Source organism: Nerophis ophidion, linkage group LG06 (assembly GCF_033978795.1).
Source record: "Nerophis ophidion isolate RoL-2023_Sa linkage group LG06, RoL_Noph_v1.0, whole genome shotgun sequence".
Lineage (NCBI taxonomy): Eukaryota > Metazoa > Chordata > Actinopteri > Syngnathiformes > Syngnathidae > Nerophis > Nerophis ophidion.
The window spans coordinates 25,527,991-25,672,169 of NC_084616.1; the positions used below are offsets into that span (position 1 = coordinate 25,527,991).

Below are 144,179 nucleotides of genomic sequence, written 5' to 3' on the forward strand. Positions count from 1 at the left end.
TGTAAAGTATGCCATACAAGTCGAAAGGTGACACAATTAGGGATGTATACCAAGTACGGTTATATTTTTGTACCGGTTTCTAATTAGGTCGGTCCATGAGGACCGTGAAGATTCTGGACTAATGATAAGGCTATCTGTATTTTTTGTTACAGCTGACTGACATTATGACACAATGTCACATTAAGTTCAACTGTAGCTTTACATATTAAGATCAGCTTTGGATAATGACAAAAAGGAAGCAACAGCACACAAAATTATGTACAAAAATTGTAAAAAATTGAGGTATAATATAATAATCCATAAAGTTGTTTTTAAGCAAGCTATCATCCACTGTGACTGACATGGCTCCAGGTTGCTGTCTGACATCACTCCATTGCGCCACGTTTGCGTGTCATTGAAAGACATTTTGCTTGAATGTGTTTCAGTTTGTTCTGTCTTTTGACAACATAGCTTGTCACTACACGATCGGTATCAGGAGACAGGATCAGTCCATGCATGCACAAAGACTACGTCACGTCCTGGACTTGCAATTTTTACGACATAGCTTCTGAGACGTAATGTTCTATAATATTTAAATGTTTTCTATAAAAACTAACTTACTTAGGAGTAAAAGAATACAAACATTAAAAAAGGGTACATTTAGAAAAATCAGGGAGTATCATCGCCACAATTTCAACCACTTTCTTTCTTGTGTCATTACAACGAATGACACACAGAGGCAGCCACTGAAGCTCATCAAGTAATACTTTTTTTTTTAATGTTGATTCAACAAGGAACTTACTGTACCTTAAATCGATATCTGTGGCCTGACAATAAGTACCCTTTCAAATAAGTAGAGTATTGATAGTTGATAGTATTTGTTGTAAAAAAAAAAAGTAGTAAAAAAGGAAATATATTTGCCATTGAAGGCTACTGAACACATTGTTCAAGTTTCTGTAGGGTTTCAAAATAAATACCGTATTCTTAAGCAACGTTTGTTTTGTTTTGTATGTAATGTTTTATATTTAATTATTATTCAAATAAAGATTACAAAAAAGAAAACCATTGCAACAGTGACCGCGTGCATGAAAATTACTACCGTAAAAAAAGTTGACAGTAATTATTTAGTCTTTGCGCATGCATGGACCAATTGTGTTTTCTGCTACCGATCGTGTAGTGACATAGCTGTTAACAATCAATATGGTTTCCGGTCTGTCACTCAAATACGTCCGTGTGCCACATAAACACAAATACCAATTCTTATTGTTACAAAATGCACACCCACATAACATGCTAAGTGATTGTTTAGGTTTTTATGATATTTTTGATATTATATATCATGGAAAAGGTCTGTTTTGCATATGCATGCCATATATAAATATAATTTCCAGCTAAGTGTAATTGTAATGGATAGAAACAGAGTGATGAATATGTGAGGTGTTTATAGGAAGATGATATAACTGCATTTCACCATGGACTGCACACATAGCTGACTTCTTTAATACTTTCAAAAAACAGTTGTTGGATAAAAGACTTCCCGGCTCTGATATGTTACAATACATCATGTTGGAGGTTTTTGTCACAGAGGGGGGGGTCGCAGCTTACTGCGGGGTCGTTCTCCCAGTAAGGCAGACGGACTACTCGGGACATGGTGTCTTGGTAAAAACATGATTTAATTCTAACTACAAAAAGTTACAAACAAAAAGCGTTCACAGCGGAGGCACAACTTGGGCTAAGGAACAAAACTAAGGCATAAACAGACTATGAACATAAATCAAACAAAACTTACAGTACTTGGCATGGCACGAAGCAGGAAACTATGACAAAGCAGGAATAAAGTCAGCACAGAGCAAGAAAAGGTCACAATGACGCCAGGCCGGCCAGCAGAAAAAGACACGCTGAAGTAACAGTGACATGATTACACAGGTGCATGTGTCCAAATGAGCAACAGGTGAAACCAATGGGCAACCATGGAAACAAACAAGGGAGTGAAAAAAAACAGGAACTTAAAGAGTCCAAAGGTCAAACAGCATCTGGTATTCCTAGGCAGTCTCCCATCCAAGTACTAACCAGGCCAGACACTGCTTAGCTATAAGAACTAACGAGATTGGGGATGCTCAGGGTAGTATGGCCATACAAAAACATGATCAGACATGACAGTTTTCACCCTCTTGAGCAAATATAAATGCTAATTAAAATGCATTTTTTCAAATCTATATTTCTACCAATTACATATAGTACCAATAAGAGTATAATACCGGTATTGATAAGGAATATCAATAAGGGTATCGTATCAATGAATTCTCAGCAATATACATCCCGACACACAATTGTAATAAACCTGCCCTATGCTTTAAAATGTCACTTAATTACTTGTTAGCCAAAAAACCTCTAAGCCTCAGAGCCACATATTTAAACTCAGCAAGGATAACAACGTCTTAACCGTGTTCCTCTAAATGATTTGTTAAACATTACATCGATGTCATATGCCAAGAACAAGCAGATTACAAATTTGCATATGAAAAAAAATATATGATCAACGTTAATCTAGATATTATTTCCATTGAGTATATTTGTAATATAAAAAACAAATAGGTTGATTAACGTTGATTAATTGATTAACGTGGACCCCGACTTAAACAAGTTGAAAAACTTATTCGGGAGTTACCATTTAGTTGTCAATTGTACGGATTATGTACTGCACTGTGCAATCTACTAATAAAAGTCTCAATCAATCAATCAAAGGTTAATCAGTTAGGTCACTGGCCCACTTGACCAAATGCAAACAATTAAAAAAAAAACAAATTTTAATCTGCGTCTTTCTTAGAGCATTGGCCAACCATACCTGAAGTTTAGGAAATCATTGTGTCGTTTTGCATGAATCTGCAAACTAAATTACACACTAAACAATCAACAAATAGTGATTAAAATAGTGTATCTCAACCAACTTGAATTAAATGCAGTGGCACCTTGGCTTGCGAGTGCCAGATCTCACAAGATGTTTGGGGTATAAGCTGTTTCTCAGTTAACTGTTGTGCTTTAGGTTGCAAGCAAAAATTTGACTTTACTAGCCACAGTTAGTGGGCATAGCAAATGTCACAGTGAATGAACTACATCATTTCCAACCAACACATCCAGCACCTTACTCAGTAGCACTAGCTTATAGCTAGAGATCCACAAAACGTTTTCCAACCACGGGGACAAAAACATGAGTTTCAATGACAGTGTTGAGAAGAACAATTGGGTGACATGCATTGTATAAAAGAAATTAATCACTGAAAAACATAATTGAGGTGTGCGTTAAGCAGACCTGGCGAAGCAGTACAAGGGTACGAGCATATCACTTTACAATTTGCACCATTCTGAAGCAGAATTAGTCAATAACGCTAGCCAAGGGCCTTCAAATATTTTTTAAAACTGGACTGAATTGAGTATTTATCCATTGGAATAAAGAAAAGCTGTTGATGGTATGTTCGAGGGAGAAGCAGCTCACAGAAGATACTGTAGAAATCTGTAAATTAATATTACATTACTCCATAACAATACAATAAAATGTAGTACAAACACTACTGTAGTTGTTTGTACTACATTTTATTGTATTGTTTTTTATACAAGATTCATTAACTGAAAATGTATGTTTGTCTTATTTAAAAGCGTATTACATGTTATAATTGTGGTGTTTTTGGGGGTCTTACAACTGACAATGTAATTTTAATACATTTTAATTGGGAACTGAGTTTTGAGGGTTACGGGCCATTTTATACCACAGTACTCTGAATTAAATCAAGTTGGTGCAGAGTTCTACAACAATATATATTTCTTATCCGTAGAGATCCCTGAGCTTCCCATTTCTGTGAAAAGTATTTCTTTAATTTTTTTTGTGGGGTGGGGGACCATATCCCATTGATTTTACATGATATTTGACACAAAATGGTCAGGGTAGCTGAGGTCAAAGATTAGCACATGCACTTAAGAGGTTGTACTTCTCAAGTCATTTGCTCCTTTTCCCTAGTTTTGTTTTGCCAACACCACAAAGGACAAACAATTTGTATCCTGTTTGTAGAAAATAATTTAATACCCCAATTGCATATCAGAGGGCCGATCTTTGTAACGGACAAATGTACTTTGTAACTTTTAGCTCTTCTGTTCAAACTGTACACTGCATTTTTAAATAAACCATGTGTTTTAGGCACTCATCTACTCAGCTGTTCAGACTTGGCCTACTCTAATCTGCCAGTCCTTGTCTTGCTTGAGAGCCGTTCGATTTTACATGGAAACATCTCCCACGAGGCTCCCATAGCACACAAAAAATTAACGAGACATAACTGCCGTTGAGTGCAGAGATTTTTTTTCCTAAAGAGTTGTACTTTCATAACACTGTTTCATTTTCTCAGCTGTTATTTATCTATGTTAATGGTACCCCAGATGTTCTGCTGTAATCTTCTTTCAGCAACACTTTGTTGGCCACTAAAGATTTATCCACTATAGCATCTCATCAGCTCAAGACAGCCTGCATGTGATTAGTTTGAATGTCAGATTTGGAATACAGACAATTAATTAGTTTGAATTGATTGGCAGGAGATGGAATTACACACTTTTGCAATGTTCTGCACAGAACCCATGTTTCAGGGTCAAATTCAATCACTTAGTATTAAAATTAGTTTTCAAGCTTTGTCAGCACTTGCATCCGCGGTAAATTACATGTAATTACTCACAAACAACTCAGCTCATATGTTTAAAATATAAATACTGTAAGACTTAAATAGGAATATTGTTGCTGTTAACCACAGAGATTGAGACTTGTTCCCAGTGCATATCCTCATCTGAGGAATGGTTATAAAGTATGGCTGGGCGATTAAATGATCGTAGTCATTAATTTGAGTTTGATCACGGTGATCAGCTGTTAGCATTTTTACGTCAATCAACACATGGCAGAAATGTCTGTTAGAAGATACCGCAGTAGTAAACAGTAGGCCGCATTCACTGACTGTGATCCTGTGTGTGTATGGGTGTGTGTGTGTGTGTGTGTGTGTGTGTGTGTGTGTGCGTGCGTGCGTGCGTGCGTGCGTGTGTGTGTTTGCGTTTGTCTGTGCGATCATGTGTGTGTGTGTGTGTGTGTGTGTGTACACGACTATCCTGTTCCACCTTCGCGAAAGTGATGCTCGTCACCACTTAATTAATGTTCAATCAGCGTTGTGCCTCTTTACCTAACACAGCTGGAAGTGCAGCCCAGAAGAAATAAAATAAAGAAATATGACTAACATAAACACAATTGAAACACAACGTTGAGAAGGAGCAGTGACTTTAGTGACAGACTTTAGTTTTCATATTTGCTGCAGCTCACCATTAATCCTACCCCGAATGCTGACTCGCAGGCACTACTATATTGGGCCTGAGTGGGAGAATAAACACACACACTAATTTAATCAGAAAAATGCATTTTTATGTCTAAATATTTTTAATCAGAATTTATGTTTTTCTGTCTGCAAAGATTCAACTCATTTGATATAAGAAATACTAAAAAAAACTCTGCAGAGAGAAACTTTGTTTTCAAATAATTTGTGAGTTTGTGGAAAAAAACATTTTGGTCCTGAAATATTCGTTAAACTTTTTTATGTGTTGGTACACATTATTTTACAGTCACTCAAATCCAAACAGCACTTTAATGTATTTTTATTAAATACAAGATAAATACAGTATTTCACTGCTTGCCGTTAGCCAAAGGACTGATGTATACAAGTAATCAAAGAATGCGGATAATAATTTAACATTTGAAAGTGACGTTTAGTAAGTGTCAACTTGATAAAAGTCCTATAGTATTCACTACACCAATGATACTTTGTTAACTGCAGAATGTTTATGATGACAATCAAAATAACCAAATAACTTTGAGAGGGAAAAAAAATGTTGATTACACCCACAACATGTATCGAAAAAGAAACAAAACAGTTTCCTGTAAGCTTGCACATCTAGTAAACACAATCATAAATATGTTATAAATATATATAAATATTAGCTCAACCAAATATGGCGGAAATGTCTGTTACAAGATATGGCAATAGTAAACAGTAGGGATGCAACAGTACTCGATATAATCCTGCACGGGACAATCGGCTATTAATTTAAAAAAAAAAAATTGTGATAAAAATCAAGACCGGATGATATGAAAAAAAATATTGTTATAATGTGTTAGCCATTTCGCCCAGCCCTATTATAAAGACATATATCTGGTGTGTTACTTCTGGATTGTGACTGACCTTGGCTTGGAAGCAAACATTTAGCCTGAATTTGAGGGATTTCTGTCATGCTTGCTTGCTCCAGCCCCACCCTCAAGACAAGAGTGAGGGTCATGAGCCTGGAAAGGCTGACAAAAACAAATCTTTAATCAATAACCGTGGTTTCCCCCCACCGCCCACCCACCTCTCTTCTGTCTCTGTCTCAGGACGCTCTGAGACTGTCGAGTTTTCTATTTAATCTGTGCCCACATTGTGGTGAAATTGCAAGCTAATGTTTTGGCCATAGATCACTCAATGAATCACCGCTGGTGGGACAACTCTGGTTTAAAACTAAATGGCAATATTTTTCCCAACAGTTCAGTAGTTTAACAATTTACTGATGTTAAGTGCAGTCTTATAGTCTTACACTATTGTTTTCTCTTCTGCAGCTACATGAAATGAAACCTGAATATTAAATGTCTGAGGTCAAGTGGGTCAGCTTCTGGTTGAATTACATGTGTTAAGGACATACAGCCACTTGATCATAGATGTATGCAGTTATGTAAATAACAAACTGTGTCTAACATCAGAGTTTTATCTTCACTGATTTCACAACAATAGAGGAAGCAGGGCATTTGCTTCAACTAATGTGCTGTCATCTGCTGCACCTTCTGCAACTAACAATGGAGCTCACTTCGGCAGATAAGAGGGTATTTTGATCACTTAATCCCTTTATTAAATGGACGGAATAATACTCAAACACTCAAGCAGTCACAGTGTGTGTGACACAAACTGTGAATTACTTGCACCACCAGCAGCCAGGGGATTTGAAAGGCAATCTTCTTCAAGTGTTGATTCCATCAATGCGAGCATATCAAAAGCCACAAAAGCATAGGCTTAATACAGTCTACTGAAGAGAACAAAAATAGTATCTACTCACAGCATGAACGAAAAACAACAACAAATACAACTCCAATATCAACATGCGGTTTCAAAAGAATTCCTTAAAAATGTGGTATATTTGAACATTATTATGTGAAAGTTAAATGAAGACATTGTGTAATGGCCACAAGGACAGCGTAGGATGACAGTCACATGAGTTCAGTGGTAGTGGTAGAATATGCTCAGTCTACCGGCCAGAATTTGAGTTAAAGGGAATGTTGTTAACAAAGCCAAAGGTGCAGTGACTAACTCATGACAAGCTTGGAAATAAGAGCGATCAATAGACTGGTGAAGCTAATTAAAAGAATGAGGCTAGGTAAATAGGGGGTTTAACCTGCATCTTAGTTATAGCCCTGATACAGCTTGTGCAAAATAATGAAACTCTATTTCAGCTACATCATAAGCATTTCTGGACTAACATCAGGAATTGAAAGCTCTAGGGTTTGGGTATAATGTTATTACAATTTATAGCATTGAATTTATTCTAAACTAAATAACAATTCACCAGTTCATTTTGTTGATTTCAATGTAAGATATAAATGTCATTATATTATAATAATTTAAGCTTTGTTTAAACATTGTGTTACTTTGCCAATCATCGTTTAATACTGAGAGAAACATTGGTTGAGAAAAAATAGCAAGTTGCAACTGAAGCAGCTTCTGCTTGAATATCATAAAACATTAAACATACAAGTTAACATATGGGATGATTGTGAAAAGATAAGTTTACATTTATTAACTACTTATGTATTCTCTACTGCAGGAGCGCCAAGAGTGGCCTGCGGCGAAGACCCGCAAGACATCCCAATTTAAAAAAGAAGTTTGGTTCATTGCATGTCTTGAGCCTAAAGGCTGGAATATACTCTTGCATCGCGTAGCTTGTGTCACCACCGACAACGTCTTGTTTGATTTATAGTTCTTCCGTGGGTGGTGGTGCCAGACTTGTAATTCTCTTCCAAAACACTAAGGGGCAGTGTAGTGTCTCCAGAAGGCGCATTTGCAGCTGTTGTTGACTGGATACTGTGTGCTTCCTTCCTGTGCCGAGTGACATCAACCACTGAACTACAACATCAACGTCGCTGTCTACACTGGAACTAATTATTCACAATCATCAGTTCACTTTTAATGGACGTCATACTTAAAAACGTTTGCGAAGATAGACTGTGCAACTTTTGAACGACTCGCGGCAGAGGACGTTATTATTATATGCAATGCTATTCGGCCATTTGGGACATTGGACAAGAAGAGAGAGCTAACATATAATTGTAAATAAAGAAAAACTGTTAAATAACTATTGTAAGGTAATGACATGCTGGTGTTAATCTGTATGGTCATGTTCAGAGTTCACAAATGTTTCTAAGTATACCGTTTCTGAAAGATTATTGACGGAGAATGAGAAGTGTTGCATTTGAGAGAAAAGACTTTGTGACTTCTTCTGGGTGTAAAAACAACACAATACGCTGAAAAACAACACATGCAGTGGGGCTGGGCAATATATTGAGTTTTTAAAATATAGCAATATATTTTTAAACAAGATATGAAATAAGAAAATATTTTAATATCGATATAATTTATTTCTCGTTAAAATGACCAAACACCGCTTATTTGTTGTGCTCCTTGTTCTCCCCCGCTTCTCAGTCCCTCTCAAAACTCCATTTGCTATGAAACCCCTCCCCTTCCTCCTTCCAAGATGTGCTTGCATGTAAAGGTATAAGAATATCCATGATTGGTTGGTTGTTTACTATTGTGAGTCAGGATTGGTTTAGATTGCGGACAGGCCAATCAGAGGCAAGATAGGGGGAAGGGAAGGGAAATCACAACAGACATCCCAAATGATGACGAGAGAGTCGTAGAAGAGAAAAGAGAATATTCAAGCGGGCGATTTATTTATTTAAAAAAGTAGTGGAAAATGGCAGAGGGATTCTATTCATTACATTTTTGATTTAGCGATGTAGACGACGTCCAGGAAACCCAAAATGCGTGTACTTGGCCACCTTTGGACAAATGTATGTGTCTGGATAAAACATTCATTTGAGTTGTTTAACATGCCCAAATCAAAACTGTTCTCGAGTTGCCAAACCGGGCATATTTCACATGAGAAATGCTGCCAAAAATGTATGCTGTAGTGAGGAAGATCCTAGCCGCACAATTAAGTCAAGTCACTTACTTGGCGCTGACCAAAACTGTACGTGTGTGACAGTCCATTACATTGTCGACTGAAAATTAAAAAGTGCCTGCCTGCAAATGTATTTTTTTGTATTTGAGTTTGATATATTTTGTATTATTTGCACAACTATTTTATTTATTTTACATACAAAGAATATTTTTCTACTTTATTTGTGTTATGTAATTTTGTACTACTTAAACACTTTATTTTCTGTGCTGTTGATACCCATCTTGACTAACTGGGTTAATAAAGCTTTTTTCCTCCTTATAGCCCAGCCCTAACATACAGTAATTAGTTTTAGAACACACCAAGATATTAAGTACACAATATCCGTTTTCAAGTAAATGTTTATTTCTGTTGTTTAATTTCATACGATAATTGGTGCATTTCAAGCACAAAGTCTGCTGGCCTGTGTTCAGGGACCCTTCTCGGCAAAAACTGACCATCACAGCTCAGCGTTCTGCGTCACCGGTGACGTGAGAGTATACACTGGGCTTAACTACCTGAGATTTCGATCGCTGCAATTTTTCCGCTATATTGTGATTGAAGATGGGATTAGCCAAGAGTTTTTCAGTGTCAAGAGCACAATATTAATTCATATAACCCAATCCACTCCTCTCTGAGCTGCCACCTTATCGTGGTAGAGGAGTTTGCGTGTCCCAATGATCCTAGGAGCTATGTTGTCCGGGGGCTTTATGTCCCCTGGTAGGGTCTCCCAAGGCAAACAGGTTCTAGGTGAGGGATCAGTCAAAGAGCAGCTCGAACACCTCTATGAAGAAGACAAAACATGGACCCAGATTTCCCTCACCCGGACGCGGAGACAGGCCCGGAGGTGGGGCACGATGGCGAGCGCCTGGTGGCCGGGCCTGTTCCCATGGGCACAGGCCCACAGGCCTCTCCGGGCACAGCCCGAAGAAGCAACGTGGGTCACCCCTCCAATGGGCTCACCACCCATAGCAGGGGCCATAGAGGTCGGGTGCAATGTGAGCTGGGCGGCAGCCGAAGGCAGGGCACTTGGCGGTCCAATCCTCGGCTACAGAAGCTAGCTCTTGGGACGTGGAACGTCACCTCACTGGGGGGGAAAGGGCCTGAGCTAGTGCGCGAAGTGGAGAAGTTCCGGCTGGATATAGTCAGACTCACTTCGACGCACAGCAAGGGCTCTGGAACCACTTCTCTCGAGGGGGACTGGACCCTCTTCCACTCTGGCGTTGCCGACAGTGAGAGGCGACGGGCTGGGGTGGCAATTCTGGTTGCCCCCCGGCTTAAAGCCTGCACGTTGGGAGTTCAACCCAGTGGACGAAAGGGTGACCTCCCTCCGCCTTCGGGTGGGGGGACGGGTCCTGACTGTTGTTTGTGCTTACGCACCAAACAGCAGTTCAGAGTACCCACCCTTTTTGGGTACACTCGAGGGAGTACTGGAAAGTGCTCCCCTGGGTGATTCCCTTGTCCTACTGGGGGAGTTCAACGCTCATGTTGGCAACGACAGTGAAACCTGGAGAGGCGTGATTGGGAAGAATGGCCGCCCAAATCTGAACCCAAGTGGTGTTTTGTTATTGGACTTTTGTGCTCGTCACAGTTTGTCCATTTCAAACACCATGTTCAAACATAAGGGTGTCCATATGTGCACTTGGCACCAGGACACCCTAGGCCGCAGTTCCATGATCGACTTTGTAGTTGTGTCATCGGATTTGCGGCCTCATGTTTTGGACACTCGGGTGAAGAGAGGGACGGAGCTTTCTACCGATCACCACCTGGTGGTGAGTTGGCTGCGATGGTGGGGGAGGATGCCGGACAGACCTGGCAGGCCCAAACGCATTGTGAGGGTCTGCTGGGAACGTCTGGCAGAGTCTCCTGTCAGAGAAAGTTTCAATTCCCACCTCCGGAAGAACTTCGAACATGTCACGAGGGAGGTGCTGGACATTGAGTCCGAGGGGACCATGTTCCGCACCTCTATTGTCGAGGCGGCTGATCGGGGCTGTGGCCGCAAGGTAGTTGGTGCCTGTCGAGGCGGCAATCCTAAAACCCCTTGGTGGACACCAGCGGTGAGGGATGCCGTCAAGCTGAAGAAGGAGTCATATCGGGTCCCTTTGGCTCATAGGACTCCGGAGGCAGTGGACAGGTACCGACCGGCCAAGCGGTGTGCGGCTTCAGCGGTCGCAGAGGCAAAAACTCGGAGGAGTTCGGGGAAGCCATAGAAAACAACTTCCGTACGGCTTCGAAGCGATTCTGGACCACCGTCCGCCGCCTCAGGAAGGGGAAGCAGTGCACTATCAACACCGTGTATGGTGCGGATGGTGTTCTGCTGACCTCAACTGCGGATGTTGTGGATAGGTGGAAGGAATACTTCGAAGACCTCCTCAATCCCACCAACACGTCTTCCTATGAGGAAGCAGTGCCTGGGGAATCTGTGGTGGACTCTCCTATTTCTGGGGCTGAGGTCGCTTAGGTAGTTAAAAAGCTCCTCGGTGGCGAGGCCCCGGGGGTGGACGAGATCCGCCCGGAGTTCCTTAAGGCTCTGGATGCTGTGGGGCTGTGTTGGTTGACAAGACTCTGCAGCATCGCGTGGACATCGGGGGCTGTACCTCTGGATTGGCAGACCGGGGTGGTGGTTCCTCTCTTTAAGAAGGGGGACCGGAGGGTGTGTTCCAACTATCGTGGGATCACACTCCTCAGCCTTCCCAGTAAGGTTTATTCAGGTGTACTGCAGAGGAGGCTACGCCGGATAGTCGAACCTCGGATTCAGGAAGAACAGTGTGGTTTTCGTCCTGGTCGTGGAACTGTGGACCAGCTCTATGGGACGGCGTGGCGCAGTGGAAAAGTGGCCGTGCGCAACCCGAGGGTACCTGGTTCAAATCCCACCTAGTACCAACCTCGTCACGTCCGTTGTGTCCTGAGCAAGACACTTCACCCTTGCTCCTGATGGGTGCTGGTTAGCGCCTTGCATGGCAGCTCCCTCCATCAGTGTGTGAATGTGTGTGTGAATGGGTAAATGTGGAAGTAGTGTCAAAGCGCTTTGAGTACCTTGAAGGTAGAAAAGCGCTATACAAGTACAACCCATTTATTTATTTATTTATTTATACTCTCGGCAGGGTTCTTGAGGGTGCATGGGAGTTTGCCCAACCAGTCTACATGTGCTTTGTGGACTTGGAGAAGGCATTCGACCGTGTCCCTCGGGAAGTCCTGTGGGGAGTGCTCAGAGAGTATGGGGTATCAGACTGTCTCATTGTGGCGGTCCGCTCCCTGTACGATCAGTTCCAGAGCTTGGTCCGCATTGCCGGCAGTAAGTTGAATCAATTTCCAGTGAGAGTTGGATTCCACCAAGGCTGTCCTTTGTCACCGATTCTGTTCATAACTTTTATGGACAGAATTTCTAGGCGCAGTCAAGGCGTTGAGGGGTTCCGGTTTGGTGACCGCAGGATTAGGTCTCTGCTTTTTGCAGATGATGTGGTCCTGATGGCTTCATCTGACCGGGATCTTCAGCTCTTACTGGATCGGTTTGCAGCCGAGTGTGAAGCGACCGGTATGAGAATCAGCACCTCCAAGTCCGAGTCCATGGTTCTCGCCCGGAAAAGGGTGAAATGCCATCTTCGGGTTGGGGAGGAGACACTGCCCCAAGTAGAGGAGTTCAAGTACCTAGGAGTCTTGTTCACGAGTGAGGGAAGAGTGGATCGTGAGATCGACAGGCGGATCGGTGTGGCGTCTTCAGTAATGCGGACGTTGTACCGATCCGTCGTGGTGAAGAAGGAGCTGAGCCGGAAGGCAAAACTCTCAATTTACCGGTCGATCTACGTTCCCATCCTCACCTATGGTCATGAGCTTTGGGTCATGACCGAAAGCATAAGATCACGGGTACAAGCGGCCGAAATGAGTTTCCTCCGCCGTGTGGCGGGGCTCTCCCTTAGAGATAGGGTGAGAAGCTCTGCCATCCGGGAGGAACTCAAAGTAAAGCCGCTGCTCCTTCACATCGAGAGGAGCCAGATGAGGTGGTTCGGGCATCTGGTCAGGATGCCACCCGAACACCTCCCTAGGGAGGTGTTTAGGTCACGTCCAACCGGTAGGAGGCCATGGGGAAGACCCAGGACACGTTGGGAAGACTATGTCTCCCAGCTGGCCTGGGAACGCCTCGGGATCCCTCGGGAAGAGCTAGACGAAGTGGCTGGGGAAAGGGAAGTCTGGGTTTCCCTGCTTAGGTTGTTGCCCCAGCGACCCGACCTCGGATAAGCGGAAGAAGATTGATGAATGGATGGATAACCCAATCCAAACAGCTATTCCTATTTTTTGGTCTAAATAAACTACATCCAACACAAAATGTCAACACACATGGTCAACATAACACACAACCTGCTTATTGAACTTTGTAAACATTATAAAAACACCAAACATAATTTTAAATTACACTCATATAAATCCACTACATTGCGTGATCGGTAATATGCAAATAACTTTTTCCACACTACCTCATGTTTGACACATTTTAGCTGCTTGATATTTCTGAGTGATCACAAAACGTTAGGGGGGGCGTTACGGAAGTAAACACGGTAGGAGTCGAACTTTTACATACACTTAATATAGAGTTTTATTGTTAATACTTCATATTGCATTATCATCACATTCTAGTGTGGGCAGGGAGGAATTAAAGTTGAAGTAGTTAAAGTTATGTTTTGTTCCGGCTGTTATAGCTTAAATTAATCAAACTGAAGTGTCTTAAAATTTTTCTGATAATATTGCTGCAAAAAGCAGCATTATGTGTCGTATTTCTGAAAGTGTGTGTTTGTGTGTGTGTGTGTGTGTGTGTGTGTGTGTGTGTGTGTGTGTGTGTGTGTGTGCGTGCGTGCGTGCGTGCGTGCGTGCGTGCGTGCGTGCGTGCGTGCGTGTGTGCGTTTGAATGCGCATTAATCTATCGAACATCGTATTCGTGATTAACCTGGCAAATAGATTGTATCGTATTCTTATATATTTGCCAAACTTAACTTTTCAATTAGTTACTAAATTAATATGCAGACTTAAATTGCTGTGATTATCGATTACGTGTAAAAACAAATGTGTAAATGTCATCACTCAGATAGCAGAGTTGGAATAAATATTGATGAAAAAACAACTGAAGTTAAAGTACTGATTTTGATATAAAATGTATTTAGATGCTTTTTGAATGACATTACACATATATTTGTATTTAAATTGTTTACATTGTATGTATGTATGCATACATGTAGTATATAAATTACAAAATCATAAATATATATATATATATATACTGTATATATAGTATATATATATATATATATATGTCTTGATTGGATTATCCGGAGAATAGTGCTCGATACCGTGGTAGAGCGCAATATGTAGGTGTGGGAAAAAATCACAAGACTACTTCATCTCTACAGATCTGTTTCATGAGGGGTTCCCTCAATCATCAGGAGATTTTAATGGAAGCATTCACATACAATGGTTTATATAGAGCACAGAGTGGGTGGGTACAAGCGGGCGTAGGGTGTGGTGATTGGCTCATGTGTTACCTAGGAGGTGTTTCCGCCTGTGGCGGCATGTTGAAATGATTTCACTGCGCTTGTTGAGGGATGATAGCTCTGGATGATATATAATAAACAGTTTCTCTTTTAAGCATAAGTTGCATCTTTTATTACCACTGTTGTAAGGTGTGCTGGATGCAAGAATTTGCCATGTTATTGAATATTCAACATTATTGTCTTTGAGGTTCCAAATGTGTTTGCTGAGTTCGGTAGAATTCTGCAAAGTCTGGTTTCTAAAGGAGGCGTTGTGATTATTCCATCTTGTTTTGAACGCTCCTTCGGTTAATCCTACGTACGTGTCGGATGTGTTAATGTCCTTGCGTATTACCTTTGCTTGGTAAACGACTGATGTCTGTAAGCACCTTCCGTTGAGAGGGCAATCAGGTTTCTTGCGACAGTTACATTCATTATTGGTTTCAGAGTCGTTTAGTCTGGGGGTAGGCAGTCCTTTTGCAATTGCTTTGTTGTGGTTTGAAATGATTTGTTGCATGTTATTCATACAGCTGTAGCTCAATTTAATGTTGTTCTTGTTGAATATTTTTCTTAGGGTGTTGCCTTTGGGGAAGTGTTTGTCGATCAGAGTGAGGAACTTGCGGCCGATGTTGGTTGAGACGTCTTTGCTGAATGGCGGATTGTACCAGATGATGTTGTTTCGTTTTCTGCTCTTTTTTGGTTGGTTTCCTGGGGTGGGTTCATAGGTGAGGGTGAAGTTGTATCCGCTTTCATCAAGTGCTTTCTGGTACGGGGGGGTTGCTTGGTCGAATTCAGCTTTGCTGGATGACAGCATCGATAGCCTTTTATTAATTCCGGTAGGTATTCTTTTCGTGGTGGTGGGTGGGTGGTTGCTGTCATGGTGCACATATTGGAGTGTTGTGTTGGGTTTCGTGAATGGTTGGTAGCTGTTATTTCTCAGGTTGAAAGTGACGTCGAGGAAGTTGACGGTTTGCTTGTTGGCTTCAATCGTGATCCGTAGGCCGTTTTCTTTGAAGATTTGGCATATGCGCTTCTTGGTGTTCTCGCTGCTCCTTGGCGAGGCGCGGCACACTGCCAGTCCATCATCACGGTAAATACCAAGGTTCAGGTTGAGGCTAGCAAGCTGGGAGAGGAGGAAACTCCCAACGAGTTCGCACGTTTCTGCTCCGTCAAAACTCCCCATAGTAACGTCAAATGTTGAATTGTTCTTTTTTTGCCATGGTGTACTGTTGTGGATGAGTATGGAGTTCTTTGCGTGGATGATGATGTTTCTTTCGTTGCCTGTGATTGAGTCGTAGTCCGAGGCGAAGTTTAGTGCTTGGGTCAGTAGGTCTTGCGTGATGGAAGGGTAAAATTCTTCGATGTCGAAGGAGATAAAGTTGTGTTGTTGTTTGTCTTGGATGTTGTTGAACCATTTGATTACTGCTGCTGTATTTCTCCATTGGTTGAGTGGTGTTTTGTCCTTGATTTTTGCGTTGATTCTGTCCAGGATTATTTTGCTGATTTTTCCTATTTCGGATTTAGTTGGGTTTATTAGTCGGCATGTTGGGTTATTTGCGAAGTTGGGTTTGTGGTCCTTCAGTGTGATGAAGCAAAATCTCCTGATGATTGAGGGAACCCCTCATGAAACAGATCTGTAGAGATGAAGTAGTCTTGTGATTTTTTCCCACACCTACATATATATATATATATATATATTGGGGTGTAACGGTACACAAAAATTTCGGTTCGGTACGTACCTCGGCTTAGAGGTCACGGTTCAGTTCATTTTCGGTACAGTAAGAAAACAACAAAATATACATTTTTTGGTTATTTATTTACCAAATTTGTAAATAATGGCTTTATCCTTTTAACATTTAAAACACTATAATAATCCTGCCCACGTTAATCCACATTAAACTGCCTCGAGTTGTTGCTTTGCTTAAATAAAATGACAAAACCTTTTTTCTACATATAAAAAGTGCAGCATTAAACAGTTTCAAGTCAACTCATCATGCTTAATTTATTAAAGCATTTTGGAAGCATGTAGTTGACTTTTATTACGTAAATGTTATATTTTTGTCAACATGTGATAGCAGGGACACTGCCATTCAAAACTAAGCTGCTACATTACTAATGATTAATATAACTATAGCTGAAAAAATAGTACAATAGCAATAGGAGAGACTATTAATCCCTGAACACCATGTGAAATAACCGACAGACAGGGCTTTGCTGCCCCTAACGCACACACACACACACACACACACACAGCAAAATGAGCTAACGTTACGCTAAAAGCTAACTAGCCTTCACCTAAAGCCAGAACTGCGAGCGAGCTGAGCTGCAGTTTAAGTTTCTAGAATGTCAACGGGCTCATAGTGATGCTAGTAGTAGTTGTGACTGGGAAGTGTTTTTTATAATTTGGGGAAAGTACGATATGTGCTGCTAAACACATATGAGCTCGACGCTGAAGCATTGACAACATGCGTTCTGAATACGCACTGCTGATTGGCTGTTACATCGCTCTGAATACGCACTGATGATTGGCTTTGTATGTAACCAATCAGATGGTTCTGTGGGCAGGACAATACTGGGTGCTCAGACAGAGGCAGAAAGCAGAGCAGCTTGTTAAGACTTTAGCTTACAAACTCGTTCGATACACCTCCGAAACGGACCGAAACCCCCGTACCGAAACGGTTCAATACAAATACACGTACCGTTACACCCCTAATATATATATTCATCCATTTTCTACCACTTATTCCCTTTGGGGTCGCGGGAGGCGCTGGTGCCTATCCCAGCTACAATTGGGCGGAAGGCGGTTTACACCCTGGACAATTCGCCACCTCATCGCAGGGCCAACACAGATAGACAAACAACATTCACACTCACATTCACACACTAGGGCCAAGTTAGTGTTGCCAATCAACATATCCCCAGGTGCATGTCTTTGGAAGTGTGAGGAAGCCGGATTACACGGAGGGAACCCAAGCATTCACGGGGAGGACATGCAAACTCCACACAGAAAGATCCCGAGCCCGGGATTGAACCCTGACTACTCAAGGCCTTCGTATTGTGAGGCAGACGCACTAACCCCTCATCCACCGTGAAGCCCTATACACATACATATATATATATATATATATATATATATATATATATATATATATATATATATATATATATATATACATATATATATATATATATATATATAGTGGTAGCACTCAGAGAGCCAAGTGTTTTCTACGATAAGACTGTACTTGGTGAAAAAAATTGAGAACCACTGATTTAAAGCATTTATATGTTAAGTTAAAGTTAAAGTATCAATAATTGTCTAACGCACACAATAGGTGTGGTGAAATTTGTCCTCCGCATTTGACCCATCCGCTTCATATTACAATAAATTGTATTTGTAGGTACACATTTATATGTATAGGCTATATACAGTATATGTGTGTGTGTATATAGAAATAGTTTGCATACAGTCTGCTTTCGGCCCCCTTGCCAAATTGTTTTTGCCCAAGACAGCCCCCAAGTCAAAACATTTGGACACTTCTATATTCAAATGCATAATTTTCCTTTCTCACTGTATAAGAAAACCTTACATCAAACACATCATCAATTTCCTTTAAAGGCCTACTGAAATGAGATTTTCTTATTTAAACGGGGATAGCAGGTCCATTCTATGTGTCATACTTGATCATTTCGCGATATTACCATATTTTTGCTGAAAGGATTTAGTAGAGAACATCCACGATAAAGTTCGCAACTGGAGAAAAGCCCTGCCTCTACCGGAAGTCGCAGAAGATGACGTCACATGTTGATGGCTCCTCATATATTCACATTGATTTTAAAGGGAGCCTCCAACGAAAACAGCTATTCGGACCGAGAAAATTTGAGCGAGGATGGAAGATTCTTGTTCGAGGATATTGATAGCGACAGACTGGAAAAAAAACAAAAAAACAAAAAAAAACTCGATTGCAATCGCGTTGCATTGAGACGGATTCATATGTTTTTAGAGATATTTACTGGGATAATTCTGGGAAATCCCTTATCTTTCTCTTGTGTTGCTAGTGTTTTAGTGAGTTTAACAGTACCTGATAGTCGGAAGTGTATGTCCACGGCCGTGTGTTGACGCGCAGTGTCTCAGGGAAGTTGACGGCAGCTGTACGGGAGGCACAAGCTCAGCTGATATCCGGTAAGTGGCGACTTTTTAACCACAATTTTCTCACCGAAACCTGCTGGTTGACAAGTGGTCGGGATCCATGTCCACTGTGATCCATAGTAAAGTTTCAACTCCGTTAATTTTAAACAAAGAATCACCGTGTGTTTGTGTGGCTAAAGGCTAAAGCTTCCCAACTCCATTGTTCTACTTTGACTTCTCCAATATTAATTGAACAAATTGCAAAAGATTCAGCAACACAGATCTCCAAAATACTGTGTAATTATGCCGTTAAAGCAGACGACTTTTAGCTGTGTGTGTGTGCAGCGCTCATATTCATAACAGCCTTTGACGTCACGCGTACACGTCATCATTACGCGACGTTTTGAAGAAAAAAGTCCCGGGAAATTTAAAATTGCAATTCAGTAAACTAAAAAGGCCGTATTGGCATGTGTTGCAATGTTAATATTTCATCATTGATATATAAACTATCAGACTGCGTGGTGGGTAGTAGTGGGTTTCAGTAGGCTTTTAACAAGTTACAGTAACACCTTAGTTACATAGATCTCATTTAAAAAAAAAAATGTTAATGTTCAATTACTTTATTTTAATCATTTTACCAAGACAATATTGTATTGTGCATTACTCTGATTTGATTGATTATCAGTTAAACAAATTTCAAATGTTTCCTTGATTAACTTAAGGGTTACATTTCCACGTTCCAGACCCCTTCATTATAAGTGAAATTCGGCAAAGTTGGCACGCTATTTTTTTTACTATATTTATGATTATTATAGGTATTTACACTTTTTAGAAGCCCTCCACACACTCCATAAAGCTTTCACACCCACTTATAAAAACTTCATATGCACTTAAAAGACTTCATATGCTCTAAAAGCTATGTAATTTTAACATTAAAACTTAAATGGATACTCAAATCTCAACGCAGTTAATGGTACTTGAAAATCCGCAATGCACTGAGAAGGCAGTAAATGATCCGCGAAGTGACAAGAGAACACGTTTTATTCAATCTGCAGTAACTGTTTCTTTTGCTTTGCATTTGCATTGCAGATTAACAGCCAAGGCTCAAAGTCATTTAAAGTCATAATTGGCCAATTTAATAAAATGATATTAATAAAAGCTGTTTCTATATAATAATGTGGGAAAAAGATAGCTAGACATTATTTAACTTATCGACATTATAAATTCTAGCGTGAACTCACATTTTATGTTTTCTGGGCTGTAACCCGACAGACTGCAGAATAGACCTTCAACTATTAGTTGACACTGTCAACAAATGTCGGCAATTACATATTTGTCACCGACAATCATATTTGTCGACAATGGTCCTGACGTCATCACTTGTGTTTTTCCAGCGGAATAGGTTGAGCACCGCTACTCGCAAAAACTTCGCCAGTAATAACATGTAAAGTGTGAGAACATTTCCTCCTATTCTTGTTAAAAACAAGAATACCTTGCTAATTTTGCGAAGCAGCCCCTGTTTTTATAGCTGTACATCTGGTATACACAAACATTTAAAGCGGAGGCATGATGTCGGATGAAGTTGTGTGAAAAATAACTACCTATTATAATAGGCAAAGTCCATCTATCCATCCATTTTCTACCGCTTATTCCCTTTGGGGTCGCGAGGGGCGCTGGTGCCTATCTAAGCTAAAATCGGGGGGAAGGCTGGGTACACCCTGGACAAGCCGCCACCTCATCACAGGGCCAACACAGATAGACAGACGACATTCACACTCACATTCCCACACTAGGGCAAATTTAGTGTTGCCAATCAACCTATCCCCAGGTGCATGTTTTTGGAAGTGGGAGGAAAAAGCTAAACTTTGTTGACATCACATCTATTCGAGTACTTTTTAAAGCAGTGTCAATTTGCAATGCCATAAAAAAGGGGAAAATAACAAACTCGAATCACACGTGCTAACACACACACTCACACACAGAGACGGATATGCACCAATGCAGTGGTATCATAAGATTAAACATACAATTTATTAAATTGCAAACATTTTACGAATTAATCAGAATATAATTCTACACATTGAGTTTCATAGAGTGCTAAAACTGCCAAGAGTTAAGCAATAGTCAATATACGAGTGTACAGCTTTTTAAACACATCACAAAATGCTTGTTTTCTTTTTGAGGAAGTTAGATTTAGTGTTTGGTTGTTTGTTTTCCTTGCTGCTAATTTAACTGTTTTTTTAATACGTAAACAACATTATTCATTAAAAAAAATTTCGCAATTTGTGAAGTGAAGTGAATTATATGTATATAGCCCTTTTTATAGTGATTTAAAGTTACATTTAAACCAGTGTGGGTAGCACTGGGAGTTGGTGGGTAAAGTGTCTTGCCCAAGGACACAACGGCAGTGACTAGGATGGCAGAAGCTGGGATCGAACCGTCAAGTTGCTGGCACGGCCACTCTACCAACCGAGCTATACCGCCCTTCCATTTTTTTTTTTTAAATGGGGATAGGTTGATTGGCAACACTAAAATTGGCCATAGTGTGTGAATGTGAGTGTGAGTGTTGTCTATCTGTGTTGGCCCTGCGATGAGGTGGCGACTTGTCCAGGGTGTACCCCGCCTTCCGCCCGACTGTAGCTGAGATAGGCGCCAGCGCCCCCCGCGACCCCGAAAGGGAATAAGCGGTAGAAAATGGATGGATGGATGGAAAAAGTTTTAATAGTCATCTCAGTGCGTTCAATCGTTCGCAACTGGACTGCTTAGTTTGTCTTGGAAGACGTTTCACCGCTCATTGTGCCCATTCAAACGGCACAAATGACATTGTGGTCACCTTTTGGACACCTTCTGATTGCAGAAGGTGACCAGAATGTTTCTAACTCCTGTTATTTGTTGGAGGCTAAATTGCAGTCTTTTAGGAATGGTTGAAAGGACAGTGTTGTATGTGGGCGACAGACTACCTCCTCCGTTCAGGGATGGTTTTTCAACATTGACAAAGATGGTTTCCCTCACTCCTCTTTCGTACTATCCGTCCTCCCTGTCCAGAACCTGTATATTTTTGTTCTCAAAGGAGTGCTGGTCCTCCCTCAGGTGCAGATAGACAGTTGAGTCCTGGCCTGAAGAGTTTGCCCGTCTATGCTAGCCATGCGTTGGCTTTGTGGTTGTTTTGTTTCTTTTGGACTTAATCTGACCAATGTAAGTCTATGAGCACAAACTGATGAAGCCAGTTGTGAATGATTGAACGCCCTGAGATGACAACGACCTGGATGAATGTGAACGTTCATAGGTTTTTAAATAATCATTTTCATTTTTCTTGCAGCTGAATGAGCACCACAGTTACAGTAAAATACATATTTATAAAATAATTAGCCATTGTTGTTGTTAGTAAGCACATGCCTGAAATAACTTCAGCTACAACTGGAAGTTCGTTTTATCATCTGACTAATTGACAAATCGTTAAGATAATTGTTGACTAATCGTCGGTCCTAATGCAGAGTGTAGTTTCACTCAAAGCCCATGCTCAGAAAATTATTCTAAGAGGCTTGAAGTGTCACCAAATTTACCAAAAATATACTTTTCTAAAACCTTTACTAGCTGTAGTATATGATCTATTTTATACTGGAGCAACAAGGAAAACGGGTGGCACTTTACCAAAGACTTCAAATTAAGTCCAATTTGATTGGTCAATGGTCCGGGGACCCACAGCCTTGTCGCTCTTAATGAGGAGGCGAATACATGAGTGAAAACTTGAAATAGTGTTGGTGTGGAAGTGAAGAACCAATTATTTTTATCATTTGGCCAATAACTTGTTCAACAACACTCTCACATACAGTGAAATTACAAACTGCCTAGAAGCAAAGGCAAATTCAAGGCAGGTCTTCACCAAAACTACAACAAGGAAAGCAGTCTGCCTGTCTGCTTGACATGCTGTTCACTGATTTGTAACGAATACATATAGTTTTCCCCCCCCTATTAGTGGGAAAGAAATGTACTGAATCTTGGAGGATTCCATTATCTGTGCATTTTTTTTCAAAATCGGCAGACACGCTGGTTGTATTCACTGCTGTTAACATGACTCTAAGTGGTTATTAAAGTGTAACACAACGCCACATAAGGGAAGTGTGTCAAAGAGTCAAACAGCTGAAAAAAACCTATTACTAGAAGTTCAACAAACATGCACACACGGTTAACTGCCTTTAACAAACTAAAAATGACTCTTTATGTGTTCTTGGCCCTCACCAAGCTCACCCATCCATAAAAATCCCATCTCAAGGAGAGCAGAGGTGAGGTCTCTCTCTCTCGCTCGCTCCCGCGTAACACCTCCTGCGCTCATTCACTCTCCCCGCTTACACATGCACACAAACAAAAGCATGCTCTGTATCATAACTGCTTCAACAATTATTCAGACAATTACGCAGAGCAATGGCATAGCTGCCTGCAATAGACTGTCCTAGCCAGCCAAAAACAACCTCCAGGCTCCATGCATTAAATGTGCATAGTGTAACAATGTGCAAAAACATAAGAAGAAAAACAGAAAGATGGCTATTGTCCGTCACTGATGTCATGTATGAAAGGGCACAAGTCTAAAAGCAATCAGAATCAATGTTCTAATTTTCTGCGCAGTCCTTAGCCATTAAATCTTTCAAAAGAGTTTCTTTTGAAAAAAGTCAAAAATAATACACCAAAGCAGTGACACTTATTGAGCGTGGAGTCTAACGAGGATATGCAGCTAATTTCAAACTCCCTATTTAGAAATGACAATACATGAGCACACTTAATTGGCCAGTCTCTAGTCTAGATCAACAGCTGCAGTAAAGAGACTAGTGTATTCATTAACAACGATGGGGAAGCTTTATTCTGAGGAATAATCAGACACTTTTTCTCTACTGAAAAAGCTAAACACAACATGCTCTAAAGACAACTGAAGGGAAAATCCCCCGGAAATTAAAGGTGATTCTTTGGCCTACATTTTTAACTGTTTTGTTTAGCTCTAAGCACTTCTGTCCAGACACATGACAGTGCTGAAATCGTACCCACAGGAAAAACTCAACTGTGACGTTATCTTTGTTACTTATTCTCACTCTACATGGGGGGAAATATGCATCCATTTGAAATGCAATAGGATACAGCTGGACGTGAAGATGTGATATGAATAGCCAAAATAGGTGAGAAAAAAGCCAAAGGCCACAAGTGATGGCTTGGTGTGTCAACTCTCTATCTCTCTCTCTTTGAGGGTCCACTAAGGTCCTGATCCCTTGGCCTATATGTAGCACAATCACTCTTTGTTAACCAAACATAACATGACAGTGTGATCCCTTAAATCTGATACTTATATCAGCAGAGAGGGTGTAGGTGGTGGAGTTATTATGTTTGAGAACAGAATAAGGAAGGGGTCATGTAGATGATGGGAGATGGAATCAAGCAGTAAATAAATGAATCGATGAATGAATAATTGATTGGCCAGCTAGTGGCCTCTCGGAGCGGCAATGCAGTATTAATAACTGACTCTTACTGTTGGTCTCTGCGTCATCACTGATACTCTTAGGTGGACCGTGGCCAGCATAACACACGGTTGATCTGTACATTCGATCCGGATTACGAACTTTCTTCAGTCCTTCAGGAGGCAAAGACAAAAAAGTAGAGAAAATGGAGGAAAAGAAGCATTTTTGTAGCCTGTGATGGCCAAACAAATTCCCCATGCAAACAGACAGAAATCACATGCGCAATCAACATACCACAAGAATAGTTATTGCAATAATAAGTACGGATGCACAATATGTTTTCAAGCCGATACCAATACGGATAACTTCCTGCTTCTCAGGACGGTTACAAATAACCGGTAACTTATTTATACCTATAATTTTTTACATTTAGATTTAACTGTAGTTTGCGAACACGTTTCTTTGCGGCTAGCTTTCGAGTAGTTTCTTTAGCGGCAAAGGTGTCCTTGTAGCAGGGATGTAGATAGGAATTTATAAATGATGGTAAACAAGCTGTCAGCTATAAGATTTTTTTCCACGCCGTTCTTTTATTCAATATACGTATGTTTGATTTAAACAATTTTATTAAAACAGTCATGGAACATATGTAGATTAACAACTTTGTATACTGTACATTAAATTCAGATTTCAAATGACAGAAGTAAGTAGTAGAAATAATATATAAGTAAGTAGTAGAGGCAAAATTATAGGACTCAATTAAAGATTCAATGAAGGACCCAAAACCATACTGCTGTTCTTGTCGATAGTCTGTCAAATTTTACTTGGTAAACATGGGACACAGCAATTACTGGTCCAGATACCAGTTCGTCTATCGGACCGCAAATAAATTCCAACATTCATGTACTCCTTGAACGCACTTTCAGAGTAGGACGCGATTGCCGGGCTCTATGCGCACTGCAGTGACTAGCAACAGGTGTAAGCTAGCCTACGGTTTAGATTTTGAAAAAAAAAAATTCTTCCTTCTGGTTTCTTCACCAAGTAGGTATTACCCACTTTGTCATAGTAGACGGTAGGGGACGGTGTGGCAAAGTTGGGAGAGTGGCCGTGCCAGCAATCTGAGGGTTACTGGTTCAATCCCCAGCTTCTACCAACCTTGTCACGTCCGTTCGGTCCATGAGCAAAACCTTTCACCCTTGCTCCTGATGGGTCCTGGTTAGCGCCTTTCATGGCAGCTCCCACCATCAGTGTGAATGTGTGTGTGAATGGGTGGATGTGAAAATAGTGTCAAAGCGCTCTGAGTTCCTTAAAAAGGTAGAAAAGCGCTATACAAGTACAACCCATTTACCATTTACAATGTCTGATCACCGCTACTGGCACAGGCATAGCTATCAGTATTTATTTCAAACCTAGCGTTTACAACTTCCTATGAGGTGGGAGAAGAGCAACACTCGACTAGCTCTCTTTAACCCAACAACAGATTACGGGTAATCTCGCCTCATTGGATGGCGCATTCAGTTTTTTTAATCGGTTCTCTGAGCTAATTTTCAATGATACAGTATCAAATGTATGAGTGTGACATCATACTGTAATTTCTTATATCCTATTTTACCACTAAAATATTTAACACACCATAAATATTTGTGTTATCTATTAAATAAAGCAGTCAAATGTTCGGCCCGTATTTTGGCCGCAAATGCTGTTGTCGTGGATCAATCACGATGAATCAAACAGGTACTGAGTAGAAGGGGGTAAAAAAAACCAGAGTGCAGACTGAACCAGACAAAATAGATTCATTACTAAGCATAAAAGTAAAACATACAACAGTTAACCCTAGAAGGGTGCTGACTTGACCTTTTAATAACCTTAAAAATAATAGTAACAAGGATAATAATAACGACAACAATACTTAGGACACTTTTAAAGTGCTTTATAGGACACTCAAAAATGCGTCACAACTTTAAAATCTTTGCTTTAATAATTGAATATTCATTCCTTAGAAGGGTAACTATGACTGGTAGAGCGCTGACCAGGAATATACAAATACGACATTTGACCTAAGTCTTATATTTGATTAAATTTAAAAAATATGGTTGATTACACTGACAAAAATTAATGATCTTTGAAGATTTGCTAAGGATTTCGGCAAAATAAGTCTATTTTTTGTTGTTGTTGCTGTTCTAGCCCTACTGACGCTTTGTGCTGAGTTTTTATTTAAAAAATACAAATAATTTTAAACTGTGCTTACTTCTGAATTAAAGAGACAATACATTGTGTACTTGCTCAATTGAGGTTACAGATTGTTTCAATTAGTTCATTTCATCACATAACCTTGAATTCAAATATATTCATAATGAAAAGTGAATTCAAAATGTATCCACTGTAGTAAAATATTGAACAGTTCATATATTTCCGGTAGATTGGTTGTCATTCCTTGGTTTGAATTTTGGATCCAACTAAAAGACATATCACGCCTGTCTTTTCAATATCCTACAGGCGTTTTGCTCAAAGTCATTGCCACATGTTGGTTTTTAATGGGTGCTAAAATAAAAATAAAAACTACATGACTGCCAAGGGCTCTGACAAAGAGTTAGCTGGAATGGAAACCCCAGGACGTAAACAGTACCAACAGTAGCACTGGGTCATGGCCCACTGGATTTAACACAACACGCAGCCCTTCGTCATTAGGGGCTATAATCATCCGAGATGTTTAACTATTTAAAGGGATAAGCTCAAACCTGCAAACCCCTAGGTCAAAATGTTAAGGAAACGCCTGTACGTGAGGCTACCTGACAGCCTAAGACAGTGGTTCTCAACCTTTTTTCAGTGATGTACCCCCTGTGAAAAATTTTTAAATTCAGGTACCCCCTAATCAGAGCAAAGTATTTTTTGTTGAAAAAAAGAGATAAAGAAGTGAAGTGAAGTGAAGTGAATTATATTTATATAGCGCTTTTCTCTAGTGACTCAAAGCGCTTTACATGGTGAAACCCAATATCTAAGTTACATTTAAAGAAGTAAAATACAGCACTATGTCATCAGTTTCTGATTCATTAAATTGTATAACAGTGTAAAATATTGCTCATTTATAGTGGTGTTTCTTGAACTATTTGGAAAAAAAGATATAAAAATTCATAAAAACTTGTTGAAAAATAAACAAGTGATTCAATTGTAAAGAAAGATTTTTACACAGAGAAGTAATCATCAACTTAAAGTGCCCTCTTTGGGGATTGTAATAGAGATCCATCTGGATTCATGAACTTAATTCTAAACATTTCTTCACAAAAAAATAAATCTTTAACATCAATATTTTTATGGAACATGTCCACTCAAAAAATATAGCTGTCAACACTGAACATTGCATTGTTGCATTTTTTTTTTCAGTTTTGGAACTTACATACATATTTTGTTGAAATATTATTCCAAAAATATATTGATAAAGGATTTTTTAATTGTTGCTATTTTTAGAATATTTAAAACAAATCTCACGTACCCCTTGGCATACCTACAAGTACCCCGAGGGGTACGCATACCCCCATTTGAGAACCACTGGCCTAAGACATTCGGCAGGTAAACAGCAATGTTTTTGTGGACTTTTTGTGGATGCCGTGTGACACCTCGAAAACCACAACACATGAGAATGGAGCCCTCGCAGAGCCCGTCTTCTTCCTTTGTACTACCGGCCGGCCTCGCAGGACCACTGAAAATAACTTCTAGTGCTCAGCAGTGGGACTTTCAAGTAGAGGAGAGATCCCTGCGTTGCAATGGTGCTGCCATTAACAACTGGAAACGTGTCCATTAGGTCCAGCTAACTAGATGAACACACCAGGATGCCACATGGTGAAGTCATTACTATCATAAAACCAGACGTCTTCATTTTCTTGCCACAGACAAGTCGCTTGAATTTTAGGTGTACTTCTGTAGCTCAACATCACCCCCTGGTGGGACTCTGTGCATCAACCAAACAGCTGAATTTCCTTCTGTTTGCTCTCATATGGAGTTAAATATTGTTTTCATGTTAATTTGAACATATTTATTGATTTGATGTTTGGAAGGCAGTAAGCCACTCTGGAATGCAATTTTCCCAGATTTTATTGTTTCCAATGTCAATGAAACATCTGAATGGCTGCCATCCAGATGAAATATTTGGAAACAATGTAGCCTAAGTTAAAACCAATACATATGCATGTCGGGTTGACTAAGGGTCAGTATTCTTGGAGACATAGTGCAGGTATGTCAATTGTGTTGAATAGGAGAATAACCTAAGGCTGGTTGGATTGTAGGTTAGAACAAGATGCTCCTCAATTTAAAGCTGTTTCCCTCATTTGCATTGTTTTGTTGTGGTATTTTGCACTGAGATCTTCCTAAGTAGGTATCTATAGATGCTTTCTGGTCCAAAATCCCATTTAGTGAGTATAATGGCTTTCATTTCAGGTTAGTGAGCCGTGTGGAGTAAGATGAGAGGGGTAAAAGACATCACTTTGCCTTATGTGCGTGGGAATTGGAAAGGCAGGTCAAACATTTCCTCCCGTGTAATGGCATTCCGCGTGGGTATGTAGGGACGTTACGCGCTACAATCAAATATAGGCCACATACTTTAAGTCCAACTGGCATCGCCGGAAATCGTTACTCCGTTTTGGCACCGAGAGTGCGGAAACACGGGACGACCCAATAGATAAACAAATACAACTAAAACCTTCCAAACAAGCCGGAAATCTCGCTTCAGCGACGAGTCGTGGGTTGGGAGGGTGGAAAGGTGAAGAAGTTGCCCCTGACATGTTGTCATTAACTTAGCCTAAGCTCGTCATCGTGGGCACTGAATCCACGTCCACGGTAAAATTAAAAATCAAATAAAAAACGAGCACACTATTTAGCTCCCGTGGCGGGAGTATGCGCTTTACGGTGGGAGCTAACTAGGAAAAGCAGGCTAATATTAGCAGGCTAGTGGTCTTTCCACGTTGGAGACAACAAACACAGCTCGCTTATTTTTGTGTCCAATAATTTTTTTTTAAAAAACGTCTGCACTCGCGCGCGTCGCCACGATCGCCTCTCGCAACTGTTCGCCGACACACGCACACAGCAAAAAGACACACGTAGCAAGTGAATTAATCCCATTATATTTCTCTTACCTTCCGGCTTGTTTTCGGCAGCCATTTCCCCTTCACGCGCAACATCCTCCTCCTCCTCACGACCGTGGGTACCACGCGCGTGCACGGCGAGGACAGCACACACGCGGAGGGAGTGGAGGAGCGTGCGGCGAGTCCGTCCGGAACCAGGCGAACTTACTATTGGCTGCCAGGCTCTGACTGACAACACGCACACACATTTTCCCCCCTCCTCACGTCGTGTGTAAACCTATGACAACATCACTTATTTTTCAGTCCCCTTCAGAAAGCCTTCATTCTTCATCAAAATAACGATTGTTTTTGTCAAGGCCAGCAATTAATAATCAATATCAATAAACCTGCTTGGCAGAGATAAATTGCACAATGTAAATCAAGTAACAGTTTCCATTATTTAACTGCATTGATTCCTGTGTTTCACCTTAATTCGTTGAAATACTGCATGCGCTTAAAGAAAAGAAAGGAGAAAGATCTTCATTTTGGGGGCAAAGTGGGTGATCTTGCAAGGACGTGACAGCGATGGACCCACTCCACCTTCTCAGCAATGTGGTCTTGGAAATCCTCCCTAATTGGTCCAATATTTAGCCTTTTTACAACCAACAAGTCAGCATGTCTACCAAGCTGAATAGTTCCTTAAAGGCCTACTGAAATGAGATTTTCTTATTTAAACGGGATATCAGGTCCATTCTATGTGTCATACTTGATAATTTCGCGATATTGCCATATTTTTGCTGAAAGGATTTAGTAGAGAACATCCACGATAAAGTTCGCAGCTTTCGGTGTTAAGAGAAATGCCCTGCCTCTACCGGAAGTCGCAGACGATGACGTCACACGTGTGGGGGCTCCTCACATATTCACATAATGTTTAATGGGAGCCTCCAACAAAAAGTGCTATTCGGACCGAGAAAACGACAATTTCCCCATTAATTTGAGCGAGGATGAAAGATTTGTGTTTGAGGATATTGATAGCGACGGACAAGAAAAAAAAAAATTATAAAAAAAATAAGTTAAAAAAAAACGCAATTGCATTGGGATGGATTCTGATGTTTTTAGAGACATTTACTTGGAGAATTCTGGGAAATCCCTTATCTTTCTATTGTGTTGCTAGTGTTTTAGTGAGTTAAATAGTACCTGATAGTCGGAAGGGTGTCTCCACGGGTGTCTTGACGCGCAGTGTCTCAGGGGAGTCGAAGTCAGCTATGGACGGCTCAAGCTCAGCTTTTCTCCGGTAAGAACTGACTTTTTAACCACAATTTTCTCACCGAAACCTGCTGGTTGACATTTGGTAGGGATCAATGTTGGCTTGACCTCGCTCTGATCCATAAGAAAGTTCACCTCCAGGAATTTTAAACAAGGAATCACCGTGTGTTTGTGTGGCTAAAGGCTAAAGCTTCCCAACTCCATCTTTCTACGGTGACTTCTCCAATATTAATTGAACAAATTGCAAAAGATTCAGCAACACAGATCTCCAAAATACTGTGTAATTATGCCGTTAAAACAGACGACTTTTAGCTGTGTGTGTGTGCAGAGCTCATATTTCCTTAAAACCCGTGACGTCTTGCGTACACGTCATCATTACATGACGTTTTCAAGATGAAACTCCCGGGAAATGAAAAATTGTAATTTAGTAAACTAAAAAGGCCGTATTGGCATGTGTTGCAATGTTAATATTTCATCATCGATATATAAACTATCAGACTGCGTGGTGGGTAGTAGTGGGTTTCAGTAGGCCTTTAATTTGTGTATGGACTTGAAGTGCCATCCCATTCCTAACCCAGAGAGTTCAATATGATCTATCCATCCATCCATTTTCTACTGCTTATTCCCTTTTGGGGTCGCGGGGGGCACTTGCGCCTATCTCAGCTACAATCGTGCGGAAGGCGGTGTACACCCTGGACAAGTCGCCACCTCATCGCAGGGCCAACACACACAGACAGACAACATTCACACTCACATTCACACACTTGGGCCAATTTAGTGTTGCCAATCAACCTATCCCCAGGTGCATGTCTTTGGAGGTGGGGGGTAGCCGTAGTACCCGGAGGGAACCCACGCAGTCACGGGGAGAACATGCAAACTCCACACAGAAAGATCCCGAGCCTGGGATTGAACCCAGGACTGCAGGACCTTCGTATTGTGAGGCTGACGCACTAACCACTCCGCCACCGTGAAGCATAACAGTAACAGTTTCCATTATTTAACTGCATTGTTTCCTGTGTTTCACCTTAATTCGTTGAAATACTGCATGCGCTTAAAGAAAAGACTGGAGAAAGATCTTCATTTTGGGGGCAAAGTGGGTGATCTTGCAAGGACATGTGACAGCATGGACCCACTCCACCTTCTCAGCCATGTTGTCTTGGAAATCCTCCCTAATTGATCCAATATTTTGCCTTTTTACAACCAACAAGTCAGCATGTCTACCAAGCTGAATAGTTCCTTAATTTGTGTATGGACTTGAAGTGCCATTCCATTCCTAACCCAGAGGGTTCAATATGATCCATCCATCCATTTTCTACTGCTTATTCCCTTATCTCAGCTACAATCGAGCGGAAGGCAGGGTACACCCCAGACAAGTCGCCACCTCATCGCATGGCCAACACAGATAGACAGACAACATTCACACTCACATTCACACACTAGGGCCTAATTTAGTGTTGTCAATCAACCTATCCCCAGGTGCATGTCTTTGGAAGTGGGAGGTATCCAGAGTACCCGGAAGGAACCCACGCATTCACAGGGAGGACATGCAAACTCCACACAAAAAGATCCCGAGCCTGGGATTGAACCCAGGACTGCAGGACCTTCATATTGTGAGGAAGACGCACTAACCCCTCTGCCACCGTGAAGCCCGGTTCAATATGATGTTGCAGCTATTATAGCTTCAACTCTTCTGTAAAGGCTGTCCACAAGGTTGCGCAGTGTGTTTATAGGAATTTTTTACCATTCTTCGCATTGGTGAGGTCACACACTCATGTTGGTCGAGAAGGCCTGGCTCTCAATCTCCATTCTAATTCATCCCAAAGGTGTTCTATCAGGTTCAGGTCAGGACTGTGTGCAGGCTAGTCAAGTTCATCCACACCAGACTGTCATCCTTGTCTTTATGGACCTTACGGACAGCACTGGTGCACAGTCATGTTGGAAGAGAAAGGGGCCTGCTCCAAACTGTTCCCACAAGGTTGGGAGCATGGAATTGTCCAAAATATTTTTGGTATCCTGGAGCATTCAAAGTTTATTTCACTGGAACTAAGGGGCCAATGCAAACTCCTGAAAAAACAACCCCACACCATAATTTCTCCTCCACCAAATTTCACACACGGCACAATGCAGTCCGAAATTTACCGTTCTTCTTGCAAACTCTAAACCAAGACTTGTCCATCAGATTGCCAGACGGAGAAGCGTGATTCATCACTACAGAGAACGTGTCTCCACTGCTCTAAAGTCCAGTAGTGACGTGCTTTACACAGCTGCATCCAACGCTTTGCATTGGACATGTTGATGTATGGCTTAGATGTAGCTGGTCGGCCATGGAAACCCATTCTATGAAGCGCTCTGCGTACTGTAAGTGGGCTAATTGGAAGGTCACATGAAGTTTGGGGCTCTGTAGGAACTGACTGTTAGTTAATAGCATCCGCTGACCCCTCTCTGACAGTTTACGTGGCCTACCACTTTGTGGCTGAGTTGCTGTTGTTCCCAAACTCTTCCATTTTCTTATAATAAAGCTTGCAGTTGACTTTGGAATATTTAGGCGCAAGGATATTTCACGACTGGATTTGTCGTACAAGTGGCATCCTATGACAGTTCCACTGTGGAAATCACTGAGCTCCTGAGAGCGGCCCATTCTTTCACAAAGGTTTGTAGAAACAGTCTCCATATCTAAGTGATTGATTTTATACACCTGTGGCTGGGCCAAGTGATTAGGACATGTGATTGTCATCATTTGGATGGGTGGCCAAATACTTGTGGCAATATAGTGTAGCTTGAACCAGGGCTATTGAACTGGGCTCCAAACCTTGCCAGGGAACGACACCATACCGGCCGCTGAGTTCAGTTAAGAACTTGGGAGGCAAACATTTTAGCAGATAATTCCAAAAAAACACTAGCGTGCTCCTGTTGTATAGCAAGTGGTTCTCAAACGTTTTCCCCCCAAGTACCATCTCAGAAAACACATGGCTCTCCAAGTTCCACCATAATGACCAACATCAAAATACAGTAGCGTATTGAGCATAAGTATTTATTAAAACAAGGAAGAGGTTTTGAAGTATGTTGTAACATTACACACAGTTTGAACAGTGACACTTTATTTGAATATGACAAAATAAAAAATATATACATTGCATTTTTTATTGACACACGCTATTGTGACACCAATTTCCATCCACTTGTTTGTCACCTTTTTGTTGGGGCGGTAAGACCATTTAGGTGTTCAGTTGCTGGAGTAGTTAATTTTTTTTTTCTTTTGTGTCTTGTGTTTTTCTTTGTTACCGCCCCTTGGTTTCTGTTACAGACCTAACCACTTCCTGAGCCGAGCATAATGTTGCAGGTGTGAGTAATAAACAGGCCTCTTTAATCACACCTGTACGGGCAGGAAGGCACTGACTGATTACTCCTCATGGACATAGGACTTTTTCCTGTACAGGATTATTTCTTGTTTTTGTTTATAGAGTATTGTTCTTATTATATATTTTTTATGTTAAATGTGGAATGAGTGAGAGGGGTTGGGATATTATAAGCATCTGCTTCATCCAACCCCTTTTCAAGCCTTGCATAAATATCTCTGCCAAAATGTATTAAAAAAAAAGTGTTTTGTGGTACTGTGCAGGTTTGAAATAAAATATTTCAATTCAATTCATGCTCTGAATTCTTATCCTCCATTCCAGTTCTTGTCAGACCCTTCCTGCCCTGCATACCGGTAGTTTTCATACCAGCTACGGTAGCTACTCTGTTCTTGATGATCATATAATAGATAATATGATAAGGTATACCTGTCACGTTGCTATCTTTTGGTCCTTTTGTTATTCACCATAGTTTTATTGTTATCTACAAACCCCAAAACCGGTGAAGTTGGCAAGTTGTGTAAATCATAAATAAAAGCAGAATACAATGATTTGTAAATCCTTTTCAACCTATCTTCAGTTGAATAGACTGCAAAGACAAGATACTTAACGTTCGAACTGGAGAATTTTGTTAGTTTTTGCAAATATTAACTAATTTGAAATTTGATGCCTGCAACATGTTTCAAAAAAACTGGCACAAGTGACAAAAAGACTAAGAAGTTGAGGAATACTCATTAAACACTTATTTGGAAAATCCCACAGGTGAACAGGTTAAATAATAACAGTTTGGTGCCATAAATGGTTACAAAAGCAGCTTCCATGAAATGCTCAATCATTCACAAACAAAGGATGGGGCAAGGGTCAACACTTTGTGAACAAATGCTTGAGCAAATTGTCAAACAGTTTATGAACAACGTTTCTCATTGAGCTATTGCAAGGAATTTAAGGATGTCACCATCAAATGTGTGTAATATCATCAAAAGGTTCAGAGAATCTGGAGAAAACACTGGACATAACATTGAATGCCCGGGACCTTGGATCCCTCAGGCGGTACTGCATGAAAAACCAATATCAGTGTGTAAAGGATATCACCATTTGTGCTCAGGAACACTTCAGAGAACCACTGTCAGTAACTAAAGTTGGTCGCTACATCTGCAAGTGCAAGTTAAAACTGTACTGTGCAAAGCAAAAGGGATTTATCAACAACACCTAGAAACGCCGCCGGCTTCACTGGGTCTGAGCTCATCTAAGATGGACTGATGCAAAATGGAAAAGTGGTCTGTGGTCTGATGAGTCCACATTTCAAATTGTTTCTGGGGACATTGTGTCCTCTGAAACAAAGAGGATAAGAACCATTCGGATTGTTATATGTTATGGCTAACTCGCACATCTGTGAAGGCACCATTAATGCTGAAAGGTACATACAGGTTATTGAGCAACATAGTAAAAGCGTGCAGGTACTAGACTGGCCTGCCTGTATGTAGTCCAGACCTGTCTCCCATTGAAAATGTGTGGCGCATTATGACGAGTAAAGTACGGCAGCGGAGACACCAGACTGATGAATTACACAACGTGCCAACTTCACTGGTTTTGGGTTTTGTACTTAAGTGTTGCTTGTTATACCTGTCTTGAGCAATAAAGACTATTTCTGTTAATACTCCTGCCTGTGTTTTCTACCTTGGGATCCACTAGCCTCTTTGAGAGAATCACCAAGCGTGACAGAAATTAGCCAGTCAGTAACATGGATTCCGCAAAACAGGAGGAGATTTTTTTTGTGCGCTTCGGGCTCAAGGGCAAACAATTTCTCGCCATGAGTAGACATTGGTCGAGATGGTCCGACTGCTAAAAGAGTTTCATGCTCGCCACATTCATGAAGAGCGCCAACGGCAGCCATGCCCATGCCTCTCCAGCCTAATGTTCCCCTCCGGGAATCCAAACCTCCTCCTCCTGCCAGATTTGGTGGAGATGTTGGACTTTGTGGACCGTTTTTTCACCAATGCTTGCCTATTTGTTCTTAGTAACCCACTACCTACCACACAGACTCTGCTTGGGTGGCATATATGCTGAGCCTCCTGTCTAGCCGCGCTGTCAGCTGGGCCATGGCAGTGTGCAGCTATGCAGTAAGACTTAGCCCTGTTTCTTGCGAAGATGAGAAAGGTTGTTGACCACCCGATGAGAGAACAGAAGGTCGGTCTTCGTCTCCTCTCCATTCGTCAAGGGGCGGCATCAGTGGCGGACCACTCCATTACCTTTTGCATTCTGGCAGCAGAGAATGATTGGGAGGAAAGGTGCTGCACTGCAGCTTTTTGGGCAGTCTCAGCTCCCGTCTGCAGAACGAGTTAGGTACTTGGGATGAGAAAAAGACTTTGGAGGAGCTGATAGCCTGACCATCAGACTGGATGGACGCCTGCAGGAATGGAAGAAATCAACAAAGGGTGGCGCTACGTTCACGTCCTCTTTCGTCTCATCCACCTTCACCAGATGCTCTTTCGCACTGCTCATGCATCCATTTGTCCAGGGGGCGGCAATGTAACGTCAAACCTATTCAGCTGGGAGCCAATCGCCTCGGAGGCTCAGTCTCCAGTTGTGTCTCTACTGCGGCAAGCACCCATTGTACCATCCGGCCAAGACGGCGTTCTTCTTCTACATACGACATCAATCTGAGGAGTTTGTCTGCGTCTCCTGCGGTCGGCCGTCTCTAACTGTAAGGTACCCCTTATTGGTCTGGGGAGGCGTTACCCATTAATGCCTTCAGGGGTGGACGATACATTTATTGACTGTGAACTTGTTAGACATTTTAAAGGGGAACATTATCACAATTTCAAAAGGGTTAAAAACAATAAAAATCAGTTCCCAGTGGCATGTAGTATTTTTTGAATTTTTTTTCAAAATTTTACCGGTCTCCGAATATCCCTCAAAAAAGCTTTAAAGTGCTTGATTTTCGCTATTTGCGATGCCACTATCCATTTCCCTGTGACGTCATACAGTGCTGCCAATGTAAACAAACAATGGCGAATAGCACAGCAAGATATAGTGACATTAGCTCGGATTCAGACTGTGATTTCAGCGGCTTAAGCGATTCAACAGATTACGCATGTATTGAAACGGATGGTTGGAGTATAAAAGTTCAGTTCAATTTTAATTTTAGGACTAGATAGAACAATCCCATGATACAAGATAACCTGAGTAGAGTGGAAATAATAGGCTACCTCCTTCAGCGCTGCCTCAGAGCGGTTGTGGTGTTAGACCTGGTTGAGTGAGATTGCAAGATGGGGGGCAGAGAGGAGGAAGGGTAATGGTTGTCAGCTTCATTGGGGTCATCAGGTGGGCACCCTCCTTCACCGGCGTTTCAATGATAGGCCCACGACACCTCCAGAGGGCTCATCGGCAACACCTGGCGTCCCAGGTGAGCCCCCCTCTGCTTTTAACCATTATGTGATGTAGGTCTTACTACATCCCCAGATGGTGTCTTTCCTCTTCACCCACAGCCACCGACTGGCTGTCTCTGCTGCTCCTGAGAGGGCTTTGATGGTGTTTCGCAGGGTTTGGCCTCGAAATCCGATGTCCTTAAGCAGCCTGATTGTTGTCTGGCCCACAAAGCCTCTGCAGCCAACTTCCACTGGGCAGACCTTGGCTTTCCATCCATTCTGCTCAGCATCAGCTGCCAGTTCGGTGTACTTAAGGCTTTTGCGTTCGAATGCCTCCTCCACAGCAGCCTCCCAGGGAACCGTGAGTTCTATTATATACACAATACGCAGTGAGGAGGACCAGAGCACAATGTCTGGTCTGAGGTTTGACATGGCTATCTCTGAAGGAAAGCAGAGCTTTTGATCAAGATCCACCACCATTTTCCAGTCACGGGCCCTTCCGAGCTGGCCTATGTCTGTTATATGGCCTTTGGTGGACTCTGCACCTTCTCGGATGAACTCTCTTGTGGCTGTAGGATGTACTTTTGGCGGGGGCAGGGCATTGATCTTCGCTCTTCTGGCCTCTAACGTGGCTGCTAGGCACTTCAGAACCTGGTTGTGCCGCCAGGTGTAGCGACCTTGTGACAGATTTGTCTTGCAGCCAACGAGAATGTGTTTGAGGTTAGCTGGAGATGGACAGAGGGGGCATGTAGGGTCCTCTCCATACCACTGTTTGAGGTTGGAGGGGGAGGGAAGGACATCATAAGTGGAGCGTAAAATGAAGCTGATGTGAACTGCCTCCGTGCCCAACAGCTCCCTCCATGAGAGCCTTCTCCTCTCGACTCCTTCCCAGCTCATCCACTGTCCTTGCTTAGTATTGAAGAAGAAACTGAAGCTATTGAGCGAATAGCTATTGACGCTATTCATAACCATAGCATGGCCGAATAGCTGCGTTAGCATCGGCGGTAAAATGTGTGGACAAAACGATCAGGACTTTCGCATCTTGTGACACTGGAGCAACTTAAATCCGTCGATTGGTAAGTGTTTTTTTCGCATTAAATGTGGGTGGAAGGAAACGTAATATAGTTACAAATGCATCTGCAGGTTATCCATACATCTCTGTGCCATGTCTGCTTTAGCACCGCCGGTAAATAGCATGTTAGCATCGATTAGCATAGCATGTTAGCATCGATTAGCTGGCAGTCAACATCAACAAAACTCACCTTTGTGATTTCTGTGACTTTATTGTTCCAAATGCATCTGCAGGTTATCCATACATCTCTGTGCCATGTCTGCTTTAGCACCGCCGGTAAATAGCATGTTAGTGTCGATTAGCGTAGCATGTTAGCATCGATTAACTGGCAGTCACGCCGCGACCAAATATGTCTGATTAGCACATAAGTCAACATCAACAAAACTCACCTTTGTGATTTCGTTGAATTTATCATTGCAAATGCATCTGCAGATTGTCCATACATCTCTGTGCCATGTCTGTCATCGCCGTTAAAATGTGGAACCACCTTGGTTCATTCAATGGGGGTCTGGCGGCAGACACTTTCACATCTTCGGGCCAGTGGTGCAACTTGAATCCCTCCCTGTTAGTGTTGTTACACCCTCCGACAACACACCAACGAGGCATGATGTCTCCAAGGTTTCAAAAATTAGTCGAAAAAATGGAAAATAACAGAGCTGAGACCCAATGTTTACAATGGGTTGAAAATGAAAATGGCGCCTGTATTACCTCGGCGACGTCACATTCTGACGTCATCCCCTCCAGAGCGATAAACAGAAAGGCGTTTAATTCGCCAAAATTCACCCATTTAGAGTTCGGAAATCGGTCAAAGAAATATATGGTCTTTTTTCTGCACCATCAATGTATATATTGACGCTTACATAGGTCTGGTGATAATGTTCCCCTTTAAGATTCCCACTGTTCGATTAGCTTCTCGTGACGTGGTTCCCTCCCTTAATGGAGGGCTCCTAGCTAATATTACCCGTCAGAGACAGGCTGGATTCCTCCGTTCAGCTGGTAATCTTCAGGAAGCAATCAACTTTTTTGTTATACCGTCTCGCTCGTGTCCGGTGGTTCTTGGTCTCACCTGGCTTCAACGTCAAAGTTCTATTATCGATTGGTCATTGCCAGAGGTGGGACCAAGTCATTGTTTTGCAAGTCACAAGTAAGTCTCAAGTCTTTCCCTTGAGTCTTGAGTCAAGTCCCAAGTCAAGACAGGCAAGTCCCGAGTCAAGTCCAAAGTCAGGACTGGAGAGTCTCAAGTCAAGTCCCAAGTCCTGCATTTTGAGTTAAGAGTCATTTCAAGTCCTTTTAACCACAGACTAATATATTTACACTGATTGTGTATGCTTTTAAAACGCTGCATGTATTTATTATTTAAAAAAAAATAGTGCTGACATTGCACTTCATAATAGCACTATTAACCAGTTATTTTAAACATTTAACTCATCCTTTACAGAATGAACACATTTGAAAAAAACAAGTGCAACTGTACTTATTTGCACAAAGGTTGATCTCATCTCATACTGTATGCGTGTTAATGTGTGCGTATACATGAAAAACATAACAAATACATGAAAATAACAAGGAACAGAGTTGTAATTTTTAGATTTCACGGCAATATGGAATACGTACACATATTCTTAATATAGTATACATTTTAACTGACCTTTATTTGACCATATTTGTCATTTTGTAGGTGGCTAAAATACGCGGTGCTGCTGACCACCGTCTAACGTTACATTACTGTGTTATACATTGACTAACGTAACATCATGTGTAGGTACGTCATGCAACCCTGCTTGAAAAAAATCACTTGACAAAAAGTATGAATAAGGTAGCGAACTGCAGTGAACGCAACAGATTGTCGTGTTTGCAATGACGTTATAACCATAGACATCTTATAAGTTGACGCAGCATTGGCTGCTGTGATGTGAGCAATTTGGCCGTCATTTTGAAGTGGTGATGAGGAGCCGGCAAGCAGCCTAAACTGACAGTTGACAGGTAGCAAACAAAGATGCTGGGCTGGTGTTCAGCGTTTTCCTGCTCAAATGAGCGGACTTTTGAAAATAGGAATCGGGGGATTACTTTTCACAAGTAAGATTTAACATCAACATGGTTGTATCTTGTGAAAAGAAGATTACCACAGAGTTGAGAAGGAGCAAAGATCTTAAATTTATATGTGAAAATCACAAAGAAATCTTCTGGGGGAGGATGACGCCCCTACAGGTATTTGGTTTACAAACTTTCAGCCCCACCTAAAACTAAATTCACCTGCCACCACTGATTATGATAAATTGTAATTTTAGGCAAATTATAAGACAATACTTTCTTAACAGTATAATTGTGACCAGGATTAAGTCTTCAAGTCACAATATTCAAATACAAACATTGTTGGGTAAGACAGAATTTGCTTTTATTCTGAATCCAGTGAAACAGATTTGTGGTTTTAGCTGATATAAAGACTAGCAGGTGTTTATACATGTTTATGTTTAAGTATTTGGCATACACTTTTATCCAAAGCAACATACATGAAAAATACATATAAAACAATCACTGTAAACATGATCATTTAAGGGAAGAATGTAATACAAAATATTAATATAAAGTGTCAAGACAGAATAAACTCACTGCTGTTGCAGCAACAGAGATACAGTCTATAAGATGTATAGATATCTAATGTATTCATACATTTTTTATGTAGGATAGATGCATGTATATATATAACCTAATCATATTGTTTCTTCAACTTAAAAATAGCTGACTGTTTTTTCCCCCTTTTTAGGATTATTATTCCCAGTTTTGATCTTGGACGTCTGGTCACTTATAGCATATAAGAATATTCTATTACTGTTAAGCAAACTATGAACACACCAAAAAATGTGTCCTTTATCATAGTTTCTCTTTCTCTCTGGCACTCATCGAGGGTGGACGCTCCCCTTTCCTCTCCCTTATCTCTCCTGCTTGCTTCTTTGTTTTGTCTTGTCTTAACTTTCTTGTTGCTTCTTTTTGCACTGCCCCCCAAATTTAAACATTGGAACTATTTAACTGGCCTCAACAAAATGGACACGATCTTGGGTTTGGGGGAACCTGCTGTCGTGACGAAGCGGTTGTTGCTGGACACACGACGGACTCTTGGGAGAAGAAGGAGGGCCGTGTGCCTGGCGAACCTTTTCCGTCGAGGACGTGAAGATATCCACCTATTCGGAATTATGACAACAGGACATCTGCTGATTGGAGTAAGCGTTGCTCTGGTTTGTCGACAAATTGGAAGTTGCTGGCAGTCTTCAAAGTACCCCAAAGCTGCCACAAATGATTGGAGGATGCCGGAGTAACTGTGGATTACATCGTACTGTCTACCCCGCAGGTATTAGGACCAGTCATAGACAATTTAGAGTGAAAAGCAAATTTTATTTTCACTCGCATACAAAACATTCTAACTAGGATTGTTTCCCTGGCTTTGAGACTCTCCCAAAGGACACTGCAGCAAAGACACAACAAACTCCCTTCTTGTCTCTTATGGACACACACCTGTTGTTGTTGACTTTGGACTAGCGACTGCAAAATACATCAAGGCCGCGGAACAGAGACACACTACGGGCTCACACACACACACATCCACAAAAATATACGCCACACATATACACTCCCACCACCCCAACCCAACGCCCTCAACGCAAATCCAATAGGGGTGATGAATGGATGGTCAGCACCTGAGAGCTGCGGCCTACCACCATGACCTTGAACTACCTTCCCTCTGTTGCCAGATATCTCGAGATGTATGTTGTAATATGTATATGTGCTTTGCTATGGAGGTTTTTTTCCCACTCCAGACTGGACCCCCTTAGGAGCCCAGTTTAGATTGTATTTTTTTACTCATCCTTCCCCAGCGTTTACCTTTTTCCCATCTTTTACGGGGCGCCTTATGGCGACCGATCAGCGTTCTTGTGCTGTAACCCTGTACACTGTTTGTTTGTCTAATCTTGAACAGGTTTGTGCTGAAAACAAAGTTTTGTTGTACTTGTGCAATGACAATAAAGACCTATCCTATCCTAGTTACACGTATGACAAAAAAGTGTGTGAATATCAGTGGTATTCAGTGGGGTAAAATTAATTAAATGCGCTGACAGTTCATTGCTCCTGCCAAATGAATTGCAGAGTGGAAGGGATCACCACTCCAAGATGGCGGCCCCGCGTCACGTCAGCGCCAGTGGGCAGTAGCGCTCGATGCTGCGTACCCTTATAAGATGTCTATGGTTGTAACGTTAGCAGTGAGTTTACAGCCTCACTGATTTAACTAAACAGCAAATAAAAGTTACGTTACTCAGCCAATAAACGTTAACTTACATTCAAAACGTACCCTTCTTTGTGCATCTTCTAATGTCGAACGAAGTTGGAAGTTGTTGCGTCTCTGTCTGTAATCTTTGAACGAACCACATGCTTTACATACTGGAATTCGTTTTTTGTTGACCAAGTCGTAGTTTTAATACCCCAACGAAACAATTTTTGGCATCATTTTTCCTTACTGGCGTGTTGTTTAAGAACACTTCTTCGTTGGTTTTCATGCAATTTGATTGGCTGAATGCTGTGTGACGAATATCACGTGGATGTAATTTGATTGGCTGTTGTACTGACCAGGGGCGTCGCCAGACATATTTCAGTGGGGCATGTGCCCCACTGTTGATCTGCAGTGCCCCAGTAAAAATTTCACCAATAAAAAAGAAAACGCTTCAGAGTTTTAAGTCTACATAACATAGACAACAGCGCACATACTACTTAGTATGGTAATTGTTTGCTACTGTATTCACTCCACGAAACAATGAGCACATGGCTACTTAATATGGTAATTTATTATAGAGAGAGAGGGAGAGAGAGAGAGAGAGAGAGAGAGAGAGAGAGAGAGAGAGAGAGAGAGAGAGAGAGAGAGAGAGAGAGAGAGAGAGCGGCGATGCGAATCACTGCTGAGGTAGGTAACGTTAGCCAACAACAATTTGTTAATGACATTATTTTGATTTTGATTTGACTCAAACTGTAACTCCTAGATGGATATCAGAAAGTTATTCGCCCGCAGCAGAGAGGAAGCAGCAGGAATGAGAGATGTAAGTGAAGTCCTAGCTAGCTAGGCAACATCATATCCTTAAGTTGATGCTAAGTTAGCTAGCGTTCTTCCTTGCATCAAGACAAACATATTCATTTGCTGTACGAGCTGTCAGGGGAATTTCCAATGAACATGAAACATAATGTTGGTTATTGTCTGCTGGTTCTGCATCAATGATGATTTGGAGTAAACATGTGTGAGTTGAGTGCTTCTCAAATGGTTTATCTTCAGGAAGAAAAACATTTTTCCATATCATCAAGTCGTGAGCCACATTTTTAAATCATTCAAGTTTATTTCACAGAAAAATAGCACAGTAGACTTGTCTTGTCGACTTTGATAAAAATTATCTTGTTTTGTCTCCAGAAAAATAGCTACAGCTAAAGCATCTGGTTTTGTTTCAAGAAAAAATAGTAATATTTCTGTATTTGTTTTCAGAAAGATGGCTGAAAATATTGGGTTTTGTTGCCCCATTTAGATTTTTTAAAAATATATTTCCATGTCTGTCCTGAGTCCTCCTCCAACTTGTTAGTCGGTTTGCCTTTTGCTAAAATACTCACTAATAGTCACTAGAAAAAAGGCTAAAATAATCTGGTTTTGTTGCCACAATTTCATGTTTTTCTCCCTAAACTTTTTTTTTTCTGCACACATGTGACTGCGACTCACTGAAAATGACACACGATCCACTTTTTTGTCACAACCCAGCAGTTGGGAACCACTGGTCAACTGTATAACAGTTACTGTAATATTTCCATGTCTGTCCAGAGTGATTGACCACTTTGCAAAAATGAAAACGAGACGTTACAGTTTACTTCTCAGAAAATGATTCCTTGAACAGACACACAACAGTTGTTCATTTATTCTACTACTGTGGCTTTATTGTTTTGTGTATATTTTATAGTTTTGTGTATCTGAAATAGGATTATCCACATTGCCATAAATGGAAATTAAATAATATAAAAGAACCCAGAGATGTAAGGGTGCTTTATTTTTTGTTTTACTTTTGTAGATGTTAAATTTGCAGATGATTACTGCAATAAATATTTCAAAAAGATGAATTGCTCTTCCTTTTTGCTTTTACCAGTAGCAGTTTAGAAGTCTGGAGTAAAAAAGTGCACAAGTAGGTCAAATGATTCCAAGATGGCGGCGCCCGGAAGGGCTGCGACCTCGAGGAGCTCCTGCTAAATATGGAACATTTGGCAGAAATACCGGACAATTCTACAAACTTTATGGCTGGCTCATATCGTGGTCACTCCGTGATCACGTACGACCGCCAGACACTTCTGGATGTGGACATATCGGGCCGTTTTGGACTGATAGACTCGCACGGGAATAATTCGGCGGTTACATCCAGCGGCCTGTGAAGCAGGGGAGTATAGTAGCAGCGGGGGCCGTCTACGGAGCAGACGCCAGCGGTGTGATCGGAAACGCGGATGCCGAACGGGGCTAAAAACAAAGCAGAAGGCTAATCCCGACAGAACACCACTTCCCTCCATCCTGAAGCCGGATTTAAATGGAAGATGCGAGACTACTGGTCTGGGTAAGGAGTCAGTTAAATTAGAACAAGTTTTTTCTGCTTTGATTGTTTCAGAGTTGGACATGTGTTTTACTGAGGTGGCTAACTATGATGCGTGCAGTTTATCAAAGCAACAAACAAACAATCAGAAAATTCCCGTCGTATCAATTCCTAGACATGGTCGTAATTATACTAAATGCACTGGGCATAATAAACACAACATTATTAATATTGCTACTACGGATAATTTGATCAAAAATTCCCTAAAACAGCCCACTACCTATAATATAGTTTTTTTAAACATAAGATCATTGTCTCCCAACACGTTGTTAGTTAATGATATCATCAGAGACAACAATCTTAACGTCATCGGTCTCAGCAAAACCTGGTTTAAACCAAACGACTTTTTTGCGCTAAACGAGGCATGTCCTCCTAACTTTACACATACGCATATTGCCCGTCCTTTTAAAAGGGGTGGGGGGGGGGGGGGGGTCGCACTAATATACAACGAAAACTTTAACCTTAGTCCTAACATAAATAATAAATATAAATCGTTTGAGGTGCTTACTATGAGGTCTGTCACACCGCTGCCTCTTCACCTGGCTGTTATCTACCGCCCCCCAGGGCCCTATTCGGACTTTATCAATGAATTCTCAGAGTTCGTTGCTGATCTAGTGACACACGCCGATAATATAATCATAATGGGGGACTTTAATATCCATATGAATACCCCATCGGACCCACTGTGCGTAGCGCTCCAGACTATAATTGATAGCTGTGGTCTCACACAAATAATAAATGAACCCACGCATCGCAACGGTAATACGATAGACCTAGTGCTTGTCAGGGGTATCACCGTTTCCAAAGTTACGATACTCCCGTTTACTAAAGTATTGTCCGATCATTACCTTATAAAATTCGAGGTTCAGACGCATGTTCGGCAAACTAATAATAATAATAACTGCTATAGCAGCCGCAACATTAATACGGCCACAACGACAACTCTTGCTGACCTACTGCCCTCGGTAATGGCACCATTCCCAAAGTATGTGGGCTCTATTGATAACCTCACTAACAACTTTAACGACGCCCTGCGCCAAATCATTGATAACATAGCACCGCTAAAGTTAAAAAAGGCTCCAAAAAAGCGTACCCTGTGGTTTACAGAAGAAAATAGAGCTCAGAAATTATTATGTAGAAAGCTGGAACGCAAATGGCGCACGACTAAACTTGAGGTGCACCATCAAGCATGGAGTGATGGTTTAATAACTTATAAACGCATGCTTACTTTAGCTAAAGCTAAATATTACTCAAATTTCATCCACCGTAATAAAAACGATCCTAAATTTTTGTTTAGTACGGTAGCATCGCTAACCCAACAAGGGACTCCTTCCAGTAGCTCCACCCACTCAGCTGATGACTTTATGCAATTTTTTAGTAAGAAAATTGAAGTCATTAGAAAGGAGATTGAAGACAATGCGTCCCAGCTACAACTGGCATCTATTAACACTGACACGATTGTATATACGGCGGATACGGCGGATACTGCCCTCCAAAATAGTTTCTCTTGTTTTGAGGAAATAACATTAGAGGAATTGTTACAATGTGTAAATGGAATAAAACAAACAACATGTTTACTTGACCCACTTCCTGGGAAACTGATCAAGGAGCTCTTTGTATTATTAGGTCCATCAGTGCTAAATATTATAAACTTATCACTTTCCTCGGGCACTGTTCCCCTAGCATTCAAAAAAGCGGTTATTCATCCTCTTCTTAAAAGACCTAACCTCGATCCTGACCTCATGGTAAACTACCGACCGGTGTCTCACCTTCCCTTTATTACAAAAATCCTCGAAAAAATTGTTGCGGAGCAGTTAAATAAACACTTAGCGTCTAACAATCTATGTGAAACCTTTCAATCCGGTTTCAGGGCAACTCACTCCATGGAGACAGCCCTCGCAAAAATGACTAATGATCTATTGCTAACGATAGATTCTGATGCGTCATCTATGTTGCTGCTCCTCGATCTTAGCGCTGCTTTGGATACCGTCGATCATAATATTTTATTAGAACGTATCAAAACACGAATTGGTATGTCAGACTTAGCCCTGTCTTGGTTTAACTCTTATCTTACTGATAGGATGCAGTGCGTCTCCCATAACAATGTGACCTCAGACTACGTTAAGGTAACGTGTGGAGTTCCCCAGGGTTCGGTCCTTTGCCCTGCACTCTTCAGCATCTACATGCTGCCGCTAGGTGACATCATACGCAAATACGGTATTAGCTTTCACTGCTATGCTGATGACACCCAACTCTACATGCCCATAAAGCTGACCAACACGCCGGATTGTAGTCAGCTGGAGGCGTGTCTTAATGAAATTAAACAATGGATGTCCGCTAACTTTTTGCAACTCAACGCCAAAAAAACGGAAATGCTGATTATCGGTCCTGCTAGACACCGACCTCTATTTAATGATACAACTCTAACATTTGACAACCAAACAATTAAACAAGGCGACACGGTAAAGAATCTGGGTGTTATCTTTGACCCAACTCTCTCATTTGAGTCACACATTAAAAGCGTTACAAAAACGGCCTTCTTTCATCTCCGTAATATCGCTAAAATTCGCTCTATTTTGTCCACTAAAGACGCCGAGATCATTATCCATGCGTTTGTTACGTCTCGCCTCGACTATTGTAACGTATTATTTTCGGGTCTCCCCATGTCTAGCATTAAAAGATTACAGTTGGTACAAAATGCGGCTGCTAGACTTTTGACAAGAACAAGAAAGTTTGATCACATTACGCCTGTACTGGCTCACCTGCACTGGCTTCCTGTGCACTTAAGATGTGACTTTAAGGTTTTACTACTTACGTATAAAATACTACACGGTCTAGCTCCATCCTATCTTGCCGATTGTATTGTACCATATGTCCCGGCAAGAAATTTGCGTTCAAAGGACTCCGGCTTATTAGTGATTCCCAAAGCCCAAAAAAAGTCTGTGGGCTATAGAGCGTTTTCATTTCGGGCTCCAGTACTCTGGAATGCCCTCCCGGTAAAAGTTCGAGATGCCACCTCAGTAGAAGCATTTAAGTCTCACCTTAAAACTCATTTGTATACTCTAGCCTTTAAATAGACTCCCTTTTTAGACCAGTTGATCTGCCATTTCTTTTCTTTTTCTCCTATGTCCCACTCTCCCTTGTGGAGGGGGTCCGGTCCGATCCGGTGGCCATGTACTGCTCACCTGTGTATCGGATGGGGACATCTCTGCGCTGCTGATCCGCCTCCGCTTGGGATGTTTTCCTGCTGGCTCCGCTGTGAACGGGACTCTCGCTGCTGTGTTGGATCCGCTTTGGACTGGACTCTCGCGACTGTGTGGATCCATTATGGATTGAACTTTCACAGTGTCATGTTAGACCCGCTCGACATCCATTGCTTTCGTCCTCTCCAAGGTTCTCATAGTCATCATTATCACCGACGTCCCACTGGGTGTGAGTTTTCCTCGCCCTTATGTGGGCTTACCGAGGATGTCGTAGTGGTTTGTGTTGTGGTTTGTGCAGCCCTTTGAGACACTAGTGATTTAGGGCTATATAAGTAAACATTGATTGATTGATTGATTGAAATGCATGAGCTAATTTCAGGTGGTTAATCAAAGATCCATACAACATAATCTAATATGATTTCATAGTTTAAAGCACTATTTATGTATTTTTTATGATAAATAAGTGCTAAAAATGTTTTTGCTTGCGCGCTTTGCACGCTCACATGAATTATTTGTGCCCCAGGTGTGCCCCAGTACAGTATTAGGTCTAGTGACGCCCCTGGTACTGACAGGTAGTGCGCACACTGTCATCGCACACACGCTGACAGACACGGACAGTTACCGAGCGCTCCTGAATAACTTTTTAATCGTTGGGTTTTAGGGAAAGTAGCAAGTCATGTCATGTCAAAAGACTCAAGTTCAAGTCAAGTCACAAGTCATTGATGTTAAAGTCTAAGTCGAGTTGCAAGTCTTTTTACATTTTGTCAAGTCAAGTCTAAAGTCATCAAATTCATGACTGGAGTCTGACTCGAGTCTGAGTCGAGTCCAAGTCATGTGACTCGAGTCCACACCTCTGGTCATTGCTAAATATCACAAACTGTAGCAGTTTTTTCTTACGTTTTCTGTTTTTATTCAGCCTCGTTACATGTCACTCAACTTAGTTCTCCACCCCAGTTTCGCCCAACCTAGCATCTGTGTCGAAAGAATATCATTCGCTTCACGGGGTTTTTTGTAAGGATCGTGCCATGTCTCTTTCGCGACAACTGTGCCATGGATTTACTACCTGGTTCCCCTTTTCCTTCATCTTGCTTATAAAACATCTATCAGCCCGAACAAAAGACCCTTGAGGAATACATTTCCTCTCCACTCGCCACGGGGCACATACGGCACTCGTCCGTTTCGGTAGTGACAGGATTTTGTTTTTGTCAAGAAAAAGGATGGCTCGCTTCATCCTTGTATTGATTTCCGCGGTCTTAAAGGGGAACATTATCACAATTTCTGAATGGTTAAAACCAATAAAAATCAGTTCCCAGTGGGTTATTTTTTTTTTGGAGGTTTTTCTTGAAATTTTACCCATCACACAATATCCAAAAAAACGGCTTCAAAGTGCCTGATTTAGATCGTCGCTATATCCACCCGTCTATTGTCCTGTGACATTACTGCGGGAAGCCACCAAAAAAATATGGCGGATAGCACAGAAAGGTATAGCACAGTAGCTCGGATTCAGACTCGGATTTCAGCGCCGTAAGCGATGCTACAGATTACGCATGTATTGAAACGTATGGTTGGAGTATGGAGGCAGGTACCGAAAACAAAATTAAAGAAGAAACAGAAGCTTTTGAACCATATCACGACAGACAGCGGCACGAGAAGAAGCGTGGACGAATTCGGCGATCGCCTTCCAACCAACGAATGATATGTGTTTGTTTGGCATTAAATGTGGGTGAGGGAAAGGCTGGATGCAAATATAGCTACAAATGAGGCATAATGATGCAATATGTACATACAGCTAGCCTAAATAGCATGTTAGCATCGATTAGCTTGCAGTCATGCAGTGACCAAATATGTCTGATTAGCACACTCAACATCAATAACATCAACAAAACTCACCTTTGTGATTTGGTTGAGTTTATCGTTGGAAATGCATCTGCTTTGAGTGTCGCAGGATATCCACACATTCTTGCCATCTCTGTTGTAGCATAGCTGTCGTCAGTACAGCGTGCAGAACAAACAAGGGACTTTTGCATCTTTTGACCACTGGTGCAACTTGAAACCGTCTCTGTTTGTGTTGTTACACCCTCCTACAACACACTGATGAGGCATAATGTCTCCAAGGTACGGAAAACAGTCGAAAAAACGGAAAATAACAGAGCTGATTTGACTTGGTCCGTGTAATGTGTTTGAGAAAATGGCGGATTGCCTTATGTTGTGACATCACGGGTGAAAGGTCATTGCTCCGACAGGCTATCAATTGAAAGGCGTTTAAATTGCCAAATTCACCCTTTTAGAGTTCAGAAATCGATTAAAAAAACATATGGTCCTTTTTCTGCAACATCAAGGTATATATTGACGCTTACATAGGTCTGGTGATAATGTTCCCCTTTAACAAGATTACTGTCAGAAACAAATACTTCCTTCCTCTCCTTGACTCCGCCTTCACTCTACTTCACAATGTCATAATTTTCACTAAATTATAACTTATAATAATAACTGCTATAGCAGCCGCAACATTTAATAAGGCCACAACGACAACTCTTGCTGACCTACTGCCCTCGGTAATGGCACCATTACAAAAGTATGTGGGCTCTATTGATAACCTCACTAACAACTTTAACGACGCCCTGCGCAAAACCATTGATAACATAGCACCGATAAAGTTAAAAAAGGCTCCAAAAAAGCGTACCCCGTGGTTTACAGAAGAAATTAGAGCTCAGAAATTATTATGTAGAAAGCTGGAATGCAAATGGCGCACGACTAAACTTGAGGTGCACCATCAAACATGGAGTGATAGTTTAATAACTTATAAACGCATGCTTACCTTAGCTAAAGCTAAATATTACTCAAATCTCATCCACCGTAATAAAAACGATCCTAAATTTTTGTTTAGTACGGTAGCATCGCTAACCCAACAAGGGACTCCTTCCAGTAGCTCCACCCACTCAGCTGATGACTTTATGCAATTCTCTAATAAGAAAATTAAACTCATTAGAAAGGAGATTAAAGACAATGCGTCCCAGCTACAACTGTGTTCTATTAACACAGATAGGATTGTATATACGGCGGATACTGCCCTCCAAAATAGTTTCTCTCGTTTTGAGGAAATAACATTAGAGGAATTGTTACAACGTGTAAATGGAATAAAACAAACAACGTGTTTACTTGACCCTCTTCCTGGGAAACTTATCAAGGAGCTCTTCGTATTATTAGGTCCATCAGTGCTAAATATTATAAATTTATCACTTTCCTCGGGCACTGTTCCCCTAGCATTCAAAAAAGCGGTTATTCATCCTCTTCTTAAAAGACCTAACCTCGATCCTGACCTCATGGTAAACTACCTCGAAAAAATTGTCGCGGAGCAGTTAAATGAACACTTAGCGTCTAACAATCTATGTGAAACCTTTCAATCCGGTTTCAGGGCAAATCACTCTACAGAGACAGCCCTCGCAAAAATGACTAATGATCTATTGCTAACGATGGATTCTGATGCGTCATCTATGTTGCTGCTCCTCGATCTTAGCGCTGCTTTTGATACCGTCGATCATAATATTTTATTAGAACGTATCAAAACACGAATTGGTATGTCAGACTTAGCCCTGTCTTGGTTTAACTCTTATCTTACTGATAGGATGCAGGCGTCTCCCATAACAATGTGACCTCGGACTACGTTTAGGTAACGTGTGGAGTTCCCCAGGGTTCGGTCCTCGGCCCCGCACTCTTCAGCATCTACATGCTGCCGCTAGGTGACATCATACACAAATACGGTGTTAGCTTTCACTGTTATGCTGATTACACTCAACTCTGCATGCCCCTAAAGCTGACCAACACGTTGGATTGTAGTCAGCTGGAGGCGTGTCTTAATGAAATTAAACAATGGATGTCCGCTAACTTTTTGCAACTCAACGGCAAAAAAACGGAAATGCTGATTATCGGTCCTGCTAGACACCGACCTCTATTTAATGATACAACTCTAACATTTGACAACCAAACAATTAAACAAGGCGACACGGTAAAGAATCTGGGTGTTATCTTTGACCCAACTCTCTCCTTTGAGTCACACATTAAAAGCGTTACTAAAACGGCCTTCTTTCATCTCCGTAATATTGCTAAAATTCGCTCCATTCTGTCCACTAAAGACGCTGAGATCATTATCCATGCGTTTGTTACGTCTTGCCTCGATTACTGTAACGTATTATTTTCGGGTCTCCCCATGTCTAGCATTAAAAGATTACAGTTGGTACAAAATGCGGCTGCTAGACTTTTGACAAGAACAAGAAAGTTTGATCACATTACGCCTGTACTGGCTCACCTGCACTGGCTTCCTGTGCACTTAAGATGTGACTTTAAGGTTTTACTACTTACGTATAAAATACTACACGGTCTAGCTCCATCCTATCTTGCCGATTGTATTGTACCATATGTCCCGGCAAGAAATCTGCGTTCAAAAGACTCCGGCTTATTAGTGATTCCCAAAGCCCAAAAAAAGTTTGCGGGCTATAGAGCGTTTTCCATTCGGGCTCCAGTACTCTGGAATGTCCTCCCGGTAACAGTTCGAGATGCCACCTCAGTAGAAGCATTTAAGTCTCACCTTAAAACTCATTTGTGTACTCTAGCCTTTAAATAGACTCCCTTTTTAGACCAGTTGATCTGCCGTTTCTTTTCTTTTTCTCCTATGTCCCACTCTCCCTTGTGGAGGGGGTCCGGTCCGATCCGGTGGCCATGTACTGCTTGCCTGTGTATCGGCTGGGGACATCTCTGCGCTGCTGATCCGCCTCCGCTTGGGATGTTTTCCTGCTGGCTCCGCTGTGAACGGGACTCTAGCTGCTGTGTTGGATCCGCTTTGGACTGGACTCTCGCGGCTGTGTTGGATCCATTATGGATTTAACTTTCACAGTATCATGTTAGACCCGCTCGACATCCATTGCTTTCGTCCTCTCCAAGGTTCTCATAGTCATCATTGTCACCGACGTCCCACTGGGTGTGAGTTTTCCTTGCCCTTATGTGGGCCTACCGAGGATGTCGTAGTGGTTTGTGTAGTGGTTTGTGCAGCCCTTTGAGACACTATTGATTCAGGGCTATATAAGTAAACATTGATTGATTGATTGATAAATTAGACCAACGCAATGCCTATCACCTGGTGCAGGTTTGTAAAGGTGACGAATGGAAAACAGCTTTTAAAACCTCATTGGGCCACTTTGAGTATTGTGTCATGCCATTTGGCCTTACCAACGCCCCGGGTCTTTTTCAGAGTCTTATTAAGTTCAAGGTTCAAGGTTCAAGTTTTATTTGTCACATGCAGACTACACCACAGTGAAATGCTTTTTTCCATGCTCTTCAGATATTGCGTACAGTGGCTTCCAAGCACTAGTTGCAGAATCTAATACACTAAATACAAAGAAATACAACAATTGAATACCTCTCATGTACATTGATTACAAGACAGTTAAGTTGCACAATAAGTCACAGAAGTTATGTTAGAAGTATCAGCACAAGTAGAAGTACAGTAGTCAAATACAGTACCAGTGCAAGATCAAATAGTGTAACAGTATTTACAGTATAGGAAGGAACAAATATGAAGGTGTCAACAGTTCTTTGGCAGTTGAGTAGTGACAGTAGTATGACCAAAGGTAATGGAACAGTATGACTTCTTTATACTCTTGTTTTTACATTATTTTTACATTATTTACAATCATTGAATGAAAAGTATTATAGTCTGGGAATTACAATAGTAAGTAAAGTGTTTTTACATCATGTTTTACATTATTTACAGTCATTGAATGAAGAGTATTGTAGTCCGGTAATTACAGTGGTAAATAAAGTGATCTTGTGCGTGCGGTTTTGTGCAATTGTGATGAGTGTTAATCAGCGGTGCAGTTGAGCAGTCTGATGGCTTGGGGATAGAAGCTACTCCTGAGTCTCTCCGTGTTGGCCTTGAGACTCCGGTAGCGCTTGCCTGACTGCAGCAGTGAGAAGAAGCAGTTGCTTGGGTGGCTAGAGTCCCTCACAATCCTCTTGGCCTTGGATCTACACCGCCTGGTGTAGATGTTGCAGATGGTTTGGAGTACACCTCCGATGGTGCGCTCGGCTGATCTGGTCACTCTCTTTAGTCTGTTGCGGTCGTTTGCAGTGCTATTCCCATACCAGGAGGTGATGTTTCCAGTCATAACACTCTGTTGTGCATGAGTAGAAGTTTCTGAGGATCTTGTGGTTTAGCTTCAACTTCCTCAGTCTCCTGAGGACGTATAGACGCTGTCGTGCCTTTTTCACCACTTTGTCTTTGTGTGTGGTCCAGGACAGGTCTTCTGTTATTGTCCCTCCAAGGTATTTAAAGTTGGTTACTTTCTCGACCGGGGACTGTAGTTCCTTGCCTCCCGTCTCCTAAAATCCACTATGATCTCCTTGGTCTTGCTGACATTCAGGGCTACGTGGTTCTCCTGACACCACAGTGGCAGGTTCTTCACTTCACTCAGGAAGGCCGTCTCATCGTTTCTGGAGATCAGGCCCACCACAGCTGTGTCGTCAGCAAATTTCACAATGGAGTTGGTGGTGTTTTTAGCCACACAGTCATGCATGTAGAGGGAATAGAGGAGGGGGCTCAGAACACTGGGGTGCACCGATGTTGAGGATAATGGGTGATGATGTGCAGTACACTGCTTTCACCACTTGTGGTCTGCCTGTCAGGAAGTCCAGGACCCACTGACAGAGGGTTGAGTTCAAACCCAGGTCCTTGAGCTTGATGACAAGTTTGGATAAGACTATGGTGTTGAATGCTGAACTGTAGTCTATGAACAGCATTCTCACATAGTTCCCCTGCCTTTTGTCCAAGTGTGTCGTGGTGATATGCAATACGTGTGCGATTGCATCGTCAGTTGACCTGTTTGGGCGTTATGCAAATTGCAGGGGGTCTATAGTGGGGGGAAGGGAGGAGCATATATGGTCTTTGATTACCTTCTCAAAGCACTTCACGGCTATGGGGGTGAGGGCTACGGGGCGGTAGTCATTGAGGCAGGCTGGGGCAGATTTCTTTGGAACAGGGACAATGGTGGATTTTTTCAGACAGGTGGGGATGACGGACTGTTCAAGGGACAGATTGAATATGTCTGTGGATACCGGTGCCAGTTGGTCAGCACAGACTTTTAGGACACAACCGGGGATGTCGTCTGTCCCTTTGGCTTTCCTGGTATTCACCCTCTTAAAGGTTCTCCTCATGTCATGTTCTGTTATTCTGAATGCTGAGTGACCATTGCCAGTGGCCATACCCCATTAACGATGTGTTGCATGATATGATTGGCAGGTTTGTTTTGGTTTATCTTGACAACATTCTTATTTTCTCCCGTCTGTCCAGTCACACCGTCAGCATGTACAATAGATCCTACAAAGACTGTTAGTGAATCGATTATTTGTTAAAGTTAAAAAAAAAAAATACATTTCATTCATCCACAGTACTGTTTTTGGGGTTTATTGTGGAGAGGGGTCAACTCAGACCCGATCCGCCAAGATTTAAGAGGTGGTGTATTTGCACACTCCTTCGTCCCTACGTCTAGGAAACTATTGCAAAGGTTTCTAGGTTTTGCCAACTTTTAAAGGCGGTTCATCCGCAATTTTAGTAAAGTTGCAGAGCCCTTAACCAAGCTTACATCATCCAAGGTTTTGTTTGTTTGTACTCCTGCTGTGGAGGTGGCGTTTAGGCGTCTTGAATAAATTTTTAGCTCAGCTACGGTTCTTGTTTACACTAATCGTTCTCTCTCTTTTTTTTGTTGAGGTGAACGCTTCAGACAAAGGGGTGGCGGAAAAACTCTCTCAGCACTCTGAAGTGGACAAGAAGTTGCACTCATGTGCATTCTTCTCAAGACGCCTTTGTCAGCAGAACGCAATTACGATATTGGTAGTCAGGAATTCCTGGCAAGTCCTTCTCGCTGGCAGGAATGGAGGCACTGGTTGGAAGGGGTGGCTCACCCGTTTAGCATCTACACAAACCATCGAAAACTCTCCTATCCGCTCCGCTCAACGACTGAATCCACGCCAGGCACGATGGGCTCTCTTCCTCACAAGATTCAACTTTACACTCACTTATCGTCCTGGTGTTCACGCAATCGGAAACCTGACGCCCTATCTAGAATGTTTGCACCCGAGGTGGAGGACTCTGCTTGAGACACTGTTCTTCCTATTTTCCCGGATTCTGTAGTCTCTTCAATGAAAGGTGGAGAGACGGGTAACAGAGGAAACTACGGACACACCCGCTCCCCTGATCGTCCTTTCGTCACTTCCCGTCTTCACTTCGAAGTGCTGACATGGGCCCACTATTCCAAAATTGATTGTCATCCTGGAGCCAGGCGTACTGCATTCCTGCTTTCACAGAATTTTTGGTGGTCTTCTCCTCAAGCTGACAATAAGCTTTTTGTAGCTGCATGCACTGTTTGCGCCAGGAGCAAATCCTCCAATCAGGCAGCCGCTGGGCTGCCAAGACCGCTTCTCATCCCATGTCGTCCATGGTTCCACATAGCTATAAACTTTGTGACTGGACTACCGGCCTCAAGGGGCTTCACAACAGTTCTGACTATCATTGACAGATTCTCTAAATGTACACACTTCATCCCACTTCGCAAGCTTCCTTCCTCCTTAGAGACTACTAAACTGATGGTACAGCATGTTGTTCGTCTGGCATGGCATTACCCTGGAAGTGGTGTCCGGCAGAGGTCGACAGTTCTCCTCACGACCTAGAGGGCTTTTTGAAAAATCTCTGGGAGCTACTGTAAGCCTTTTATCAGAGTACCATCCTCAGTCCAACGGCCAGACTGAGAGGGCAAACCAGGATTTGGAGGCTGCTTTGCAATGCGTGAGTCACCAATAGCCTACGTCATTGTCCCACTACCTCCCATGGGTCGAGTATACCCACAACACCTTGACGTGTTCATCTTCTAGACAATCACCATTCTATGTCGTCCATGGCTTACAGCCTCCCACAATTCCCTCAAGAGTCTGAGTCTTCTGTGTCGTCGGTGGTTGCTCTCCTGAGAGGAGTCCATCGGGTCTGGCGTGAAAACTCTGTCGTACGGCGCTACGCAACCAGAAGTGGGCCAACCGTCATCACAGGCCGGGCCCCAACTACCAACCAAAGCAAAAGGTGTGGTTGTTATCCTGGTACTACTCACTGGCAGTAGAATCCAAGAAGTTGGCACCCAGGTTTATTGGAACTTTCAAAGTGGAGCGGATGATCAGCCCGGTCTCTGCCAGACTTAAGCTTCCGCCAACTCTCAGAAGATATCCTGTTTTTCATGTGTCACCCCTGAAGCCCATGGCCTCTTGTGACCTGAGCCCTCCTTTGCGGTTGCTGGACGGCGATCCTGTATTTTCAGTAAAAGATATTTTGGATGCCAGGAGACGGGGTAAAGGGAGACAATAGCTCATTGATTAGGAGGGTTATGGCCCAGAGCACCGTTCTTGAGTTCCGCATGGTCATTATTGCAATCTGTCTTTGTTGTCTGATTTTTATCGCAGATTTCCGGATAAGCCAGGAAGACCACGTGTGAACGCCAGTCAATTGGGAAGAGAGGAGTATTGTCACGCGCTTTTGTGACACCAATTGCCATCCACTTGTTTGTCACCTTTTTCTTTGGGCGGTAAGACCATTTAGGTGTTCAGTTGCTGCAGTAGTTAATTTAATTTTTCCTTCGTGCCTTGTATTTTCTTTGTTACCGCCTCTTTTGTTTTTGTTACAGACCTAACACCTCCTTGAGCCGGGCAAAATTGCTGTAGGTGTGAGTAATTTACATACCTATTTAATCACACATGTAAGGGCAGGAAGGCACTGGGTGATAACTCCTCATGGACCAAGGACCTCGGGTTCATGCTCTGGATTCTTCTCCTCAATTCAAGGGTAAGACCATTTGCCTTCCTGCCCTGTATAGTCTTCCTCCTTGGTAAGGTAGCTACTTTGTTCTTGATAATCATATTTTACCTTTTGCAGTATTTCTTCACGGTGCTATCTTTTGTTCCTTTTGTTATGCACCATGGTTTTTTTTTAATCTACTTAACTGTGGCCCGCTATCCCTGTCTTGAGCAATAAAGACTCTTTTTGTTCATACTCCTGCCTGTGTTTTGCATTTTCGGATCCACTTGCCTCTTTGAGAGAATCACCAAGCGTGATATTTATTTAAGTGATTCTTTGGCATACCACTGGATAGAACCTGTGTACAACTAGTGGTACCCATACCACAGTTTGAGAATCACTGATACATAGGCACTTGGACAACTGTAAACACTTTGGCAGATCCTTGCACAGAAATGTTAACCTTGCTAGCAAACAGAACACTTTACATAGCTGAAGCGTTCCTCAAGGTACCCTTTAAATCCTCTCCTTTTAATCAGTTACACATTTTTTCGTAGCTAAGGTGTCACTGTACTATAGCTTGTTTACTTCAGATGCAGTCAGTAGTCATTTGCTCAACTATCTTAATTAGTAGTTGTTTTTTAAGGTTCCATTTTAGTGCCTCTCCTTTTCATAATTTTGGCTACACAAATGGTGGCCCGCAAGTTCAGTTAAAAAAAACCTGTGAGACTTTCTAGACTGCTGTCATAGAGATGATCTTTGACTAGCTTTTTTGCAGAAGGTCCTTAAAACAGCAGTGTTACTGTAACTCTGACAAAATAAATAGTGTAAACCAAAATCAGATATCTACTGTAAGATGATATTCTCCAGAATATACAAAATACGATCAATAGTAAAGGGAGAAGGGTCACACTCCAGCTGGACCTAGCCTGGACTGGTCACCCACCAATAACAGGGCACATATACTTTATAGATAAACAACCTGAAACACTCATACCTATGGACAATTTAGTCTCCTTATAACCATCCATCCATCCATCCATCCATCATCTTCCGCTTATCCGAGGTCGGGTCGCGGGGGCAGCAGCCTAAGCAGGGAAGCCCAGACTTCCCTATCTCCAGCCACTTCGTCTAGCTCTTCCCGGGGGATCCCGAGGCGTTCCCAGGCCAGCCGGGAGACATAGTCTTCCCAACGTGTCCTGGGTCTTCCCCGTGGCCTCCTACCAGCTGGACGTGCCCTAAACACATCCCTAGGGAGGCGTTCGGGTGGCATCCTGACCAGATGTCCGAACCACCTCATCTGGCTCCTCTCGATGTGGAGGAGCAGCGGCTTTACGTTGAGCTCCTCCCGGATGGCAGAGCTTCTCACCCTATCTCTAAGGGAGAGCCCCGCCACCCGGCGGAGGAAACTCATTTCGGCCGCTTGTACCCGTGATCTTATCCTTTCGGTCATGACCCAAAGCTCATGACCATAGGTGAGGATGGGAACGTAGATCGACCGGTAAATTGAGAGCTTTGCCTACCGGCTCAGCTCCTTCTTCACCACAACGGATCGATACAACGTCCGCATTACTGAAGACGCCGCACCGATCCGCCTGTCGATCTCACGATCCACTCTTCCCCCACTCGTGAACAAGACTCCTAGGTACTTGAACTCCTCCACTTGGGGCAGGGTCTCCTCCCCAACCCGGAGATGGCACTCCACCCTTTTCCGGGCGAGAACCATGGACTCGGACTTGGAGGTGCTGATTCTCATTCCGGTCGCTTCACACTCGGCTGCGAACCGATCCAGTGAGAGCTGAAGATCCCGGCCAGATGAAGCCATCAGGACTACATCATCTGCAAAAAGCAGAGACCTAATCCCGTGGCCACCAAACCGGAACCCCTCAACGCCTTGGCTGCGCCTAGAAATTCTGTCCATAAAAGTTATGAACAGAATCGGTGACAAAGGACAGCCTTGGCGGAGTCCAACCTTCACTGGAAACGTGTCCGACTTACTGCCAGCAATGCGGACCAAGCTCTGACACTGATCATACAGGGAGCGGACTGCCACAATAAGACATTCCGATACCCCATACTCTCTGAGCACTCCCCACAGGACTTCCCGAGGGACACGGTCGAATGCCTTCTCCAAGTCCACAAAGCACATGTAGACTGGTTGGGCAAACTCCCATGCACCCTCAAGAACCCTGCCGAGAGTATAGAGCTGGTCCACAGTTCCACGACCAGGACGAAAACCACACTGTTCCTTCTGAATCCGAGGTTCGACTATCCGGCGAAGCCTCCTCTCCAGTACACCTGAATAAACCTTACCGGGAAGGCTCCTTATAACCAAACTTTTTTTTTTGGATCGTAACCGAAAAAAACCCAGGCACAACAAAAACATCCACTAAGAGTCTCTAACCTGAATATTTTGACTGTGAGCCAGACGTGCTAGGCCACCATGCACTCTCCTTCCCACCACAACATGGTTCAACATGGCTCATGGTTGATGCATGTACATAGTCTACTATACTACGAGGTGCTATTAGTAACTAACTGTAGTACCTCACCTCTATCTCAAAACAAAGTCTCCCACTAAAATGAATTGAAATCAATTTAATTGGTGCTTGTACAGCCACCGGCACAATTGTAACATTTAACATGTTTTAAAAAATTACAAGACAACTTTAAGATAAGAAATACTGTATTAAACAATACAATAGAACATACTGTAGTATACAATAGGTTTATGAAGTAATGTAGTATTGTACAATATTTATATTGGAGAGTTGACTTTTACGGTATCTTTTTCCAGCTGTTTCTCTGCCACACACACAGAAACAGGTTTTTCCCTATTGTTATGTAGATAAATATCGGCCATTTAGATGTTATTGTGACATCATTGACTGGCGTTAGACTAATTTTGCTTCAGTATGGTGCAGATTAGCAGTGATACCTTTAAATTTCGTTGGCTACACACTTGGTCATTTTTTTCTTTTTTTTTTTTCTTCAGTTCAATGAAAATGATCAGTTTTTTTCTTTTCAGCTGCGTCCTTCCCACTCACTTAGCCTCGTTTTCCAACCATGAGAAGGAGTAATGTCGATCTCTAGCTTTAAGTTAATGTTAGCGAGTAAGACCGGATGTTTTGAGCGGATTTTACATTGTTCACTGTGACAATTTTTAGACCAACTGGCAGGACGCTTGTAACTCAAATTTTTGCTTGCAACTTAAAGCATAACAATTAGCCGAGAGACAACTTTTATCTCAAAACACCCTGAAATTGGACCACTTTTGAGTTGCGGTACCACTGCGTATGGTCCACTATCACCATGGTTCCAAATGTACTAAGCGAAACGTAAACCACTTTGGGTTGGTCATTGGTTGAGCAAATTCATCATCACTGGGTAATTGTGACTTTTAAGGATACATTAAAGACACAAACACACATGCTGACACGAGCTTATCCTGCTGTGATTGTTTATTTACTACAATCGTCTCTTTTGAATACAGTTTTCTTCTTTCCTGCTACATGTTGAATAGTATTCATTGTTTTAGTAATTATTGTCTTTGTGTCATCTTTATTCAATGCAATAGTTTTGTGAGTTTTGGTGTAAAGCAGTAAATCATATCAAAATAAAGGTAAGCAGAGTTGATAACTGAATCGTGTGCAGATGCAGCAGTGGACTGTGCAGAATGACCACTGCTAGCCTATATGACCCTGAATACTGTAGGACATGTGGTAAATGGTAAATGGGTTTTACTTAAATAGCGCTTTTCTACCTTTTTAAGGAACCTTAAAGCCCTTTGACAATATTTCCACATTCACCTATTCACACACACATTCACACACTAGTGGTGGGAGCTTCCATGCAAGGCGCTAACCAGGCCCCATCAAGAGCAAGGGTGAAGTGTCTTGCTCAAGGACGCAACTGATGTGACTAGGATGGTAGATGGTGGGGATTGAACCAGTAACCCTCAGGTTGCTGGCACAGCCACTATCCCAACTGCGCCATGCCGTCCCCAGACAATATAGACAATTTGTTGATTATTACTAGGGCTGCGAATCTTTGAGTGTCCCACGATTCGATTCAATATCGATTCTTGGGGTCGCGATTCGATAATACATCGATTTTTTCGATTCAACGCGATTCTCGATTCAAAAACGATATTTTTCCAATTCAAAACGATTCTGTATTCATTCAATACATGGAATTCAGCAAGATCTACCCCAGTCTGCTGAAATGCTAGCAGAGTAGTAGATTTAAAAAAAAAAGCTTTATTAATTATAAAGGACAATGTTTTATCAACTAATTGCAATAATGTAAATTTGTTTTACCTATTAAACGAACGAAAAATATGACTTATTTTATCTTTGTGAAACTATTGGACACAGTGTGTTGTCAAGCTTATGAGATGTGATGCAAGTGTAAGCCACTGTGACACTATTGTTCTTTTTTTTTTTTTTTTTATAAATGTCTAATGATAATGTCAATGAGGGATTTTTAATCACTGTTATGCTGAAATTATAACTAATATTGATACTGCTGTTGATAATATTCATTTTTGTTTCACAACTTTTGGTTTGTTCTGTGTCATGTTTGTGTCTCCTTTCAATTGCTCTGTTTATTGCAGTTCTAAGTGTTGCTGGGTCAGGTTTGGTTTTGGGATTGGATTGCATTTTTATGGTATTGCTGTGTAGTGGTTTGTTGGATTGATTAAAAAAAAAAAAATTTGATTTTTTTTTTTTAAATGAGAATCGATTCTCAATTGCACAACGTATTCAATTCGATTCGTATTCAAATTGATTTTTTCCCACACCCCTAATTATTACGTATACATATCCGTATAACAAGAAAAGTGCGGACCATCACCACGTTACTAGTGGCCACATGAGTAGTCTACCAGGTAATTCGCTGGTTCATGTGATACAGGGTCATTTTTAAGATAGAAGTTGAGAATTAAATTTCCAGTGCCAACTCTGACCTGTCAAAGTATTATTTAGATAAATAGTACTTTATTGATTCCTTCAGGAGATTCCCCTCAGGAAAATTAAACATTTGTATTTTATTGTATTGTATGTTTGTATATTCTGATGTTGTGGCTCTCATCAATGTATAAATGAGATGCTAACTTTCCTTCCATGGGTACGTCAACATCGTTAATCATTTTGTGAATTGAAAGATGTGTGAAAAGCACTTAAAAAGTTGGAAGGCACAATGTAAATAAATGCCATCTTTATAGCACTAATGATGAGGATTTTGGAGCAAAAGGGATCTTTTGTTTCATCACTGTGCCTTCAAGGTTCCCCTAATATTAATGTGGCACAGCTCGGCTTGACAATAGTGTGGCGGCATTAATAACTACAAGCGATCTAATTACAGATCATTGAGCTTGATACACGTTGCTGTTGGCATGCTTGTCAACTCCAGCACTTAAGGACAGCCTTCATCCTACATTAACAGGCTGTGGGCCATCGGTTGTGAAATGGTGGAGGGGGTGGTGCTGAAAGGACAGCTCCTTTGCTGCCTGCTGGCCTTGCACAGTCAAAAAAGGCTCTGCTCTTTAGGTCTTGCATGAGTTTCCTACTCATGCAAGACCTAAAGTAATCATGTGAATTATTTTCCCTCCTTCTCTAGCTCTCTTCTGGGTATATGTCCTTGTCATATGTTCCAAATTTAATGCAGATCATGTTCAGTTTATAAGATCTGATACATCTCGTTGTCTCATTGATCAGTAAGCTGTAGAATGAAGCACATTGAAATTAAGGGATGAATAAGAAGTTTTATTATATTTACCATGTTACTGAATGGCAAGACGGCAATTATGGTGCTGCTGTAATAGCTGCTGGTTGCAGGAGCTCTGTGCTCTTGTGTGTCCTTGTTTGTGTTCTTGATCTCTCTCTTGTTTTCATGTTTTTTTTGCATCTTGGTTTGGGGCCCTTTTGGGACCGTGCAACAAGAGGTGGCAGTTTTGTGACTTCTGCGCTGCTTTTTGGTGCTTTTTTGGGATACACCTCGGGGGAGCCTTTTGGCCATGTTTGCACTAGAGACCAACAGCTGGCAAGGAGCAATCGGGGGAGATGTGGAGGAGGAGACGGAGCTGCCGAGCTACAGTAGCTCTGAGCGTCGGGATGGCCGAGCATCACGGAGCCCTGGCTTAATGAATTTAGGGTTCCCTGTACTTATTCTCTCTCATCCGCGTTAACTTGACATTGGCCGAGAGCCAATGTCCACTTAGAGGACGGAGTCGACTCACTTGGTTACTTTGGGACGGCGTGGCGCAGTGGGAGAGTGGCCGTGCGCAACCCGAGGGTCACTGGTTCAAATCCCACCTAGAACCAACCTCGTCATGTCCGTTGTGTCCTGAGCAAGGCACTTCACCCTTGCTCCTGATGGTTGCTGGTTGGCGCCTTGCATGGCAGCTCCCTCCAGCAGTGTGTGAATGGGTAAATGTGGATGTAGTGTCAAAGCGCTTTGAGTACCTTGAAGGTAGAAAAGCGCTATACAAGTACAACCCATTTATCATTTATCATTTATTTGTTGGGTCTGTTCCTGGTAAGGCAACAGTGGTGTATTTGGGTATTGAAATAATGTTTTTGCTTTGTTGTTAAAGGGGAACATTATCACCAGACATATGTAAGCGTCAATATATACCTTTATGTTGCAGAAAAAAGACCATATGTTTTTTAACCGATTTCCGATCTCTAAAAGGGTGAATTTGGCAATTTAAACGCCTTTCAATTGTTCGCTGTCGGAGCGAAGACCGTTCACCCGTGACGTTACAATGGGAAGCAATCCACCATTTTCTCAAACACATTACACACACAAGTCAAATCAGCTCTGTTATTTTCCGTTTTTTCGACTGTTTTCCGTACCTTGGAGACATCATGCCTCGTCGGTGTGTTGTCGGAGGGTGTAACAACACGATCAGGGACGGATTCAAGTTGTCTAACGTGGGGTGTGCATCGATTAGCACGGCATGCTAATCGATGTTACCATGGCAGAAATGGCAAGAATGTGTGGCTATCCTGCGACACTCAAAGCAGATGCATTTCCAACGATAAAGTCAATGAAATCACAAAGGTGAGTTTTGTTGATGTTATTGACTTACGTGCTAATCAGACATATTTGGTCACAGCATGACTGCCAGCTATTTGATGCGAACATGCTATTTAGGCTAGCTGAATGTACATTTGTAGCTATATTTGCATCCAGCCTTTCTCTCCACACACATTTAATGCCAAACAAACACTTACCAATCGACGGATTTAAGTTGCTCCAGTGGTCAAAAGATGCAATCGTTGGTTAGAAGGCGATCGCCGAATAGCTTCAATAGCTATTCGCTCAATAGCTTCACTTTCTTCTTTAATTTTGTTTTCGCTATCTGCCTCCACACTCCAACCATCCATTTCAATACATGCGTAATCTGTTGAATCGCTTAAACCGCTGAAATCCAAGTCTGAATCCAAGCTAATGTTGCTATATCTTGCTGTGCTATCCGCCATGTTTGTATTGGCATCACTATGTGACGTCACAGGAAAATGGACGGGTGGATTTACATATAGCGAAAATCAGGCACTTTAAAGCCTTTTTTCGGGATATTCCATGATGGGTAAAATTTTTAAAAAACTGCGAAAAATAAAATAAGCCACTGGGAACTGATTTTTATTGGTTTTAACCTTTCTGAAATTGTGATAATGTTCCCCTTTAAGTCTATATGTGTAATCTTATGTGCGCAATATGTATTATCGATTGCTATTTTTCTTGTGTGTGTTGTACTTTTGTAGCTGTATGGAGAAATTGTTCCACTGAGGTGACATCTGGTTGAATCAGCTGTTTGGCCTTTTTAATGTATTTTAGTCCTTTTTGTCCTTTGATGTTTCCAATATTGTTTTCATGTGTGTTTTCACCTTATTTTGAGGACATTTTGTAGCATTACAACCATATAATTTCCCCAGTGTGGAATGAATATCCTATCCTATCCTATCCTATCCTATCCTATCCTATCCTATCCTATCCTATCCTATACTATACTATCCTATCCTATCCTATCCTTTCCTATCCCGTTCTATCCGGTGGGCTGTGCTGCCATTATCAACATTTTGCACTGAAGAATTGCCAAATACTATGACTATGCGGACATAGTTTATTTTAATACCTATAATTAAACCCTTAAACCTCTTAATGTTTTGTTAAACACCCTTGGTAGATTTATTTTAAGTTCTCCAAACAGAACTCATCACTGTCATTTTAACACCCAGCTCACAACTGGCTCCATCCTGTCAAGCGATAGCTGTACCGCTGGTTTCTATTTATTTTCAAGTGTATTTATTTTAATCTACCAGCATATTTGAAATGTTTTCTTGTGCCCTTTACATCATCCTACTCTCTAAGACACTATCAATAGCCTACATTTACTGTCCCTACTGTGTCTAAAGAGCTGGCCTGGAGGTCCTTTTCTTTTAGAGCCCCCTTTGACTGGAATCATTTGCCTGTCTCTCTGAGGTCTTTATCTACGTCTCTTTTTTGTTTATCATAAAACTGAACGCCACTGTATGTAGTATGTCCTTGGTTAGAATTTAATTTAATAATATTATATTTATTTTACTGCATTATATTTTATTATATCGTAAATATTTTAAATTATTTCAGAGTTGTGTGAGCTGAGAGGTATCTGAGCAAAATTAATGATCCATCAATCAATCAATCAAAGTTTATTCATCCATCCATCCATCTATTTTCTACCGCTTGTCCCTTTCAGGGTTTCGGGGGGTGCTGGAGCCTATCTCAGCTGCATTTGGGCGGAAAGTCATGTGCACCCTGGACAAGTCGCCACCTCATCGCAGGGCCAACACAGATAGACAGACAACATTCACACTTTCACTCACACACTTTAAGGCCAATTTTGGTGTTGCCAATCAATCTTTGGACATGGGAGGAAGCCGAAGTACTCGTAGGGAACCCACACAGTCATATAGCCCCAAATCACGGAAGCCACAACGACATCCTCAACTCAGATCCCACATCAGAGCAAAAAAAAACTAAACCCAATGGGATCACAATCAGAAAACTTGGAGAGGACGCCCGGGCGACCAGTGCAATGGACGTCAAGTGGATCTAGTTCATAGTGTGAGGGTCCAGTTTCCAGTGGGGCCAGCCGAAGATCATCTTGAGTAGAGACAAGTCAGCAGCCCAGAGAGGTTTTCCACTGATGCACATTAAGTGGTCCATCCCGGGTCCTGACTTTGAACAGCTGCGGTCCCCTAATCTGTGCCCCCCACCCCTCTCCACGAATGATTGTTTGTAATTGTTTGTTGTGTAACTTGTCCTGTGTTGTACTGTATTGTGTTAGATTTCATTTTAAATGCCCCTTGAAAACGAGATGCTGCATCTCAAGGGGTTTTCCATTAATACAGTGGGGGCAAAAAAGTATTTAGTTAGCCACCGATTGTGCAAGTTTTCCCACTTAAAATAATGACAGAGGTCTGTAATGTTCATCATAGGTACACTTCAACTGTGAGAGACAGAATGTGAAAAAAAATCCAGGAATTCACAATGTAGGAATTTTAAAGAATTTATTTGTAAATTATGGTGGAAAATAAGTATTTGGTCAACCATTCAAATCTCTCACTGATGGATGGAGGTTTTGGCTCAAAATCTCACGATACATGGCCCCATTCATTCTCAATCGTCCTGTCCCCTTAGCAGAAAAACAGCCCCAAAGCATGAGGTTTCCACCCCCATGCTTCACAGTGGGTATGGTGTTCTTGGGATGCAACTCAGTATTCTTCTTCCTCCAAACACGACGAGTTGAGTTTATACCAAAAAGTTCTATTTTGGTTTCATCTGACCACATGACATTCTCCCAATCCTCTGCTGTATCTTCCATGTATCCATTTTGGTATAAACTCAACTTGTCGTGTTTGGATGAAGAATAATACTGAGTTGCATCCCAAGAACACCATATCTACTGTGAAGCATGGGGGTGGAAACATCATGCTTTGGGGCTGTTTTTCTGCTAAGGGGACAGGACGATTGGTCCGTGTTAAGGAAAGAATGAATGGGGCCATGTATCGTGAGATTTTGAGCCTAAACCTCCTTCCATCAGTGAGAACTTTGAATGGTTGACCAAATACTTATTATCCACCATAATTTACAAATAAATTCTTTAAAATTCTGACAATGTGAATTCCTGGATTTTTTTTCACATTCTGTCTCTCACAATTGAAGTGTACCGATGATGAAAATTACAGACCTCTGTCATCATTTTAAGTGGGAGAACTTGCACAATCGGTGGCTGACTAAATACTTTTTTTCCCCACTGTACATTCTAATACATAATGTCAAATATCCATAATAATAAAAGTCATATCCAAAGTAAAAAAAAAAAGGTTTGAATTGTATTAAAAGCACAAGCTGAAGCCATCCATCCATCCATTTTCTATTGCTTGTCCCTTTTTCGGGTCACGGGGGGTGCTGGACCCAATCTCAGCTGCATTCGGGCGGAAGGCGGCGTACACCCTGGACAAGTCGCCACCTCATCACAGGGCCAACATAGATAAACAGACAACATTCACACTCACATTCACACACTAGGGCCAATTTAGTGTTGCCAATCAACCTATCCCCAGGTGCATGTCTTTGGAGGTGGGAGGAAGCCGGTGCCAAAGAGCAAAAATCGAGTACACGCATATGAACGATGCTGCGGTTACACTTCCAAAGCACAGAGAGGCGATAGAGTCTTATGGAATGCCGTTGAGTAACCCAATGGATGGTTCGAAGAAGAAATGACCGGGTGTAAACATGGCGTCTGCCTTGGACGATGATGAGATATCAAGTGATGATTACTATTCTCTTCTAAATGTCCGGCGAGAGGTACATTACGCATGTGTCTTGTGTGGTGCTGTAGCGGGCAAGCAAGTCCAAGCTATTCTGTTCGCGCCACCAAATACTTCTAGTCCATTCTTACACGTGCTATGTAGTTCAACGTTAGCTCGGCGGCTAGCTTGTGACCCTCGACATTGATGTCTAGGGTCCATACACACAAGTTTATGGGGAATTATCTTACTCTGAGTAATACATCGCTCAACAACCCCACGTCAAACAGTATTCGCTACACTAGTTTAGTGGGTGTCACAGGTCTCAAATTGTAGTTTACGAGTTGTTTGGTGAAGTGTGCACATGGCTAATGCTACCATGGGTAATATTGTTGTAGGCACAATACCAATGTGAGCAATTAGCAAAATGCGCAACCGCATTTTGCACATTTGTATAATGCGCAATCTTTTTGCTAATTGCTTCCAGCTATATATTTGAATAATTTGTGGTGCACATTTTGCAAATCAATGGGCGCAGATACATGTTTTTGTTGTCAAAGTAATTTATTAAATACTTATGTAAATCTATTCATTTGTAGTCGGGACAATATAACTGAGTATTGCCCTCAAATCAGTCCAACCCTAACCTTAACCACTATACAGTGAACATCCACGACTAAACAACTGACTAAACTACTACCACAACTTTGTTTACTATTTATAAAATATAATAATGTAGGGTTACTGACTAAACCATCCAAAAAAGCTTGTCTTAAATCTCGTCTTGTGATATGCAAATTGCTTGCGCACAATGGAAATGACGTATAATTTGCAAAGTGCGCGAGATTGGTGAAATGCTTACAACAGTTACACCTGGATTTACAGCTTAGGTTAGACTTTCATGTCGGGATCGAATGTCTGCATTTGTCTTCCTTTTACTGTTTTATTAACACGACTATACCTTGGGCTTGATGCTGTCGTTAAACATTAGAAAAAGTAATATTTGCATCAGGTAAATTCCGCGTAGGGCTGGGCGATATGGCTTTTTTTAATATCTTGATATTTTTAGGCCATATCGCGATACACGATAAATATCTCGGTTTATGCCTTAGCCTTGAATGAACATTTGATACATATAATAACAGCAGTATGATGATTGTATGTGTCTACATTAGAACATTCTTCTTCATACTGCATTAATATATGCTACTTTTAAACTTTCATGCTGAGAAGGAAATCACAACTAAGTCAATTGACCAAAACTGTATCTATTAAAGTTATTAGCAGGTGACATTTCAAATTATGCTACGTATTAGCGATCATGCTACTTTTGGTAGCAATGCTTGTGCCCCACGCTTGACAAATTAAAGTTGTCTATTCGACATATTCCCACTCGAAGCCAAACCACCGCCAGACGATGGACCCCCTGCTGTTTTTCTTGGGAATTAATTTTTCCTTCATTCGCACCTTCTTTCTCTTGTATTACCACTCGCACGGCTTCGCTAGCATCACAGCTAACGTTACCCAGTCTGTTGCCTCTTTGCTCTGTGAGGGCGTATAGGTATGTGACGTATGACGTGACAGTAGGGCTGGGCGATATTTCCTTTTTTTAATATTGCGATATTTTTAGGCCATATCGCAATATACAATATATATAACGATATTTTGCCTTGGCCTTGAATGAACACTTGATGCATATAATCACAGCAGTATGATGATTCTATGTTTGTACATTAAAACATTCTTCTTCATACTGCATTAATATATGCTACTTTTAAACTTTCATGCAGAGAGGGAAATCACAACTAAGTCAATTGACCAAAAGTATATTTATTAAAGTTATTAAGCAATGGCACAAACATTCAAGTCATTTCCAAAATATAAATTGCAAGATTGTCAGAGACATTTTAAGTGCCAAATAAAAATGATCTGCATAATAGGAAATCAAATAGTATTCGTCCTCACTATGGGGTAGGTTACTAAGGTTATGAAATTCTCTTCATTGTCTAGCGAGTGACTTTTCAAATGATGCTACATATTAGCAGTAATGCTACTTTTTATAGCGACGCTTTTCCCCCCCACACTTGACAAATTACGGTTGTCTGTTCGACATATTCCCACTTGAAGCCGAACCACCGCCAGACGATGGAAACCCTGCTGCTTTTCTTGGGAATTACTTCTTCCTTCATTTGTTACCAGATCCGCAGCATCTTTCTCTCATACGGCTACGTTAGCAGCTAACGTTAACCACGCCGCTAGCTCTCCGCCCTGCGAGGGCGTGTATGTGACGTGTGATGTGACAGTTTGTGACAAATGTGCGCCTGCTTGTCTGCGAGGAGACACAGGAAAGAGCAAGGAGAGCCTGAAGTGTACACCCGCAGCTAAAAGTCCTGCGTGAGAACGTATACTCGAATATTACGATATCGTCATTTTCTATATTGCACAGAGACAAACCCGTGATATATCGATATATACGGTATATCGCGATATAATGTATGTATCAATATATCGCCCAGTCCTACGTGACAGTATGTGCCGTGTGTAAGTTTGTGCGCTTACTGTCTGTGAGAAAGAGACACAAGGAGTGGGAAGAGCCTGTAGTGTAATGCCCGCAGCTAAAAGCAACTGCGTAAGAATGTATACTTGAATATCATGATATAGGCATTTTCTATATCGCACAGAGGCAAACCCGCGATATATCGCGTATATCGATATATCGCCCAGCCCTAATTCATCGTGAACTGCTCTTTTATCCTGTACGACCATGAATCGATTAATGTGGACCCCGACTTAAACAAGTTGAAAAACTTACTCGGGTCTTATCATTTAGTGGTAAATTGTTCGGAATATGTACTGTACTGTGCAATCTACTAATAAAAGTTTCAATCAATCAATCCAGCTATTGCAATGAAATCTCGTTATTTTCTTTACTGTAAAGTTCAAATTTGAATGACAATAAAAGTAAGTCTAAGTCTAAGATAAATTCACCGTAAACTGTTCTGTTTAGACAGGTCCTATTTCTAAAAAAAAATAAAAATTGTTGGGATTTTTGATTCCATCCATCCATCTTCTTCGGCTTATCTGAGGTAGGGTCGCGGGGGCAGCAGCCTAAGCCGGGAGACCCAGATTTTCCTCTCCCCAGGCACCTCGTCCAGCTCTTCCCGGGGGATCCCGAGGCGTTTCCAGGCCAGCCGGGAGACATAGTCTTCCCAGCGTGTCCTGGGTCTTCCCCGTGGCCTCCTACCGGTTGGACGTGCCCTAAACACCTCCCAAGAGAGGCGTTCGGGTGGCATCCTGACCAGATGCCCGAACCACCTCATCTGGCTCCTCTCGATTTGGAGGAGCAGCGGCTTTACTTTGAGCTCCCCCCGGGTGGCAGAGCTTCTCACCCTTCTCTAAGGGAGAGCCCCGCCACCCGGCGGAGGAAACTCATTTCGGCCGCTTTTAACCGTGATCTTGTCCTTTCGGTCATAACTCAAAGCTCATGACCATAGGTGAAGATGGAAACGTAGATCGAGTGGTAAATTGAGAGCTTTGCCTTCCGGCTCAGCTCCTTTTTCACCACAACGGATCGATACTTTTGATTCCAATTCCAACAATTGATTTCTGAATAATTTTCAAAATATGTAATTTTAAATTACTCATTTATTCTCACGCTGTCTTTAATGTGGCGCTTCAGGCAACGCAGGATGAACTGAAAGCTGCGTACAGGCGTCTATGTATGCTCTATCACCCAGACAAACATCGGGATCCAGAACTAAAGCGACAAGCAGAGCAGCTCTTTAATCTTGTACATGAAGCTTATGAAGGTAAGTTTTTTCAGTACCTTAATGTGAGTCCATCAACTGACATGTTGATGGATAGGTACATACCTCAAGCAACACTAACGTTAATACATCATTGACCTTCTTGACTTGACTGTTGTATGTCTCCCTAGTGCTCAGTGAGCCGCAGGCACGAGCAATCTATGACGTGTATGGCAAGCGTGGACTGGATGTGGAAGGATGGGAGGTAAATCTATTTATTCATCAAAAAAACCTGCACAGTGGTCTTGTGATTAGCGTTTCTGCCCTGAGATCAGTAGGTCATGAGTTCAAACCCCAGTCGAGTCATACCAAATACTATAAAAATGGGACCCATTACCTTCCTGCTTGGCACTCAGCATTAAGGGTTGGTATTGGGGGTTAAATCACTAAAATTATTCCAAGGCGCGGCCACCGCTGCTGCGCACTGCTCCTTTCACCTCCCAGGGGGGGAACAAGGAGATGGGTTAAGTGCAGAGGTTAATTTCGCCACACCAAGTTTGTGTGTGACAATCATTGGTACTCTAAATTTTTAGCTTTTAAATCTAGGGTTGTGCGGTACACTGGTATCACAGTTATTGCCAGTATATTTTCAAAAGACACATTTATTTAAGACCATTCTGGTATCTTTTGATGCGTCTTTGTTATGGGTGTTGGTGGCCGGGGGGATGCACAGCAGGCACCGTAACTCGGGCGACTGGTGGGTGCAGGCGGTGGCTCCACTTTATTGACTGTAGGTAACGCAAGCCGATGTAAATAATAAACAGAACAGCTGTCAGAGTTAACAAAAACAACCACTGCTAACAGCTAAAGCTAACAACAACAGTTTCGCTGAAACTCTCGCAGAAGTCACACATCACTTGGTAACAGACACTGCCTTTTTAAAGGCACACACACGTACGCACACTTTATTACTCTTAAACTTCTCTCAACTGCATAGGACATACAATGGGGCAAAACATTATTTAGTCAGCCATCGATTGTGCAAGTTCTCCCACTTAAAATGATGACAGAGGTCTGTAATTTTCATCATTGGTACATTTCAACTGTGAGAGACAGAATGTGAAAAAAAAATCCAGGAATTCACATTGTAGGAATTTTTAAGAATTTATTTGTAAATTATGGTGGAAAATAAGTATTTGGTCACTTCAAACAAGGAAGATCTCTGGCTCTCACAGACCTGTAACTTCTTCTTTAAGAAGCTCTTCTGTCCTCCACTCGTTACCTGTATTAATGGCACTTGTTTGAACTCATTATCTGTATAAAAGACACTTCCTGCCACAGTCAGACTCCAAACTCCACTATGGCCAAGACCAAAGAGCTGTCAAAGGACACCAGGAAAAGGATTGTAAACCTGCACCAGACTGGGAAGATTGAATCTACAATAGGCAAGCAGCTTGGTGTGAAAAAATCAACTGTGGGAGCAATTATCAGAAAATGGAAGACAAACAAGACCACTGATAATCTCCCTTGATCTGGGGCTCCACACAAGATCTCATCCTGTGGGGTCAAAATGATCATGAGAACGGTGAGCAAAAATCCCAGAACCACAAGGGGGGACCTGGTGAATGCCCTGCAGAGAGCTGGGACCAAAGTAACAAAGGTTACCATCAGTAACACACTACGCCGACAGGGAATCAAATCCTGCAGTGCCAGACGTGTCCCCCTGCTTAAGCCAGTTCATGTTCAGGCCCCTCTGAAGTTTGCCACAGAGCACATGGGAGAATGTCAAATGGTCAGATGAAACAAAAACAGAACTTTTTGGTATAAACTCAACTCGTTGTGTTTGGAGGAAGAAGAATACTGAGTTGCATCCCAAGAACACCACACCTACTGTGAAGCATAGGGGTGGAAACATCATGCTTTGGGGCTGTTTTTCTGCTAAGGGGACAGGACGATTGATCCATGTTAAGGAAAGAATGAATGGGGCCATGTATCGTGAGATTTTGAGCCAAAACCTCCTTCCATCAGTGAGAGCTTTGAATGGTTGACCAAATACTTATTTTCCACCATCATTTCGAAATAAATTATTTAAAATTCCTACAATGTGAATTTCTGGATTTTTTTTTCACATTCTGTCTCTCACAGTTGAAGTGTACCTATGATGAAAATTACAGACCTCTGTCATCATTTTAAGTGGGAGAACTTGCACAATCGGTGGCTGACTAAATACTTTTTTGCCCCACTGTATATTTAAAGTTTTTTTTTTCAAGTAACAATTACTTTCCCTAGTACTTAATTACAATTATTAAACAGTAGTTTTATTAGAATTAAATTACTGTTTTCTTTAAGTAAGGAGTAACTATAATAATATTTTTTTAAGTAATTTTCAGAACATAGGTAGTAACAGTCATGTGGTGTGGAGCTCAAACGAAACACTTTGCACATTTTGTTTAAAATACCCTTATAATATTATATGACCTAAAAATACCGGGATATCAGTTGTGGTTCATATCACCCTGCCCTGATCAAATCTTTAATTTTCAAGCGTGCCACGTAATTTGTGTGATACATTTCTTAAGTTGACAATTCACAATAAATACCCTTAACCCCGGATTTCCACTGGACGCGTTACGGTTACTGAACGGCACCACCACGTAACGTGTCCGCCATCAGGCAATCCCCATTGAATTATTGTCGCGGTTTCGCTGTGCAGCGAAATAACTAAGAATCCTACAAGATTTCGTGAATTCGGGGAGTTGTAGTAAAGCAAACCACAAACAGTTTTTTAAGTCCTTCAAAGGGAGCAAAATCAAACTTATCTCTGTCCTGTCACTCAAGATAGATAACGGCTGCTGAATTCCAACACCGCGGCACGTTTCAAGCTTTGCTGTCCAATAAAAACCAAGGGCACTGACTTGACTTGACACGTGGAAAAGACAACAGTTTTGTCTTGCAAAACAGCAACTTTTTTGTCGTTGTTGTTGCTACGAGCAACGACTACAGTTTTTAGAATCTATTTGTTTTTAACAGTCTTCTTTCAATATACTGCACTTTGTTTTCAATGTGAGTTGTATTTATTATTCGACCCTTGTCAAAGGGGAATTTTCTTCTCTTTTGGAACAGATAACATTTTATCTATCTATATCTTCATCCATCTATCCCTCCATCCATCGCGAGCATTCTACACACTCACACTCCCGGTATCAGCTGGTATTTGACCGGGGCCCCGAAATAGCTGTCCAGGATATGTCTGTAATATGATTATTTGATTTCGGATCTGCAGAATCAGCATATCCTCATACATTTGTGTCTACGAGTTGAAATTGTGTCTGAAAACCTTTGACAAGTTGACTTCATGTCCGTCTTTGCCCATTCGGACGTTTCAAAGTGTAAAATACATCCTAAGTTGAACACTATTTATTTGTGGAAGTAATTTGGATTACTTATTTTGTGTTAGTGCATGACTTTCTGTGCTACACAAGCAGATTTAAGCTACATTGATCTGCCATGTTGTGCCGTTTGGCAAATATGGAATCTTTGCGTATATTTAGCACAGGGATTAGGTTTGGCACTGGCAGGGCGCCACCGTCCGTGCACACAGGGGAAATCAACACATTAACCTAAATGGGAACTTAAAAAGTCAGTCGCTGTGGCGGTATCGTTCCACAGCCGTTAGGCATCCAAAGGAAATCCCGGGTGATAAAAGTTTGGCTTTTATGGAAAACCTCAGATTAAAATTCTTATTTCAATTTTGTTTTGCTGTGCCAACTCTAAAACTATTAACTCACTGCATTAGCTGTATAGTAACAATAACAAATACATTATGTATTTGAGAATAAAAAGGCACATGCTGTTCTACCAGGTGGTGGAGAGGAAAAGAACTCCCGCAGAGATCAGAGAGGAGTATGAGCGGCTTCAGATAGAGCGAGAGGAACGAAGACTGCAGCAAAGGACCAACCCAAAGGTATAGCCAACGGTTACCAACTCAGCTTATCTTGTCTCTTTTTATAGAGCTTTCTTGTGCATATTGTAGTGATGGGTAATTGAGGCCTAAGTGAGTGTACTGCACACTCACTACCTATACTGACACTGCACTGATATCGAGTTAGTGTTTCATAATGGTCGTCCGCCATAAGATTGATTTAAAAAATAAAAATATTTCACCTGGAAATAAAATAAAATATTTAGCAAATATAATTTATTTTATTTTATTTTTTGACAAATAGCTACTGTAAGAAATTAAATCAAACGCGCATTTCTAGTCAATGAGCCAAATAGTAAACTAAAGAGATTGATATTTACTGTATTTGGCGCCTTTAGATCAAAAATGACGGCACACATTTTTCTTAGTTCCCTTTAGATCAAAGATGGAGATGAAAACCTGTGTCTTCTTTTAGCACCAACTGCCACTTGTGAGCCAAAATAAGCGCTTCTTGATAAACACAGTAGGGCACTTAAGTCAAAAGACAAAGCAGCTACACGTTTTGTTTTCTTCAAGTAACACATCGAGGGACACAGTATCTCTTCCTGTGTTTCATAAGGCATTGATGCTTCCGTAACATTTTACCCGTCACTAACATGTTGTACTCTTTATCTACCTAAGGGCTTTAGTTGATTTTGATTGACATTTGACCCTAAATTGCTGGCATTGAATGTATCCTTTTCAATATACTTCTTTTTACAGTCCACACTCCACCAGTATCAACTTTTAACACTTTCTCTCACCCATGTATTTATTCAAAGGGAACTATTAGTGTGGGCATTGATGCCACTGACCTCTTTGATCGTTATGAAGAGGACTATGGGGAAATGGATGAAGGAGGCATCCCGCATGTGGAAATCAACAAGATGCACATATCACAATCCATTGAGGTGAAATTTAGTGCCAGATTGCACTCTTGAGATTTGTGTACTTGTTTTTGCAATATTACTTCAGCCACATAACTACATGTAAAGGCTTAACCAGGTTTAGCTGTACTATGTATTCTTCTGCAGGCCCCTCTTACCACAAATGACACAGCCATCTTATCCGGTTCCTTGTCCACACACAATGGAAACGGAGGTGGGACTATTAACCTGGCCCTGAGGAAAGTTACCTCAGCTCAGGGTTGGGGGGAGGTATGCTGCTCTTTATTAAGTATAAAGGCAATTTTTCACATTCCTTGACTGACTGTCTGATGACAGCCATGGTAAAGTGATCATATATTTCCTGTGTATATAGATAGAGCTTGGTGCCGGGGACACACATGGACCTCTGTTTGGAATGAAGGTGTTCCGCAATTTGACACCTCGGTGGTATGTCTGAATTGTTAGAAAAATATGTGCACTAATAATTCAAAAAATGGACAACTTTGTAAGTTGTCTTGTTCTGCTCTACCTCAGCTTTGTGACAGGGCAATGTGGGCTCCAGTTTTCATCTCGAGGTGTGCGTCCTGGCATCACCACAGTGCTGGCTCGTCACCTCGACAAGAACACAATGGGCTACCTACAATGGCGTTGGGGGATCCAGTCGTCCATGAACACCAGCGTAGTCAGAGACACCAAGAGCAGCCATTTTACATTCGCAGTGCAGGTTCGGTGTGTGTGTGTGTGCGTGTGTGCGTGTGTGCGTGTGTGCGTGTGTGCGTGCGTGCGTGCGTGCGTGCGTGCGTGCGTGCGTGCGTGCGTGCGTGCGTGCGTGAGCGTGTGCGCATGCGTGCGCGCGCGCGCGCATTTCATCTCCAGTTGCCTGCCCACAATGAGCCACAATGTTCTCCTACACTATGCAGCTTGGCATTCAACACACTTTCATGATGATGAGTTACCAGTATAAGTTCCAGGATGAAGACCAGACAAAAATTAAGGGCTCAATAAAGTATGTGCTCTAAGCATCATTTTCAGATTTTTGAGAGAGTAATAAAGAACAATGTCAGTGGTTATTCTGATTCTGAGTTGTATCTGTGTTGCAGGTCTGGTTTCTTTGGAACCGTGGTAGAGTATGGTGCTGAGAGAAAAATCAGTCGACATAGCGTTTTGGGGGCCACCGTGAGTGTAGGGGTGCCCCAAGGTGTATCGCTTAAGGTCAAGTAAGTGCTGCTTTTATTCATTTAAAGCTGGGCCGTATAGAAAAGTTTGCCACTTTTGTAGGTCACAATATTTCAACCAATATTTAGTTCAGTAGTTTTAGGTTATTGTTAAAAGGTAACTGCATTTTTAGGTTGATCGGTAACACTAAATTGGCCCTAGTGCGTGAATGTTGTCTGTCTATGTGTGTTGGCCCTGGGATGAGGTGGCTACTTGTCCAAGGTGTACACCGCCTTCCGCCCAATTGTAGCTGAGATTGGCGCCAGCGCCCCCCGCGACTCCAAAAGGGAATAAGCGGTAGAAGATGGATGGATGGATGCATTTTTTAGGGGATTTTTTTTTCTATCATTCACAATCCCAATGTGAGACAAGAACACGTTTTAAATTAGTTTATGCATTTTAATTTGTAATATACGACATGTTGTAGACTGTTAACATTGAAGCTAATGGCAGTCATCTATTGCAGTGGTCCCCAACCACCGGGCTGCGGCCCGGTACCAGTCCGCGGACGGATTGGTACCGGACCGCACAAGAAATTATAAATTTTTTAAAATTATTAAATCAACATAAAAAACACAATATATACATTATATATCAATACAGTCTGTAGGGATATAGTCACATGATTGTATTTCTTTATGAATCTGTTACACCCATAAAGCCCTCAAAAACATAAAGAAATTGCCAACAATACCCCATTTACATGTCTGCACATTAACCAAGTATTAGCCTCATTGTTTTTTGTAAGAGGTAACACAGAGGAACTACTTCAAGCAGCTCCTTGATCACAAAAAGGTAACTGGCTACTGCAGTATTGACTTCCTGAGCTGGTGATTTGCTGCATCGCTGTGAGGTTTGTAAAAGTTAATTCTAGATTATGAATGATGCCTCTCACCTGTACAGTAGAGGGTTGTGGCCATAAACTGAGAAGTTGGTCAACTATGAAATTCAGTTCAGACCCAAAGACATCATTGTCATGATTGGGCGGAAAACGAGAAATAAAACCATGAAATAAATATTAATATTCGTCCAATAAACTGTTATAAATGTGTGTTTTATGTATGATTAAAATCCCTTATTCAATCAATCATTTGCTTGTGTAAAAATCACTAAATTGTAACACAAACTGAATGAGGCTTCTGCATGTCCATCCATCCATCCATCTTCTTCCGCTTATCCGAGGTCGGGTCGCGGGGGCAACAGCCTAAGCAGGGAAACCCAGACTTCCCTCTCCCCAGCCACTTCGTCTAGCTCTTCCCGGGGGATCCCGAGGCGTTCCCAGGCCAGCCGGGAGACATAGTCTTCCCAACGTGTCCTGGGTCTTCCCCGTGGCCTCCTACCAGCTGGACGTGCCCTAAACACCTCCCTAGGGAGGCGTTCGGGTGGCATCCTGACCAGATGCCCGAACCACCTCATCTGGCTCCTCTCGATGTGAAGGAGCAGCGGCTTTACTTTGAGCTCCTCCCGGATGGCAGAGCTTCTCACCCTATCTCTAAGGGAGAGCCCCGCCACACGGCGGAGGAAACTCATTTTGGCCGCTTGTACTCGTGATCTTATCCTTTCGGTCATGCTTCTGCATGTTGTGTCACTTAATCTCCTTACGTGTGTGTGGAAAAGGAGTGTGTGGTTACTGCTGTTCTGCTTGCGCAGTGTTGCTAAAATAATGTTTGCATATACAATTTTTTTCACCATGAATTTGTAGTTCGTATGCTCTAGAATTTACAGTCTGTTTATTGTATTAATGTAAGTGTGGCGTCATCAATCTTGATAATCAAATTCTAATATGGAGAAAAGAAGCTAGGGGCTTAGGTTCTGCAGTCCCAAAGCAGTACTCTGACTCACCTGACTGTAAGTGGGGGCGATTGAAATAGCAGATGCATGTCTCTACCATGTTTAACCAGCGGAAGCCAATATGTTTTTCCAAACAAATTAATAACCAACATCCATCCATTTTCTACCGCTTGTCCCTCTTGGGCTTGCAGTGGATGTTTTAGCCTATCGCAGCTGCAGTTGGGCGGAAGGCGAGGTACAAATATGCACAAGGTGTATTGTCATAACAATAACTCTGTTGTACAACCACATTTGGCAGGCAATATTTTACGGTGTCCCCCCACACAACTGAATGTCACACAGTAAAGCAGCTAGGCAAAATTTGCTTGGCAATAAATAATACAACTGACCTCCTCTCTGCAGACTAAACCGAGCGAGCCAGACTTATTTCTTCCCCATTCACCTGACCGACCAACTTCTGCCAAGTGCTGTATTTTACGCCACAGTTGGACCACTGATTGTCTACCTCGCCATGCAGCAACTCATTATACGGCCGTATGTGCGAGCTCAGAAAGAACAGTAAGAAATCCCCACTTGGAATTATTTTATGGAAGAGGAGTTGTTAAAGGAAGCCATGCGTGTATTATTAAAGCTGTTTCTTTTCCTTTAATTCCTCCTATCTATCTTTTAACAGAGACTTGGAGAAGCAGCGTGAGAGCTCAGCCTCTAACATAGCCAAAAAGAAACAGGAGGCAGAGGCTGCGGTGAGTACTTCATGGCTTCATTAGAGATGTGTTCAACAGAGAGCAAATGTCGGAAGTCTTACAACGTTCAGAAAGTGATGTCATTAATACAAATATGAAATGATTTAATCTCACATTTTGTTTTTCTTTTCTTTTTTCATCTCTCAAGGTCTTGCTCATGCAGGAGTCTGTGCGAAGGATTATTGAAGCTGAGGAATCTCGAATGGGTACGATTAGTGATGTTTAAACGATCAGCTAATTCGCAGTGTCAGGTTGTTGTTTTCAAAATGTTTTGAAACAGTTGACTATCAAAAATCCAAACATTTAAAGTTAAATATTTAATAATAATAACATTTAATGTCACATTAACTTGTGACATTAAATTAAATATTACTTAATTTAAAATTGAATGTGCTAAATTTTTTGACAGAGCAGTTTTTCATGCTGTTTGAGAAGTTTTTGTGGCAATATGGACGGCATCGTAAACAAGGTGGACTTTTTTAAGCGGAATAATTGTTCCTTTTAATCAGCATCAAGCCTCTTTTTTGACTGGCAATAACTACCACTTTTATGCCAGGCTTTGATAAGCACACTTGTAAAATATTTTAAGCAGACTAGTTAATTCCCCCAAGTAGAAGTCGGACAATTTGATTTCCAGCAAATGTAACATTTAGGTTTTAACAGTCAAGAGTGGCCTAGCAGACTTCGCACTTTTTAAAAATTTGACCAATTATCTAATGTTACAGATTTATATACTTGTGTTTTGTTAGGCACTTTTGGAATTAAAAAACAATTTTCTGTACCGTAGAACAGAAATATTGTTGGAAAGCTTTTGAATCCTAGGAATTGAGTTCCTAGGATTCAGCTCGCTCTAAAATAAAAGGAATGCATTTATTTTACACTCTTGTTTACTCCTGCCTTCTAAACCAGGTCTCATCATCCTCAATGCCTGGTATGGCAAATTTGTGACTGACAACAGCCAAAAGCATGAGAGGGCAAAGGTCATTGATGTGACTGTGCCGTTGCAGTGTCTTGTTAAAGACTCCAAACTAATCCTGACTGAGGCCACAAAGGTATAAGACTATATTATCCAAAAATGGAGATAATTGGGTATTTAAAATATGTGTATTGTTACTGTGTTTTTAGTTTTCTGTTTTTTTGTGTGTGTTTCTACATTTTAGTCAGGACTCCCAGGCTTCTACGACCCCTGCGTGGGAGAGGAGAAAAGTCTAAAGGTGCTGTATCAGTTCCGCGGCGTTATGCATCAAGTCCTATCAGGAGATGCAGAACCACTCAGGATACCAAAGCAATGTAAGTTCCTCCAACAAGTTTAAACTGCTTTAGTTTACCATGACAGAGATTGCAACAGTAAACCCTGTAACTCGAGCACACATGAAGACAATGTCTTACAAGATTGTTCCTATGGACTGAGCTGTGTAAAAAGTAAATTTGTCCCAATGATTTGTTTCAAAAGAGACCACAGCAGACAATCATAAGTATTGACCTTGTTCAATATCTACAGTAAAACCAAAACTCTTAGTGTCTGTGGGGAAAGCCTAAGCCTCCCAAGTCTTTGCACCGTGCCAGATTTGTTTTAATAGTTTGTTTAGTTAACCCTTAGTAGTACTAGGCCTCTGGATTTTGAAAAATCTTTGCATGTACCCAGCTTAAGTAGTGTGATATCATACCAGTGTGATTATCTGTATAGTGTAATCGGCCAATTCATTAAACAAAATAAATGTAACACATTAAGCAAAAAGCAACAATAGACTGACTGCATGTGAGTATTGCAAAAAGCAAATACGATTTGTTTTAGAAGTTGTGCCAAAAGGCGGTAGTATACTTATTTTGGTATCCCAGACAACATTGGGACAATCAAAATGCAAACTAATATGCACCGTACCAAATGCACCAATCTCTACTGCACAGGTGAAAACAAACACTTTCCTACTCTCTAGCAAACATATCCCATGTTACACATGAGCAGGTGACTGACAACTTTGTTTGATGCAATTAATTATTGAACATGCGATTCAAATCTACATAGCCCCCAGGTTTAACCTGTCTGTCCTCTGTCATTTTTGCAGCTCACAGGATTGACACTGACACATAGAGGTTCCTCTACTGACCAAAAAGAGACATCTTTCAGCTGTTAGAAGAATGGATTAACCTTTGTTTTAGACAAAACAGGGATACAAGTGTTTGTCACTCAAAATAATTGCATTTATCTTTGGACGTTACATTATTCAGTCAGATATGGAGAGTGGAAGAAAGTTTGAAAGGACAGTATCCACTGACAGGGTTAGGACTCATTGAAAAGAAATGTGACACCAAAATCAATGACTACCATATTTTTCTTAAACCTCTGCGGGGTACCTTTATTTTTGCTCGGGCTTGTCTTTTATGATACAGTTGTGTGTACTGAATTGTACGCAAATTGCAGTGCCTATGTGATTTAAATCATAAATGCACCTGTTTGCCATAATAATAAAAATCTGTCTCCCTCATTTTGAGTGTATTTTTCTTGCCTGATATTTGTTTTAGAGTGTGCATCATGGTGTGACTACTGTAGACCTGTGGTCAGTACTTTGAATGTTGGCCGACTACAATAACAGTTCCTCAGTTTCCAACCTAAAAACTAAATTCATATTCGAGTTTTTCCAATACTTCCACCTCCGAAAGACAAATGCTGCTAAAACAGCTTATTTTGATACTGTTTTTTTTTTTTTTTTTTTACTCATTTGTATGTCCCTCTAATCTGTTATAGATTTTCGAGCTACTGTATAAACAGAAAGCTCTCCAAGGGAGTACTTTCCATTTTTCATCATGCTTTATTGTGTACATCCATCCATCCATTTTTTACTGCTTATCCCTTTCGGGGTCGCGGGGGGTGCTGGAGCTTATCTCAGCTACAATTGGGTGGAAGGTGGCGTACACCCTGCACAAGTCGCCATCTAATCGCAGGGTATAGTTGTGGTTAAATATGTGTTCATTGATAACAGATAGTCATTGTTACCCCATGTAGTTGTAACCATCCATCCATTTCCTACCGCTTATTCCCTTTTGGGGTCGCGGGGGGCGCTGGCGCCTATCTCAGCTACAATCGGGCGGAAGGCGGGGCACACCCTGGACAAGTCGCCACCTCATTGCAGGGCCAACACAGATAGACAACATTCACAATCACATGCACACACTAGGGCCAATTTAGTGTTGCCAATCAACCTATCCCCAGGTGCATGTCTTTGGAAGTGGGAGGAAGCCGGAGTAATCAAAGGGAACCCACGCATTCACGGGGAGAACAGACTACTAATGCGTCTGCCTCACAATAAAAAGTTCCTGCAGTCCTGGGTTCAAATCCAGGACTGCAGGAACCTTTTATTGTGAGGCAGACGCATTAGTAGTCTGTTTTTATTCACTTTTTATGTGCTGTTATAACTTGAGTTTAGTTGGTGGTAATATACACACATTTGCTGTAATATACATTTTCTGCAGCATTTATAGTGCCTCTAATTACTTCCAACAGCCTCAACAATCCTACAATTTTAATATGTGAAGTGTGAAGTGAATTATATTTATATAGCGCTTTTTCTCTAGTGACTCAAAGCGCTTTACATAATGAAACCCAATATCTAAGTTACATTTAAACCAGTGTGGGTGGCACTGGGAGCAGGTGGGTAAAGTGTCTTGCCCAAGGACACAACGGCAGTGACTATGATGGTGGAAGCGGGAATCGAACCTGCAACCCTCAAGTTGCTGGCACGGCCACTCTACCAACCGAGCTAAACCGCCCCAATTTAATAATTGTTTATCTAATTTTAACATCAAATAAACCAAATATTTTGTTGACAGCCTATTTTTTTTTTTAGCTTTTTTAATTTGTTATTAACATTTATTTATAATATGCAACATTTACATACAATCAATAAATAATAATCCAAAACAGCGCCAGGGGGGTGTTAATTCAATAAAGTAATTACAATACAATGCAAAATATATGTAACAACATATAATGCTATAGGCTCACACAATTTCCGTAAATTATCCAAATTTGGAACACAGCATCATAGTTTTCACAGCTTTTTGGTTGTTGGAGGTACAAAGCATGTTAAAGTACAGTCCTAATTCTTTTTTAAAGGCACAAAAAACACATTTATGAATATAAAACTTAGCCAATAGAATAATGATGTTGGAAAGTTTTTTTGTTTTTTTCATACAGCGTAAACCCAAATAGCACAAGTTTAAAACAAAGCACAAATGTGTCATGAATATTGTTCAGGATGAAACGACAGATATTTTGTTGACAGCTTTTCTGCATTACAAACATTAGGCGCGCGTGGGTTCTAATACGGATTACCAGAGGAAACGCCCACCCAATGACGTAAAGGGAAAAAAATATTTAGGTTTGCAAATTTTCCACAGAGTGCACCGGACGGGCGGAGTTAGCTGCACAGCAGATTAGCCCAGCTCCGTTCCGCGCTGCTCGGGTACTGAAAGCCAAAGTACAATGAATGACAGCAACAGGAATGAAATGAACGTCTTCTGGGAAGAAAAACAAGTCAGTTTCCTTTTTACTACGCGACGATTATTTACCCAAAGTTGTTTTTTTAAAGTAGTTTGGTTATTTACCGAATGTAGAACGTCACGTATTAGCATAGTGTAGCTACATTACCCACAAGTCATGACTAGCTTACTTCGAGCTGAACTTCCGCATCGAGTGAGATGTCAATTTTCTGGACGCTCTTCTACCTACTAACTAGACTTCTACCTACTAACTAGGCTTCTACCTACTAACTAGACTTCTAGCTACTAACTAGACGTCTACCTACTAACTAGACTTCTAGCTACTAACTAGACTTCTAGCTACTAACTAGACTTCTACCTACTAACTAGACTTCTAGCTACTAATTAGACTTCTACCTACTAACTAGACTTCTAGCTACTAACTAGACTTCTAGCTACTAACTAGACTTCTACCTACTAACTAGACTTCTAGCTACTAATTAGACTTCTAGCTACTAACTAGACCTCTACCTACGAACTAGACTTCTAGCTACGACCTCGACTTCTACCTACTAACTAGACTTCTACCTACAAACTAGACTTTTACCTACTAACTAGACTTCTAGCTACGACCTCGACTTCTACCTACTAACTAGACGTCTACCTACAAACTAGACTTTTACCTACAAACTAGACTTCTAGCTACTAACTAGACTTCTACCTACGAACTAGACTTCTACATACTAACTAGACTTCTGGCTACTGACTAGACTTCTACCTACTAACTAGACATCTACCTACAAACTAGACTTTTACCTACTAACTAGACTTCTAGCTACTGACTAGACTTCTACCTACTAACTAGATTTCTAGCCACGAACTAGACTTCTAGCTACTAACTAGACTTCTACCTACGAACTAGACTTCTACCTACGAACTAGACTTCTACCTACTAACTAGACTTCTACCTACGAACTAGATTTCTAACTACTTACTAGACTTCTACCTACGAACTAGACTTCTACCTACTAACTAGATTTCTAGCCACAAACTAGACTTCTACCTACTAACTAGACTTCTATCTACGAACTAGACTTCTAGCTATGAACTAGACTTCTACCTACTAACTAGACTTCTACCTACTAACTAGACTTTTACCTACTAACTAGACTTCTAGCTACTAACTAGACTTCTACTGACTAGACTCGCTTTGCATGTGAAGGCGCCACTGTACTCTTTATTGTTTCTGCCCTATGAAGAATAAAACGGACATACTTGACTTATTTTGCTTGAAAGTACGCCATTGTAGTCTTACTTGTTTCTTCTGTACAAGGAATGAAAAGGGCATATCATGGGTGCGACTCAGAGCTCCGATATGGCCGCCTCGAAACCAAGTTTGTCTTCAGGTCCTGTCATGTCCAGCTCGCTTAAGGTAATTGTTGGGGGTTTATATATAAACATCACACAAAAATAACAATTCCTAATATAATTACTAGGGCTGCGAATCTTTGGGTGTCCCACGATTCGATTCAATATCGATTCTTGGGGCCGCGATTCGATTAAATATCGATTTTTTTTTTCGACTCAACGCAATTCTCGATTCAAAAACGATATTTTTCTGATTCAAAACGATTCTGTATTCATTCAATACATAGGATTTCAGCTGGATCTACCCCAGTCTGCTGACATGCAAGCAGAGTAGTAGATTTTTTTTGAAAAGCTTTTATAATTGTAAAGGACAATGTTTTATCAACTGATTGCAATAATGTATATTTGTTTTAACTATTAAACGAACCAAAATTATGACTTATTTTATCTTTGTGAAAACATTGGACACAGTGTGTTGTCAAGCTTTGAGATGCGATGCAAGTGTGAGCCACTGTGACACTATTGTTCTTTTTTTTTTTTTTTTTATAAATGTCTAGTGATAATGTCAATGAGGGATTTTTAATCACTGCTATGCTGAAATTATAGCTAATATTGATACTGTTGTTGATAATAATAATTTTTGTTTCACTACTTTTGGTTTGTTCTGTGTCGTGTTTGTGTCTCCTCTCAATTGCTCTGTTTATTGCAGTTCTGAGTGTTGCTGGGTCAGGTTTGGTTTTGGAATTGGATTGCATTGTTATGGTATTGCTGTGTATTGTTTTGTTGGATTGATTAAAAAAAAATCAATTTTTAAAAAAAAAATGAGAATTGATTGTGAATCGCACAACGTGAGAATCGCGATTCGTATTCGAATCGATTTTTCCCCCACACCCCTAATAATTACGTATTTGAGGTGAGGAAGATGCTATGTTTTGCCATGAAACGTGATTGTTTCTTTTTCTAGATGTTGTACGATATATATTTGACCTGTCAAAAGCGTTTGACACGGTCAACCATACGATTTTAGCAGATAGATGGCACAGGATTGGCATGTTTGGGCATGTTGTTAACTGGTTGTCTAATTACCTTTCTGATAGAACACAATCTGTCCAGTGTGCTGGGTCTTCTTCATCTCTCCTCCCTGTGTTTAAAGGGCATACCACAGGGTTCAATATTAAGACCGCTTTTATTCTCTATTTACGTGAACAATCTCTGCGATAGAACATCAGATCCTGCGTTCCATTTCTATGCAGATTGATTGATTGAAACTTTTATTAGTAGATTGCACAGTTCAGTACATATTCCGTACAATTGACCACTAAATGGTAACACCCGAATAAGTTTTTCAACTTAACGGGGTCCACGTTAATCAATTCATAGTAAATTCATGATGTGGTCATCTATTATTAATCCCCCTCTGCAGCGCAAACCCTTGAACTCTTTGCTGTCTGCTTTTGATGTTGTTCAGTCCCAGCTGATCCAACTTAGGCTAGTGCTAAATGCAGACAAATCTAAGGTATGTTATTCTCAAATGGCAAACGGCTGCCATTGAACATCCCTAAAATCTTGACTACTCATGGGGTCGAGTTCGAGTTGGTCACAGAATATAAGTATTTAGGAATTATTATTAATGACAGATTGTTTTTTAAAGTACACATAGAAAAGTGTGTGTTTAAGCTTGAAAATAAATTGGGTTTCTTTTCTAGAAATACGTCTTGTTTTTCCCTAAAAGTTAGGAAACATTTGATCTCATCCACCTTTTATTCCTTTACTTTATTATGGAGACTTGCTTTTTATGAATGCACCCAGCATTTATTTGAAAAATTTTGACACTGTATCTCACTATGCCTTATGTTTTATTATCTTGTCCACCACTGTACTTTGTATGCAAAGGTAAACTGTCCATCTTTAACTGCCCGAAGACTTTCTCAATGGACAATTTATATATAAAAATGTCTTCTTGGACTTGTCCCCACCTATCTGTATTCCTTTGCGTGTAGAGACTCCAGTCATTACAGCCTACGCTCACAGGATGTCCTCCACATGTTGGTTCCTAGAGCCAACACAGAACTTGGAAAAAAAAGCATTCAGTTATGCTGCTCCCTGGTCACAGAATGACATCTAGAAAGATGTGAGGTTACCAGAATTGATCACTTCGGGGAAGTTTAAATACATTTCAAAAGATCGAGAAACCAGTTCTCTTGGGAAATGTACTTGCTCTTAAATTGAATTCTTACTTAATCGTTTTAAATTATTTTTGACCTGTTGTAATATGATTGCTGTTGTTCTGTTGTATTTTCTTGTTGTAATTATCTTTGTGACTTTGTTTGTGCCACCCACCCTCTTTGTCAGGTCACTCTTGAAAAATATTTAAATCTCAATGTGTCTTTACCTGGTTAGATAAAGGAATTGATTGATTGATTGATTGAGATTTGATTAGTGAATGCACTACTGGTTCTTAAAAGGTATAGCATTTAAAAGCTTCAAAATGACAATTTTTTTCAGTTAGTGTTAAGTAGCGCTGTAATTTGATTACATTTAAAAAAAATCAGATTAGTCACACTTTTTAATTTGGAGTCATGATAATCACAGGTTGTTATTTGCTTGCATGATTTAAATTATGTTAAGGTCTTTGTATCTGGACACAAAGGCAATTTTATTGTCAGAATGTCATAGAGGAGCATTTTTTACTTGTTTTTTTTATTGAATGCACCTAATTTATTTGCTTAAACCTTGTTTTGTCTGCAGCAGCACTTTTTACAATAAATTCTGCCGCTTGCACACTGAAAACAATAAAGAGTAGAGGCGCATTTTGATCTATTTAATTTTCAAACCAAAACAATAGATCAGTGCTTCCCAAACTTTTTTAACCAAGTACCACCTGAGTAAAAACTTGGCTCTCCAAGTACCACCACATTGACCAACATTAAAATACAGTAGGATAGTAGACATATGTAGTCATTAAAAACAATGCAGAGGTTTTATATAACAAGTACATTTTATATTTTGGCCACTGTAATATTACACACAGTTTGAATGTTGTAAAAAACACACAAAAAAAACACAAATTTAATCGGCTTCACGGTGGCAGAGGGGTTAGTGCGTCTGCCTCACAATACAAAGTCCTGGGTTCAAATCCAGGCTCGGGATCTTTCTGTGTGGAGTTTGCATGTCCTCCCCGTGAATGCGTGGGTTCCCTCCGGGTACTCCGGCTTCCTCCCACTTCCAAAGACATGCACCTGGGGATAGGTTGATTGGCAACACTAAATTGGCCCTAGTGTGTGAATGTGAGTGTGAATGTTGTCTGTCTACCTGTGTTGGCCCTGCGATGAGGTGGCGACTTGTCCAGGGTGTACCCCGCCTTCCGCCCGATTGTAGCTGAGATAGGCGCCAGCGCCCCCCGCGACCCCAAAAGGGAATAAGCGGTAGAAAATGGATGGATGGATGGCACTAATTTAATCAAGTGATTATTTGGCGTACCACCTTAGAGCTTGTGTAACACAAGTGGTACGTTTACCACAGTTTGAGAATCACTGCAATATTCTTTCATTTATAAAGAATACAAAACAGCCTGCATGTCAGCTTGGTGTTACGGTTGCATGATATTGGACAGGTAATAATTGATATGAGGAATCATGACAACGTACTGATGAATCCGGAAACGTAAAAGAAGCTCCTCTGAGGCGAGATGACCCGTGCTGTGCTGTAGGTGAGTTAAAGGGAGCTAATCAAGCTCTCCTTTTCTCGTGTTGTAAATGTCCCCTCAGGTCTCTGTAATTCACTTGTGTGAAGCTTTCTCATTGTTTCAGAGGAAGACATTGGGCGGCCCATTTGCACCAAACATGCAAAGATGGGGATAAAACCTTAAACACATCCAAACTTATCAGCCACCTGGCAAGCCAACGATTGCTACAGTGTTTTGAAAGCCTACAGTGTGGCCTAGTGGTTAGAGTGTCCGCCCTGAGATCAGTAGGTTGTGAGTTCAAACCCCAGCCGAGTCATACCAAAGACTATTAAAAAAATGGAACCCATTACCTCTCTGCTTGGCACTCAGCATCAGGGGTTGGAATTGGGGGTTAAATCACCATAAATGATTCCCGGGCGCGGCACCTCACTTCCCAGGGGGTGATCAAGGGGATGGGTCAAATGCAGAGGACAAATATCACCACACCTAGTGTGTGTGTGACAATCATTGGTACTTTAACCTTTAGAGATGCAAAAATAAAGCCAGTAAAAATAAACGTGGGCAAAAACTAGTCATTCCATTCTATTATGTCTACATTTATAAACATCCATCCATTTTATACTGCATGTCCCTTTCAGGGTTGCAGGGGGTGCTGGTGCCTATCTCAGCTACATTCAAGCAGTAGGCGGGGTACACCCTGGACAATTCGTCACCTCATCACAGGACCAACACAGATAAATAGACAATATTCACGCTTTTAGTGTTGCCAACAATAAATATGAATAAGTCAACTGGTATTGGCTTGAAAAAAAACATGCATCCCTCGTTTTTAGCTTCAACTTTTAAACTTTTACTGGTTACTTTACACTTATTTGCTCCTTTTATTACACTTTTCATGTTTTTCTTGGTAATAGTGTTTTTAATGTGTCGTAGGCCATTAAAAAATTGCTGGGGCTTAGTTTGCCAGCTAGTGCACCAGTCAGTCTTCACACTCATCTTTGCAATTTGCAATGACCTGATCATTTATCTTACAACTAGTCCTTTTAAGGTAAAGATGCATGTGCGGTCAAAATAAATGGCGTGACTAATCTGCAGATATATGTGATTAATGATGATTAAGATATATGAAAAAGGTTAATGTGACCATTTTTTGTGATTAATCACAACTGAACTCTTTATTTCTGACAGCCCTAGTTTTAAACAACAGAGTGAAGTTGTTGAAGGTTTTAAGATTTGTGTATGTTTGATTGCATTTAGGGTTATCTTGTCACTGTTGTGTTTTTGTCAGTTCCCTATCCCCCTAGAAGTCCTGGAGGAGATCTTCATTAATCTCCCCCCTGGCCAAGTGGTCCAAAGTTGTCGGTTAGTGTGTCGTCAATGGAAGGACATTGCTGACAGCCAGTCTCTATGGAGAGTCCGATGCAGGAGAGAAGGCCTTCACCTCCGTGACGGTTCCAAAGTACCCAAAGACTGGAGGCTATTTTACTTCTTGTGTAGAAAAAGGCGGAATCTTCTCAGAAACCCAAGAGCAGAAAGTAAGGGAAGAGGGTTTTTCTGCAGTGTTTGACAATTTGATCACAGTTTGAACCTCTCTCTTTTTAGATAAAATGAGTGGTTGGCAGATATTGGAGAACAGTGGCAACTGTTGGAAAGTAGAGGATGTCCTTGTTCCGCATCCCAATGAAACAGTCGAGAAAAACTTTGTGACATCTTATGGGTAAGTACTTTGCACTTGTGGTTGTGAAAGTATATCTTTTGTCAATAACATGCTACTTTACAAAACATTTTGTAATGTCTTCAGCATGTGCAGGAAGTCCCAGCTGATTGATTTGGAGACGGAAGGTTATAATGCATCATTTATGGATCACTTCCAGCCAGACATCAAAATATCAGATTGGTGAGAAGAATACACATAAAAGATGCAATCATTAACTGCTGCTGCCGCCTCAAGTGTTTTTGAGTAAAAGAACAAGGATGGCTGTACTTGAGAGCTTAACATTTGCCGAAAATATCGGTTAATGCACGTGCCTCACAATACGAAGGTCCTGAGTTCAATCCCGGTCTTGGAATCTTTCTGGTTTGCATGTTCTCCCAGTGACTGCGTGGGTTCCCTCCGGGTACTCCGGCTTCCTCCCACCTCCAAAGACATGCACCTGGGGATAGGCTGATTGGCAACACTAAATTGGCTATAGTGTGTGAATGTGAACGTAAATGTTGTCTGTCTATCTGTGTTGGTCCTGTGATGAGGTGGCAACTTGTCCAGGGTGTACCCCGCCTTCCACCCGAATGCAGCTGAGATATGCTCCAGCACCCCCCGCAACCCTGAACGGGACAAGCGGTAGAAAATGGATGGATGGATCAGTTTCTTTATTTAATGTCTTACAAAAGACATATGTTTAATTTCAGCTGATTTTTGTGGTTGTCGAGTTTGCAGCTGTACACTCGAACAAAAAACGCAGACGAGTAGAAACAGTACAAGTGTGTTCCAACATCAGCTCTCTTCAGCAGAGACCACCGCTTCAAAGTTCTTAGGCTTCTGAGAAAAAAAATCCTGGTAGCAGGATTAACTTTTTTAAGATCTGGAATACTTTTTTCAACCTTGATTATTTTAGTAGAAATGCAGTGGGTGCAGGTTAGATCCCAGGGTATTAAAGCTTCCTGAAAAGTTAATTTGGTGGAAAAGTGGGTTATTGATTGTTCATTTCTAGTTCCTAAATTGGTAAATTTACACAATCCACATTTAATAACTTCAATATTATGGCTGTTTGGGTTTCAAATTAAAGTGCCTTTCATTTGGTACCACATAGCTTAAATAAGCATCCTACACATTCTTGTGTTGTTAGGTATGCGCCACGCTGGGACTGTGGCTGTGTATTCAAGATTCACGTGGAGCTACTGAATAAAAAAAAGAAGACAATTCAGACTTTTTCCCCTGAGGAGATTTATTTTGAGCAATGGAGCGATCCTAAATGGAATCAGGTATGAGCAAAAAGAGTCCCACTCAATGACAGTTTGATCATTTACAAATGATTTGATATTTTTTCCAGATAACACACGTCTTTCAAGACTATGGTCCAGGAGTTCGGTACATCCGCTTTATCCATGGAGGAAAGGACACGCAGTTTTGGGCTGGCTGGTATGGAATTCGCCTTACAGACAGTTGCGTTGAGATATGCCCTGCAGTGGACACGTAGCTAAACGGGAGTCCACTATGTCCTGGTTCCTGCCTTTGCCTAACGAAGTATTGCACTATTTCCATCACACATCACAAAATCAAAAATCTATTATCATTGTCTTCTTGGAACGATCATGTTTGGAAACATTACATCCATTTGACAACATACATTACCAGGAAATCAGCCGTTATTTTGTCTGTCATCAAGTGACCTCATCAGTCATTTAAAGGGGCCATTTTTGTCTACATTTGAAACATTTTTTTGGGGTCGACATAACACTTAATAGTGGTTGTTTGGTCAACATTTTATGCTGTTTTGTTGGCAGTCTATAATATATATACACGTTTGTCTATGTATATATCTATAGAGATATATCAAATTATACAGGGTGATTCAAAAAGGCCGAGTATTTATTTCATGCTGTACAAGTGCTCAATATGGCGGCCGCCACCAGCAGCACGGACAACATCAATACGATTTGAGAATTCCTCCCAAACGCGCCCCAGGATGTTGCGAACCACTGTGTTGAGTGCTACTGTTATTTGCCATTTTGAGGGTAAATAAACACGTTGTCTTCCTACAATTGAACTGCGCCGAAAGGATTACGTGACCACAACAGTGAAATTTTACCCCATTAAAACTTGAATAATTCCTGTGTCAAATGACCCTTGATTCAGTCTATTACAATAATTAAGAACTAAATAAATATGTGATGATTTTGGCATATTCTTTTGGAATCATCCTGTATAGATAGTACTTTATTGATTTCTTCAGGAGAGTTTCCTCAAGAAAATTTAATAAAAAACTAAATAATGGGGGTATAAATGGAAACAAAACATAAAAATCTTACAATAAGAATAAATAAAAAAAGCAACAATGGGAATAAAAAAATAACAGTAAAATAAGAATATAACAAGAGAAACTAGGCAATAGTGATGTTATGAAAAAGTATTGCACTGTTATTGTTTTGCATCCCCTGTCATCCTAGTACCCCCGTATGTGTGTGTATATATGTATGTGTATATATATATATATACATATATATATATATATATATATATATACACATACACATATTTATATATGTATAAGGTGGCGACTTGTCCAGGGTGTACTCCGACTTCCGCCCGATTGTAGCTGAGATAGGCACCAGCGCCCCCCATGACGCCAAAGGGAATAAGCGGTAGGAAATGGATGGATATATCAATCAATCAATCAATCTTTATTTATATAGCCCTAAATCACCAGTGTCTCAAAGGGCTGCACAAACCACAACAACATCCTCGGTAGAGCCCACATAAGGGCAAGGAAAACTCCCCCCAGTGGGACGTCTGTGACAGTGACAATGATGACTTGGAGTAAACCTTGGAGAGGACCGCCCAGAGGACGGAAAGCAATGGATGTCGAGCGGGTCTAACATGATGTTGTGAAAGTTCAGGATCCAACACAACCGTGAAAGTCCAATCCAAAGTGGATCCAACACAGTAGCAAGAGTCCCGTCCATAGTGGAGCCAACAGGAAACCCATCCCAAGCGGAGGCGGATCAGCAGCGCAGAGATGTCCCCAGCCGAAACACAGGCGAGCGGTCCATCCATATATATGTATGTACATGTGTATATATATATGTATATGTATGTATGTATATATATATATATATATCTATCCATCCATCATCTTCCGCTTATCCGAGGTCGGGTCGCGGGGGCAGCAGCCTAAGCAGGGAAGCCCAGACTTCCCTATCTCCAGCCACTTCGTCTAGCTCTTCCCGGGGGATCCCGAGGCGTTCCCAGGCCAGCCGGGAGACATAGTCTTCCCAACGTCTCCTGGGTCTTCCCCGTGGCCTCCTACCAGCTGGACGTGCCCTAAACACATCCCTAGGGAGGCGTTCGGGTGGCATCCTGACCAGATGCCCGAACCACCTCATCTGGCTCCTTTCGATGTGGAGGAGCAGCGGCTTTACTTTGAGTTCCTCCCGGATGGCAGAGCTTCTCACCCTATCTCTAAGGGAGAGCCCCGCCACATATACATATATATATATGTATGTATGTATGTATGTATGTATATATGTATGTATGTGTATATATATATGTATGTGTGTGTGTGTGTGTATATATATATATATATATATATATATATATATATATATATATATATATATATATATATATATATATGTCTTGATTGGATTATCCGGAGAATAGTGCTCGATACCGTGGTAGAGCGCAATATGTAGGTGTGGGGGAAAAAAAATCATCAGGAGATGATTGAGGGAACCCCTCATGAAACAGTTCTGTAGAGATGAAGTAGTCTTGTGATTTTTTTTTTCCCACACCTACATATATGTGTATATATAATATGTATGTATGTATATATATATGTGTGTATATATATATAATAATGTGTGTATATATATATATATATATATATGTATGTATATATATATATATGTATGTATATATGTATAGATGTGTATATATGTGTGTGTATATATATATGTGTGTATATATATGTTTATATATATGTGTGTATATATGTGTATATGTATGTATATATATTTATGTATATGTATGCATATATACAGTACGTATATGTATGTATGTATATATATATATATATATATATATATATATATATATATATCCAAAATGGATACATGAATGATACAGCAGAGGATTGGGAGAATGTCATGTGGTCAGATGAAACCAAAATAGAACTTTTTGGTATAAACTCAACTCGCCGTGTTCGGAGGAAGTAGAATACTGAGTTGCATTTCAAGAACACAATACCTACTGTGAAGCATGGGGGTGGAAACATCATGCTTTGGGGCTGTTTTTCTGGAAAGGGGACAGGACGATTGATCCGTGTTAAGGAAAGAATGAAAAGGGCCAAATAGTTAATTTCCACCATAATTTACAGATTCTTTAAAATTCCTACAATGTAAATTCCTGGATTTTTTTTCCACATTCTCTCACAGTTGAAGTGTACCTATGATGAAAATTACAGACCTCTGTCATCATTTTAAGTGGGAGAACTTGCACAATCAGTGGCTGACTAAATACTTTTTTGCCCCACTGTATATATAAAAATCAATTTTGAGAAAAGAATGTACTACATGCAATTGCATGTATACTATACTTTATCTGATCATGTAACAAAATATTCCAAACTTTTTTTTGGGTTATCAGAAATACCGGTACATATTTAAATATCTGTTTTTCACCTTGACTTGTGATATCCAAGCAAGCAATATATAATCAAATGCATATGCAAATGTGTTTATAAAGAATCAATAACCACAAGGTATATACACAATACATATGTACATGTATGTACATATGTTTTGACTGTCACAAGCAGCCATAACTGTGATGTAGACTGAGTTATGGTTATGTACGTGTCTAGTATATATGATATGTTGCACAAAATATCAAAGTCCTTGCATTACACATTTATAGTAAATTTTGCAACCTCCAATTATGGTACTTTTACCACTTTCCTTGTGTCAAATTGTGTTACTTACACTGATTGTTTCAACATGGTGTGCTTCATTTTGCTCTCTCAGAAAGAAGATTTCAATGTGTTACAGAGCTTTAGTTTAGGCTTAGCACTATACTACAGTAATGTAATTGAAAACAATAAAACAGCATTAACTGTGTGGAACGATGCAAATACTTAACTTCAATACATTTTTAGAGACCTTTGAAGTCATTAAAGGGTATGTAATCACTCTTTTGTTACAGTGAGATGTTGGCTTGATTGTATTTGGCCATTGTGGCTTTAAATGAGTTCTGTGTTTACCCACTGAAGGGAAACCTATAGAATGTGCAATGGTTATTTTGCTACCAGCAATTACGTACTTTGTACTTAATTAAAAATGTTATCACGCAAAGTCATAAATTACCAACTCTTTCCCAAATCAGTTTTTTTCAGGTTTGCAAGGGTTTATCATTCTACTCTACAGTATATGGTAATGAATGTATTATAGGAATGTGCTGCAGTAAACATTGAACTTTTAAGGAAGAAAACACATTGCATTTGAGGTCTAGTCATAATACTGGTTTATTGTGATGTTTTATCACAAGGAAAATACAGTACAGCTTGATGTCAAATTGAACAAAAAGAAATCAGAATCAATTCTTTATTTTCTCTCAGCATCATCTGAACTTTCAACATTCTGCTTCAGAATTGCACACTTAGTCAATAAGTTATGAGTAATTTCTCACTATATGTACAGATTAATCAAGCCCACATCTAGGAATGAATATAGAGACAACACTTTCTGGCATTTAAGAAATGTTCACAGGATATGAAATTTTTGAGCGTCACACTGCGTCGCTATCTGATGTAACGATGCCGTGTGGGCCAGCGGGTACTTAAATCTTTAAAAAGTGTTACACTGGCCTCAGTATGCACTGAAATACTGCACCTACAAGTGAAATATTGTAATTTGTGTTAAAACAATTCAAGACATATATACCTTTAATAAGATCTAATAACTTTGTGAGGAGTGTTCACACTACAAGTTAATATTAACTGTCAAAAAGTCCGCAAGGACTGTTAAGTCTGGCAAATTGACTTCAGTTCACTCCTTAGGCTGATATAGGTTGTGTGTGCTTTAATGTATATATATTAATAGATTCAGATAAATCCTCAACTCATTGTCTAACCATTAGAATTCCATTCAATGAAGGAGCCATACTGCAGACGAAAGGTCTTGGAGCTAAACTGTGGTATGCATCAAAAAGTCGCATCATGCAAAGCCAAATCTTAAGTATGAACTCATCACAAAACAGCATCAATTGTTAAACATCTTCAAAACTCTAAATATGTATTTAGGCTAATTCAGGCAGACGGCAAATATTTCATGATATTTTGACTTGTGAGTGAATTGTGGTTGTGAAGCAAACTTTAAGAGTACTGCTAACCTAGCAAGTGGTGCTGAGAAGGCTGAGACCAAACTTAGAGCAGAACACATTTACGCCTTTTCTTAGGTTCAGGGGGCTCCAGGGCAGCCAGTATTGCCTCATCAAACACATTCTTTAATCCTTTCTGTGGAAACAAAGCATTCACATTCAAAATAAAGCTATGACACAAAGACAATGCAACATCTGCTGGCCTTCTTTCTAACAGCAAAAAGGAAGAGGAGTGGAGAGACGACGAGGAAATCCAGATTTTCCTTTATTCAAATAACATAATACAAGACTTCCCCGATTAATCCCCCCTTATCAAGTTTTCAAAGAAAAGGCCAGGGATTGCAAAACAAAATTGACGTAGAAAAAGAACTTGTTCTCACTGTCTGATTGACAAACTGTAGGGTAAATGCTTCATAGGGAACTACTGAGATATTAACAGAAAAACATTGGTAAACAAAAACAACATCATGCCCTGTGGCAGACATGCGAATGCGAGCAGGACAGTAGAACTTAAGTTTGGCACTCATGTCGTATCAGGCAGCCTGTGTGATCATTGTGATTAGGCCGAGTTGAAACCAAAGTGCACATGAACAGGAGTACGAAATGTCCATGAATATTTCCTTTCGTAACTTTAAAGAGTACTGTAGTTAGCTTGTTAACAGACATTTCTTTACAATGAGTAAGCAGCAGACAATTGAGAGGCAAAGCAAGAGTCAAGAGACATCAGAATAGACAGCACTTTCTCTTTCTTTGAGTTTCAGGGGGCTCTAAAGCGGCTAGGATAGCCTCATCAAATACGTTCTTCAGTCCCCGCTAAAGAAAGAAGGAAAACAAGGAGGAAAGACAGGCAAACACGATTAAATTTGAGTTATGAAGGCAGTTGTTAGCAAAAGCTTTTGCACCCTTGTTAGGAAATGGCATGCTTTGCCTAAGAGCGTTCTAAGCGTTGTTAAGTCTTACCTGCGTGAGGGCGGAGCACTCCACGTATTTGACTGCCTTAAGGTCCCGGGCCAGCTTCTCTGCTGTCTCCGGGGTGATTGGCTTCTGTTTGTTCTTGGCTAGCTTCTCCACAGTGGAGGGGTCGTCACGCAGGTCGATCTGAGTGCCTACCAAAAGGAACGGGGTCTTGGGACAGTGGTGAGTGATTTCAGGAACCCACTACAGGAGGACAAATAGCTGGATTAACTTTCATGTAACAGACACAATTGTTTGGTAGGTGTGCAATCCACTTACCTTTTCTTTGACATTTTCAAATGATGATGGCGAAACAACTGAGAAGCAGACTAAGAAGACATCCGTCTGTGGATAGCTTAGTGGTCGTAACCGGTCATAATCTTCCTGACCTGTGAGGAGACAAACGGTGCAGTAAACCCATTTACATTGAATGCTAGATTGAAATATGGGAGGGAAGAAAACGTACCTGCTGTATCAAATAAGCCAAGGGTGTATGGTTCTCCACCAATCATAACAGTTACTGCATAGTTGTCAAACACCTGAGAGAAAAAAAACACATGGCAGAGTGTGTTTCTCCTTTTACGTCATCGCACGCTGCAATACTTACAGTTGGTACATATTCAGATGGGAATTTGTTGGTGGTGTATGAAATCAGTAGACAGGTTTTTCCCACTGCTCCATCTCCCACCACAACACATTTGATGGTCTGCATCTTGCTTCCGTGTGATAGGGCTGGTAGCAGTGCTAAAAAATGAAAAACGGTAGATTTGTTTACAAAATAATTATGTAACATAAACAAAAGGCTATAGCCAACATTATAAATATGTGAAATCCTCCTCACCATACAATGGGCCTGTGCTACAATGTGGGATTTTTGCTTTTCCAGGATATGTTTTAGGATTAATTCCAGACATGCGCTGCTACAAATCTGGATAACATCTGAGCGAGATTCATCGCAAAGATAACCCATGCACCGGCTCTGACCTGATCAGGAGCAGGTTCAGAAATAAAAGGAAAGGATTAACCACAATCTGGCAAATCCTTTTGATTAGGGTTGTGTGATATAGAATTGATACACAATATAAATTCGGCCAACGATAAAGATTTTATTACTATCATTGTATCTTGATAATGCATGTTGATGGCACATTCCAGTGATGTCTCGCAAATCTGACATCGACAAGCGAATGAAGGCGTCCTCTACGCCAGTGGTTCTTAACCTTTTTTCAGTGATGTACCCCCTGTGAACATTTTTTTAATTCAAGTACCCCCTAATCAGAGCAAAGCATTTTTGGTTGAAAAAAAGAGATAAAGAAGTAAAATACAGCACTATGTCATCAGTTTCTGATTTATTACATTTTATAACAGTGCAAAATATTGCTCATTTGTAGTGGTCTTTCTTGAACTACTTGGAAAAAAGATATAAAAATAACTAAAAACTTGTTAAAAAAAAATAAACAAGTGATTCAATTATAAATAAAGATTTCTACACATAGAAGTAATCATCAACTTAAAGTGCCCTCTTTGGGGATTGTAATACAGATCCATCTGGATTCACCAACTTAATTCTAAACATTTCTGCACAAAAAAAGAAATCTTTAACATCAATATTTATGGAACATGTCCACAAAAAATCTAGCTGTCAAAACTGAATATTGCATTGTTGCAATTCTTTTCACAGTTTATGAACTTACATTCATATTTTGTTGAAGTATTATTCAATAAATGTATTTATAAAGGATTTTTGAATTGTTGCTATTTTTAGAATATTTTTTTAAAATCTCACGTACCCCTTGGCATACCTTCAAGTACCCCTATTGGAGAACCACTGCTCTACGCAATGTAGAATTCTCGCCAGCGGCCAACCTCCACTTCCGCCGCAGTGCAAACCCATTTCTACATCAGTAATTTTCGCCTCCAAGGCGGCAAATAAACCTTGTTTTTACAAGTATTATCCCTGGAGGACAAGGAAGAGCAAAACATGCAACACTACATACACCCTGTAGGAAGAAATGCTTACGGAAAGTTAGAACTCTTGAATGTAAACAAAGATGGGCAAATCGATGCAATGTATGCAGCTTTTACACACATTAGTGAATGCAAAGCATACTTGATCAACAGCCATACAGGTCACACTGAGGGTGGCCGTATAAAGAACTTTAACACCGTTACAAATATGCGCCACACTGTGAACCCACACCAAACAACAATGGCAAACACATTTCGGGAGAACATCCGCACTGCAAGAACAAACAACAGAACAAATACCCAGAACCCCTTGCAGCACTAACTCCTCCGGGCCTCTACAATATACACCTCTGCTACCACCAAACCCAGCCCACCCATCCCCCTCGTTATTCCCCTGGGAGGTGTGGGGAGTAGTGGGCAGCAGCGGGGATGTGCCCGAGAATAATTTTTGTTGATTTAACCCTCAATTCCAACCCTTGTTGCTGAGTGTCAAGCAGGGAGGTAATGGGTCCCATTTTTTTTATAGTCTTGTATGACTCACAACCTACCGATCTCAGGGCGGACACTCTAACCACTAGGCCACTAAGTAGGTTGTAGATTGTTGTTGAAGAAATATGTTAACAATGATGAACGATAGAAAAGCACTTTGTGTCCATACAAATTACTTTTTAACATTTTTAAGTGTTTTATTTTATTCTACACATTCATGATATTTTCAGTTTCTTCCTATGAATAAAAGTGAAATTCATCTTCTTCCATTTGTCACTTAATTATTGCAGTCGACTCCTATTTTTTGTTTTAGTTTTTTTTTTGCCCGATGTACAATAAAGTCCATGTCATTTAAATGTGTTTCATTGTAATAATGTGACACACTTAACGTTTCACACTAGTATGACACAACTGGCTGCTTTAAATATTATAAGTAATTTTCATTTGCCAAGAAAATCGGAACAAACAATTTCAAAACAGCAACCTGCTTGCAACTGAAAGAATAAAACAAATGGCCAACTACACCATTAAAATAAAGTAACAATGTATTGTCATTGTGTCTATTACCTGACGGCTTCTATGTTAGCTACCTCTCTTTGTTAATAATGTATATTTGCTGCTGGATCTACTCTCTATTTAATGCTGCTCTTATTTGTATTGTTTGCTGCAGCTGTAACATATACTGTAATATAGTACATGGTAATTGTGCTGTGTTATGTATTGCATATGGTATACATCCATCCATCCATCATCTTCCGCTTATCCGAGGTCGGGTCGCGGGGGCAGCAGCCTAAGCAGGGAAGCCCAGACTTCTCTATCTCCAGCCACTTCGTCTAGCTCTTCCCGGGGGATCCCGAGGCGTTCCCAGGCCAGCCGGGAGACATAGTCTTCCCAACGTGTCCTGGGTCTTCCCCGTGACCTCCTACCAGCTGGACGTGCCCTAAACACATCCCTAGGGAGGCGTTCGGGTGGCATCCTGACCAGATGCCCGAACCACTTCACCTGGCTCCTCTCGATGTGGAGGAGCAGCGGCTTTACGTTGAGCTCCTCCCGGATGGCAGAGCTTCTCACCCTATCTCTAAGGGAGAACCCCGCCACCCGGCGGAGGAAACTCATTTCGGCCGCTTGTACCCGTGATCTTATCCTTTCGGTCATGGCCCAAAGCTCATGACCATAGGTGAGGATGGGAACGTAGATCGACCGGTAAATTGAGAGCTTTGCCTTCCGGCTCAGCTCCTTCTTCACCACAACGGATCGATACAACGTCCGCATTACTGAAGACACCGCACCGATCCGCCTGTCGATCTCACGATCCACTCTTCCCCCACTCGTGAACAAGACTCCTAGGTACTTGAACTCCTCCACTTGGGGCAGGGTCTCCTCCCCAACCCGGAGATGGCACTCCACCCTTTTCCGGGCGAGAACCATGGCCTTGGAGGTGCTGATTCTCATTCCGGTCTCTTCACACTCGGCTGCGAACCGATCCAGTGAGAGCTGAAGATCCCGGTATACAAACATAATATATTACATATATGTTATATTTTCTATTGCTACCTTGTAGGGCTGGGCTATGAAAAAGTAAATCTCGATATATTTTTACTTAAAGTCGATATATACAGTATCTCGATATATTTTTTGGTGAAAGTACACATACAAAGATATTCATTTTTGAGCGAGATTCAGTGAAATTGAAGTGAATGACAACTGTACTGTAAACAATCAGTGACACTTGTATTAACAGCTCAGTAAAGAAACTGTTTAAGTAGTACAGTATTACATAACAAATAAAATGGGAAAATATTTATTTGTAAAATAAATAACATAGCTGTGCAAATAATACAAAATGTATCAAACTCAGCTACAAAAATACATTTTCAGGCAGGCACTTAGTGATTTCCCTTCTTGGTTCGATGACCCGCCCTATCTTGCCTCTGATTGGCCTCTCCCCAACCAATCTTGACTCATTACAGTAAAGAAAGGAGAGGGGTTTAGTAGCTCATGTAGGGGGAGCGGGGTTTTGATTGATTAATTGAAACTTTTATTAGTAGATTGCACAGTGCAGTACATATTCTGTATAATTGACCACTAAATAGTAAAACTTGAAAACGTTTTTCAACTTGTTTAAGTCTGGGTATTAACGTGGACTCCACGTTAATACAGTAATCATACAAGTTAATCATCAGAGTATAGACATTGAATTATTTACAATCAAGAGAGAACAAGGAACACAACAAATAAGCGGTGTTTGGTAATTTTACCGTGAAATACATTTTATTGATATTACGATATTTTTTTTAATTCATATCTTGTTTAAAAATATATCGATACATCTTACAAACTCGATATATCGCCCAGCCCTACTACTATGGTACATTTTTAGTCTACTTAATACCTGCATTATTATTTCCATCCTTTGAAACTGAGCTACTGTGTGGTGTACTTGTGTCCTGGGCATGATGTTGAAGTGCATCCGGCAGTGGAGGCTCCTCTATGGGGTCTTGGGGCACTAGGAGGTTAACCCCTTTACTACTGTTACCCCAGGTGGCCCTTGGCAAAGGCCTAGTACCTGACTGCCCCCTAGCCAGGGATATGGTGAAGACCTCAAAGGTGGAGCAGGGGGAAGACAGTAGATGTAAGGAATACCACAACGGCTGCAATGGCGGAGAAGGCTGCAGCAGAAAAGGGTCCCCAGTCGTCTTGGACACCATGCCACTGGACCCTGACCCAATTCTGTCAAGGATTGTGTGGTGACTGTCTGTGCACAAAGTCACGCACAGGCATCCCCCATAAAAGGGATACACTCCTACCAGGAGGATCGTCATACTCATTCGAGTGACCACTGATGATGACTGTATGGAACAATTTCCTTTGTGGCTCAAAAAAGTTTGTCTAAGTCATTCAAGTATTTTCGCAACAATGCGGTAAATGTACGTATCATTGCATAATTGTCAGTACTTTGTTCAGGTTTGTGATTGGTTATCTCCTGCTGACCCCATTGTATATATCGCGCGTTCATCACAAGATTAGACAATCCTAACATGACATAGCTTGTTATTCAGCGTCATAGTACCGCTTCAGTGTTAGGCTAGGTTAAGCCCGATAACTAATTGATTTTGGAAAATTTAACATTGGTTCGTAGTCAAGGCCCCTATTGTTTTGTTTATTATTAACTGGCTGTGTCCATCCATCCATTTTCTACGCATGTCCCTCTCAGGGGGGTGTGCTGGTGCCTATCAAAGCTGCACATGGGCGGAAGGCAGGGTACACCCTGGACAAGTCGCCACCTTATCACAGGGCCATAAATATATACTATCAACATAATACAGTCATCACACAAGTTAATCAGAGTATATACTTTGAATTATTCACAATCAAGAGAGAACAAAGGAAAACAAAGAACACAACAAATAAGCAGCATTTAGGCATTTTAAAATGAAATAAATTAAATAGATATATTTTCTTAATTTTTATCTTGTTTGAAAAAATATTGATATATCTCACAAACTCTATAAATCGATCAGCCCTACTACAATGGTACATTTTTAGTCTACTTAATACCTTTGTTATCCTTTCCATCCTCACCCTTTCCAACCTTTGAAACTGAGCTACTGTGTGGAACAATTTCCCTTGTGGCTCAATTAAGTTAGTCTAAGTCTAAGACATTCATCAAGTATTTTTGCAATAATGCGGTAAATGTACGTATCATCCCAGAATTGTCAGTAATTTGTTCAGGTTTGTGGTTGGTTATCTCCTGCTGACCCATTGTATAAGGCGCGCTCATCACAAGATTAGACAAATCCTAACTTAACACATCAGCTAGTTATTGTTGTAAGCACAATACCAATGGCGCACAATTTGCAAATTTAATGTCAAATCAAATGTTTATTGGATTCATCACTATACAGCAGGGGTAAGGAACCTTTGGCTCGCGAGCCAGATGTGGCTCTTTTGATGACTGCATCTGGCTCTCGGATAAATCTGAGCTGACATTGCTTAACATGACAGGTAATGAATGATTCCACTTGTAATCACAGTGTTAAAAATAACGTTCAAAATATAAAACATTCTCATGCATTTTTATTCCATCCACCCGTTTTCTACCGCACCTGTTCAAAAAGTTGCGTAATGGTAAGAAGTTATTTATTTATTATTGGTTAGTGTGGGGCTTGCCCCTCTGGGGGTTCTTCAGACCACCAAGTACCGACATGAGAGCCTGTTTCAGGGTTACAATATTGTTTTATTTTTCAATAAGTCTCTCAGTTGGTGTCCAGCAATAGTATTTTTGTCTTTAGTTCTCGCTCGCGGTCTGGCTCCAGCCCCAACCCCGTCTCTCCTACTGGCTGCTGCTTATAACAGAGCGACAGGTGATTAGATATCAAGGCCCAGGTGGACCATCTACGCACCTGTCGCTGATTTCGAGGCCTATCCTGGCACACCCCAGTTCGCTGCAGGCCCGCAGGCCACGCCCCCTCCACAGTTAGCTTCAGAATAACAATGTTATTACAAAGAATAAGAGACCTCTTATACCCTACAAATGTTGGAGTTACCTAAAAATGCACACGTTTAGTTGTGTTCAGTGTTAAGAAAAATATTATATGGCTCTTACGGAAATACTTTTTGAAATATTTGGCTTTTTGGCTCTCTCAGCCAAAAAGGTTCACGACCCCTGCTATACAGTGTACATCCACGACTAAACTACTGACTAAACTACTACCAAGTGTGGATTCAGGCCGGGTGGCCTATTTCAAGTTCCAGGTAACCCTACATTATTATATTGAGGTGGCAACTTGTCCAGGGTGTACACCGCCTTCCGCCTGATTGTAGCTGAGATAGGCACCGGCGCCCCCCGTAACCCCAAAGGGAATAAGCGGTAAGAAATGGATGGATGGAAATAGTAAACCAAGTTGTGGTAGTAGTTTAGTCAGTAGTTCTGTCATGGATGTACACTGTATGGTGATGAATCCAATAAACATTTGATTTGATTTGGAATTTTGCAAATTGCGCGCCATCGGTCTTGTGCTTACAACATTATTCAGCGTCATAATACCGCTTCAGTGTTAGGCTAAGTTAAGCCTGATAACTAGTTGATCTTGGAAATATTAACATTGGTTCGTAGTCAAGGCACCTGTTGTTTTGTTTATTATTAACCGGCTGTATCCATCCATCCATCTACTACCGCATATCCCTCTCGGCGTCGCGGGCGGTTTGCTGGAGCCTATCCCAGCTGCACACGGGCGGAAGGCGATATACCCCCAGGACAAGTCGCCACCTCATCGCACAGCCAACACAACTAGACAACATTCACACTCTGCTTTGAATCCAACTGCCTTGCAGAGAGAGGCATAGTAGAACATGCACTACTAGCCTTCGACAGTGCGTCACACCCGTAACATCTAGAAAATTGCTGATGTCTGCTGATCAAGAGAAGCCACAATTACGTTAATAATGACCTCAACCACATTTGACTGCAAGAAAAGTACACAAATAGTAAGGCAACGCTATCCAAGCGGTTTGCTTTGCTAGCTTAGCAAGATGCCGGCCACAGCAGAACGCTAACTAGCATTGACTTGACGTTTCGGTGGCTGTATTATGACTAATAAGAACAAAATCATGTTGAGTTTTTGTTTGGTTGTCACCACAAATAGAACAATGGATAAATATTGTTAAAATGTTGGTATAACATACCTATGTTCCTCGGAACGTCTACTAGCTTAGGCTGGCTTTGATGCAAGCGGGCGTTGGCACAGTAACTTCAACTTGTGCCCACTAGTACTTCCTGTTAAACTAAGAAATACAATCACCGGATATCAAGAGTAAAGTAGAAAATGCATATAAAACAAAACAGAAAAACATACTCAAACCACATAATTATGTGTTAGTAAATTTTGAATGTTTTATTTTTTTTGTGATTTACTTTAACGTCGTGATTTAATGAACGAACTCGTTGTCTTTTTTTTGCTGCCATTTACTTTGAAGAAACGGTTGATGTACTTCCGGTTATCTACGCGATTACGGATGGCGGAAGTAATACGTCACCTCCTGAGATTCAGAACTTGGCATTCTCAACTGAGTATTGTGAGCCTCGAATTACATTTTTAAATGATTAATGGAATATACACTTCGAAGGATTTTTAAAAACTTTAAATTTAACATGGAGGTTAATGGCTGTTATATCTGTGGATAGAGGATGTCAATTGACTGTGGAAGGTGAGAGTGTACATGTGTTTTGGAGGAGATCAGAGACTGGCTGAGAAACAAGGGTGTGAAGATGTCCCCATTCCCTCTAGAAGAGATCAAATTTGGTAACATAGAAATGTTTGTCAACATTATTATGCTACAGGCAAAACAATGTCGATTTATGAAAGTAAGGCATATATTTTTGGGGGGGCAGCATGGTGGAAGAGGGGTTAGTGTTTCTGCCTCACAATACAAAGGTCCTGACTAGTCCTGGGTTCAATCCCGGGCTGTGGATCTTTCTGTGTGGAGTTTGCATGTTCTTTCCGTGAATGCGTGGGTTCCGTCTGGGTACTCCGGCTTCCTCCCACCTCCAAAGACATGCACCTGGGGATAGGTTGATTGGCAACACTAAGTTGGCCCTAGTGTGTGAATGTCAATCAATCAATCAATCAATGTTTATTTATATAGCCCTAAATCACAAGTGCCTCAAAGGGCTGCACAAACCACAACGACATCCTCGGTAGGGCCCACATAAGGGCAAGGAAAAATTGACCCCAGTGGGACGTCGACCATGATGACTTTGAGAAACCTTAGAGTTTCAAGGCGCTGCAGTGCAAAGTTACAGTTAATGTCCCACTGATAGTCACACACACACTAAGTGTGGAGATATTCTACCTCAGTAGAAGCATTTAAGTCTCACCTTAAAACTCATTTGTATACTCTAGCCTTTAAATAGACTCCCTTTTTAGACCAGTTGATCTGCCGTTTCTTTTCTTTTTCTCCTACGTCCCACTCTCCCTTGTGGAGGGGGTCCGGTCCGATCCGGTGGCCATGTACTGCTTGCCTGTGTATCGGCTGGGGACATCCCTGCGCTGCTGATCCGCCTCCACTTGGGATGTTTTCCTGCTGGCTCCGCTGTGAACGGGACTCTCGCTGCTGTGTTGGATCCGCTTTGGACTGGACTCTCGCGACTGTGTTGGATCCATTATGGATTGAACTTTCACAGTATCATGTTAGACCCGCTCGACATCCATTGCTTTCGTCCTCTCCAAGGTTCTCATAGTCATCATTGTCACCGACGTCCCACTGGGTGTGAGTTTTCCTTGCCCTTATGTGGGCCTACCAAGGATGTCGTAGTGGTTTGTGTTGTGGTTTGTGCAGCCCTTTGAGACACTAGTGATTTAGGGCTATATAAGTAAACATTGATTGATTGATTGATATTACTCCCTGCATTTGACCCATGCCCTTGTATTTATTTTATTTGTTTTTATTGTTGTGTTATGTTTTCTTCTGTAATGTGGATCCCCGTGGGTCTGAAATAAATCACTATAATGAATTTTTTAAATTACAATCATCATTACCTATACAACAATAATACAGGGGTGTCCAAACTTTTTCCACTGAGGGCAGCGTATATAAAAATTAAAGCATGTGGGGGCTGTTTTGATATATTTCATTTTAAAACCATAACAAAATATATGGATTTTTGCTATTTATTTTACAGTCATTAAAATATTAAAAACAAGTCGAATTATTATTTTTCTTTTATTTAACACTTACAGTAATGCTCTACAGTATATCAACTTCAGGTTGATATAAAGTAAAAAATAAAAGGTTTTATGCCTTTTCTGTCAAAGATAACTTTGTTTTTTATAATAAAACTGAAATATGCAGTATTTCCCCAACTGCCCAAAACATTCAGAAAGCAATGTTTGATGTGAAGTAATTAGAGCCTTAAAAAAATCAATAATACAGGACACCATCGATTTTAAGTAATTCATATTTTTGAGTAATGACAGTGAAAAGATAAATAAAATCTCATTAAATATAGTTGGGATCAAAAAGGTCCCCCACTCAAAAAGTGATACATTTTTATTATTATTTTTTTAAAAAACTTTCAACACTTAAGTTACAAGATCAACTTCAGATAGCCATCCATCTATAAATGATAAATGGGTTGTACTTGTATAGCGCTTTTCTACCTTCAAGGTACTCAAAGCGCTTTGACACTACTTCCACATTTACCCATTCACACACACATTCACACACTGATGGAGGGAGCTGCCATGCAAGGCGCCAACCAGTACCCATCAGGAGCAAGGGTGAAGTGTCTTGCTCAGGATACAACGGACGTGACGAGGTTGGTACTAGGTGGGATTTGAACCAGGGACACTCGGGTTGCGCATGGCCGCTCTCCCACTGCGCCACGCCGTCTATTTTCTACCGCTTATTCCCTTTGGAGTCACGGGGGGTGCTGGTGCTTATCTTAGCTACAATCGGGCGGAAGGCGGCGTACACCCTGGACAAGTCGCCACCTCATCGCAGGGCCAACACGGATAGACAGACAACACTAATATTACAGTCAAAATGAAAGCTTGTTCCCATAGGCACCAAAAACTGTTAATAACGTTTAGACAAAAGTTTATATTATATATACTATTATATATATCAGATTTATATAGGTGTGTGTGTGTGTGTGTGTGCGTGTGTGTGTATTTTGGGTATATGCATGTGTGTATGTATGTGATTATGTGTGTATATGTATGTATATATATATATATATATATATATATATATATATGTATATATATATATATATATATATATATATATATATATATGTATGTATGTATGTATATATATATATATATATATATATATATAATATATAGCATCTATGCAGCAACCACTGAATTGAATTATATTATATGTCTTATTGTATTATATATTGTGTACATATATATTGTATATGTATAGGGGTGGGACCAAATAAGTTTACTTCTTCCCACTCCCTTTTGAGCCAATCTACACATCTACAAAAGATTATACCACATGTAATATTTTCTATGTAGGTGTAAAAATAATGTATATATATATATATATATATATATATATATATATATATATATATATATATATATATTTTGTATTTTATGTCATTCTTTTGTTTTGTTTGCATGGCTCAAAATAAACCATTCATTCAACATTCACACTCACATTCACACACTAGGGCCAATTTAGTGTTGCCAATCAACCTATCCCCAGGTGCATGTTTTTGGAGGTGGGAGGAAGCCGGAGTACCCAGACGGAACCCACGCATTCACGGGAAGAACATGCAAACTCCACACAGAAAGATCCAGAGTCCGGGATTGAACCCAGAACTACCCAGGACCTTTGTATTGTGAGGCAGAAGCACTAACCCCTCTGCCACCGTGAAGCCAACTTCAGATGTAGCTGCCGACAGAAGCACATTATATACATGGTATATAATTTCATAGTTGGTTATAATAAATAAATACAATGTATAAATATTCAGTTCATATTTACATAAAATGTGATTAAAAATGTATTTTATTTGGTAATTTCATGCAAGTGTATGTTAACTTTATTTTTGGTATAAAACCCATGTAAATTGGAGAGGAAAATATTTTTGTTTCCGGTTTGGTCACATTGTTGGGGGGGACAATTAATATGTGACGGAATAAGGGAAGTAGCATGAGACAGCAAACATTTGATGGAAGAGGTTAATGGAGTCCTGGCTCGGAAAGAAACTTTATTTCCTCGGAGTTTGTGAGGCCAATGAGGTATGATTCTTTGTGATAACGCATGTGAAATCTATGTGTTTTCTTTTATTTGATGTCAGACTATTTGTAAGTTCTGTTTTTCTTATTCATTAGTTCAGACGGCATTTTTTGGGCATTATTTTGGAGGAGAAGAAGGCGTGGCAGAAATAAATGTCTGTTTGAGAAAAATGAACAACTTGAGCCTTGATTAAGACCTTGGAGGGAGTAACACCAGATATATCTGTCGATTTTATGTTTGAACTATTATTTTGTTTGTTTTATCCTCTTTTGTAAAAGAAAACATTGATGTTTTTGTATGGCAACTACACAATATATGCAATATTTCCCACATAAAACATTTTAAAATGAAATATTTTAAATAATTGGAGCCTTGAATGGGTCAATAACTCATTCTAATATTGATTTATTTTTTTTAGTAATGGCAAAAAAAGAAAAAGAAAAATACACAAAAGAAAAAAAACACAGCCTGCATGGGACTTTGTGTCCACATTGCAACTTTTTCCAGTTAGATTTCACCTCATTTCCTTTTTTTATTTTAATATTTTTTTATTTTTGTAGTAGCATTTCCAGAATCTGTGGCGGGCCGGTAAACAATTAGCTGCGGGCTGCACATTGGACACCCTGCAATAATAGATGCATTAACTAATAATAATATAATTCATTTTTATACTTATTACAATAAACAAGTTCTGGTTTTTCTTATCAATAGGTAAGCATGCTGGCCTCATAGTCAGGTGATTGAGGGTTTGAATCTTTGCCTGTGCATCTGTGTGGAGTTTGCATGTTCTCCCCATGTCTGCATTGGTTTTCTCTGGGTTCCTCCCTCATCCCAAAAACAAGCATGTCAGGTAAGTAAAGACGCTAAATTATTCATATGGTGTGAGTATGAGTGTGAACGGTTGTTTGGGTGGATGGATAGATTAACATTATCATAAATATATTAATGTGTTCATTTTATTGTTTGTCTCATAGACAATGCATGCTCCGTGAAAATGTAGTATGTCAGTATTTCTGACGTGTCGTCCACCTTTAAGAAATAGCTTTTCAGTCAACACAGAGACAATGTTCACATTTACAAATAGGTGTTGACATGCAGTACATTGCACATACAACATTTTGCACAGGAAGTAGAACCAAAGTTTGAAGTAATTTTCACAGCATGGAGGATTTCATACCCACATTGGTGGACTGCTGAAGGATTTTCGAAATGAAATATTTGTTAATAATCCACACGTGTTCTTTAAGGGTCGTTCACCCATGCATACTGGAGTTTTGTTGAGGAACACTGTTGTGACATATTCTGTGTGCTCTCTTTATCCTCCACACATCTATATGAGCTGATATTAAACTAAACACCGTAATAGAAAAGATGATCCATCGAAGAGGCTTCCACCACCTAGATTAGGAGTAAAACAGATAATTCTTATTTCGAATTGAAGCATATGGACTCATTGACAACAATATGTACACTTGCACATGGACAGGTATATTAGAGCTCCTCTCAAACAGTGTAGCGATTGTCTTTATGCTCTTTTACTGTTAATTCATCTTTAATTAAAGGTATGTGTGAATTCAATAGCTATAAAAATCTAAAAGTTTTTGATAAACATCTTTGACCCTTCAATGACCTACTCAAAATCCGGTAGTTAGTTTTTTTTTATCTTTTAGGAATCGTTACAAATAAGAATCGTGAATAATTTGAAAATCACATTTTTTCTACACCCCTAATAAATAGACTGGCCTCTTGTAAATACAGTTTCCTCACCGTACGTTGCTTTGCTCCGAATCGTTTTTTGCCGTTGTGCTGGTTGGTGCCATCACTGTGCGGAGGGGAAAAAAAGTATGTTGTCATATTACTACTTGAGAGAGAGTTGTTTATTCAGGATAATGCACATTGACGAACAATCTGATCAGTGAAGTGCGGTGAGGTTCATGGCTGGTGAGGCACTGACTTCATCACAGTCAGATTTACAAACATATGAACTCCAAAGAGTATCTAATTCACCATTTGATTGACAGCAGTTAACGGGTTATGTTTAAAAGCTCATACCAGCATTCTTCCCTGCTTGGCACTCCGCATCAAGGGTTGGAATTGGGGGTTAAATCACCAAAAATGATTCCCGGGCGCGGCGCCGCTACTGCCCACTGCTCCCCTCACCTCCCAAGGGGTGATCAAGGGGATGGGTAAAATGCAGAGGACAAATTTCACCACACCTAGCATGTGTGACTTACATTGGTACTGTTAACTTAAATTTAACAATACACATACAAACAGTAACACACAAAAAAGCACCTTTAATAAAAAAAAAAAGTTATTATGGTCTCACCTTTACTTATAAATGAAGTCCATGTGCCACTCCTTTTGAACAAAAGCATCGATAACTTGTTAATAGAAGTCTTCCTTATCTTTCTCCATTTTTAAAAGTCTCTCTGTCTTGATGGGGATCGTCCTTTAATTATTACCTCCTTTCTTCGTTTGAAAGTCCAGTTTAGAAAACTGTTTTACTTTAGATATTTAATCCTCCATGTTAAAAAGTCCAGGCGAGAGGAAAATATAAACGATCGCTGCTAACTGTTGCTGTTTGTTGTCACTTCTACTGCAGCCGAGTAGTCGTAAGAATGAGCTCTGGGATCACTAGCGCCCTCTATCACCAGGAGGCGGGATTACTGCGAGCCTCACCCAGTGCGTCTTCGCAGCCGTTTTATGATTGCTCAGCACAAGAAATACGTTGTTACAGTTGTTGACAAAATACACTGTACATTATATACCTCAGCTAACTAATCTATGGAAATGTATAATATAATTCATATAGGAATACGGTCTCACTGCACAGCAGCCAGCAGTTAGCCGAGTCATTGCGCAATCCATGGTGAGGCTCAACTGGCTGTGACTCACCGCAAGTCTCTTCTCAGTATTTGAACTGCAAATGTGAAAATTCAGCGATTTTAAATAAAAATCTTCTAAAACTGGTGAAGTTAAATGTGAAATAACTTTATACTATAATCACTGGATACATATAAAAATTTAATTTTTTTTTCTTTTCTTTTTAGATTTTTTTTATTTCCACGATGGCCCGTGAGGCCCCGCCTCACCTGCCCCCCCTGACTGCGCGTCACTGAATCTGATATACAGATTGTAAATGAGCCAGATTATAGCATATTTGCCAATTTACACCCGTAGTCCCAACACATAAAAAACAACAACACAGGACAGTAAAACATGACATTATCCAAAACAATGACACAAACAACAAAAACAATTAAATTAGTCAAAGTGACGACATGAGCGGGGATTTTGAAGACACAAATGATCCTGCATTCGCTTCAATGATTGTATCACTTAAGTTAAAGAAAGTCAGTGAAAAGAGGTACCCTAATTTTAATTTGTTCCAAAAGGCCTTTGAGTTGTACAAACCCCGTTTCCATATGAGTTGGAAAATTGTGTTAGATGTAAATATAAACGGAATACAATGATTTTCAAATCCTTTTCAACCCATATTCAGTTGAATGCACTACAAGGACAAGATATTTGATGTTCAAACTCATAAACTTTATTTATTTTTGCAAATAATAATTAACTTAGAATTTCATGGCTGCAACACGTGCCAAAGTAGTTGGGAAAGGGGATGTTCACCTCTGTGTTTCATCACCTTTTCTTTTATCAACACTCAATAAACGTTTGGGAACTGAGGGAACTATTTGTTGACGTTTTGAAAGTGGAATTCTTTACCATTCTTGCTTGATGTACAGCTTAAGTTGTTCAACAGTCCAGGGTCTTGTTGTCGTATTGTACACTTCATAATGCGCCACGCATTTTCGATGGGAGACATGTCTGGACTACAGGCGGGCCAGGAAAGTACCCGCACTCTTTTACTACGAAGCCACGCTGTTGTATCACGTGTCTTGGCATTGTTTTGCTGAAATAAGCAGGGGCGTCCATGATAACGTTGCTTGGATGACAACATATGTTGCTCCAAAACCTGTATGGACCATTCAGCCTTAATGGTGCCTTCACAGATGTGTAAGTTACCCATGCCTTGGGCACTAATACACCCCCATACCATCACAGATGCTGGCTTTTGACCTTTGCGCCCATAACAATCTGGATGGTTATTTTCCTCTTTGTTCCGGAGGACAGCACGTCCACAGTTTCCAAATATAATTTGAAATGTGGACTCGTCAGACCACAGAACACTTTTCCACTTTGCATCAGTCCATCATAGATGAGCTCGGCCCCTGCGAAGGCGGCGGTGTTCCTTAGTGTGATAAATGGCTTTCGCTTTGCATAGTAGAGTTTTAACTTGCACTTACGGATGTAGCGACCAACTGTAGTTACTGACAGTGGTTTTATGAAGTGTTCCTGAGCCCATGTGGTGATATCCTCTACACACTGATGTCGGGTTTTGATGCAGTACCGCCTGAGGGATCAAAGGTCCGTAATATCATCGCTTATGTGCAGGGATTTCTCCAGATTCTCTGAACCTTTTGATGATTTTACGGACCGTAGATGGTAAAATCCATAAATTCCTTGCAATGGCTCGTTGAGAAATGTTGTTCTAAAACTGTCCGACAATTTGCCTACAAAGTGGTGACCCTCACCCCATCCTTGTTTGTGATTTACTTAGCATTTCATGGAAGCTACTTTTATACCCAATCATGGCACCCAACTGTTCCCAATTAGCCTGCACACCTGTGGGATGTTCCAAATAAGGGTTTGATGAGAATTTCTCAACTTTATCAGTATGTATTGCCACCTTTCCCAACTTCTTTGTCACGTGTTGCTGGCATCGAATTCTAAAGTTAGTGATTATTTCCGTTTGAACATCAAATATGTTGTATTTGTAGCATATTCAACTGAATATGGGTTGAAAAGGATTTGCAAATCATTGTATTCCTTTTATATTTACATCTAACACAATTTCTCAACTCATATGAAAACGAAGTTTGTATATATATATATATATATATATATATATATATGTATATGTATATATATATATATATATATATATATATATATATATAATTAGGGCTGCGAATCTTTGGGTGTCCCACGATTTGATTCAATATCGATTCTTGGGGTCGCGATTCGATTACATATCCATTTTTTTGATTCAACACGATTCTCAATTCAAAAACGATATTTTTCCGATCCAAAACGATTCTGTATTCATTCAATACATAGGATTTCAGCAGGATCTACCCCAGTCTGCTGACATGCTCGCAGAGTAGTCGATTTAAAAAAAAAAAAGATTTTGTAATTATAAAGGACAATGTTTTATAAACTGATTGCAAAAATTCAAATTTGTTTTAACTATTAAACAAACCAAAAATCTGACTTATTTTATCTTTGTGAAAACATTGGACACAGTGCGTTGTGAAGCTTATGAGATGCGATGCAAGTGTAAGCCACTGTGACACTATTCATTTTTATTTTTTTTTTTTGATAAATGTCTAATGATAATGTCAATGAGGGATTTTTAATCACTTCTATGCTAAAATTATAACTAATATTGATACTGTTGTTGATGATATTCATTTTTGTTTCACTACTTTTGGTTTGTTCTGTGTCGTGTTTGTGTCTCCTCTCAATTGTTCTGTTTGTTGCAGAGTGTTGCTGGGTCAGGTTTGGTTTTGGAATTGTATTGCATTGTTATGGTATTGCTGTGTAGTGGTTTGTTGGATTGATTTAAAAAAAAAAAAAAATGAGAATCTGTTCTGAATCGCACAAGGTATTCGATTCGATGCGTTTTTGAATCCATTATTTCCCACACCCCTATTATATATATATATATATATATATATATATATATATATATATATATATATATATATATATATATATATATATATATATATATATATATATATATATATATATATATATATATATATATATATATATATATATATATATATATATATATATATATATATATATATATATATATATATATATATATGCTGCTATTGGGGTGTATAAAATAGTCAGGATATGTCATGGACACAAAGGATTTTGGGTATTTGTTGTGTTGCGTTTATGTTGTGTTACTGGGAGGATGTTCTCCCAAAATGTGTTTGTCAATCTCGTTTGGTGTGGCTTCACAGCGTGGCGCATATTACCAAGAGTGTTAAAATTGTGTTTATCACAACCATTAGTGTACTCTGTGTCACCAAGTATGCCTTGCAGTCGTGTGCGTGTGGCTTCGGAAGCCACACACAAAATGTTGCTGGACTGACAAGCAAATCGTACATGCTGTAGAAGGCGACAAAGCCAATGGCTTCATAGCACGCCCTAATACTTATGAACTGGGTGACTGCCGGCATTCATTCTAGAGAATATTAGTGTCTCCTATTGTCTTCTAAACTTTGTGACACGGGTCTTAAATGGCTCTTTGAATGGCAAAGGATACCGATCCCAGAACCATGTTTATCAAATATTTCCGGATGGTTCAACCGCTACCCGCCCGAATCTAATTAAAATAAATGTTTTCGTCATGTCACCCGTGGACTCCGCGGATGAAACCGCAAACCGCGCATCTCCAATATGTATGTATGTGTGGGAAAAATCACTACACTACTTCATCCCTACAGAACTGAGATTTTAAAATCTCCTGACGATTGAGGGAACCCCTCATGAAACAGTTCTGTAGAGATGAAATAGAATTGTGATTTTTCCCACACATACATATATTGCGCTCTACCACGGTATCGAGTACTATTCTCTGGATAATCTAATTAAGATATATATATATATATATATATATATATATATATATATATATATATATATATATATATATATATATATATATATATCTTAATTAGATTATCCAGGCGCGGGGGCCACATGCGGCTGTTAAGCTTTTCAATCTGTCCCGCTGGACATTCCCAAATAATATTTTAAGATCTTTAAGAAGGAAAATGTAACTGCCGTTAAGATGTGCAGTGATGTTTTGTAATGACCGTAAGTCTTGAACTTTAATTAAGATATATATATATATATATATATATATATATATATATATATATATATATATATATATATATATATATATATATATATATAGAGGGCTTCACGGTGGCAGAGGGGTTAGTGCGTCTGCCTCACAATACGAAGGTCCTGCAGTCCTGGGTTCAAATCCAGGCTCGGGATCTTTCTGTGTGGAGTTTGCATGTTCTCCCCGTGAATGCGTGGGTTCCCTCCGGGTACTCCGGCTTCCTCCCACTTCCAAAGACATGCACCTGGGGATAGGTTGATTGGCAACACTAAATTGGCCCTAGTGTGTGAATGTGAGTGTGAATGTTGTCTGTCTATCTGTGTTGGCCCTGCGATGAGGTGGCGACTTGTCCAGGGTGTACCCCGCCTTCCGCCCGATTGTAGCTGAGATAGGCGCCAGCGCCCCCCGCGACCCCAAAAAGGAATAAGCGGTAGAAAATGGATGGATGGATGGATATATATATATATATATATATATATATATATATATATATATATATATATATATATATAATGATCATTATCAAGTTTTATTATCACTGGAGGATTAGGCTAGCAATGTAATCATCAACAACAAGCCAGTAGGAGGCATGCTAATAGCTAAGCTAAGCTATCTTGAAACAACACCAGCAATCAGTGCCTAGTAAAGTTTAAGAAATGTAGCTGGAACCACGTAACATCAGAAAGTAAGCAACTATTAACTGGAAATCAACAAGTAGATTAATAAGAGTCTTGAGTAGGAGGAGGGTGGCTTCCCAAATGTAATACATATTCCTACTGACCTTTTAAACTCACCAGGTGTGCACTGATCTGTATCACATTTACATCAAATAGCAGTATATAAAATAAGTATCAGATTATTGATTGATTGATTGATTGATACTTTTATTAGTAGATTGCACAGTTCAGTACATATTCCGTACAATTGACCACTAAATGGTAACACCCAAATAAGTTTTTCAACTTGTTTAAGTCTGGGTCCACGTTAATCAATTCATGGTTATATCGGCTTGCATCTAAACTTTCCAATATTAGTTATAGTACGAGCGACTGCATCAGGTTTAAATGTGCAGATCGGGGCAGCCAGTTTTGCATCTACATGTCCTACAATAAACAAACAAGGTTGGTATGTTCTTCTCTTTTAGTCAAGTGATTTACAAAAGGTAAACATGGTAGGCTATAGGCTACTAGGAGCTAGCAGAACCACAACAGCTATGCACACACTTGCACACAAGTGTTTTTAATTGAACAATATTGCAGTCCTAAACAGCACATTTATCAATATAAACAATTAGCAAATAATTATAGTTGCATGTAAGTACTTACACGTACAAAGTCACCAAGGCAGAAGGGTATTAAAGGGTATCCAATAACAAATGTGTTTGCGTCATTTAATGTACTGTGTCATGATCTCAACTTAATTAATTTTTGCGATCACTAAGTGACGCCAAGAACCATTAAGCGCTCCTTAAAGACGGATTAAGTCCATTCCAGACGGTTAATAAAACATTAGTGTTTTCATACCGACCGTTGTTTTCTGTTTGACTAATTTCACTTGATCAAATTTAACCTTTTCTAACATTCCACACTATAGAATAATCAAAGTATGTATAATTCCTGCTGATATCAGATCAAATTAATATCAGTATCGTATCGGAAGTGAAAGTTTTGGACCCCCTTAACGCTCACACAGTCATTGATTGCATGTTCACAAGGCTAAATATTTGGCTAACTAGTTGCCATATATCATTATTATTGGTACTAATTGTAGGACATTTTTTTTATGCTTGAAATTGTTGTCTTTGCTTGCGGCCCATTGACACATTTTCACTTTGGCCCTTGGAGCCAAAAGGTTTTGGGCACTCCTAGTCTAGAAAGAGGATGATATAACAGCAACTACTGGCGTGTAAGCATTGTTCCAGTCAGAAGTCCAAGAGAAGTAAAGGTAAATTGGTACTGTACTACAATTCTAGAATGATTAGGTCAATATTTTTATTTTCTCAAAATCTTTTTTTGTTTGTTTTTGTATATATATTTGCAATTTCAGGGAATAATTCTGTACAGATAATCATTGTAAACTCAGAGCTAATAATGACTTTCATAGTAACATTTACAGTCATTTTACAGTGAATGATCCATCCATCCATCCATCCATCCATTTTCTACCGCTTGTCCCTTTCGGAGTCGCGGGGGGGTCGCTGGAGCCTATCTCAGCTGCTTTCGGGCGGAAGGCGGAGTACACCCTGGACAAGTCGCCCCTCATCCCAGGACCAACACAGATAGATAGACAACATTTACACTCACATTCACACACTAGGGCCAATTTAGTGTTGCCAATCAACCTTTTTGGAGGTCCCGAGTGCAGGATCAAACCCAGAACCTTCGTATTGTGAGGCAGAGGCACAAACCTCCCTCACACCGTGCAGTGAATTATCATTACCGGAAATTACTGCATCGGCAGAGCTGTGATTTTATAGTTAATTACAATTAAGTTACAACTAAATGCTGTAACTTCACAATTGTACTTTTATTGTTCATTTCTCTCCCCTTCTACCACATACATGTCATGCACATACAAGTGTGTGTATGTTACAGTAGTTTGTTGGATCATTACAGAGTACTATGATTACGGTATTCTACTGTGCAATATAAGGGTATTGACATTTTTACAGTCATTTGTTGTAAATGTTACAAACATTTTGGATAACTATGGAGCCCCTAAAGCAGACCTGGGAAAATTAAGGCGCGGGGGCCACATGCGGCTCGTTAAGCTTTTCAATCTGTCCCGCTGGACATTCCCAAATAATATTTTAAGATCTTTAAGAAGGAAAATGTAACTGCCGTTAAGATGTGCAGTGATGTTTTGTAATGACCGTAAGTCTTGAACTTTACAAAGGCTTGATCCTAAGGACCCCAAACAAAATATAAAAAATGTGTCATTATTCAGTATTATATTTATTATTATTCAAGTTTTAAATTCCTAGATCAACATTAGGTCTATCCGTCAATATAATGTTTTTAAAGATTTAAGTTGTATGCTCTTTTTGTCAAAGAAAACCCCGTCTTTCATGGAAAAAAACACAAAATATGCAATATTTTCACCCAATAAAATTTTTATGTGGAATATTTGAGATTATTTAATAATTGGAGCCTTAAAAAATATCAGTAACTCAAAACACTATTGATTTTAATTCATTATTATTTTTTGAGCAATGACACCTAAAAACAAATCACACTAAAATTATTAGGGATCCAAAAGGGTCCTACTTATTAAAGTGTTGAAAAAATTAATTCTAATTTTTTTTTTGCTGTTTAATTTTAACACAATAATCTCGAGATCAACTTCAGATTTATCCGTCAATTATAAGTTTTATTGTTGTTTATGTTTTTTGTTTGTTCGTTTTAAGACCTTCTTTGAAAAAAAACAGCTCACTTTTTTATATATGGCAAACACAAAATATGCAACATTTTCACCCAAACATATCTCAAAGTGGAATATTTAATGTGATTTAATTGGAGCCTTGAATAGGTCAATAATTAGTAATGACATTGATTTTGATTCATTACTATTTTTTAAAGAAATAAACAGCCTGCTTGGCAGCTCTGTGGGGCAGTATACTGTAGCTCGGTTGATAGAGTGGTCATGCCAGCAACTTTAGGGTTCCAAGTTCGATCCCCGCTTACGCCATCCTAGTCACTGCTGTTGTGTCTTTGGGCAAGACATTTTACCCACCTGCTCCCTGGGCCACCCAAACTGGTTTAAATGGAACTTAGATATTGGATTTCATATGTAAAAGTGCTTTGAGTCACTAGAGAAAAGCGCTATACAAATACAATTCACTTCCATTTGTGTTATTAGAGTAAACATTGCAACATTTTCTTGTTGCATTTAACCTCTTTGCACTTTTATACCACTTTTTATGTTTTTAATTTTTTTCAATCGTATTTTTAAAATGTGCCGTGGGGCAGTTAAAAAACTACCCACGGGCCGCAAATTGACCCCGGACTGCACTTTGGACACCCCTGCTTTAGGGGCTCCGTAGATAACAGTATATTACTATGAAAAATATTGTTAAATACTGTAAAATCTTCATTTTATTTTTACAGGTGAACACAGGAGGACTTTGAGGGGAAAACAGATTTAATGAGTAGTAGTAGTAACTACTATTAAATAGTAGTTTTTGCTTTTGTTTAGTTATTATGTACTATTGAATTTGTTTGATCAAACAATTGTATGTTATAAAAAAGGCCAATTAATTAGTTTAAATATTTTGTATTTATTGTTTAACTGCCAATAGCACACACTAGAAATACATTAAGAGAAGTTAATTAATGTGATTGATATTAGGATTGGTATCGGCTGATCCCACTCATGGATGATCGTTATCGGAATTGGCAGCACAACACCCTGATCGGAGTATCCTTATCCATAGTAAAAACATGGGAGTATTTTATTATATTGTTCTTAAAAAATTAGTGTACCTTTGTTGGAGACGACAAGCTTGACGGCAGTGAAAATGTTCCTTCCAGGCCGGGCAACAACGCACCAGTACATGTCCCCATCACTTCGTCTAATGGACGACATAGTAACAGTGAAGAATCCTGCCTTCCGGTCATCAGCGATGGAGCATCTGTCACTGTGGCGTTTCTTTGGCGTTTTAACAACAATCTTACACAGCTTATATACCGGCCCCCTGCACCAGTACTTTGTGTAGCCTCTGTACTGTGGGTCGTACTGACAGGTCACAGCCACAGAACCTCCGTACTCTGCATTCATGATCCTTGGAGCTCTCAGATGAACTGGGTCTGCTGAATATTTTGGAAGCCAGAGGACAGCAAGTAGCAGGGCTGCAAAACACAAACAAGGAATTGGGTAAACTGCAGTGACACAAAATACAGTAGAGGTAGATTTTAGCTCATTACTGACTGAAGAAGCCAAAAGTTCCCCCCGAGGTTGTCATGATTGCAGAGGAAATAACAATGGGAGGTGTGTGATATTTGAGAAATATTTAGTGTGTTCCTCTTCCGTCTCCTCCATGGTCAAGTTGTGAAACCAGCCTCTTCGCTCTCAGTGAGAACTGTTGAGGGGGAGTTTGTTTTAAGACATAATAGCAGTGAGGAATGACGTGCATACTGGAGATGTGGTTACCTGCACGAGTTGCAGTGACAACCGTGTCCCTCTAAGAAAGCAACTATTTGTCTCCATTCATGTATGTATGTGTATATGTATTATTATATACATGATTTGTTTGAAGAAATAAAAAGAAAACAATACCTTGTAATAATAATAATACAAAATATATAGTTCACTCATATGGTCCTTTTATCAGTAGAGCTCAAGGGCCACAGAGTAGAAAAATAGGTAACACTTTAGTATGGGGAACATATTCACCATTAATTAGTTGCCTATTAACATGCAAATTAGTAACATGTTGGGTCTTAATTAGTCATTATTTAGTACTTATTAATGCCTTATTCTGTATGGCCTTATTATACAACCCTAAACCTAAGCACAACCCTCTAACCCTAACCAAATAACTAAATTAAGTCGCTGTTACTTAGAGTATGTTCTCATAGAGTCCAAGTAACTCTCAATTAAGTATTTGTTACTTACAATATTTTCCCCATACTAAAGTGTTAATATTTTGAAAAATGGATAAAAACAAGCAGTTTTATGGCAAAGAAAAAAAACCCGTATACAGTCGTTCCTAGTTTATTGCTACTAATCAGTTATGACAGTTATGAACAAATATAAATAAATCTAATATTTTAATTGATACAGTATAAAAAGCTTTTTTTGACCATCTAAATGTCTTTTTCAACATTATTAGAGTCCTGTAGACATGAAAAAAACACATTGCACTCTTTTAATCCTATGTAGTTGTGACAGTACTCTGGAGAAGGAGACGTCACTGAGACAGGGGTGTTGATAGTTTGAGAAGTGTTTATTAAACAAAAGGAAGTGGAGTGTGTAATTAATCGAAATAAGTATAGTGTGACTATGTGTTGTGTTTAACTTAGTGTTACCAGGAGTTGTTGAAGGTGCGAGTTGAGCGGGAGGCGTAAGTCTAGGGAAGGTCCGTGGGCAAGCGAGAGGTCAAAGGCAGGAGCGAGGCGTCAAGGTACTTGTCCAGGCGTGAGGTCGAGATCCAGGAAAGCAACAGGGATTCCAGAGGGCATCCAGGGAGACAAGACACACAACTCGAAACCAGGAAATTGGGGAACACTGCAGGATGACAAAACAAGACGATGAGCACAGAGGAGGGGAAACAGAGAGAGCAAATCCACATAGAGAGCGTGTGAGACGTGTAAACTTACAGTACTGAGACGGGTAGCTACGTTCTGGCCCAGAAACGCAGGTTGAGCTGGCTTAGGAAGTGTAGAGCCTCATCAGCACAGCCGTGACAATAGTAATGCTGCCTGAGACTGAGCCAATAAGTGGCCACGATACTCAATAGCATAATCTGACTGGTTTGGTCTCTTCCAGTGACCAGTACTACTGTAATATTGATAATTTTGGTTAATTTGGCCATTTTTTGAGTTTTAAAATGTGGGGAGGGACAATTGTAAAATGAATGTCTAAAAGGCGAAACCAAAAGATTTGTTAAAAAAGAAGTCTTACCTCTTTGTGTTCTGGAAATGTAAAATTCTCTTGAACACGAATAAAGCAACTTTGTTCTTTGAGCAATTTCACAAGCACAATTCCACTCAACTCCAGTAATAAAACATCAATAAGAGAGGATGCAAAAAGGATTACTAGTGGACCTACACTTCAGTGTTAACGATATGAATAGAACTACGCTCTATAATGTAGCCACTTGTGTGTCTGCAAAGAAAGAGCTGCAAAGTCCTACACCCTGATGAAAACTTGTACAACATGCACGATACATAATGTTTTAATTCTGTCTTTCTCCCTTCGAGGGTATTTTGCCAATTTTTTAAAATTTTGCACGAAAATAAAATCTGGGATGAAGATTCTATCAAAACACAAACTATGTAAAACAAAATTGCTTCCAGTTTTCTTTAGGTGGCGTCAGCAGGCTCATGCAGGCCCACCTACGTTTTAGATCTAAAAGGGGGCATTCCAAAATTTGCGGAATCATCTTGTCAGAACAAAAGCCTATAGAACCACTACATTGTCTATTTATGGGGATTTAACCGATAAACATCATTTTTAGATCCATAACTGCAATAAGAGCCAACGTTGTTAGCTTCAGAGGGGCCCTTTAAGCGTTGAGAAGTTCTTAGAGGTATGAAGCATGTCCATTAATCCATTAGTGAGTGAAGAGGGAAAGCTTGTACTCCAACCTGGTTGAAACGGGAAGCCAGTGGAGTGAGTGAGGGATGGAAGCAATGTGCTCATATTTGTGCACTCTCATCAGGATCTTTGCTGCAGAGTATGTGATGGAGCCTTTGTAGGCTTTTTCAAGGGACTCCTGATAAGAGGTGCTTTACAATAGTCCAACTGTAGGGACGGAAAGGAAGAGACTAATAATAAGGCTTGTTCTGATAGCGACGGCACCGGCATGGTCTGACTAGTGAATATACAATCATAGATTTTATCTAAAGCAGCACTTAGTAATAGCTGTTTTATTCATATGCTACCTGCACTGTTCCGAAGCCCAGGTGTGCTTTGTTTTGTTGGAAGATATTTGCTGTATTGTATATTCGGTACATTATACTCTTTTATACTTGCCAACCTTGAGACCTCTGAATTCAGGAGAAGGGTAGGCGGGGGGAGAGGTTTGGTGGTAGCAGGGGGTGTTTATTGTAGCGTCCCGGGAGAGTTAGTGCTGCAAGGGGTTGTGGGTATTTGTTCTGTTGTGTTACGGTGCGTATGTTCTCCTGAAATGTGTTTATCATTCTTGTTTGGTGTGGGTTCACAGTGTGATGCATATTAGTAACAGTGTTAATGCTATTTATACGGCCACCCTCAGTGTGACATGTATGGCTGTTGATCAAGTTTGCGTTGCATGCACTCATAAAGCCTTATGTATTTTGTGACTGGGTCAGGACGCTGTCTGTTTGGAGAAAAAGGGGACGTGACGACAGGTTGTAGATGATGCTAAAGGCAGTGCCTTTAAGGCACGCCCCCAATACTGTTGTCCGGGTGGAAATTGGGAGAAATTCGGGGGAATGGTTGCCCCGGGAGATTTTCGGGAAGGGCAATGGCATTCGGGAGTCTCCCCGGAAAATCGGGAGGGTTGGCAGGTATATACTCTTTCGATTGCTGTTGTATTATAAGTTATTCCTACTTGTTATGGCACATGCGCGTACCGTCATTCCTACCTCTGCAAGAGCAGCTAGAAGCTCAGCTGAGAGCGCAGCCGGACAAGCCCCTGCACGTTCCGCTCAGACCGCGGCCACGCGCCCATACGCCTGCGGGCAATCTGAAATCAGCGCAACTGGTGAGGTACGACAGCATAAAGACCAACGCAGCCGACGATCCAGTGCCGGAACGTAGTTTTATGTCTGACCGTAAGCTTCGCGTCTCTGGCTCCTCTCTTGTGTTTGCACTCCGTATTCCTCTGCTCCTTGTACTCACTTGTTCCTGTTGTTTCCTTGTTCCGGCAGTTTCTTCCGTCGCCTTGGAAGTGAGGTGTGTGCCTCACTTCCCTGGATCCCCCTCTGGACTCTGACTGCCTCGCTCAATCTTCGACCCCCTTTGCATTGGACACGGACCTCAGGACGCCTCTCTCCACCCTCACAGACCTCCTTGCTTGGGTCATGGACCTTCTTCTGACCAGCCCCTTTGGACTTGCTTGCCTTTCTAAACAACACACACTTACAACAACCTCCTGGTAATATTACCTTGTTAATTCCTGCACATAATCCTGCATGCACACACATAGTAGCATAAACACTCCAATCACTCATCATGCTCAATAAAACCCTGTTGAGTGATACTTCTTGTGTCGTGCCGTCTGCTTCCCCTGTCGTAAATAACCCGATCTCTGTCTCACCACTCCGCCCTCAGCTAGCTAGCTGCTAAGCTAACGAGGCTAGCGGAGAAAGGCAGCGTCGGTCTGAAGGAAGCTACTCCCCCGCCACCGTGACCACCACTTCCCGAAGACAGCTGGCACTTCACTCGGCGACGGAAAGTTTCTGTGAGTATGGCTTCCTGCGCTTCGTGCACTTTACTCATGGATAGGTTGGCTCTGCTAGAGAGTCGTGTCCGCCAGTTAGAACAGTGTAATTTCGTAACTTTAGATGTTGCGGACACATCTGCTAGCGTTAGCTGTAGCGAGCTAACTAGCCCAGCTTGTAGCAGCCCTAAGTGGCCTACAAGCTACGGTGTACCGGTTGAGACGCATAATAGATTTAGCCCTTTAACTAGTCCTACACCCCAGTCTACCGGGCACCACACTTTAGTCATAGGGGACTCCATCACCCGAAACATAAAGCTTAGCGAACCAGCCACAATTAAGTGTATTCCCGGGGGCAGAGCACCTGACATTGAAGCTAATCTTTGGGAGCTAACTCGCAACAGGTCTAGTAAACATGTACGGCAGGCTAACCGCACCACTAGTTATGTGAATATAGTAATACACGTTGGCTCCAATGACGTTAGGATGAGACAATCAGAGATTACAAAGAGAAACATAGCCAGGGCTTGTAATCTCGCCAGAAAGATGTCCAGGCATCGAGTAATTGTCTCTTGCCCCCTGCCTGGGAGAGGCAATGATGAGAGATATAGCAGATTAGTCTCTCTTAACAAGTGGCTGGATAGCTTCTGTAGACAACAGGGATTTACGTTTATTGATAATTGGCCCTCTTTCTGGGGCAAACCTGCCTTGCTGAGGAGAGACGGCCTTCACCCTAACCAGGAAGGCGCTATCCTCTTGTCTCGGAACATAGATTTTGCATTGAGCCACATTTGACTAACTGCACTAGAGCAAGCCCGGTCACAGGCAATTAAAGAGCCTGCTAGCCTGGGTATGGAGTCAGTTAAGTTAGAACTAGCCAGCGCCAGGCTGGATGATCCCTGTACACATAGCAATTTGCGTAGAATAATACACAACTCACAAAATGTTTTTTCTGCTATGACTATGACTACGTCAGAGTTAGACATGCGTTCTACTGAGGTGGCAAATTATGATGCGTTCAGTTTATCGCAGCACCAAGTAGACAATCTGAAAATTCCCGTCATATCAATTCCTAGATATGGTCGTAATTATTTTAAGTACATTGGGCATAATAAACGCAACATTATTAATATTGCTACTATGGATAATTTTATCAACAACTCCTTAAAACAGCCCACTACCTATAATATGGGCTTTCTAAACATCAGATCTTTGTCTCCCAAAACGTTATTAGTTAATGAGGTCATTAGAGACAACAACCTTAACGTCATCGGTCTTAGCGAAACCTGGCTTAAACCAGACGACTTTTTTGCGATAAATGAGGCATCCCCTCCTAATTATACGAATGCGCATATTGCCCGTCCCCTTAAAAGAGGACGGGGGGGGGGGGGGGGTCGCACTGATATACAACGAAAACTTTAACTTTAGTCCTAACTTAAATAATAAATATAAATCGTTTGAGGTGCTTTCTATGAAGTCTGCCACACCTCTGCCTCTGTGCCTGGCCGTTATCTACCGCCCCCCAGGGCCCTATTCGGACTTTATTAGTGAATTCTCAGAGTTTGTTGCTGATCTAGTGACACCCGCCGATAATATAATTATAATGGGGGACTTTAATATCCATATGAATGCCCCATTGGACCCACCGTGCGTGGCGCTCCAGACTATAATTGATAACTGTGGTCTTACACAAATAATAAATGAACCGACTCATCGCAGCGGTAATACGATAGACCTAGTGCTTGTCAGAGGTATCACCGTTTCCAAAGTTATGATACTCCCGTATACCAAAGTAATGTCCGATCATTACCTTATAAAATTCGAAGTTCAGACTCATGTTCGGCAAGCTAATAATATTGAAAACTGCTATAGCAGCCGCAACATTAATGCTGCCACAACGACGACTCTTGCTGACCTACTGCCCTCGGTAATGGCAACGTTCCCAAAGTATGTGGGCTCTATTGATAACCTCACTAACAACTTTAACAACGCCCTGCGCGAAACCATTGATAGTATAGCACCGCTGAAGTTAAAAAAGGCTCCAAAAAGGCATACGGCATGGTTTACTGAAGAAACTAGAGCTCAGAAATTATTATGTAGAAAGCTGGAACGCAAATGGCGCACGACTAAACTTGAGGTGCACCATCAAGCATGGAGTGATAGTTTAATAACTTATAAACGCATGCTTACCTTAGCTAAAACTAATTATTACTCAAATCTCATCCGCATTAATAAAAACGATCCCAAATTTTTGTTTAGTACAGTAGCATCGCTAACCCAACAAGGGACTCCTTCCAGTAGCTCCACCCATTCGGCAGATGACTTTATGAAGTTCTTTAATAAGAAAATTGAACTTATTAGAAAGGAGATTAAAGACAATGCGTCTCAGCTACAACTGGGTTATAGTAACACAGATACGACTGTATATACGGCGGATATTGCAAATATCCAAAATAGTTTCTCTCGTTTTGATGAAATAACACTAGAAGAATTGTTACAACGTGTAAATGGAATAAAACAAACAACATGTTTACTTGACCCACTTCCTGGGAAACTTATCAAGGAGCTTTTTGTATTATTAGGTCCATCAGTGCTAAATATTATAAACTTATGACTTTCCTCGGGCACTGTTCCCCTAGCATTCAAAAAAGCGGTTATTCATCCTCTCCTTAAAAGACCTAACCTCGATCCTGACCTCATGGTAAACTACCGACCGGTGTCTCACCTTCCCTTTATTTCGAAAATCCTCTAAAAAATTGTTGCAGAGCAGCTAAATGAACACTTAGCGTTTAACAATCTATGTGTAACCTTTCAATCCGGTTTCAGGGCAAATCACTCGACTGAGACAGCCTTCGCAAAATTGACTAATGATCTATTGCTAACGATGGACTCTGATGCGTCATCTATGTTGTTGCTCCTCGATCTTAGCGCTGCTTTCGATACCGTCGATCATAATATTTTATTAGAGCGTATCAAAACACGAATTGGTATGTCAGACTCAGCCCTGTCTTGGTTTAACTCTTATCTTACTGATAGGATGCAGTGCGTCTCCCATAACAATGTGACCTCGGACTATGTTAAGGTAACGTGTGGAGTTCCCCAGGGTTCGGTCCTTGGCCCTGTACTCTTCAGCATCTACATGCTGCCGCTAGGTGACGTCATACGCAAATACGGTATTAGCTTTCACTGCTATGCTGATGACACCCAACTCTACATGCCCCTAAAGCTGACCAACACGCTGGACTGTAGTCAGTTGGAAGCGTGTCTTAATGAAATTAAACAATGGATGTCCGCTAACTTTTTGCAACTCAACGCCAAAAAAATGGAAATGCTGATTATCGGTCCTGCTAGACACCGACCTCTATTTAATAATACAACTTTAACATTTGACAACCAAATAATAAAACAAGGTGACTCGATAAAAAATCTGGGTATTATCTTCGACCCAACTCTCTCCTTTGAGTCACACATTAAAAGTGTTACTAAAACTGCCTTCTTTCATCTCCGTAATATCGCTAAAATTCGCTCCATTTTGTCCACTAAAGACGCCGAGATAATTATCCATGCGTTTGTTACGTCTCGTCTCGATTACTGTAACGTATTATTTTCGGGTCTCCCCATGTCTAGCATTAAAAGATTACAGTTGGTACAAAATGCGGCTGCTAGACTTTTGACAAGAACAAGAAAGTTTGATCATATTACGCCTGTACTGGCTCACCTGCACTGGCTTCCTGTGCACTTAAGATGTGACTTTAAGGTTTTACTAATTACGTATAAAATACTACACGGTTTAGCTCCAGCCTATCTTGCCGATTGTATTGTACCATATGTCTCGGCAAGAAATCTGCGTTCAAAAGACTCCGGCTTATTAGTGATTCCTAGAGCCCAAAAAAAGTGCGGGCTATAGAGCGTTTTCCGTTCGGGCTCCAGTACTCTGGAATGCCCTCCCGGTAACAGTTTGAGATGCTACCTCAGTAGAAGAATTTAAGTCTCACCTTAAAACTCATCTGTATACTCTAGCCTTTAAATAGACCTCCTTTTTAGACCAGTTGATCTGCCGCTTCTTTTCTTTCTCCTATGTCCACCTCCTCCCTTGTGGAGGGGGTCCGTTCCGATGACCATGGATGAAGTACTGGCTGTCCAGAGTCGAGACCCAGGATGGACCGCTCGTCGGGACCCAGGATGGACCGCTCGCCTGTATCGATTGGGGACATCTCTACACTGCTGATCCGCCTCCGCTTGAGATGGTCTCCTGTGGACGGGATTCTCGCTGCTGTCTTGGATCCGCTTTGCACTGAACTCTCACGGCTGTGTTGGAGCCACTATGGATTGAACTTTCGCAGCATCATGTTAGACCCGCTCGACATCCATTGCTTTCGGTCCCCTAGAGGGGGGGGGGGTTGCCCACATCTGAGGTCCTCTCCAAGGTTTCTCATAGTCAGTATTGTCACTGGCGTCCCACTGGATGTGAATTCTCCCTGCCCACTGGGTGTGAGTTTTCCTTGCCCTTTTGTGGGTTCTTCCGAGGATGTTGTAGTCGTAATGATTTGTGCAGTCCTTTGAGACATTTGTGATTTGGGGCTTTATAAATAAACAATTAATTGATTGATTGATTGATTGACTTCCATTAAACAGACGGTTTATGGAGGGATAAAAGGTTCCTATAAGTGAAAGTGTAATATACTTTTATGCCACAGGGATATATCCAAATCGACTGTAGCTCACATTAAATTTGTTTTCTATAATTTCATTACAGTAATTACATACAACAATGGCCATAACCCAATAATGTAATGACCAATTTGCATTGATACTAGTCTTAACCTGATAGTGTTGTGGTTCATCTGGCCTGGGTTGGTTACTTGATACAGTGGCCCATCTTAAGATTTTTTTTTAAATAAGAGCTGTCCCCCAGATTATTGTAATGCTTTAAGTTTCAAGCAGAACTTTGAGTCACAAGCATCAATGTCATTAGTTGGTGTACCAAATGTCACCCCAAACCTCGTAAGATCCGCCCAAAACATCAGATTTTTTTTGCCAGCATTAGTTTATAGCTAGAGATCGACATAACTATGGTGTCCAACATGGGGAGGCAGAATGTGAGTGTGAAGGACAGCAATAATAAGAAGAAGTGGATGGTATTTATTAAAGAAAGAAATCTTTAAAAACATGACCGAGTGTGTAACAAAACTTGGCGAAGCAATTCGAGTGTATCGCTGCTCGTCTGCACCATATTGAAGCAGAATGATTCTAGCGCCAGCCAAGAATGTTAAATCAATATCTAAACGACGAACATTCAGCTGCTGGTGGTGTGTTTGACGGAGAAGCATCTGGAAGGTGATACCGTAGAAGTCCACTCTTACAGGTACATTTTCTACAACACTACTGTACAGTAGGGAAGGGTATCAAAGAATTATTGTAGCAAAATTATTATTATTACTATTATTATTTACATTATTTATTTATTCATTCATTATTTATTTGTTCACTGTTATGTTACAGAGAACAAGGGAATATGATAAAATTGCTTTGGTATGGAAAGGGGTAGAATTAAAAAAGCTCAGCTTCTTCCTACCCCTTTTTGGACGTGCTATAATGAAACAACTGGAAACGTGATGAATTGTATTGTATGCATGTTTGAAATAAACTGAAACTGAACTGGATTGAACTGAATATAACATGTTAAAATTGTGCTGTTTTGGGGTTGTCAAGCACCAATTAAATTGATTTTAATTAACTTCAAAAGGAGATGTTGATTTGTACGGAGCCCCTAAAGCAGGGGTGTCAAACTTATTTTAGATCGGGGGCCACATGGAGAAACATCTACTCCCAAGTGGGCCGGACTGGTAAAATCCCTGCACGATAACTTAAAAATAAAGACACCTTCAGATTGTTTTCTGTGTTTAAAAATAGAAGAAGCACATTCTGAAAATGTACAAATCATACTGTTGTCTTTTTACACTTACATGTTGCGGTTAATAGTATTCTATCTTTATTTGCCAGTATTTATATTTTCTGAAGGAATGATGTGATAATGTTCATCAGTCAACTCAATGGTGTTCATTTTCAATCTTTCAAGATAAAAAAAAATTATAATCAAATTACAGTATGCCATGTATGTAGTTTGATCATTTTCCCCGATTGATGTACTAATATCATGTGGTTTATTTTGTACATATGTACCATCTTCCAGAGATACAAAGAATTGCTATTGCAACATGCTGTAGACACATGTAGAAGAGCTGTTTCTTTCATTCAAATACTTCAGGTTAATTTGTATACTTAGCAAACTCATCCCGTGGGCCGGATACAACCTCTTCGCGGGCCTGATCCGGCCCGCGGGCAGTACGTTTGACACCCTTGCCCTAAAGGAACATGGAGGGAAAAACATATTTTGTGAGATCTCTCAATACTTTTTGCGAGATCTCGCAAAAAATTTTTTTTCCTATGTCAGTGAACTGGAAGTAAAACAGACAAAGCGATGGAGGAGCCTACCTATCATCCGTGGGAGAAGTTCATTGATTTCTATTTTAGTCTTGGCCTAACATATAAAGACATCAAATCCGTTCTTGCATGTAGACATGGCTTTGACATAAGTGAGAGACGTCTGAAAGGAATACTCAGGGCGAGGGGGCTTTCTTGTTGTAATGGGGACTGTCTGTTTTACTTCCGGTTTACTGACAACAGACAAAAAACATTTTGCGAGATCTCCCAAAACATCGCTGTTCCTTTAGGGCAGGGGTGCCCATTACGTCGATCGCGATCGACTGGTCGATCTCGGAGGGTGTGTCAGTCGATCTCAAGCCAGGCATTAAAAAATAGACATAAAAATGAGCAATCATCAATCATACCAAGACTTCACTTTCGTCAGTTGTTGGACATTCTCGGCACCCGAGGATCTTGTGAGATGACGCTGGCTGCTGCGAGCTCATATTTAAGAAAAAAAATCACTAACAGGGCAGACGCAGAGAAACACATATTTCTAGAGACTCCGTACCTACTGTCAAAACTCTAAAGACCGACTGCACAGTTCCTGTCTTCACCATAAAAGACCTGTTTCATCCTGCCTGTGCTAACAAAATAAGAGTCTCAGAAAGCTAGCGTGCACAAGCTAGCAAGCTACGGAGTTTGATGCCAATGTATTTCTCCCCCGCCCTCAGCGACCGCTTTCTCACTTGCTTGCCCACCCGCACACTCACTGACGTCACTCACCTGCTGCCAGACATTAAAGGGCCACACACATATGCTACTCTCATAACAAAGTGTTTAAAAACGAGTATGCAAGTTGGACTAATGAGATGCCAAATCCAACCACTTTCATGTGGTATTGGACAGAAAGGAGGACTTTTTTTTTCCTCCATTTGAAAATGCGGACGTTATCAGCACCACTGTCTGATTCCAATGAATGCAAGTCATCAGAATCAAATACACCAACTTATATTCTTGTCTTCATGAAAGAAAGGAATCTATGTGTGTTAAACATGCTTGTATTATCATTAAACACCATTAACTTGTCTCTTTCATAAATAAATAAATATAAATTATAAATAGGAATGAGGTAGATCTCCTCGACTTGGTCAATTGAAAAGTAGCTCGCCTGCAGAAAAAGTGTGAGCGCCCCTGCTTTAGGGGCTGCGTAGATTTGAGATGTAAGTGATTTAAATTAAGGGCTCTGTCACAGAACCAATTGAGCTTGTAGGTTGAGGTACTAGTGTAACTTGAATCCAGGTGGAGACTGCTTTTTGCCAGAGTTAGCTGGGACATGCTCTAGTTTACTGCAAGCTTGAATGGGAAAAGCGCAAAAAAAAAAATCCATGGATGTTTGGCTGCACTGGTGCTAACACAACATGTGGGGTGTCCTGGCTGGTTCACCAGTCCTATTATTGCTTTTGCTAAGCTTCAAGTCAACAAAAGCCCACATACACACATTAGACGTTGATTTAAGAACTGAATCCTTCTGACGTTTTACTTGCTTGTAAAATATGTACGTAAGCAATCTATTTATGTTTTTCTGACATTTAGTCGACTTCTCTTTTCAAAGGTTCATCCACGCAGATAGGATAGTTCTGTTATGGCAACAGGAAATGTTATTACTTCTGCTTCAAGCCTCCGCTCAGCCAAGATATTTTCTGCTGACAGCCATAATATACCGTAAACTGTTAAAGATAAAGAAAGTGCTCCATTATAATAGAAGCTATGTGATTAGATAAGTAGTTCTCTGTTTACCCTTTAAAATGCTTTTCACGGAAATGCAAATATATCTTCATGACTTATTGTGAACTTCTTCTCTGCATGATTAGGGCTGTCAAACATATTTATCGTCACATATCAGCAGTCTAATTAGGTTTTCCAAAGCTCCTTTTCTTCTTCCTTATGTAATTTAGCTGCTAATGTTTTATGTCACCTCTCAACAGAGGCAGTAAATGTATTAGATTAGCTGTGTAACATGAACCGCATATTTGATGAAAACGAAATTATACAGTTGTCCTAAATGTCCTACACCAAAGTTTTTAATTGCTATTGGCGGTCTTGTGCAAAGTCATGAGACAAGTACAATTCATAATATATGTGTTTTTTTCCACATCTGCACAGGAAAGGCTTGTCAAATAAATCAGATTTATCACACTTTTTAAATTGGATTAATCACGTTTAATCACAGTAAAGCATTTGTGTACACAATTAAAATTAACCTAAAAAAATATATTGACAATATTTTGGCACAAATGCAATTTTATTTTCAGAATGTGTAACATTTTTTAAATGTACGTTATATATTTGCTCAAAACCTGTTAAGAATTTTTTTTTTTTTTTTAACTTTTATTTTAAAACAAAATTTGCCAGCGAGAATACCTGTCGGAGTCACCTTACACACCTTTGCACTGACACAGTGCATCCAGAAAGTATTCACAGCGCCCCCCTTTTTCCACATTTTGTTGTGTTACACAGCCTTTTTGTCCTCAAAATTCTACACACAATACCTCATAATGAATTGGTACCGTATTGATTCGAATGTGAAAGGTACACACAATAGTGAAGTGAATTATATTTCTATAGCGCTTTTTCCTCAAGTGACTCAAAGCGCTTTACATAGTGAAACCCAATATCTAAGTACCAATTAAACCAGTGTGGGTGGCACTGGGAGCAGGTGGGTAAAGTGTCTTGCCCAAGGACACAACGGCATTGACTTGGAAGGCGTAAGCGGGGATTGAACCTGCAACCCTCAAGTTGCTGGCACGGCTGCTCTACCAACCGAGCTATACCGCCCCAATAAACATTAACAATGTCAAAAATCTTTAGTATAAGGCCAATTTGATGTGGTAAACTGGAGTTTCATGATCTTGGTTGTATATCGATTTGCACATCAGATTGACTCTCTCTCTCATCCACAGTCTGGAGTGCAGCTGACGCTGGTCAATCCAACACACCTGAGGTTGATTAGAGTGCCTTTTTTAACTGGGTGCTTACGGCCCGTAAGCGCCTGTACTTTGTTGGTAACTGCTGTTCCTCACGCATGACTGTCATTCTCGTCTCACTTGCTAACCCTCGTGTTTGGCTCGTGCATCTTACAGGTTTGCCTGTTTACCTAGCTCCGACTAGCGCTTTCAGTTTACAATTTTGTGTTTCTGTTTTACTTCATTCTTGAAGTATGTTTCCTAGCCCCGTCTAGAGATTTATTTTTGTACTTTGCTCTTTTGTTTTTTTATCTTATCCGTCAGTATTATTCTTAGTCTTTACTAGCGCTTTTGCTTTAGTTTTGGTATTTATCTAAGTAGTTTTTATGGTGTGTTTTTGTGCTCCACCATCGCTTTATGTTTTTTGTGGCTACATCCTCCTTCCGGCCAGAATAAAGGAAGAACTTTTTGTCTACAAACAATCCGTCTCTGCATCCTTGGGTTCCATCTAATTCAGCTCCTAACAATTGACTCGTCACTAAAAGAGAAAACTATAATCCGATTGTGGAAGTCTTCCTCTTCTTTCTCAGGGTTTGTCGGACCCACGGGACCACAACATCTCAGGACGCAGGTTTTACAAGAGAGTTTTTTAATTTTCTTTTTTGATGTTGTCGCCGTCAAAGCTCTATCTTGCTTTTCAGCAGTCAGTGTTGTCGTCGTTTGCAGTTGTTCCTTGCTCTCCAGCAGTCTTCCTACTCTCTCCCCTCTCATGGTCTCCAGCGCTGCTAATAAAGGAACATGTGATTAGATAACTCGTTCCAGCTGAGATATCCACTCACCTGTTGGCTGCTTCTTGGCCGGCCCCTGCACACACCCCGCCCACAGGGAACGCGTGGACCACGCCCCTTTCCCCATGCCTCCACCGCCATACTCAGGCCTGCTAAATTTGCGTAGTTGGGACCCCTTGTTATACGTTCGCTGTTGACGCTCTTGGGCATGGAGCAAATTTTCACATGACAAGTGCCCCACCTTGTGGAGTTTTGCTCGCATGTCCATGACGTACTGAATTTCATTCTTGCTGGAGCTTGGACCCTCCTCCCACCTTTCTTTAATGACGTCCAGCACTCCGCGAGGCCTCCGGCCATATAACAACTCGAAAGGTGCAAAACCTAAGGAGGTTTGGGGTACCTCCTTCATCGCAAACATTAGGGGTTCCAATCATTTATCCTAATTCTGTTTGTCCTCGTTCATGAACTTACGGATCATGGTTTTCAACGTTTTATTTAATCGCTCCACCAGCCCATCCGTTTGCTGATGGTATACACTGGTGCGGATGGCCGTGATTCCCAATAACCCGTATAGTTCTTTAACCGTGCGCTTTTACCAGGACGTGGCCTGGTCAGTCAGAATCTCTTTCGGGATTCCAACTCGGGAGGTGACCTGAAACAGCGCTTGGGCAACACTCTTGGCAGAGATGTAGCGCAGGGGCACTGCTTCGGGATAACACGTTGCGTAATCCACTAGGACTAACACAAAGCGATATCCCTGTGTGCTCGGGGAAAATCGTCTGATGAGTTCCATCCCAATCCTTTCCAACGGGACCTCTATGAGTGGTAATGGGTGCAAGGGGGGCTTTCAATCAATCAATGTTTATTTATATAGCCCCAAATCACAAATGTCTCAAAGGACTGCACAAATCATTACGACTACAACATCCTCGGAAGAACCCACAAAAGGGCAAGGAAAACTCACACCCAGTGGGCAGGGAGAATTCACATCCAGTGGGACGCCAGTGACAATGCTGACTATGAGAAACCTTGGAGAGGACCTCAGATGTGGGCAAACCCCCCCCTCTAGGGGACCGAAAGCAATGGCTTTGGGGTGGCCGCTGGGTTCACCAGCTGGCAGTCCGGGCAGGCAGCAAATCGGACCATGGCCCGATTAAGTGTCTTATCATACCCCATATGGCCAGAGAGTGGGTTAAAATGTGCTGCCTGGAAAATAATTTCCCGGCGGCGTCTTGACACCAACAACTGGGTGTGTTCCTCCCTGGTCTGAGTGTCACGGCTCACTCGGTATAACCTATCACGAATAATTAAAAAAATGGGGAAATACCCGCGCACCAGCTGACCGTCGATGTAATCCACCTGGTCCCAGGTTGCGCGCAAGGTTTCATCACGGGACTGCTCAAGGGGAAAATCCTCTGTAGGTTGCTACCAGGGGGCCGGGGGGCCTCCCGCGAAACCACCACCGGTTCCCGCTTGGCAACACCGGATGAAGCCGCGTCTCCACTGAGAACCGCACGGATACTCCCCCCTCCTACCGTCCGTGAACGCATCCCCACACATTGTGTCACTAGATGTTTAAATCCCGGCCAATTTGTTCCTAGAATTATGGGGTGCGTAAGGTGCGCGCTTGCGGCAACCTTGACACTATGCTTTTGACCCTTATACCAAATTTCCACTGGCACAATCGGGTACTTGTGCATATCCCCATGAATACACCTGATATTTACCCGTGTTGCCTCCCTAAACACCTGGGGTCGAACCAGGTTCTGGTGAATCATGGACTGTTTTCAGGCCGAATCCACCATCGCCCGGTATATACTCCCTTGTATCCTTACCGGGACACAGTACGTCTCCCCTCGTTCGGGGGCGGGTGCTGGGGGCCCGACAACCCGCATTACCTGCCCCACCTCCATCAAAGAGCACTCCCGGCGCACGTGTCCGGATTGACCGCACCCTCAGCACACCGGCCCTGGGGTTCGAGGCGCCATCTGCGAGCGAAGCCCCCTTACCGCAGCGCCGGTACCCTGAAACGCACAAGCAGAGAAGATGTTATAGCCCCGTGTTCCCCCCCCTTGTTGGGTGTGTATGGGTGCGTGAATGGGTACGGGTGTGTGTGTTTTTGTGCTGGTTGTTCCAGGACCTGCTCGCTGACTCCGGGTAGCTCGGCCCTGCAAGGTTGCTGCTCCAGGGTTGCCCTTCCTGTCGTCGGCGGGGTGCTAGGGTGGGCCTTTCGTCCGACTTTGCAGTCGCCTCCCGCTTGACAGCCAGGTGATCCTCCGCCACTGTTACTGCCGTTTTCACGTCGGCGGGGCGGTGGTATCTCACCCACGCGGAGGTCCTGGCCGGGGTAATGTCGATGAATTGTTCCAGTATAATGGATTCTAGCATTTTAGGGTACGGCCCGTTCGGCTGGTGCCACCGGGTTGCCACGTCTCTTAGCTGCTGCGCCAGCACGAAGGGGCGGTCATCTGGGTCAAACTTCATGGCTCGGAATCGTCGCGGGTGATCTTCTGGGCTGCTGCCGACCCGATCCAGGATAGTGTGGCGTAGGCTGGGGTACTGCATCATGGCGACTGCCGGGAGACTCAACGCTGCCCGCTGTGCCTCCCCCACCAGGAGTGGCAGCAGCTTCATGCCCCATTCCTCCTCCGGCCACTTGCATGAGGTTGTCGTGGCCTCAAAAACATCCAGGAATACGTGGGGGTCCTCCGTCTCCACCATGCGCTGCATGGAGGTCGTCGCTTCCGCTCCTGATGTGGCTCTGTCCATTAAGCTTTGCAGCAGCTGGGTTTGCTGCTGGCTCGCTGCTGACACCTCGGCCAGCACTCGCCCGAGCGCCTCCAGGGGGGTTGTGGTGGACATGTTTGTGGTCCGGTTTGTTGGGTGCCAGTTGTGGAAGTCTTCTTCCTTCTCAGGGTTTGTCGGACCAACGGGACCACAACACCTCAGGACGCAGGTTTTACAAGAGTTTTATTATTTTCTTTTTTGATGTTGTCGCCGTCAAAGTTCTGTATTGCTTTTCAGCAGTCAGTGTTGTCGTCGTTTGCAGTTCTTCCTTGCTTTTCAGCAGTCTCCCTCCTCCCTCCCCTCTCATGGTCTCCGGCGCTGCTAATAAAGGAACAGGTGATTAGATAACTCGTTCCAGTTGAGATATCCACTCACCTGTTGGCTGCTTCATGGCCGGCCCCTGCACACACCCTGCCCGTGGGGAACGCGTGGACCACGCCCCTCTCCACACCGATATTATACTTTGTGATTGAGATTGCTATAAGATCAATTTCTCAGGTGGATGAATGACCTTTGGGTCTGCAGGGTGAGATAGTCAGACAATTATAGGCAAGGCAGTGTTCAGGTTTTAACATATCTTTTAAAGTTGATCTTGATGAGAACAGATCACTGATAATAGCAAAACAAGTCAAACTTGACCACTGCAAATCATGGATAATGGCTTCTGAAGTGAGTGCTAAATATTTGATGACATTAAGCAGGAAATAAGAGCTTCTTTTGAGAGTCGAAGCTTGTGTTGTGATGTTTTCTGCTGTGCTGTATGGGAAAGAGGTTACTTATTGTGTTCAACATGCACAAGCATTGCCTGGTAGGTTTTAATTCAGCATTTACTCCATGTCCATGTTTACACATTTTAATACCATACATATGACTCTCAAACAGTTCATCTCTCTACACTTCTATCAAAACCCAGAGGCACCGATTTAGTAATTAAGGCAGTCAACTTGGCTCTTGGGGCCCCATGACTGGGGAACATGCATTTATTAGTACATGCTCTTTTGCTGCACTTTCCTCCTATTATCAGAAGTGTATGGCGATTGGGTCACCTGGAACACTAGCAATGTTTGACAGTCATTTTGCGTTTGTATCATTCGTCTGTTTGGATTGAGTCAGGCTCAATGCATTTCTGATAATTGTTGAATATTTTGTAAAAACTCAGCTCTGTGTTTCCATTGTTAAAGAAATGCATGTTCTTTAGTTTGAAACAAAATGTGTTATTTTTTTTAAGATGACAGGAGCTCAAAGGACACTTTTTCCACATGGGCCTTTTCTGCATCAGCATCTATATTTGTAGTAAAACTAGTGATATTAGGTTGTTACTATGAAAATAAAATCAGATTGAAATTCATTTTTGAATTTGTATTAATAATGAATAATACTGACAATAATGATAATAATAATATTAATAACAATATTAATGATAATAATAATAATAACTTGTTGTTACTCACTTGTATAATTTGAATTAACTTTTAAAAAAACAACAATATTTTGCCAGAAATACAATTTTACTGTCAGAATGTCTTGCAGCAACATTTTAAAAATATGTAGCATCAATTATTTGTGCAAAACTCTACCAGTCGCCACCTGCGATGAGGTGGCGACTTGTCCAGGGTGTACCCCGCCTTCCGCCCGATTGTAGCTGAGATAGGCGCCAGCGACGCCAAAAGGGAATAAGCGGTAGAAAATGGATGGATGGATGGATGGATGGATGGATGGATCTACCAGTCACGGTGTATTTTGGAGTGAGCAGCGAGCACAAAAGATTAATTTGCGTGTATAAAAGGCTAATAAGGCTGTTACGGTGCAAACACCTGCCGCCTCTCACTCTGCTGTGCGCTACGCTGAGCGCACCGGGCGTTCCTCTCCTGCAACAGCCTGACACTGATTAAAGCCCTGCTTTCATAAGCCCGCGATCTCAACACGCACCTTCAACACCACCCAGTAACACTCCACATATAATCGTTACACATAGTCACACTGTATACATTTTGATTAGTCACACACTTAATTCATATATTTTAATAAACACGCTGCAAAATAACGACGTCCCTGTCTCTGTGCTGTCTCTTTCTCCCACTGTACCTTAACCAATGCGGTAATTTTTGGTGATTCATCACTTAAGTTAACTCATTATTTTTGACATCCATAATTAAGGCATGGCCCTGCGATGAGGTGTCGACTTGTCCAGGGTGTACGACGCCTTCTGCCCGATTGTAGCTGAGATAGGCGCCAGCGCCCCCCGCGACCCCAAAAGGGAATAAGAGGTAGAAAATGGATGGATGGATGGATAATTAAGGCATGACCTACACCAAATAGCCTCGGAACGCTGTAGTTATTGGTTAGATCCAAAGCTTAAGATCTATTAACTTTATCTTATGAGCATGTAGCATTTACATTGCCACGGTCCCACAAAGGTAAAATGAACACAGTCGCCCCCTGTACGAGTGGCACACTGCGTTTGACAAACAGTCACATTATTAGAGATAGAACATTTAAACTGGGATTTCACCCACCCTTTCATTTTCTACCGCTAATTCCTTTCAGGGTGTGGAAGGGCTGGAGCCAATCCCAGCTGTACTTGTGCGGAAGGCTCACACTCACATCCACAAACCAGGGCCAATTTAGTGTTTGCCAATCAGAATATTCCTAGGTGCATTTTCACAGGTCATGTAGCTGTGAAAATGGAAGAAACCATTTTTTGGAGAAATTTAGTGCATTGAAATGTACTGACTATGAAAATATTGTATTGCCCTTGAGCAAAATGCAATGTCTAGATCAGTGGTTCTCAAATCGGGGTACACGTACCCCTGGGGGTACTTGAAGGTATGCCATGGGGTACGTGAGATTGTTTAAAAATATTCTAAAAATAGCAACAATTCAAAAATCCTTTACAGTATAAATATATTTATTGAGTAATAGTTCAACAACATATCAATGTAAGTTCATAAACTGTGAAAAGAAATGCAACAATGCAATATTCATTTGTGTGGACATGTTCCATAAATATTGATGTTAAAGATTTATT

General features: G+C 41.0%; 6 protein-coding genes across 18 annotated transcripts in view; 3 read left to right on the forward strand and 3 right to left on the reverse strand.

Annotated features, from left to right (window-relative positions):
* camta1a (calmodulin binding transcription activator 1a) overlaps positions 1–29,648 on the reverse strand; it is a 778,795-nt gene extending 749,147 nt beyond the window's left edge. For 7 of the 8 annotated variants that reach the window (XM_061903175.1, XM_061903169.1, XM_061903172.1 and 4 more), the window contains exons 1-2: positions 29,498–29,648; positions 24,446–24,547 (exon numbers count right to left, since the gene is read on the reverse strand). In XM_061903175.1, the coding sequence (XP_061759159.1) occupies positions 24,446–24,547; positions 29,498–29,522 (127 nt within the window). In that variant the 5' untranslated portion in view covers positions 29,523–29,648. The remainder of the gene's footprint in view (positions 1–24,445; positions 24,548–29,497) is intronic. The other variant, XM_061903168.1, reaches the window with a different exon arrangement.
* A 17,666-nt stretch (positions 29,649–47,314) lies between these two features.
* LOC133553907 (uncharacterized) lies at positions 47,315–48,187 on the forward strand (the record flags this gene model as incomplete). Its single annotated transcript, XM_061902239.1, has 1 exon — positions 47,315–48,187. A coding segment is annotated over one exon (873 nt), but the record flags the coding sequence as incomplete, so codon positions are not given.
* A 20,674-nt stretch (positions 48,188–68,861) lies between these two features.
* On the forward strand, positions 68,862–83,791 carry dnajc11a (DnaJ (Hsp40) homolog, subfamily C, member 11a). Its single transcript, XM_061903176.1, has 16 exons — positions 68,862–69,020; positions 72,642–72,771; positions 72,900–72,973; positions 76,571–76,672; positions 77,452–77,580; positions 77,704–77,826; positions 77,930–78,003; positions 78,091–78,280; positions 78,477–78,562; positions 78,657–78,773; positions 80,965–81,120; positions 81,236–81,305; positions 81,454–81,511; positions 82,215–82,357; positions 82,466–82,595; positions 83,372–83,791. The coding sequence occupies exons 1-16, from the start codon at positions 68,949–68,951 to the stop codon at positions 83,395–83,397; spliced, it is 1,680 nt and encodes a 559-aa protein (XP_061759160.1). The 5' UTR covers positions 68,862–68,948; the 3' UTR covers positions 83,398–83,791.
* A 1,903-nt stretch (positions 83,792–85,694) lies between these two features.
* LOC133554424 (F-box only protein 6-like) lies at positions 85,695–94,675 on the forward strand. Of its 2 annotated transcripts, XM_061903179.1 has the most exons (7): positions 85,700–85,839; positions 87,118–87,216; positions 92,126–92,372; positions 92,440–92,554; positions 92,639–92,734; positions 93,681–93,816; positions 93,885–94,675. In XM_061903179.1, exons 2-7 carry the CDS (start codon positions 87,136–87,138, stop codon positions 94,029–94,031), a joined length of 822 nt encoding a protein of 273 aa, XP_061759163.1. In that variant the 5' UTR covers positions 85,700–85,839; positions 87,118–87,135; the 3' UTR covers positions 94,032–94,675. The 2 variants fall into 2 exon arrangements, with proteins under 2 accessions (XP_061759164.1, XP_061759163.1); XM_061903180.1 differs by lacking the exon at positions 87,118–87,216 and having other exon boundaries at positions 85,695–85,839.
* A 3,372-nt stretch (positions 94,676–98,047) lies between these two features.
* On the reverse strand, positions 98,048–108,154 carry LOC133554427 (cell division control protein 42 homolog). Of its 2 annotated transcripts, none has more exons than XM_061903184.1 (6): positions 108,023–108,154; positions 100,488–100,624; positions 100,347–100,419; positions 100,160–100,269; positions 99,887–100,084; positions 98,048–99,062 (listed from the first exon to the last, which is right to left on the reverse strand). In XM_061903184.1, the coding sequence occupies exons 2-6, from the start codon at positions 100,590–100,592 to the stop codon at positions 98,973–98,975; spliced, it is 576 nt and encodes a 191-aa protein (XP_061759168.1). In that variant the 5' UTR covers positions 100,593–100,624; positions 108,023–108,154; the 3' UTR covers positions 98,048–98,972. The 2 variants fall into 2 exon arrangements, with proteins under 2 accessions (XP_061759168.1, XP_061759169.1); XM_061903185.1 differs by lacking the exon at positions 98,048–99,062 and adding an exon at positions 99,175–99,739.
* Positions 108,155–111,436: 3,282 nt separating this feature from the next.
* LOC133554425 (CMRF35-like molecule 7) lies at positions 111,437–124,178 on the reverse strand. Of its 4 annotated transcripts, XR_009807117.1 has the most exons (5): positions 124,026–124,178; positions 123,773–123,946; positions 123,581–123,669; positions 113,864–113,918; positions 113,406–113,494 (listed from the first exon to the last, which is right to left on the reverse strand). XR_009807117.1 is itself a non-coding variant. In XM_061903183.1 (4 exons), the coding sequence occupies exons 1-4, from the start codon at positions 124,057–124,059 to the stop codon at positions 113,447–113,449; spliced, it is 345 nt and encodes a 114-aa protein (XP_061759167.1). In that variant the 5' UTR covers positions 124,060–124,178; the 3' UTR covers positions 111,437–113,446. The 4 variants fall into 4 exon arrangements, 3 of the variants coding, with proteins under 3 accessions (XP_061759167.1, XP_061759165.1, XP_061759166.1); XM_061903183.1 differs by lacking the exon at positions 113,864–113,918 and having other exon boundaries at positions 111,437–113,494; XM_061903181.1 differs by having other exon boundaries at positions 111,437–113,494; positions 123,581–123,946.
* Positions 124,179–144,179: the final 20,001 nt, after the last annotated feature.

Coding starts and splice junctions, on each gene's coding strand:
- LOC133554424 (XM_061903179.1), top strand. CDS start 87,136: ATGGGTGCGACTCAGAGCTCCGATATGGCCGCCTCGAAACCAAGTTTG. Junction 87,217..92,125: donor TCATGTCCAGCTCGCTTAAG/GTAATTGTTGGG, acceptor TGTTTTTGTCAG/TTCCCTATCCCCCTAGAAGT. Junction 92,555..92,638: donor AACTTTGTGACATCTTATGG/GTAAGTACTTTG, acceptor TAATGTCTTCAG/CATGTGCAGGAAGTCCCAGC.
- dnajc11a (XM_061903176.1), top strand. CDS start 68,949: ATGGCGTCTGCCTTGGACGATGATGAGATATCAAGTGATGATTACTAT. Junction 78,774..80,964: donor GGTGTATCGCTTAAGGTCAA/GTAAGTGCTGCT, acceptor TCCTCTCTGCAG/ACTAAACCGAGCGAGCCAGA. Junction 82,358..82,465: donor TCCTGACTGAGGCCACAAAG/GTATAAGACTAT, acceptor TCTACATTTTAG/TCAGGACTCCCAGGCTTCTA.
- LOC133554427 (XM_061903184.1), bottom strand. CDS start 100,592: ATGCAGACCATCAAATGTGTTGTGGTGGGAGATGGAGCAGTGGGAAAA. Junction 100,270..100,346: donor TGGCTTATTTGATACAGCAG/GTACGTTTTCTT, acceptor GTCTCCTCACAG/GTCAGGAAGATTATGACCGG. Junction 100,085..100,159: donor TTGAAAATGTCAAAGAAAAG/GTAAGTGGATTG, acceptor GTCCTCCTGTAG/TGGGTTCCTGAAATCACTCA.
- LOC133554425 (XM_061903181.1), bottom strand. CDS start 124,059: ATGACAACCTCGGGGGGAACTTTTGGCTTCTTCA. Junction 113,919..123,580: donor GCTTGTCGTCTCCAACAAAG/GTACACTAATTT, acceptor CCCTCCGCACAG/TGATGGCACCAACCAGCACA. Junction 113,495..113,863: donor TCGGAGCAAAGCAACGTACG/GTGAGGAAACTG, acceptor CTCCTAATCTAG/GTGGTGGAAGCCTCTTCGAT.